The following is a 144179-nucleotide window of genomic DNA, read 5'->3' on the forward strand; positions in this document are numbered from 1 at the left end:
TGTTGTGGTTTTGTCACGAATTGCCAAAGGGGGAGATTGTTAGGGACATATTTGATGTAATTGAAAAATCCTTTGACAAAACGCACTTTACTTATAATTGGGTAGATCTAGGATGGTTTAAGACTTCAAGAAACATGTTATTTAAGTCAAGTGTTAAAACCATGCAAATCTGTCCAAGAAACAAGTAAAGAAGTGTTGTTCATTAAAGCTCGACAAATGTCTCAATAAAAGCTTATCTATCAAGATTTAATGTTGAAGCTCGACACAAGCTGTATCTATCAAAAATTACAAAATTAGACGTTTTCAGATCTGATTACACACACATATATATAAGGATTATTTTAAGAGCCGTCACAAGTGATGGAAGGATATTGAAAACAGAATACACGCATATTGTGACCAGAGATAGAAATTGCCCTAGTTCATCATTCTCTTTGTTGAAGCTACTGCGTCTTTGCGCCAAGAGTTTTGTCACCAAGGAACTTCTTGATCTTCATATTAATGAACTGATGAACTTTGCAGTAAACATCTTCTTCAAGTTGGTGTGTTAGTCACGTACTGGAATCCATGCATCATTAGTTAGTCATGTACTGGGATTCATGCATTGAATGGAGAAATTGCCACTACAATACAAGTCCAATTGAGTATTGTGGTAAGAGTTCAATTGTAGGTTGGTATAAGGTACTAGGATTCCTTTTACTTGTAACAGCTTGTGATTGATAATAGTGGATTCTCGGGAGTGGTGACCTTAAATTCACCCAGTGGGGTTTTGCCTCGGAGGTTTTTCCCATTCGTAAACAAATTACCATGTCAAATTTATTTTTTGCTGCATTTAGTTTAATTGGTGATTTGTTTGTGCTACCACGCTATTGCATGTTAAATTGACTTAATTAATTAACTTGGATAATTAATTAATTAATTTACCAAAGTAGTGAATACATTTTTGGCCTATTACACTGAAACCAAAAAAAAAATTATTGAACAAAACAATTTTGTCAATAATTCTTTACATATTATTGTCCAACAACTTGATTATATTCAAGAGAAAATTAAAAAACCTACTTCTTCTATTAAAGATGAAAAACCTTTGATTGATTTACCGGGTCAAAGCCAAAACCTGAGCCTCAAAACCACTCAGAGTAAAACCATTGAAAAGTTTGAACAAATGCTTTTTGATTTACAAAAGATAAAAACCAAGCAGAATACTACTTCTACTAGTACTACCCGTGCTATTTCAAGGAAAGGAAAAGATATTATTTCTTTTAAGGAATCAAATTCTGACTCTTAATCCTTTGCTTCTAATATTAAAGATATTACAAGGTTTGATAAACCTGCTTTTGAATTCCCTGAAGTTAAAAGATTTGTTATAAAACCTAATCCCATGTCTTTTACAAAAAAAAAAATTGAAATTCAAAACCTAATCAGGATATGTAGTTTGAAGAAAGATGTTTTCAAACCCAAATTTTTGTTTTTGCTGATAAACTTTATAAATGGAATATTAATGGTTTGCCTAAACAAGAAAGTATTAATAAAATGGGTCATATGTCTATAATTGCTAATGCCTATATAACCAATCATAATCATGACCATGATGAGATTGTTGATCTTCTTACTACTGACTACAGATGGTACCAAGATGTTTTTATTTCCAGGGTAATGCTTCGGAAGACTGTTTAAAAACCATATTAAAAAAGAGAATTTTATTGCTGGTCTGCCTCATCTTTTTGCTCATAAGGTAAAAGAAGAATTAACTAATTAAAAATGTACTATTAGTTATGATGATTTAACCTATGGTGATATTTTAGCACTATTAAAAAACTTGGTATCAACATTTGTAATGATAAAAAAATGTTTAAAAAATAGTGAAAAGGCTAAATATGAAATGAATAATTTTCGTGAATAATATGGTTTACCCTTTATTTCCCCATCCAAACAAAAAGATAAACAAAAACATGATAAAGTTCATAAAGATTACAAAATTGCTAAAAGACATTTTGTTAAACCTAAGGTTCATTATGCTAAAACGAAAAATGTTAAACATGATAAACAAAAATCTGGTAAAGGAAAATGTTTCAACAGTGGGAAACTCAACCATTTTAGCCGTGATTGCAAATAGAAATCCAATAGGCTAAAAAACAAAATCAGGATGTTAAGTATTACTGACAGTGACAAAGAAGATTTTATTCGAATTCTTGAATCACAACCTTCTGGTTCATCAAATTATTCTGATACTGATATTTTAACTTCAACAGATTCTAGTTACCAATCTAATAAATCTCTTGATTCCCCTTCCATTAGAATTGGTTGCCGAGATTCTTGTTGCAATACTATTAATGTTCTAACCAAAGGTCACAAAACAGTTAATGTTTTGACCAAAGGCGAAGAACAAGAAAACTTGCTAATCAACTTGATAAGCCAAATTGATAATCCTGAGCTTAAATAAGAATATCTTAAAAAGCTCAACAAAACCATGATCAAAGATGAAAATGATAAAAAGACAAGATCAAAGATCAGCCTTGATGAAACCCTGGAAAGATTTAATAAAAAGAAATCCAAAGAAATAACTATTAGTAATTTACAACATAAAGTTAATGCTATTAAAAAATAAATCATTGAGCTAAAAAATGATTTACAAAATGTTAAAAATGATAACTTTGGCTTAAAACAAGAAATATTACTTTTAAAAATTGATAACCAACTTGATAATGAACAAACTGATAGTAAGCCTAATAAGTAGAAAGATGAAGATGGCCCCAGTCAACAAGCTCCTCTTTCAGATTTTGCTCATGCTAATGCTAATAGACTCTGTCTTATTAACCAATTGATTCCTCCGAAATGGTTTTCGAAATTTAAAATTGTCGTTTGCCATGAATATGAACTCAATGTTATTGCCATGATTGACTTTGGTTCTAATATGAATTGCATTCAAGAAAGAATGATTCCTTATAAATATTATGAAAAATCCACTGAGAAACTATTTTAAGATAATGGTACTCAAATGAAAATCAAATATGAATTGAATCACGCACATGTTTGCCATGATAATGTTTGTTTTAAGATTTCCTATGTTCTTGTTAAAAATATGACTGATAAAGTGATTCTTGGCATTCATTTCATAAATTCTTTATATTCTATTCTTACTAAACATGATGATATCACTACTGACTCCTTTGGGCAGAAAGTGACATTTAAATTTGCTTCTAGCTTTGAAATTAATATTCATGATTCTGTAAACTTGATTTATGCTAAAACCAAACACCTAAATTTTCTAAAACAAAAAGATAGATGTAGGAAGATTGCTGACCAACTTTCTGATAAATTATTACAATCCAATATTGATAATTTTTATAAAATATTGATTAATGATGTTTGTTCTGATATCCCCAATGCTTTTTGGCATATGAAAAAGCATATTGGTAACTTGCCTTATGATAGAGACTTTAATGAGAAAAACAGTCATACTAAGGCTCGTCCTATTCAAATGAATGCTGAAACTATTGAATTTTGTAAAAAGGAAATTCATGATTTACTTGCTAAAAAATTGATTAGGAATAGCAAGTCATCTTGATCTTGTGTTGCTTTCTATGTTATAAAAAAATGCTAAAATTGAAAGAGAGACTCCTCGCTTAGTTGTTAATTACAAACCTCTAAACAAAGTATTGGAATGGATTAGGTATCCTATCCCTAATAAGAATGACCTAGTACATAGGCTAAGTAATGCTGTCATATTTTCTAAATTCGATATGAAAACAATGTAAATCTTTTTTTGATCGATTACAAAATAATCCTCCTCCCTGGTCTGATACTCATACTTCTCTTGTTAAACAAATCAAGTCTCATGTTAAAACTTTTCCTTGTCTTGGTAATCCTAATATTAATGCTTTCAAAATTGTTGAAATCGATGCCCCTGACATTAGTTTTGGAGGTATTCTGAAACAACTTGTTTCACTAGACTCATCTAAACAAATTGTTTGTTTCCATTCAAGAGTCCGGAACACTGCACAAATAAATTATAATACTATAAAAAAAAAATTATCTATAGTGTTATGTATCTCCAAATTTCAAAGTGATTGACTAAATCAAAAGTTTTTGTTACGCATTGATTGCAAAAGTGCTAAATATGTTATAGAAAAAGATGTTAAAAATATTGCTTCAAAACATATTTTTGCCTGATGGCAAGCTATTTTAAGTGTTTTTTATTTTGACATTGAATACATTAAAGGTTTTGAAAATTATATCCTTGATTTCCTTACTCATGAATTCATGCAGTGCCATATCAGCAAGTAGAAGGTCCAAAGACAAACACCCTACTACAAATACTACTAAACAACTTGTTAAACAAGAACCTGCTTCCCCTATTGACATTGCTAACCGTTTTACTACCCTGGGTACTATCCCCAAACCAAACTATTCCACTGTGTTAGCACCCTCCTATGACCCATACGCTATGGTCCCTGCCAACCAACTTGTCAAGCCACTTTCTTCAGAAACCCCAATCCTTCTCAATATGTCAAAAAACAATATTGCCAAAACCTTTTTTCCATAGAATTCAACAAGACTATGATCAAAGATCCCGTTAAACTTGCTAAAGAATATTTTCCACTAAATTTCCGCTAGATACCGAACATAATGGTAAAGATTTAAATTATTATTCTACTATCTTGTTCCGTGAAAGATTAGTCTTTATCAAATCCATTCCAGCTAAGATTGATAAATCCAAAATTATTTACCATAGTGTTTTCATCCTCAACATTGTTACTGTAGAAAAATGGGAACTTCGCCTTGCTTCTACAAAGCCTTTACCAGGTTCAACTATTCCTTATTCTTACCATGATTACATTCATGCTTGGTTCAAGTTCATGCTACACCAAGGTGCAACTATGACCCACTCCTGGTTTGTTAATTTTGATAAGAATTTCAATTCCAACTCGCCTTTTGGTTCATCCGTTGGTGGACACAATTTGGCCCTGTTACTGATATTTTTCCAGGACCTCTAACTAGTTCCTTCAAGTACTTTACAAGTGTTTATAAGACAAATGCACATGGTGCTAAATTTCCTACAACCCTACATTTTATTAAAAAAATACAAGGTCCCCTACATCTTGAAATGGCAATATGTCAAGGATGGTGATGTTCTTACTCGGCAATGGTTTGTTAAATGGTGGGACAAGTTTTTCCACACCCAAGATGTTATTGATAATGTTACCAGGGAGTTCCCTACTACTACTCAAAGCGTTGTTTACACTATTACTCATGTTAAAGCTTAAGCTCTAGCTTATCCCCTTGGGCAGGCAGCCATGCCTCCATCCACTGCACCTACTACCACATCTGCTACTAAAGCTACTAAGTCTTCTGCCTAGACCAAAAAGAAAAACTCTACTTTTGATGGTCTCAATAGATATGATATAATTGTGCTGTTAAAACAAAAATGGAAGGATGAAGAAGTTACAAATGTTAACTTAGAAGAAGAAGAAGAAGAAGATGACCAAGAATCCAAGGCATCTTCAAAAGCCTCTATTGCTAATGACGATCCTTATTACCCTTATAATTAGGAATTAATTGGTCATGATGAAGCTTCCACACCAGACTTAGGTAAGGATTAACGCTATCGGCATAATGGCCAAAATTGTTAAGTCCATAGACAAAGAATCTCCTATTAAAGCTACTGATCTGCATTGATTTCCTGTTAAAGTTAATAAAGCTACAATGATCATGGATTTGATGTAAAACTTGGAATTTATCAATTTGGCGGGGTTTTAACCAATTTTGATCATCGGTTAACCCTAGGTTGACCAAGTATAATTTGGTCATTTTGACCTGAAATGGCACTTTGAGTGCTTCGATACCCAAACAGATTGAACCACGACAATTTAAATGTTCCCATGGTCCCCTAGTATGAAAATGATATTTTTGAAATTTTCATAGTCCAATACGCAAATCGAGGGTAAACAAAATATAGTATCAACACATTATTCATAGCATTGAAAATATGAAAGTGAAGTGTCAAGTATGTAGTCTAAATTTTATAGAAAAAAGAGGAGGGGAAAAAAAACTAATGGACATGTTATTTTATTAGACTCGATTACAGAGTGTTATCTGATTAGTGGTGTTTGCATAGTTGTTAATATCATACAATACACAATATGTATCATACTATACATATCACATTATGTACAAAAGGCTTTGTATCGTAAGTAATCATAAATTGTATGATACATAGATACGTATCATATTGTTGAATTGTATGTATCGTATAGTTGAATTATATGCATCATATGACACATAGACATATGGATTTAAAATGAGTTTTTTTGTTAATCTTTGTGACTTTATTTGATTTACACAAGTTGTAAGACCTTTTTTTTTATAACACAATTATTTGTGGTGTTATTTTATTTACACAAGTTGTTAGACTTCATCTTTTAAACAGCGATACCAACCAGCCAACTTCCCAATTTCTTTTGTTCTTAACAAACCAAATTATTTTAAAATGTGAATAATGCAATGGACACAAGCTGTGTTCTCCAGAAATAATTTGATTACAATGTCAATATGTACACATTACTTTGATGTTCCGACTTCCAACTGGACGTCATACAAGCTTTTGCTTGTGCAATCTCAAGTAATTTTAAAGTAGTGTATTGTAGACTGAAGTAGCTGCAATATAATTATTATCACAAAGGAACAAGCTTTTCACAGCCTCCACTTACCTTAAACTAGGATGGCCAAACATAAGGAAATATATGTGCCTATATCTGTAAGTACTTACATAAATAATATTACAACATACAATTCCCTTATGAAATTCATTAGCAGTAACTCGGCCGGCTGTGTTATGTTTATGTTCCTTTTTCAAATAGAAGCATTAACTAGACCTACAATCCTCCCCATGATTGAGTACAACAGACCTTCAAAGCTCAACAAAAAAAATTTCTCAGTTAATCCCAATGGCCCCAGTTAATCTTCCAATATCCAACTCCTAGGAATTACTGCTGAAACCAGGACACCATTTTATTCTGGGATGCAACTGCAGCAAAATTTGGGGCCAAAAAGCCTAGATTTATCATCTCGAGATAGCAAATAGCTAAATACGTGAGGATGCTTGATATTTCAGCCCACATCTCAATGCCAGACCCCATTATTCATCCACTGATTCAAATATATGTATATTACAGTGGGAATTCCTTTTGGAGAACATCAAGGTTTCGAGAATCACAAGCTTCCAGCATGTCATCCCTAGAAGCACAGCTGCAAAGGATAAACTTTGTGTAAGATGTTAAAACACAAACAGGTAATAAAAAAACCCTTTTTTCTTTTAAGTACCTCAGAGAAATTCGCAAATATTGCCATGCATTGTCTGCCTTGGGATTCATAGCGAGTGCCCGGACATAGTAGCGAATGGAGTCCTCATACATGCCCTAGATTACCCAAAAAAAATGTAGATAATTCATTGATCCGGAAAAAAGGTGCCCTTAAACCTACTCAACTCAACAAAAGCTCATCCCCACAAATTCAAGTCGTACTATCCTTTTCCCAATACAAAATGCCTAGGGTAAATAATCATAGAGCAATAAGTTTCAAGATTTTAAATTTTGCAAATAAATTTTGCACTTGAAATGTAGAGGGTTTTTCCTATAGGGGCAAATCACCGAACAAATAGTTCTTGAATTCTCCTAGCATTGTTTGGACTAGTTATAAATTATAAGTATTCTTAGTACAGAGCAGTCCACTGGACTGAGGTCATACGGTGTGCAGGATTTGATAATATAGTTCATGTAAAGTTAAAGACAGCAGTTTTATGTTTATGGCCAAAAAAAAGCTCATTTGATGAAGCTTGCTTTAGGCACACTTTTTTGGCACTTTTTGAAGAAGCACAAAGTACACCTAGGCGCGCTTTTTAATTTTATTGCTAAAAAATATATAAATACCAAAATCAATTGTTTGATCTTGAAAGAAATGACATAAACCAATGATTCTTAAGGTGTTGTTTATTACACAAACAATTTTTTTATTTACATGTCTCCGGATACGAACAAGATTAATTTACTATTCTTGGACTTTTTGGTCTCTGATTGTTAAATGCAGGTTGACTGATCTATATACATCATTTGATCATAACTATCATGGTTGTGTATATTTTATAAAACGCTATGTCTATTCTTTCTACAACTAGATTATTATGATATCGTCCATTGATAATTGTTTTCAATTAATTATATAAAATTTGAACTTACAAACATTATACAACTACACTTACCTAATAGGTAAAATATACAAATTCTGAGTTTATAAATATATTTTTTATTATATGTTATGAATATTTCTATTAAAAGTTATTAGATATTATATTTGAGAAATGTGCGCTTTACTTCAATCAAGTGCGCTTGCACTTTGCGCTTTGTGCCTAGGCTCCAAAAGGGCCATGCACTTGACACTTTTACCAACATTGCAAGAAACTAGTTTAAGGAAAACATCAAAGTAACCAAATAGGAATATTAAACAAATCCAGTGACTTAATAGTAATTGCTTCTCTACCCTAGGAGTTACTTGATTTTTTTTTTTTTTTGGATAGGTTAGAAGTTACTTGATATTATTTATTTGTTTAGCTAAATTAAAACCTAAAAAAAAACCACTTCAATATTTATTGGTTCAATATGCTCCCAAAGGTTCTCAGGCTTATTTATTCTTTTCAAATGAATCATATAGCTTTATTTATGAGCATTTTACTAACCAGAAACAGATTTAGAAAAGAAAATCATTTCCCATTAACAAATGCCAAAGGATGATAAGAGGGAACAACCAAGCATAGAACGAACCTGGTTGGCATAACTGATACCCATGTTTGCCCATGCACGAACATAATTAGGTTTTAGATCTAGTGCCTGGAAACAAGAGACAATGAAAAGATAGTAGTTTTATTTTCAGTAACCACCGTTCCAGAAAAGAGACAGAAAATAACATCAGTAGGAACTAAACTAAGACAGGCTAGTTTATCACTAATGGTTGCTTTGTGGAAGGATGAACATAAAAACTTTGAGCCATCAACTCCTCCTGATGGCCTGCATTTGATTTTGATTATAACTTACAAGGAATCATGAGAATCACCAAACATAATAATTTACATATTTTGAAAGACAAAATATAAGACAGTATGAAATTCAATAAACTGTAAGGAGACAACAATTCCAAAGTGTATTAAAAAAAAAAGAAAAGAAAAAAAGAAACACCCATCCTCCGTACTCCAATAAGTATTTCCAATAACATTTTGAAGGCAAGATAGGTGACAGACACTGACAGTAGTACACAAAACCATTTAAAGCCAGAAGCATGACATTCATAGTTATATAAGTCATAGAATGAAGGGAACACCACCAATAGCGATAAAATTCATAGTGATATATGTCAAAGACTACTTATGGACCAACAGCTACCACACAATAATAATAAGTCACCTAACAAGCATAGTAGTCCAACAACTCTCCAAGGCCTCCAGCCAATCAGCTATAGCTCAAATGACACTTCCCCCATAAGAATAGGGTAGAGGATGAGATTGTGGGTTTTAAGACCCACAAGGTGTCCATGTAACCAGTAGAAAAATGACCCCAAAAATGGCTCTGAGGCCTAACTATGCACCATCTCTACCTGATATCATATAACCAGCCCCAGATATTTGTAACAATATAGAAAGATCCTTGTTGAACCTCCTAATCATACCTTGCAACCATTAAAAACGTCATCAAGATTCAAGAGGCAATAGAGAGGCACAACTCCTTAAAACAGAAATTAAATAAAAGGTGAGGGTAGAACTTCATCTAAAGTAAATTACCAGGTAATCATACATTTCTAATTATGTCAAATCCACAAAACTACGTTTGAACTTCACAAAGACTTCACCAAATTATTTCCTACACAGCAGTGATGAAATCAAAAAGATTATCATATAGATCAACTGGAGTCAACAATTACCCACAGGGAGTGCAAGCCTATTTCAGGAAAGTGGCTATTTTTCTGGAAAATGTCATAACGAGATTTTTTGAGAGAGAGGAGAGGGTGGGGTGGGCTAGGGTGGGGGGGAGGGGACATGGAGGATGATGAATCCTTCTTAAGCAGCAACTTCTGGGTTACAATTACTCAGAAATCTCCATGAGATTGTTGTATTGATAGGAGTTGCTAACACAGGACATAGCTTGCAAGAGCGAGAGAGAGAAGGTGACTTAACATGAGATAAAATGAACTTTGAGCATGATTTCTCAAAGTTGACAAAAGACCATTACACAAAATTCTTAAATAATTTCAATTTTAACATTGATTCTCCAAGAACGCAAGAAGTGTCGATCATACATGCATCGCTTCTCACTAATTAAACATGGGCAAATGTAAATGGCATGGGGGGCACTGCATATAAGTAGTGAGACATCAACACAACTTCCAAATCCATGGGGTAATTTCTCCCTTTCACTCCCTCTAGCTCCATCAATGCAAATTCCAAAGTAAAAAGGCCACAAAATGGACACAGCAGCAATTATGTTCTTTTATTTACCTATCTTACATTGAGACCAAAGCATACACGCATGCAAAAGACACAAATATGCTCTGGCACCTCTTGTAACACTTAGAACAAAGACATAAACAGTGCAGAAGTCTTTTACAAATTAAATCATCCTATCATCTATATTCTTCATAGGGGAAAAGGAAATCAGAAATCATGCAGATGAACTTGTTGTAAGTACTATAATGGACAGTATAATGTAAAATCTAGAGGGTCTTTGTCACTAGAAAATAAGGTGCATATGGTAAAAAGAGAAATCTAGCTGGCCCTTAGCTGCTGGTGACTTCGGCCCACCAATCCCACAGTCCCCATACATGAACTGATCAGGTAGGAAAAACTAATAGAAGGAATTAAAAGGCACAACACAAGGCCTCACACCCCTGTATCATTCATATTTTACGTTCTTTATATATATATACAATCCAGGAAAATAGAGCAGAAATAGATTGTCCTAATCTTGCTGGAGAGATGCTCCACAACTTCAAAAGTACAACCATTTTATCAATGCTTTCCCAATTTGCTCATTAACTCCCTATATGTCTGATCATATATGTATTACAAATTCCAATAAAGAAGGAGGATTTACTCCATTCATTACTATAATCTAAAACAATTCAAATTAAGTACAATATCAAGCCTTGATAAATATATTCTTGTCAGTTGAATTGACTTATGAGGGGGCATCAAGAAAATGTGTGTATTTTTTCATGACATTGGAAAGCCTAATTTTTAATATAGCATCTGAATGAGTATTTCAATTCCTTAGCACCTGTTAATAAAAGATTAATATCTCAACAAATTTACTCTTTAGTGATAATGATATGTAAAAGTCTCTGGCTGTCAAGCACAACTGCACATCTTTGAGTCTTGAGAGGGGCCACTCCATTCAAAAAAACAAAAATGCTGAAGGGCGGACCATAGCCAAGTCACCCATCCAGAACCCTATTTAAGTGAGTCAAGTACTAAGTAATGACCCTCATTAATCATAGTGACAAACATTAAATCATAATGTCAAAACCGTTAACTTTATAGTCAACATACAGCAAAGCAACATAATTCAAACTTCACAGGACATCCAGATTATCCTAAGTGTCTAAATGGAATAATAACATATAAATTACCTGTTGATAAGCAAATATTGCATCAGCACTGTGGACACTGTTTGCTTGTGTTGCACCAAGCTTGTTCCACAGAGAGTAATCATGAGGCTTGAGTTTCAAAGCTGTCTGAAAAGATTCAATGGCTTTATCATACTCCCTGGTCAAATTGTATAGGACACCAAGCACTATGTGCACATCAGCATCATCAGGTGACATTTGAGCAGCTTCATTGAATAATCTAGCAACCTGCATGCCACAAAAGTAATTTTAATCAGCACCCCAAAAGAGAAGCTCTAGACAAAAACCCAGAGGATTTAATTACATAATTTAATGTGTATGCCCACCAAAAAATAATCCATTTTTTACATATAAATGAATCTTCTGCAGCCACAAACAGTCAGTCATGTTAATTGCACCTTGTGAAAAAAAAGAAAAAAGAAGAAGAAGAAGAAGGAAGCAAATGTATTGTCTAGAAGTTTACCTACCTATCCTCATGTTCTTAAATACCGTCAACAAACTCATTTAGTTGTGATGATCACCTAAAGGAACTCCTCCCATATAGATCAAATTTTGATTTCTCACAGGCTAGCTGGCAGCAACATCCAACTTAATTGGATGCAGCCCCATTTCTAAGATAATTTAGAAATTGAGCCATGGAGCCACCAAAATGGTTACCATTGAACATTGTGGAGTTTGCCAACAGAGGACATGTGATGCAAGAACAAAACCAAAATTATTTTAGATTTTATATTTTCAGATTTCTGTATTTATCTCATAGGAAATTGGATAATTGTAGACTATTATTTGGACAAGGATTAGTTTTTATTTTATTTTATAAGTAATAAAAATATATTAAAAAGAAAAAGGGTGTCACTTGAGTATATAGGAAGTATATATCGGGGACAAAAACAAATCAAATGCATAAAGTACAAAAATCCATGAAACCATGGACTAAAGAAAAAGAATGAAAGCCTAACACTGCAACCCAATCCAGAAGAGTCTTATAGAAGAAGAGTTTAAGATCTGAAACTGATCTCTCTAATCCTCAAAATGCCAGTTATTCCTCTCTTGCCAAATGCACCACATCAAACATGGGGCACAACCATCTAAATAGAAGCATTCCGATGCCTCTCAAACTTTCCTTGCCAACAAGCCAACAGCCCCACCACCGTTTTCGGCATAACCCAGTGAATACCAAGCAAAGTAAACACCATAGACCACAAATCAAAAACAAGAGGGCAATGGATAAGGAGGTGGTCTACTAATTCCCCATTTCTTTTACACAACACCAATCAAAAATCAAAATCCTCCGTTTCCTAAGATTATTAGTATTTAAGTTCAGTTAGGATTAGTTTTCATTAGTTGTCATCTTTTTATCTCTTTATTTCTTGGAAGCTCTAGCTCTAGTAAAGAGCTTGGTTTATTTTTATTTTAGAATAGGCGATTGATTGATTAATGATATTCAGATTGGAGATTTTCTAATAGTTGGGTGCTGATTCCAAGCGACCCCTAAGTGCTGATTCTTAGGATTTTCTTTACTGTTCTTGTACTTATTTTGTCTTGCATCAACATGCTCCATCTGTCTCATCTGCCTCACTCCCTCTCAGTATGTATTAACATCTGAGGTTACTATATAAAGAGCTGAATATATAAGTCAATATTGCTTCCTTAATTAAATTTGAAACTTAAATTTCTTATTCAAACTCTGCTTTATTAACTAAAAATATTAAAGGGGAAGAAAGAATGATATGATTGATATTGGACTACTAATAAATCAAAATAACATCGGCACACATGGATGCATGAATCATCATAGGATGGAACACAAGAAATTCATTTGTTCTTATGTTATGGTGTGCCAAAATTTATACAAACACACTGATGCCAGAATATTAAAAAAAATATATTGTATCATCCTATGAACTTTACCATGTAACAAGCTCAAAATTCCCCCACAAAACAACAGCTGAAAGGGGCACACAAACACACACACACACACACACAAGTTCCGAGTTCCACGCAAAATGGCTTCTAAAGCATAACTTACTAAAGAGGGTAAGAAAAGCTTTAAGTGGAAACACACAAACACAGAATTATGAAAAATGACACTTACATCAGCATAATATAAAGAATCAGACAGCTCTGGAGGGGCAAGTGTCCCATACTTTGGGTGATGACGTAGCCATCCATATAAATATTTTAATGCAGCTGCCTGCTCAAGTTCTGCATATGTGAAATAAATATTAAGCTTTTTGGTCTTCCATCATTACTTGATAGTTTCAAGTATTTTTCCCCCATAACACTAAAAATAAAAAGGTTAACACTAAATTATTCCAAGAAAATTGTCAATGGTAAGGTACAGCAAACAACCACTTACCATTTGTATGGCTCACACCAAGAGCAAGAAGCACTTCCAGATTTGTAGAATCTGCCTCCTGTGCCCGCAACATGGCTGCAATAGCCTGCATGAATTTAAGTCCAGCTTATGCACATAATTGAGCAAAACACTGAAAACTAAAATCAAATTCGGTAAAAACTACAAAAACTAAAATCAAATTTGGTAAAAACTACGAAAATTAAAATCAAAATCAAAATCAGCCAGAAATCCTGAATTACAAATTTTCATATCATTTCCAGAAATTTATTTTATTCAAAAGATGGTAAATAATCCAATTAGACAAGCATTCAGCTACCAATATAAGGAAAAATACAAATTTTAAGTTCATAGGGAAAGAAAAAATGTTGAGGAGATTCTTATCCAAAGCATGTTGAAGAGGACTTATTATTAACACTCAAGCACACAAAGAGGATAAAGGAAACCTAGACATCCATAAGTTAGCTTGTGGGATCAATCCTGGATTCTTTTTAGTGGTTTTTGTTTTAAACCTTAATATGTTTGCTTCTTCTTCTTTTCTTTTTTTTTAAGTTTTTGTGTAATAAGCCTGTGACTTTCAAATGAGTCATTTCATCACTGATAAGTCATGTAACTTTTTAAAGTCATATGACCACTCTAGGACAGATCTATGACACAGGATGTGTGCTGCCTAAAACAAAGAATACAAATCAGAGAGACAGAGAAATAGAAAAATTACTAAAAAACATCGAAGGAATGCCATCCTGGGCCCTCAAACATCATACAAGGAGATTACAAAGTTAGTTAAAGAAATCATAAATGTACAAATATACATGCTAGGAAGGGAACTGAAAGAGATGATCATAGAAGGCTAGGCACTATAATAAAACAATAGACTCCAATCATGTTGTATTGTAATACAAATATGCAAAACCTAAATAACTGAATGATTCAACATCAAGAAGCCGCATAACCTGTTGATCATCATCATTCTCTGCATGTGCTATTCCAAGCAGCCTCCAACCTTCAGCATTGTCAGGGTTTTTCAAAACTTCAGCCTCTAATGCAAGCACTGCTTCACTCAGTAGGCCTTTGCGGAACAGCTCCTGGCCTTCTTTCAGGGGATTTGGGTGACCAACATAAGGATTCATATCAGAAAAGACATATACTCCCCTTGAAGTGTCAGACCGCTGCCTGGCAGCTACTTGCTCATTTAAGAACCTATATTTTAATGGCAGAAGCAATGAATTTATATCATGGCACGGCACAATTTGGCACCATTTTTAACAATCACAGGATTGCTGATGAATGAGTACAAATTTATGTCAAGCTCAAAGGAAAGAAAAAAACAAAACGAAAGCAACAAGCATGCACAAGATGCAGTATCTTAAGCACCTATGTAGGTAATGATAACCATGAAAACACAAGGGGAAAAGGGAAAATAAAAATAAAAATAAAAAATAAAAAGAAGAATAAGTTTACAAATAAAATAAATAAGTTCATTACTTATCAAAAGAAAAAAGTTTAAGTCAACTCAGCACGCATCAGATAGCAGAAACAGACACTCATTATTAGTTATACATAGACTGATATCTCTCCCATGCTTGACAAAAGCAACTGAACAATAATAGATGAGGGAGGACCCACACTAACAACCAGTTCTTGCAAAAGAATTCTACCCCAATTACAAAGGGATATTTTATCATTTTTCAACATTTCTATTTCTTCTAGAAGGTCAATTGGACTTACTCATCATATGCATTTGCCCAATTATCTGTAGAATTCTCCCCCAAAGCCCCCTCACCAACCTGACTCCCGAATTCATCTCCCCAGTCATGGACATGCAACTTAGAGAACTCATTGACCCACTGATCATCAACTGGCCCATGTTGCTCTCGTTCAGTAGTAAACTCATTCACCCATTGATCAGGACCATGAGAAAGCTGAAAAGTGCATAGAATCAGGTAACAGAGACTGGAGACAAACTCATCACTTATAAATATAATCTGAAGTAAGAACATGTGAGGTTTTTGTTAAAACTCATTATAAGTTGATCATTTAGATTAAACGCTTATTTAGAAGCCTGTGTGAACAAAACCTATTTGTTTTGCATACACCTCCTAAGGTAGGGTCCTCTATGAATACTACCAATAAGTTGGACTCCAGAAGTCCTTGTTTCCATCTTAGGATGTCCCAAATTTATCTTGCTTGATCAAAAGTCAAAAAAACAACCATCTTTTTTTTTTTTTTTTTTCTGTACTTTTGCATGATATGGTATTTTTTTTAATGAACAGAAAAATTTATTGAAACAACAAACCAAATCCAGTGCACTTGAAGTACACAGGAGAAATGCCTAGAAAGAAAAAAAAAAAAAAAAAAAAAAAAAAAAACCAAAACAAAACAAAACAAAACAAAAAACTATGATCTATGACTACTAATAGATGAATTCCTCAAAGGAAGAAGTGAGATCTCCAATGGCCCTTGCACAATCAAACAAGGATCTAAGGAATAGAGGTTGCAACTAAAGCAAGGGAAAATTTTCCCCTCAAACATTCTAGAGTTTTGCCTTTAAATGCACCACATCAAGCAGAGCAGGACGGATTTCCATACTCTTCATCATATTGTGTATTATATGTTAGGACATTCATCTTTCTTTCAAATGAATAAAAATTTAGGACATGACTCAAATGGAATTTTATGGAGGGCAGGCATCCTAATTGTATCCTTTTAAAGTGAACTATCATTTTGGGACAGAGGGCATTATACTTGAAAGGGAAAAAGAAAAAAAAACTTGAAATTAATTGCATGTAACCCAATTGACTGTTTTGTATAAGATTCTTCTTCAAAAATAATGGCAATAGACATACTTATGGAAATCTGTCTATGAATTTTGTGGTGGGTTTAGGAATGGAGAGTATGATTATAGGGTTTGTGGAGAAGTATCCGTATGGGTTGGGAGGAATTTAGCAAAAATATTCGGTTTGAGGTAGGAGTGGGAGATAGAGTTAAGCTTTGGACAGATCAATGGTGTGGGGAGTCTCCTCTTCAATTGACTTACCCAAATGTGTATGGGAGGGCTTCCAATAAAGAGGCATTGGTGGCCTCTTCTCTTGAACTGTTGGGGATTGAGGAACGGAGAAGCTGGAATGTTCATTTTATTCAGAGACCAAACGATTGGGAAATGGGTGATGTGGATGATTTTCTCTGCACATTGGGTTCAAATCTACCTCCCATTGAGAATAGAGATCGTATGCGATGGAAGTTGACAAAGAATGGAGATTTTGATGTCCGATCGTTTTACAATAAGTTAAGAAGACCATTGCCCATTATTTTTCCTTGGAAAGGTATATGGAAGGTTAAGGCTCCTCGGCGTGTCTCCTTCTTTGTGTGGATTGCTGTGTGGGATAAGATCCTTACATGTGATAATTTGAGGGGTAGAGGAATGGATTTTGTTGACTGGTGCATTATGTACTGTTGTAATGGGAAGACGGTGGATCATTTGTTACTTTATTGTGGTAAGGCTCATAAGTTGTGGAGTTGGGTGTTTAGATCTTTTGGGATTTCTTGGGTCTTGCCAAGAACGGTTGCAGATACTCTCTTTGGTTGGTGGAATTGGCTCGGAAAACATTCGTCTAGCATTTGGAATTTAGTTCCTTTGAGCTTAATGTGGTGTCTTTGGAGGGAGCGAAATTGGAGGACATTTGGAAAGCTCGGATGACCAATTGTTGGCTTCTTTCAGTGGCTCCCTTTTTTACTGGTCTAGGGCTTGGGGAATCACCTCTAGTGACTCTCTCCCTATGTTTCTTACCTCTCTCCTTTGTATTTAGTATCTTTCCCTTTCTATTTTCTCTTTTCTTTATCTTCTCTTTCTGTATTTTTCTCTGCCTTATGCTTTTCTGCATAAGGCAGTGTTCTTTTGAATATATATCCCTATTACTTATCCAAAAAAAAAATTATAGGGTTTGTTATGGTGAGGGAAAGGCTTTAGGCTTTGTAATTTGAATTTGGTTTGGAAAAAAATATGGTTTATAGGGCAAAGAGGGGCAGAAACAAAGAATGTTAGGTTGCAGGAGTTTGCTGGCAATGGCGTTTTGAAGGGTTTTTACAACTTGCAGTTTGATGGATTAGTCGGGCTTTTTGAATTGAAATGGACAATAAATGGCTAAAGCTTGGAAAATTATGGGGCTTTTAGGGATTCTAGGTTGTGAAGGAAGGGGTATGTACAAGGGTTGTAAAATGAGAGGAAATGTGAAGTTTAGAGGCTCTCAAGTTGAAAACTCTACCTATGTGCATTGAGGTGTTGGGCAACATAGGTCGGCATATGTTTGGCATGTTATTTCGCAGTTTATTATGTGGAACATATGGCGAGAATGGAACAACAGAAATTTCGAAGTGGAGGAGCATTCTATGCATTGCGGCACATTGGCCTTGTGTGTGTGTTTGATCGGTAAATAAAAACTTTATTGAAAATAAGAGTAAAAACAAGAAAAGAAGCAAATTACTTGGTACACTGTGTATGTACTAGGGGGCTAGCATGTTTTCTTCTATTTTATAAATATGATCTTTACCTACCAAAAGGAATATATATATATATATATATATATATATATATATATATATATAGCCTCCTTTTACTAATTGCATGAAGACTTCTAAATTGATAGTAAACTAATGACTTTTTTTGGTCTAAATTGTAAACTAAAGACTTAATTATAATAACTTGGACTCAAGGAAGATGAAGAAAATAAAAGGCACTTAGAAACTCCTTGACAAGACTCAATTACCAAAATATCCATAATTCACAAGAGTTTCAAAATTTTACATATCTACCCATCATTACAAAAATAACCTTAAATTGAGCCACAACTTATGAAATAAAAACTCAGTATACATTGTTTTAACCCTACAGTATGACTCAAGCTATTGAATCATGCAAGTCTCACATCCATCATACATTTGCATGAGGGCACCACATAGAATCTCTTTTTCTATAAGTAAATATTTCATTTAAAAAAACACAAAGGGCAACCCATGTACACAGGATGTGTACAAAAGCACACCAACATTAAGCACAACACAAACAACTCCAAGCATCTCAAACATATTAGCAAAAGAAAATAAAGAGGAAGCACTCATCCACTCAAATAAAGATTTGAGTAAGAAAAGCTTAACATCTTGAATGGATTTTGTGCATCCTTCAAAGGTCCTAGGATCCTAGCATTTCTCTCACATAGAAACTCTATATTACACAAATTGAGACACATGTACAAAGAGTGGTGAAATCTCTTTGCATTGATGCTTCAGCTAAATTACAAATTCCATTAAAAAAATTACTTGCAAATATAAGATGAAGTATAGTAAGAATTTTTACTTCTATGATCATTTTATATAATCATAAAGCACAAAAGTTGTGAGTGTGTGGTGTGTGTTTGTTGTTATATATATGCATGTTTTTGCATATAAACATGTCCTTCTATGCATGCATACATCTGCAGACACATACATGTATGTACTATCGTACTTGTAACCGAACATGGGCAAATCAATCATGTTATATATAAGTTTACTACATTAACCAAATCTATACATGGCTGATCACATACAAATTCATCAGCCCAAGCAGGACTCCTGTTGTACTGATTTTGATATTCTGATGCCCAATCCCCAGCTGCAGGTAATGCTGTCTGCTTGACTTGATTATCATCAATAATAAGTTCACCACGACTCATCTTTGATACAAACTGCAGAAACTTTGAGTTCTGCATGTCACAAAACGACAGATATTTAGATATATGTGAAAAAAATTTATGTGAAACGTAAATCATGATAGAGCATATTAACCTGAAACTTTGGGTCATCATTTTGAGCTAACGTATTTGCAAGCATGCGAGTCTGCTCCATTGCAGCTAAGCTTGAGATATTAGAACCTCTCATTTGATCTACCGAAGTCAACTGAGACTGTTCCAGTAACACCCAAAAAAAAAAAGGTATCAATGAAATGTCTTATAATATCATACGGCAAAGTAGAAAAGGATTACATTTTGTCATCAGCTCCAAGAAAAAGGTAGTAATGCATTGTCATATGATACATACAGTGAATGGCAAAGGAAAAAGTTTGGCTCCAAACTGGTTTGCAATTATCTTGCTCCAACCCATGATGTGAGAATTAAAAAGACCATCCATTTGTAGTTTTAGTCACATGAATTTTTTAATGAGTCATGTGATTTGTTTAAATAATACACATGAATAGCCTTATAAATCACCACATAATGGGTTGAAAAAGATAGCTCCACACAAGCCTGGAGCCAATTTTGTCCAAGCATTTTTTAATAAATTTCCAATCTGAAGATAGTAAATACTTTTCCTGTCGTCAGAGTTTGTTTGAAATTCTGTGGCAAAATGGATATTTTTTTTAATATTTCTTATGGGTAGCCTCATTTTTTTTAATAATAAATTCTTAGGGGTAGTCTAGACATCACAATAATACCAGTTATCGTATTATATTTGGCAACTTAAGTTTTATAAATATGGTCAATTGATCCTAGCAAACCTTTGACCGGGGTCTTCCTGAGCTTTAAGTAGTTGCATAGCTACTTAACCAGAAGTTTTACAGTGTTCAGGGTATGAAAAAACATCGCATAGGTACTAGGTTTAAAGGCAAGACAATTCATTGCCTGTTCAAATTCAGAGGCCCAGCCATTGGCACCGTGTTGTTGCTCAAATTCAGAGGCCCAGCCATTGGCACCATGTACCATCCTCTGCTGGTTAAACTCAGCTACCCATCCATCTGCAGCATGAAAACCAGGTTTCAGAGTACCTTGGGACTCATTCCAATAATCATCTAGTTCCCTAAATCTCCCTGGCAGAGGTCCCTTGGCGCGAGCATCACCATCAATATCTAAAGAACACAAAAGAGCATTCACCTGGAAAAATAAAAATCAACCAAATAAGTATGTATCTGGCAAATGAACAACAAGGAAAGTCATGATAAGCAGCGAAAGATTCAAGTATATATTCCTTATGCAGATCCCACAATATTCTTGTGAAAAAATTACAATAAGGACTGAGGCCAAGACATATTTCTTTTGAAATCCTTTTCAAGTTAATTAATAAACAACAACAGCAGCAGCAAGAGTTCTTATATTCCACTCACCAGGAAGATCTTCTCAAACATTAAAAAGCAAAAAATCATTTTTTCTTTTTCATTTTTTAATAAGTAATAGCTCTCTCTCTCTCTCTCTCTCTCTCTCTCTCTCTCTCTCTCTCTCTCAATGCACCATATTAAGTACAATGGAATAGCTCTCCATACCTCCCCAAGGAAATTAATTGATATATAGTGAAATCAGGCTCCCAATACCACAAGGTTAGAGAAGCATCATAAAGTCATTGTTACTTGGCTGAGTCCATGAAAGGCTAATTCAAAGGAGGGGTAGAGAAAATCACCAAAGAAGATCTGAAACTCAAGGAGTAATAGAATTAGAAAAAACAAGTGAAGTTCCAAACCTGTGCATTAATAAAATCTTCACTTTTATCTGCAAAAATGTGGCGAGCCATTATGCTGCTACGATCACGTATACATTGTTTGTCACCTTCAGACAAGCCTAACACTGGAAGTGGAGTAGCACGAAAGGGAACTCCACCACGGCTGCTATCAACAAAGGAGTGCAAAAGGCTTGACAACATTCTTTGGGGTGGCCCTGCAATAGAGTTAGGAGAAAAAAAATTTCATAAAAGTAAGAACAAGATTTCCTCCATTTTTTGTGCAGGATCACTACTATAGGTGCTTTGGTGAAAGACAAACCAGTTTTACAGTGGAATTCAATAAGGAAGAAAATGTATCCATTTAAAAATTCATTTTTCTACCTTCCAATAACGGCAAATCTCTCTCCCTCAATCCTTATTGATTAATGTTTTGAGAAGTAATTCTCCATTCAGTCTATAAACATGAAACTCATCTTACTTTCGAAAAGAGGCATGCATAAGCGAATTAACCATCAGCTGAGAATAGTCGTCGACAGAAGCACCAGAACTATTTAAACATGGAAAATGCTAAAGGTATTACAAGCACCAGAACTATTTAATAAATGAGTGTTTGAAATTGAAATACTTAATTGTGATTGGGAGAAAGTGAAACACAGCAGTTTGTAAAGACGTATGCACTGCAGGCATCAGTCTTTAATCTGATCAGTAAATGTTGTTTAATTGAACATGTAAGTAAAGTAACATTAGAAGAAGTAAGGAAAAAAGGGGGAAGGAGGAAGAAATAGAATTACCATCGAGAATTGGTTGTTGAGGGTGAGGATGAGTATCATAGATATGGTCCAATTGAGGAGGAGGGTGTATATCATTCCAGGCGGCGTCAAGTTCAGTCTGACCTCCTCCTCCTCCTCCTGAACCGTGAAAGCCGCGAAGAAAGTCGGAGTGTTGAGGGCCGTTGGGGTCCACAAATGGCTGATCAAGGGCTCCCAGATGGTCATTGCTCTCTGCGTAAATTTGCCTCTCGGAACTGGGGGTTATAGATGTAGGAATCTCCTTATTTTCCTATTAATAAACAAACAACCAAACAAAATTTTGAGTTTTTATAAAAATAAAATAAATAAAAGAAGAAGGAGAGAAAAAGAGAAAGAAGACCTGAATCTTAGAAGAAGAGCCAATAAGAGTGTTGGCGAGAGCGGCAAGAGGATTAGAAGACGAAGAAGAGCCTGGAACTGCACAAGCTGCTCCACCGGTTACAAGATCACGCATATCCATAACTCAACTCAACTCAACTCTCTCCAATTATTATTATTATTAGTCTCCACCAACTCTTCTTCTTCTTCTTCTTCTTTCTCAATTCTTTTCACCTTAATTATTAATTTACTTTGTTTTCTCTGTGCCTTTTATATGAGAAGATTGGCAGGCTCACATGGTCTTCTTCTTTTTTTTTTCTTTTTTTAATAAATATTTATATATATATATATTTTTTTTTTTTTAAAAATTATCTCCAATTCAATGAATTGGGAATGACCAAATAATGGGAACGCAAACCAATTTTGCTTTTATTTTTAGGATAAGCCAACCCATCTTATCTTTTTCTTTTTTCTTTTTTCTTTTTTTAGAATATTATCTTCATTCATTCATAAAAATAAAATTAAAAAAAAATTGAAATAACATAAACCATTATGATTTTTTTGATTATGAAGAGTATTCTCACCTTAGGTTTTGTAAATTTTAGCCAAAATTTAAACTAAAATTTCTATTTATTTTAGTTACCACTTTTCAAATTTTAAATATACTTTATCTCGTATTTCTTGAAAAAAGACCGATTACTTATTATCAAATTAAATTATTCATCAAAAAATAATAATAAATTATAGTCATCATAAACTCTCTTTTTTTATAGTAGAAAATAGAGAGAGAAAGTTTGCATAAAAAAAGAGACGAAAATTGAATAATTTAGAAAGCAAAATAGTGAAGGGGCCAGGGCCAATGTAACCGATATTGGGCTCCAACTTCCTAGTGACCCCAGAGGATGTAAAAAGCGGGTCAAGCCCAATTGGAGCCAATTATCCAATGCAGCAAAGCTTATTATATTATATATACACACAAAAAAAGAAAAATTCCCTTAGAATATTTGATTGAGAATAGAACCCTTCTTCTTCTTCTTCTTCTTCTTCAAAACCCCAAAGTTGGTGTGGCCCCAAAAGTGAGAATTGAGAATGGCATCGTCGTCGACTTCGAGCAGTGGACTGACATTCAAATTGCATCCACTGGTGATAGTGAACATATCGGATCACTACACTAGGGTTAAGTCTCAGATGCAGCAACCCAGTAGTAATAGTAATAGTGATAGTAATAGTAATAGTAGTTATAGCGTTTACGGTTGCGTGATTGGCGTCCAGAGAGGACGCACCGTCGAGATCTTCAACAGCTTCGAACTCCTCTACGATGAGTCTACACATTCTCTTGACCGTACCTTCCTCGAAAAGAAGCAAGAGCTTTATAAAAAGGTTTTCCCTCACTTCTATATACTCGGATGGTATTCTACTGGCACTGATGCTCACGAATCTGATATGCTTATTCACAAAGCTGTGAGTCTCTCCTCTCCTCTCTCTCTCTCTCTCTATCTATCTATCAATTTCATCTTTTTGTGTAACAATGGGGGGATTAGGGTTGCATTTATAAAAAAAAAGGGTAATTAATTAGAATGGGGGATTGGTGAAACCATGGATCATTCATTAACTCACTGTGCACTGCCTCGCATTCCCTAAAAGGTTATTTGATGTGCTTTTAGGAATGCTGCCGCTCTTTTTTGATTAATGTGGACACATTGGAGGAATATATTTAAACGTAATTTTATTTATGGATCTTTCTGTTATTGAATCAAAATCCGTGCATTCTGTTGTAGATTTCATTGGTCCCATTCTTTCATTTGAAAATTCTTTAATATTTTAATGTCTAGAGGAGTTTTGTCTACAGATTTTGTGTTCATGAGATTTCTTCTCTATTTTAATAAACATTTTATTTACTTATTAAAAAAAAAAAAAGTCTTACTCTTCTTCTTCTTCAGTTGAACCCATATCTGCCTCTTGTTGCAACTTTAATATTTGCTTGAAATACATAAGTGGCTACATAGTCATAGTTTCTGAACCCCTGGACAAAGTGACTCATAATTTGTCCTGGGTATTGACATTATATCGTATTAAATCCAAACACTTCACATTTTTCTTGAGAAAGCTGTGGGTTTGGTAATTGGTACCATCTGTGACAGCATAAACCATTGTTAACACTTATCAAATTAAGTAAGATAAACTCGCATTGAAATCCTGTATTAATGCATTACAAACAAGTGCCTTTGTAAGAAACACCAAAATTCCAAGAAAGAAGTAATCAGAGATTGACAATTTGACCACTTAGTGTTGCCATCTGGCTTTAATTTGTAATTTTGTATGTGTAATATTTTGTGGACTGATAGCTTTCACCAATGTAGATTATCAAGCTTTAAGAAGTCTGTCTACATTTTCATGACTACTGAATTTGTCTGTTTGTTATTCTGCTCTTTATCAGTATAGGTTGTTTCCTAGATTAGGTTTATATATTATTGTTCATCGAAAACTTTGTTGTAGGATGTGATATTTTTTTGAAAGATAATTACAACATGCTACTAATCCTGCAGCTCGAACCCTTTCCCCCCTAGACCCCCCCAAACACTTTGTAGGATGTGATATGCTACTTTATGGATTCGAAATTTCAAATTACTCTATGTTTAGTGTAATGCTGCAATATAAGCTCTTTCAAATGTCAGTTAATTGTGACAAACTTTCTTTTGTAACAGTTGATGGATATCAACGAAAGTCCTGTTTATGTTCTTCTCAATCCCTCAATTAATCATGCTCAAAAGGATCTTCCAGTCACTATTTATGAAAGCGGTATGTAATCTGCATCATTACCTCTTATTGAAAGTGAAATTCTCATGAGGAATGTTAGGCAATTTTTAGCTTATGCCCTGTTCTAATTGTGTGAGTTGTCTTTGCGATGTGATATTCATTCCTACTACCCCCATTGTTTGTTTTGAGGTATGATATTGCAAATATACACTCTGTTGCTGTCATAAGTATATTTATATATTTTTGATAAGTAATAAATTTCATTGAAAATAAGTATTAGGAAAAAATAAAACAAGGCACACAAGAAGTGTGCTAAAAAAAATAAAAATAAAAATAAAAACTAAACTAAACAAGAATGAAAGTACAAAAATCCATCATATAAGGAAGAGAAATGAAATTAACAACACCCGAAGCATTTGCCCATTCAAACAAAGTCTGAAAGAACAAGAGCTTCAACTCATTAATCGACCTTTCATCCCCTTCAAAAGTACATGTATTCCTTTCCCTCCATATGACCCACATAAGACAATGAGGGATAATACTCCAAAGCACCTTAGTTTTGGGTCTGTGAAACTGCCATGACCAACAGGCTATAAGTTCCACCACACTACGTGGCATGACCAAGTGAACCCCAAAAAGGAAACACACCGTATTCCATAACTCTTGAGATATTGGGCAATGTAGAAGTAAGTGATCTAGAGTCTCCCCATTCCTCTTACACATGCAACACCAATCCACCACCACCAATTTTCGTCTCCTTAAATTATCAACAGTTAAAATTTTTCTTAATGCTTCCGTCCAAATAAAAAAGCTGACCTTAGTAGGCACCTTTGGTTTCCACAAAGGTTTCCATGGGAAAGGAAAGGTGATTGAAGGTTTTAAGGCCTTATAATAAGAGCAAGCATCAAAAACCTCGAGGAGAAAATTCCAATACATTTTATCTGTCCCATTTCTTCCCATTTCTTCTCAAAGAAACAGCATAAATACAATCCATAAATGGCAGGCCAGATTTTTTAAAACAATTTGATGGGCCTGTCAAAGCCCATCCCGTGGATTCAGCTATCTCACTTAAGGGTAATTTGGTCAAACCTGTTTCACTAAAAGCCATTTACGAAGGTCTGGCTTCGTGGGCCAAAAGGGAGGGCTCAAGTGGTAGATCGAAGATAGTTTCCAGGTCGCCAGTGCCAGCAGCGGTGCCGGCGATGGCAACGGGGGTTTCTGGGTCGCCGGTGACAACGGCGGTGCCAGCAACTGCGACGGTGGAGTCCGATGTTGGTTTTCCCGGCGTGGAGGTGATAAATCGAAGGTCGAGGGTCGAGACCCACTCTCCGATACCTGGTGTTTTGAGGGTAGGGACGATGGCGAGGCTTTTGGGACTTGGGTTTGATGCCCAAAACTCTTTTTCTCCTCTGTCAGGTCTGCGTAGTGAGGAGGGTCTCTGTTTTGGAAGGAGTGATAACTCCACGGTGGTTTTAGGTGAGAAGGGAGAAAATTGGAGCAATCCTATTGCTGAGCCAGTGTCGCCAAGCCTCTTGGAAGGGGTTGAGCTATCACAGGAAGGGCCCGAGCATCTTCTGATCTAGTGGAAACACAATGAAGATAATCCTAGTGGCCTTTTTCATGAGGAGGTTGAGAATGGTCTCTTGGAGTGCTCACCTCTATCTAAATGGGATCCCAATGATCAAAAGGAGTTGGAGGTGATCCAGGAAGGTGATGAGGTTGAGGTTCAAGGGTCAGCGGTGAAAAATTCAAAATGGGTTTCTAGCCTGATGAAAAATTTTTGTAGAATTGTGGGTTTTCCTATTGTTAAGCTCGAAGATTAGTGCCTGGCTCTGTTCCGTCTTCTTGAACAAGACTGTGTTGAGGTTGTTAGTGTTGGGTCTTCTAAAGGTATTGTGAACTCTAAGCAGAAAGGGTTTAGGGAACTCAAAGCCTTGATTTCTTCTATTAATTATGATGGGGTAGCTTCTAAGGGGAGGATCAGAGACTTCTCTGTAGGTGCGGGGGCGATCACCAATTTTAAATGAGTTTACGGCTGCTATCTTGGAATGTTAGGGGTTTAAATAATCCTCAGAAGCGAGAGGTATGTAAAAATCTTCTCAAGGAGTGGAAATGTGACAGTTTGTTTTCAAGAAACTAAGATGTCTTCTTTAAATTCTTCTATTGTTCGAAGCCTTTGGGGTAGTCCATTCCTAGATTGGGTTGTTCTAGATGCAATTAATACTGCAGGAGGGGTGTTACTGGTTTGGGACAAGAGAGTTTTTGAAAAAGTTGATTGTGTTGTTGGTCTATTTTCTGTTAATGTTTTATTGAAAGGGGTTGTAGATGATTTTGTATGGGCTTGTTCAGGAGTTTATGGGCCTATTGAGGATAATCAACGGGGTGCTTTGTGGGAAGAACTTTCAAGGATGCACTCCAGGTGGAATACAGCATGGTGTGTGTTTGGGGATTTCAATACCATTCGATATCCAAGTGAGAGATTTGGTTGTGAGGCTTATAGTCCAGCTATGTTTGCTTTTTCTGACTTCATTGAGGCTAATTACCTTGTGGACCTACCCCTTGAAGGTGCTTCGTTTACTTGGTTTAGAGATTCGGGAACAGGTTGTATGTCTAGAATTGATAGAACCCTAGCTTCGGTGGATTGGGTAGATCACTTTGGTAATGTGTCTCAAAGGGTACTCCCTCATGTAATCTCAGATCATTGCCCTCTTTTGGTGGTGGCGGGTAGTGTTAATAAAGGTCAGTGTGCCTTTAAGTTTGAAAATATGTGGTTGAAAGAAGAGGGTTTTGTTGAGAGGGTTCAGCAATGGTGGAATGGGTACTGCTTTTCGGGTTCTCCTAGCTTCATTCTGGCCCTTAAATTAAAAGCTCTTAAAGAGGACTTGAAAAAGTGGAATAAGGAGGAATTTGGGGATCTGGCCTTTAGGAAGAAATGTCTTTTATCCGAATTGTTGGGATTGGATGCTAGGGAGGACTTGTCAAGTCTTTCTTAGGAGGATCAATCTCGTCGTATTCAGATTAAAGGTGAGATTGCTCATCTTGCTTCTTTGGAGGAGATTTCTTGGAGACAAGTCCCGGATTTTATTCGTGAAGGAGGGGAACAATAATATTTGCTTCTTTCATCGGGTTGCAAACTCCCATAAAAGATCTAATCATATTCGGGGTATAGAGATGGATGGTGTCCTCTATGAAGAGGAGGAAGAGGTGCGGTCTAAGGTGGTCCATTTTTATCAGAGTCTGTATTCTAAATCTGATTCTTGGCGCGCTTCTATGGATGGTTTAGAGTTTGCCAGTATTGATGAGATTGAGCGACTTGAATTAGAGAGGGTTTTTTCTAAGGAGGAAGTGGTAAAGGTTCTTCAAGAGATGGAGGTAGATAAAGCCCCAAGTCCTGACGGATTCACTATGGCTTTTTTTCAAAAATGCTGGAGTGTAGTAGAAAATGATGTCATGGCATTCTTTGATCCTTTTCATAGGAGCTCTGAGTTTGAACGGTCTCTAAATGCCTCTTTTCTATCCCTGATTCCCAAAAAAAAGTAATGCCTTAAATATCAAAGACTTTAGGCCTATTAGCTTAGTGGTAGTGTGTATAAACTGTTGTCTAAGGTTTTAGCTAATAGATTGAGGCGGGTACTAGATAAACTCATTTCGGAGTCACAAAATTCTTTTGTTGGTGGTAGACAGATTTTGGATTCAGTGCTTATTACTAATGAATGTTTAGATAGTAGACTGAAAAGTCGTACTTCGGGGGTGGTGTGTAAGTTGGACATTGAGAAAGCATATGATCATGTGAATTGGGACGCTTTGTTTTATCTGTTGGAAAGGATGGGCTTTGTGGATAGATGGAGGAGATGGCTTAAGACTTGTGTCTCTACCGTTCGTTTCTCTGTTCTAGTTAATGGATCTCCTGCTGGTTTCTTTGGTAGCTCTAGAGGTCTCAGACAAGGTGATCCTTTGTCTCCTATTCTCTTTCTTTTGATCATGGAGGTTTTAAGTCGTATCTTGAAGAAAACAGAGGAAGGTGGTTTCATTCAGGGTTTTCATGTGGGGCCTATTAATTCTACTGGCATTCGTGTTTCTCACCTTTTATTTGCGGATGATACCATTCTTTTCTGTGATGCTTCTAGAGAGCAGATTCTTTCTATTAGGCTGGTTTTGTCTTGTTTTCAAGCTTTTACTGGCTTAAAGGTGAATGTGGGGAAAAGTGAAATGGTCCCTATTGGGGAGGTGCGTAATATTCAGTCTTTAGCTAATATCCTTCAGTGTAGGGTGGGCAGTTTGCCTATGTTTTACTTGGGTATGCCATTGGGAACTTTGTACAAAACAGCCTCTATTTGGAATCCGATCCTTAAGAGGATGGAAAAGAAGCTTTAAGGCTGGAAGCGGCTTTATTTGTCAAAGGGTGGTAGACTTACCTTGCTGAAGAGTACTCTTTCAAGCCTCCCAACTTAGTACCTTTCCCTTTTTACTATCCCTAAAGCCGTGGCGACTAGATTGGAACGCATTCAAAGGAACTTCTTGTGGGGTTCGTCAGTCGAGTGTTTCAAATATCCTTTGATAGCCTGGGATAATGTTTGTCTACCGTGTGAGTTAGGTGGTTTAGGAGTTCGGAAGTTGGCTCCTTTTAATCAGGCCCTATTAGGGAAATGGCTTTGGAGGTTTGGCCATGAAACCTCGCATTTGTGGCGTAGGGTCATTGCCATGAAATATGGGGAGGGAAAAGGGGGTTGGTGCACTCGAGCTTGCAGTAGGGCTCATGGTTGTGGGTTATGGCGGAGTATTAGTGAAGGGTGGGACACTTTCGCTAAGCATTTCTCCTTTGTGGTGGGGGATGGTTCTCGCATCCTTTTTTGGCATGATAAGTGGATTGGGAATGTTCCTCTTAAAATTCTTTATCCTTAATTATTTTTGTGTTCTGCTAATAAGTAGGCTTGTATTTCTGATGTGTTAAGCCCTCCAGTGGGTGATAATGACAGAATGTGGAGTTTAAGATTTCATAAGGAATTCAATGATTGGGAAATGGCGGCTTCCTACTCCCTTCTTCATTTCATCCAATCCCGTATTCCTAGGGGTGGAGGGTGTGACAGGCTTTGTTGGGATCTTAATGGCAATGGGAAGTTTAATACTCGGTCCTTTTATCATAAGATTCGAAATGCAGATCCTTCCACTTGCCCATGGAAAGGAATTTGGAAAGTTAAGGTTCCTAAGAGGGTGGCTTTTTTTATGTGGACAACAGCCCATGGTCAGATCCTAACTTTGGATAATCCTATGCTTCGTGATCGCTCTTTGACGAATCGTTGTTTGTGCTGTTGCAATGTGGAATCTGTGGATCACCTGTTACTTTCTTGTCCGATAGCTCATCCTTTGTGGATGTATATGCTTCGGTTGTTTGGGATTGATTGGGTCATGCCAGGTTTAGTTATGGAGCTATTATTTTGTTGGTATCATTGGCTTGGGAAGCATAGCTCTGATATTTGGGATTTGGTTCTAGGCTGCTTAATGTGGATTATTTGGACTGAACGGAATCGGCAGTCTTTTGAGAATGAGGGGAAAACTGTGGTTCAGTTATTACAGTTGTGCCAGCGGACCCTCTTTGATTGGTCTCGTTGTTGGGGTTTCTCGGATTGTTCTACCCTTACGGATTTTCTTACATCTCTTAGAATAGATTAGGGACTGCTTTTGTCTTTTTGATCATTTTTCCTTTGTTCACTACCGTGAACTCTTTGTGTTTCCCTTGCTTTTATTTTATTAATAATATTCTCTTCTTACTTATCAAAAAAAAAGAGTCAAACAATTCTACCTCTCAATCTTGAGACAATCGGATAAATCTAATATTCCAATGGAAAGTGCCCCCTGAAGAAGACATCATCTCAGCCACTAAAGCTTTCCTTGTTACTAACAATATCGTAAAGTTCTGGGAAATTATTTTTTGAAAGAAGTCCCTCACACCAAGGATCATGCCAAAATTTAATAGAGGAGCTATCTCCCACCTTAAAGATGATACAATGATAGAAATTATCCCACAGACCAACCCCATAAGGCCCCTGCACACTATGAGAACACCAAACCCCCACAAGCTACCATATTTTGTATCTATTACCCTTCTCCACAAGGCATTCCTTTCCATAGCATATCTCCACAACCATTTCCCCAATAAAGACTTGTTAAATAAAACCAAATTTAGAACACCCAATCCCATTTTGAACCGGTGCTTAAACAGTCTTCCACTTGACCAAGTGATAATTAAATTCGTCTCCTTAGTCTCCTCACAAAAAATCCCTTTGTAATTTTTCAATACGTCTAGCAATTTTCATTGGGATAGGAAACAGAGATAAGTAGAAGGTAGGCAGGCTGGATATGGTGCTTTTTAGTAAAGTGATTCAACCCCTCTTAGAAAGATATAATCTTGACCACCCAGCCAATCGCCTCTCCATTTTCTCCAACACACCAATCCTTTTTCTTTTTCTTTTTGATAAGTAATAAGATATATTAATACCAAAAAGGAAGCACCCTAGTACACAGGGAGTGAACAAGGGGACAGTAAATCAAATACAAAAATTGCAAGGATCTAAGAAATCAATAAAAGAAGGGAATGATTGGTTTTGCAAAGCAAACAACCAATCCAATAAAGTTCTAAAAAAGAAAAGCTTGAGGTCTGGAATAGATCTCTCCATATCTTCAAAATAACGACTATTTCTCTCCCTCCAAAGACACCACATTAAGCCATGAGGAATAATGGACCATATATAACCATTTCGATGACGACCAAAGCTGCCTTGCCAACACCCTAACAACCCCAAAAGAGTATGCGGCATAACCCAAGATACTCCAAATAAATCCAAAACCATAGACCAAAGATCCATAGCAACGGGACAGTAAAGGAAGAGATGGTCAACCGATTCACCATTACTCTTGCACATGTAGCACCAATCCAAAATCCACACATTCCTTTTTCGTAAGTTATCAATCGTTAAGCATTTCCCTAAGACAGCAGTCCATACAAAGAATGCTACTCTAGAGGGAATCTTCTGGTTCCAAATACTTCTCCAAGGAAAACCGAAGATAGTAGGACCAGCTAAGATTCTATAATAATCTTTCGCCAAGAACCCCTTATCTTTGCTAGGAATCCAACACATCTTATCCCCGCCAAACCTCCTTATTGAAGAACCGTATATAGTTTCCATGAAGCTTGACAAAGCCTCTAATTCCCAAACATGCACACCCCTAAAGAAGCTCACATCCCATAAAAGGACCCCATTGGGGGATTTCATAAGCTCAACCACACTAGCCTCCTTATTCCTGCAAAATCTGAATAGGGCAGGGTAGCTAACTGCAATAGGTGTCTCTCCACACCAATGGTCTTGCCAAAACTTCACTCTAGACCCATCACCAATATCATACCGAGTATGGCATGAGAAAGAAGGCCAACCCTGACTGATACTCTTCCATAAACCAACACCGTAAGGACCATTAACAGACCTGGTACACCAGCCCCCCCACACACGTCCATATTTCATCTCTATCACTTGTCTCGAAAGGGCATCCTTCTCAATCTCAAATCTCCATAACCACTTCCTAAGAAGAGCTATATTGAAAAGACTTATCTTCCTACCTAATCTCTAATCCACCCGAAGAAATAGGAGCACATATAGAAGCCCATTTAACCAAATGAATTTTAGGTTCATCACTGAGACCGCCCCATAAGAAATTCCGCTGAAGCTTCTTAATTCGGTTAGCCACACTAGCAAGTATTGGAAATAGAGATAGAAAGTAAGTGGGTAAATTAGAAAGGGTGTTTTTTATTAGAGTGACTCTACCTCCCTTTGATAAATACAAGCGTTTCCAACCCGCCAATTTCCTTTCCATTTTCTCCAGGATCGGATTCTAAATAGTCTTATCCTTGAAATTAGCACCCAAAGGAAGACCCAAGTATTTCATTAGCAGAGAGCCCTACTTGCAGCCAAGGACATTTAGCAATAAGTCAAAATTATGCACTACTCCAACCGGTACCAATTCAGACTTGCCCAAATTAATCTTTAGACCCGACACTGCCTCAAACCAAATAAGAATCATATGAAGAATCAAAATCTGGTCTAGATCAGCATAACAAAAAATAAGAGTGTCATCCGCAAAAAGGAGATGAGACACTACCAAGGATCTTCCCTCCAAGTTACCCACACTAAAACCTGACAAACGTCCTTCAAGAACTGCTTTATCCAACATTCTTCCCAGAGCTTCCATCACCAACGCAAATAACAAAGGAGACAACGGATCACCTTGTCTCAAACCTTGAGCTACCAAAAAACCCACAAGGAGAGCCATTAATCAAGATAGAGAAGCGGACTGTAGAAAGGCAAAAGGAAATCTATTGTCTCAACTTGGCTAAGAACCCACTTCTTTCTAACATTTGCAAAAGGAAACTCCAATTTACATGGTCAAAAGCCTTCTCAACATCCAGTTTACAAATTAGCCCCGGCACCCTAGACTTCAATCTACTGTCAAGACATTCATTAGCAATAAGAACAGGGTCAAGGATCTGTCTATTTCTCACAACAGCATTTTGAGATGCTAAGATTATATCCCCCATAACCACGTGAAGCTAGTTAGCCAAGACTTTAGCAATAATTTTATAGACCCCCCAACAAGACTAATGGGCCGGAAATCCCTAATCTCACTTGCTGCATGTTTTTTAGGGATGAGAGTAATAAAAGTAGCGTTTAAGCTTTTCTCAAACTGACCTTTAGCAAAAAAGTGACGAAATACAACCATAAGATCAGGTCTGACAATCCCCCAGCAAGTTTGGAAAAATTCCATTGGGAAGCCATCTGGACCAGGAGATTTATCACCATGAAAACTCTGAACAACATCAAAGATTTCTGCCTCTTCAAAAGGTCTCTCTAGCCAGTCCGCATTATCACCAGATATCATTGGAAGGACTAACACATCTGGAAAAGGCCGAACAACCTGGTGCTCAGAATACAAATCCATGAAGAAATGAGTAATGCAGTCTGCAATCAGGCCCTAATTAGAAGACAAGATACCATTAACCATTAGACTTTCAATACCATTATTTTTCCTGTTAGAATTAGTCATTCTATGAAAGAATCTGGTATTGGCGTCCCCTTCCTTCAAATGCAACACCTTAGACTTTTGTCTCCAACTAATCTCTTCTAAAAGAGTTAACTTTTCAATATCAGTATGAAGATTAACTTGTACTAACTTTTCCTCAGCTGATAATCTATGGGTCTCCTCTTTAGCATCTAAAACATTCAACTTGCTCCAAAGGCCATGCTTCTTAAACGTTACATTGCCAAACTTCGTCTCGTTCCACTTTTCTAAATCCAACTTCAAGGCAGCCAACTTCTTAGCTAGAATAAAACTAGGGGTTCCTTGGAACAAATAGGAAGTCCACCACGTCTTCACTTTATCGACAAAATTATCCACCCTCAACCACATTTTCAAAACGGAAAGAATTCTACTTCTTCGCTGACTTCCACCCTCCAACAAAAATAGGAAAATGGTCTGAAAGAACTCTAGACATCCTTTTTGGGGAAAACTAAGTGAAGTGATCTGCCAATAGAGGGGAGAAAAGAAACCGATCTAGGCAAGAAGCTGATGAAGAATTGGACCAGGTGTAAAGGCCCCTGCCAAGGGAATATCCATCAACCCATGTAGAAAGATAAAGTCAGAGAAGCCATACATAGCTCAAGAATAGCTAACAGCCCCCAGCCGCTCTGAAGGGAAACGGGTCCATAAGTCACCTCCTAAGCACCATGGCAAATCCCACCAAGTGATCAGCCCTATTAGTTCCTCCCACATCAACCTACGCCTTTTGTTTAAATTTGGTCCATAAACACCAGTAAAAGCCCACTCAAAATGATCACCAACATTTTTAAACTTGCATGAAACTGAAAAATGCCCCACCACTACCTCCACCTTTTCCACAACCTGACTGTCCCACATCAATAAAATACCTCCAAAAGCACCATCAAAACCCAAGTATAACCAATCTATGTATGGGCAACTCCATATACTCTGGACAATACCTCTAGTAATCCATTTTAGTTTGGTCTCTTGCAAACACACAATATCAGCCTTCCAAGAATGCAACAAGTTACGAATCTGAAGCCTCTTTTCTATTACATTCAGCCCTCTGACATTCCAAGAAAGTAACTTCAAATTCATTGAGCCAATAGAAAACCCGGTCCCTAATAGAACCACTTTGCCTAGCCGAGGTAGAGCCATAATTAATAGAACTGAACAACCCCTTTAGCTCTCTTAAACCTTTCATCCCCGAGCTTTTAAAGCCACATGTCATCTTGTTCACCTCAGCCCTCCGCTTTAGTTCAGCTTCAACAGCCAATAAAAATTTTGTTGCTTGATCTTCCAAGCCCTCTAGGGATGTGCCAAGGAAACTATCGAAATTATTGAATCTCAATTGAAACCACTCTGAGTAAGGTACTTGCCTCTCTGAATTATCTACACCCACAAACCCTTCCTCATCCACAACCGACCCTTCTGCCATAGCCGAAGGGAGAGAAAAAGCAAGTGGTTCAACAGCTAGAGGCTGATTAGCATCCTCTGAGTAGGTATCTGAAACCCAGTCCTCCACCAACACTTCATCCTCTTTGATAGGAACTGTTAACCCATTGATAGCTTCAGAAGACTCCCACAGAACTAAGGCCAGTTGTTTTTGCTCCTCCAATACCTCGATAGCTTCACACCGTGGCAAAGGTTTCTGAATCGAAACCACAACCCTCCTTTCATCACGTAGTTTAAGTGCCCACTGCTCCAAATTCCCCCATTTCTTGACTATATTGCCGAAATGATCCTAAAGAAACAGTCGGAAATCTCGTTCTAAGCCCTCTTCACTATCTGTGGTGCATGCCAACTCAATTTTGGCCTCATCGGCCTCATCGGAAGCAAGAAGCTTAGCCTCAACTACATCGGAGGCATGACTCAAGTCAGACAGCGTCGATAAAACATACCTAGTGTCATCGACCTTATCGGAGTCGTGAAAGTGAGCAGCGGCGACCATCGACGACATCAATGGCGTTATCGGCACCTCCACCCCACCGAAGCTCAAAACTTCAACCGCTAGGGACAACGAGGCCGATGGAAGCAACGAAGGCTTCCTTGGGGGTTGGGACTCTTGAATTGGGAGAGACAGGGAGTTAAACTCTTTTGATTTAGGCCGCCAGACCAAGGTGGGTTTGGGCTTAGAAATATTGAAAAGAGATGGGTCGGGCTGATAAGCTTTTGAGAGTACAGTGGGCCTGAGGACTTGGGTGGGCTCAACACATCCCCGACCCACTTCCCGGATATTGGAGTGCTTAACTTCCCACTTGCCATTCAGCCCACACTCCAAACACAAAGAAAGTTCTAGCGCTAAAGGGAATTTAGTGCCGTTGAAAGCATTGGCATTAATCCCAAGCACTATGCCAGCACTAGGTACAGGGCTTTCCTTCCCAACACCCCTATCCCGCGAATCCTGGAACTGACTGCTCAGGCAAGATATGTTAGAATTTTGAAAACTGGGCATTAAATGCTTTCCTTTTTTGCTTCCACCGTTGCCAACAAAAAGGATTTTTGTTGCCTGAACTGTTGCCCTGTCAAGTTCAAAACAGGTTGAGATAGCGGTTTGACAGTAAGTGAGTTAGGAGCAATTGCTTTGTGTAGATGCAATTCAAATCCTCTCCACCCACTGCCTAGCTTCCCTTCCGGCACAATGATGGAACCTTTTCGACGCCCATGAACAAGTTCAGAGATCATGAGGAAGCTTTCGTGTGCATTGAAACCCCATTGCATTATAAAAACCTTGCTACCGTCCCTGAAGGTTCTTGCAAAATTACCGGGAGGTATATTTGACAAGAGATCCTCCACATTAGTTAGCAAACGTTTAGCACTTTCTTTACCCATAATAACTGACCGGAGGGAATCCTTATTTCTTTCATACATACGTAACATATAATAAGTACCTCCCTCCTCAATTGAAAATTCAAAAGTTTTGGACTCGACGAAAAAGAAAATGGAACCTTCCATGATAACAGAGAAAAAGAAAAAACCAAAGAATTTGATGGCTAATCCGAGGTAGCCAGGCCTTAGATTTGTGCCCCCCCCCCCCCCCCCCCTTCTCTCTTCTATGTTAGGTGTTTATGTGGGCAGGTAGAACCATAAAGAGAAAATCATGATGATGGATCAACAAAGCCTTTTTATATGCTTTCTAGTTACCTAAAATGTTCAACATTCCCTCCCATATTCTTAAATCAGATGTAAGATATTAAGAGTTCAGAAATACCAATCCAATTTCTTTCACCTTAAAAGTAGCACCTAATGGAAGACCCAAATAGGTCAAGGGTAACTTGGCTACTTTGCATCAAAACATTCCAGCCAAAGCCTCAACATTTAGAACCTCACCAACTAGTGGGTGGGTTTTTCCACTGCTGTCATAAGTATTTATAGTTAATAAACTTTGAAAGTTATGAAGAAATTATAGTGAATGCTTGTTCTATTTGTCTTTCATTTATTGATGTGAAGCAATTCCTTGATTAGATTTCAAGCACATAAAAGCACACAGATGTTAGGAATAGCAACAGGACAAGTCGGGTCAAATAATGGGTGCCCCACCATCCAATGTTGCAAAAACACTGCAATTTTGGCCAACTGCCCGTGTTTGTCACATGTCCAACACGGGTACTGGTAAGAAGCCTAAAATCAATGAGTACCCTCTTTTTTTTTCTTTTTTGTTTTTAAATCTGGGTATGTCCTGGACATGGTCACAACACGGCAGTACATCCCAGACACAACAAGGCTTTAAAAAAAATTATAAAAAAGAATAGGACCAACGCCTCTCTCTTCCTTTCAATTCTCTGATCTGAATCATCCGATCTACCACGGCAAAGCTTTAAAAAAAATAAAAAATAAAAAGGATTTTGACCAACACCTCTCTCTTCCTCCCAGATCTCTTATCTGATCTGTGCGGTGTGTCTTCTCAGAGTAGATTGGCAACAACCGAACCTGCTTCGGCCTCCGGCGACCCCAAATCTCCCTCTCTCCCTTTCTCTTTTTTTTTTTTTTTTGACTTAACTTATCCACACGTGTGTTTTACTTATTTTATAGTTTTTTTTTTTTTTTTGGTTTTATCTGTCTTATGGGTTTTGTAATGAAACATAAATTTTACTTTAGACAACATTTTATTTTGCTTTTTTTACTTAATTTAAATCCTAAAATAAACATAATTTGTCTAAATATGTTTAAAAATATACCTAATCATATTCTATAATTATTTAATTGACGTACTCCTGACGTGTCATACCCTTGTTTTTCAAGAATTGCCATACCCCCATACCCGTATTGTACCTGTACCAGTGTTAGTGTTCGTGCAACTTAGCCACCATCGCCCCACATGTCAACTATTATGCCTTGTCCCTGCCTTACCTCACCCCATCTTTGTCCCCACCCTATCACCCCACATGTCAACTATTCTGCCTTGTCCCTGCCTTACCTTGCCCTATCTTTGTCCCACCCTGTCCCTACCCTGCAGGGCCTCACCCCGTGCTACACCATTTCTGTTATGCAAAGACCCGCTCCACACTTAATTTAACATGTACAAATAATCCATAACATAGATAACAATTTTTATTTAAAAATTGACATATAATGACACAAACCAAATATTTGATAAATAAATTATACTGTCATTGGAAATTTTTTCGAATACAATAGCTTCCCTTCTTTTTGGATGGAGGAATTGATTGGGGAAGCATTCTTCTAATATTTGGAATATGGTTCCAACTTTTCTTGTGTGGTTAATTTGGCGGGAACGTAATACTCTCACTTTTGAAGATAATCTCATATCTTTTGCTTGTTGGGACTTCGTTTCATTGGGTTAGAATTTGGGGTTTTACTTAATGTACTTCCATTTATGATTTTCTTCTTTCTATTCGGATCTCTTCTTGAGCTACTTGTATTCATTTTAAGTAAAAGAGTGTTCTTTGATTACCTATCAATAATAATAAAAAAATTAATTACAAACAAGAAGAAAATTAAGGAACAAAGGGAGGGAATCACTAGATGTGAGTCCTCAAGCCCTAGACCAGTCAAACAGAGAACTGCTAAATGATGCAAGCAACTAGTTTCCCAAGCTATCCATATCCTTAAATTTCCTTGGTTACGTTCCTTCCCAATACATCACATCAAGCACAATGGATCTAAGTTCCAAATGCTTGACAAGTGCTTCCCCATCCAGTTGAAAAATTATAAGAAACCGAAATAACTTATTTAAAATTTAAACTTACAAATTTTTTGTAGTTGCACTATCCATTTGAAATAGCAAGCAAAAATATTACCATTTTGTGTTGATTAAATATTTTTATTATGTCTTAAGAATCTTCATTTTAGAAGCAATTATACATTGTATCTGGAATGTGGGCTTTACTTCAATTAGGCATGTTCTTGCACTTTGGCTCCAAGAGGCCTATGGCGCTGAAGTGTGCTTCCCGCTTTTACCAAGTTGAAGTTAAAAAGAAGTGGATAGAATTGGGAGGCTAAATTTTTCATCAAACCTACTTTACACCGTCTGAAGTGGCCAAAGTAGAGGGAAGTGAGTGACCTATTGACTGGTTTTTTTTTACCATACAAAGGTCAAAATGTATCATACACTTCACTTCTGACCTGCTCAGGCACATCTTATAGTTTATTTATTACTACCTGAATTGCCAATCATAGTTTAGAATCTTAAGGTTCAATGACCTTCCAGAGACCTGGATCACTGTATATTCATTTGATGAGTAACGTAAGTTTTATTGACCATTTAGTTCTCTAGAATCTTTTTTTTCTTTTTTCTTTTTTACTTATCAAAAAAGGCTCTATAGTATCCTTTTTTTTTTGTGTTAATTCCCAAATTATGTGGCTTATACATGCTATTCTATTTCCTGGTAGACTAGGATCATTTCCTTATTAGCTTTTCACTTGCCAAGTATACTGAGGTGATAACTTCTCTGTTCTGTTGGGTGTTGATCCTTGCAACGCAGAGCTGCATGTCATAGATGGGAATCCACAACTAATTTTTGTTCGTTCAAGCTACACCATTGAGGTTAGGCTTGCTCAGTCTTCTAAACCTAATTTGATCTAAGTAATATCATCTAGTGTTCGAGATTCACTTTTTTCTGTGTGCGCTGTGAAGACAGTTGAAGCGGAACGTATCTCAGTTGATCATGTTGCACATCTTAAACCATCTGATGGAGGTTCAGCAGCTACTCAATGTAAGCACCCTTTAATTTCTATTTATTACTTTTACAACATGTCTATCAGTAAACCTCTTTTTAGGAGGAAGTTGAAATTAGTTATATAAAAGTTTTGTTCTTTTCTGATGCACATTACTGTAACTTGGGTTTGATTGCAGTGGCTGCTCACCTTACGGGCATTCACAGTGCCATCAAGATGCTCAATAGCAGAATCAGGGTGCTTCATCACTATCTTCTTGCAATGCAGAAAGGTATATTTTTCTCTTTTTACCACCAAAAATAAATCTGTCTATTGTATAAAAATAGCAATTAGCTTTGAAAATAAATATGATTGGAAAAAAGTTTTTAAAGCAAAAGAAGATGAGGAAAACAACTAATGTCACAATAAAATCCAGAAAATATGATGAAATCACATCTTTAACACTGTTTGGGAGTTCATAAATGAATTGAATGGAAAAGATTAAGGTACTTTTTTTCTTGTGTGATTGGGAGTTTATAAGGAAATGAAATAAATATACACTTTTACTGTTATGACCTGTATATTTTATTTGTGTAATAAAAAAATGGGGATAAGAACATAATTTCTCCTCAATTAATGGGGGGGATGGATTGTTTTTCCCACTTTTGGGTGGAACACGGGGAAATGGAATAAAATGGGCATCCCTTCCAACTAATCTGCTTTTTCATCTTCTTGATGACATTGAATCTGCCCAGATTTAACTCCTTAATTCATGGAATCACTAGTTGGCAATAATAACAATCAATATCTTGCCTGGGCTGTGCCTGTTGAATGACCTAGGGTTAATTGTTATGCTTTTATATTGCTGAACACAGGTGATATCCCTTGCGAGAATGCCCTGCTAAGACAAGTATCAAGTCTTCTGAGAAGATTGCCAGCTATTGAATCAGAGAAATTTCAAGATGATTTCTTGATGGTGAGTGCTTCCTATTTATTCCCTCTTTGGATGTTCATCAAGATCGGCACCAGTGATGCCTGTAGTAGTGAATGTAGCAAATTTATGCATAATTATAAAAATAGACTCATTGAAAGATAAATTGAAAGATAAATAAAATACCAAGTCTTTGACAAAAGCAGAAACAGAGTGATTCGTATCCTTGAATATGCAATTATTTCTACCCAAAGTACCCCTATAAACAAGAGTCTGCATGTAAAGAAGGGGGTTGTGCTTGTTGATGTAATTTTTTCTAATTGTGTGTGATTGTGATAATTGAAGAAGCAGGTCCACACAATAAGCGCATTGTCTACAAAATATCATATGTATATATGCCTAATTATGCAAATACCTATAATATGTGGTAAATATCATAATATAGTCATAAACAGTGCCTTGTTTTTCATGTTTTAAACATTTTTTCTTCGAGAACCCACAAAAAATATATAATCAGGAGATACAATAATGATTAGGTTGACATCTTGATCTAATTTAATTTTGCTTTTTATGGGTTTTTTTACCCTTTATAGGAATACAATGACACATTATTGATCACTTACCTAGCCATGTTCACCAACTGCTCGAGGTATGTTTGCTTCTGGCACTGCTATTTTTAAATTTATTTTTGACTGATGTTTTAATTTTATTGTCATCCATTTTTTAACATGCAACTGTTCCTTTTTTTTTCTTTTTTTTTTACTCGCCACAGCACAATGAATGAACTAGTCGACAAATTCAACACTGCATACGACAGGCATAGTCGAAGGGGTGGGCGGACTGCTTTTATGTGAAAGCTGATTGCTGTTATCTAGCAGTTTGCTAACTTCTGTTTTTGTTTTTGTGGGCATAGCACATAGGAGTCATATTGATAGGAGCCTAGGATCTGGTCAAATCAGAAAGAGAAATCTATCAGGAATTTCTTCCTTTTTTCCTTATATTTTTGGCTTTGCGTACCATACCAAGTAATTTTATGAGTGGAAAGAGATGATTTTAAGTGTGGTCCTTTGTGAATCGGTGCCTTTGTGTTTGTTTTGGATAAAAGCATAATCAGTAGTCATAACCATTTTTTTGTTTTTTACACATTCCCATAAAATGTGCGTGTTTATTACGCGGATGTGTACTCCACAGGTAATTTACAAAAGATCAATATGGGAGTCCAAAATAGTTATTCATGGGTAAGGCTTGGCATAATTGAGTGAATGCTTGCAGAGATTGAATTAACCGTGTTTATGTGTTGATATAAATATAAATAAATGAAATAGATGTCGCTAATATATTTGCTATTTTAATGCCTTGGAAAATTTATACTAGCTTTGGTAAAACTTTTCACACATCTTTCTTAGATAAATTATTGGAAATATCGAAGGAGGTCAAAGCAATTTACCCATAAATTATTTCCTGTTATACAGGACTAGGAACAAATAGGAGGTTTTTTACCCCTATTTTTGTCCCACCAATTTTTTTTTTTTTATACAATATAGAAATTTTATTCTAACTAATCTAAGTATATATGTATGTGAAATTTTCTCTTAAATACTTGAATCTCGGCCCAACAAGCATTTAAATTTGTGGAGTGACAAATTTTGTCCAGTTGCTGACACAAGCACATCTATTAATAAAAAAACCAAATATGCTTGTCATTAAAAAAAAATAAAAAGACCAAACATATCCGCTTAACAAAAGCCAATTCATCCACTAAAATCAAGATCAACGATATCCTGGTCTATGAAATTGCCATCCATCATAACATCCCATTCCACGGCCATCCAAACAAAGAGTCAACCATGGCTGCTCCTCCTAAGTTTCAGTTTAAAAAGCAATTCCTTTACCAGTTGAACGGTAGTAGACATTGTTTACCATATTTTTAGGAGAAGTCTTTGTCTATTTGTTGAGGATATTTTTGACCTTAAGAAAATTTCGGTTCAAGGAAAGGAATCTAGGAAAAGTTAAAAGTCCTTTAATTGTGGCTTTTTAGGGCATAATATGTCTAACATGTTGATTGAATTTTGATGCCTCAAACGCCGTATCATATTGAAGTCACAGAAACAAGACAACATCCATCTTTGTGGTTGTGGACATCTTTGTCAAACCAGGTAATACAAAGATAGAACTTCCTTGTATTTCACATTCAGTTTTCATCCATTTGCTTATGGGGTTTAGGGTTTAGGATTTGTGTAATTGTCATGCACTCACAATTACACAAATCAACAAGTTTTGAAATTGGATGTAAAAATGGTTATGCTTGTAGTATGGTTTATGGGGTTTAGGGTTTAGGATTTGTGTAATTTTCATGCGCTCACAATTACACAAATTAACAAGTTTTGAAATTGAATGTAAAAATGGTTATGCTTGTAGTATGGTTGGACCTCAGATAAGGGGCAGGTGGTCAAGGCCATAGCCACCCCCTCTAGTATGGAAGCAATGGATAGGGGGATAGAGAAAGTTTTTGTCACGTTCTTTTTAATTCATTATTGGTGGAAGCAAAAAGGTAAAATGCTAAATTTAGCAACTAAATATATAACAAAAGTGTCCTACATCAGTGAATCAGAAGCTTCTCTTTTTTCTTTTTTTCTTTTGAGAAACTAGACTAGTAGCCTAGGGCTTTTATTAGAAAACAAAACCAACATACTAAAACTTAATGAACATCAAAGAGAGCCAAGGTTGCAATGTCATCCGGCAGGTCTTCCATTCTTGCCTAAAATTCTACCCCAGATTTGGCTCATTTTGCTTATGCATTAGCTATCCTATTACAAGAATGTTTAACATGAAAAAACTCAAAGCAGGATAAATGAGAAGCATGAGTAAGTATATCATCGATCAGGTTGCCATATGGGGCTTCACTAGCAAAGTCGTGAGTCAGAGCTTGAATCACAATCATCGAGTCTCCCTTGAAAATTACTTCTTGGATACCAATTTCGAATGCAAACTTCACAGCACGACGACATGCCAAAGCTTCGACCTCGACTACTGAATTTGGAAGGGGAATACTTTCAGTCATAGCTGCAATCTGATAAGATATGTGCCCTTTAAATCCTATTGTATGATGCTATGTATGACATTATGTTGTGATTAATAAAGTTGTTTTATTATTATCTAAAATAATGGTAACATGAATATTTGGACATTATCATATAGTCTATCAGATTCATAGTATGTGATTTATATGATTTAGTCACAAAAGATATAAATCACGAGTTCTTTGTAAACTCGGAATTTTTAGCTCGTAGTAAATAATGAAGTTAGGCATTTCATCTGCGAAGACTATAACATATCAACTAAGATGATTTCTCTTGATCATGGAAGTGGAGACTTCTAGTTGATATGTTGATATGTTTTAAGTGTTAAAACAAATTGAACTAGACCGCTGTGAGATTTATTATTCTACCAACGACTATCCAATGAATAATAAATCTCACAACTTCTATTTACATGAACTCTCAATCCTGCGAAAATAATGAACCTGATCATGAAATATAGGTTACTTTGATATATCAAGAGTGAGATCTAAAGTCACAATCAAAACCTCAGTATGTTGGGCAGTTATATTTAATGTTAAAGGAACATATATTCTCAAGATGGAATTTATAATCTCTTAACGGAAATATAAAATATTCCCTTAAGATAAGTTTAATAGGTTTGGTTATTCAGAGTGTTAGGTCTAACCACTTTAGTGAGAAGTTACTAAAGTATATATTTATGAAATTGGATTTCATAAATATATGATGAATAACTTAAAAGATTAAATCAGGTACTCAAGGATTAAGATGTAGTAATCTTCAAAGTGGCAGTCAACATTCATAACTTTGTATTACTACAAATATTTTAATGAAGGGGTTGAATATATAATAAAGTCTTGGGATATAATTTATTAATAAGACCTAGAGTGCAATTATATTTATATAGTGGTATTAGATATAATTAATGGTAATTTTAAGCTTATCAAGAGTTGACAGAAATGCCCAAAACCCATTGGAGCTAGTGTCTTATTTGTCCATTTTGGTCTCAATCCAAGTCACATACTAAAACTCAATTGGAATGGCCCAAAAGGCTAACCCAATTAGATAATCAATTATATATAAGAAAAGAAACATACAGAATTTGGTATGTATGGTAATATATGAAAATAGTGTGTATGTGAATGTAAGCCACTCTCTTATTCTCCCTTGAACACATACATATAAATTGATTGAGAGCCCACACTATTTGGGCATTAGTGGAATTGAAGTGAAGATTAAAAGTGATCTCAAGTACTTTTAATATTCGATTTTGAATTTCACCACACCAAGATACGCTCTCTTGTTCTTAAATTCTAAAATTTACATAGTACATGTTATCAATTGTGATACAAACTATGAAGTAGATCTGTTAATTTTCCGCTACATATGTTTTATATGCGATACAAACTATGTTTTTCCAACACAATCATCTCACCACGGCTGTTGCGAATGAGTACTCCTATACCAGCCGAGTGAGTGCTACTGAATACGACACCATCAAAATTTGCCTTGAAGCGCAGGGAAATCGAAGGACACCACAAGCTAGGAGGAGCAACTGGAATGTTGACGGACTGATCATCTTGAGCGTGATGAATTCCTAAAGAAATTTTGTAGTATGTGGTCCAACTCTGTCCAGCAATGGAGATGGGAGACCAAGCCAATATTACAACGATTCCAAAGTCCCCACGCCATATAGATGAACAATTTAGCCCTGTTATCATCAAAAACCTGCAAAAATCTAAACAAAAGGTTAGTAAAATCAGCCAGTGGGGAGGAGACTGCTTGGCTAAACCATGCATGGTCACTCCACACCTTCTCCACCTCAGGACAACCCCAAATGGCATGCAGAGGATCGTCAGAAATAGTTTTACAGCTATTGCACAGGTCCAAATCAACAATATGGCACTGGAACAAATTATCCATGGTAGGCAGGCTTTGTTGCAAGCTTTCCAGGCAAAGAGCTTCACTTTGTTAGGGACTTGTAGCTTCCAAAGTCCTCTCCAAAATTTCTTCTGAGGGTTTGGGTTAGAGCTGTTAGCACTATTAGCCTTTGTAGCATTGGCCAACAATTGATAAGCACTATGAGTAGTAAACACTCTCGTAGGCGTTTGAGACCAGATTAGATGATCGGGACGAAGTATAACACTAAGAGGAATGCTAAGAATCAATTTGGATTCATGAGGCATGAATGGTTGCTGAACTTGATCCACTTTCCATGTAACTCACTCGGCATTAATGAGAGAACTGACATTGGCATCAAGGGGAAGAGAAGGTGGAGGAGCAATGACAGTTCTACAAATTTTATCCAATAGCCATTTACCTTCCCTGATGCACATAGATTTCCAATTCCCTGAACATCCTAATGTGTGTTAAAGCTAAAGAAAATATCGATCTTATCCTTGTTGATTTTCTTCCCAGCCTTTATCATAAGTAGCGAAAATGTCTAGGATAAGTTGGCATGCTGTTTCGAGAACACTATCATTTGCAAAGAAAATTTAAGAAACCCATGAACCATTTTTGCATATAGAAACTCCTCTAATAGAACCATCAGATTCAGCTTTACGGAGGAACCCTTGAAGACCAATAGCACACAAAAGGAACATGTATGGAGACAATAGATCACCTTGACATAACCCTTTACCTGGTTTGATATGCCCCACAGGTTCTCCATTGAGAAGCACAGCATAAGAAACTGACTTGATGCAAGACATGATAATAGACACAATTTTACCAGAGAAACTCAAATGAATCATCACTTTCTCTAAAAATTGTAATTCAACTCTGTCGTAATCTTTGCTCATGTCAAGTTTGAGAGCCATGTAACCCAAATTTCATTGTGTCTTACATTTTAAATAATGTAAGTCTCAAATGCTACCAGCACATTATCAATGATCAACCTCCCAAATAGGAAGGCACTCTGAGAGTCAAAAACAACATGGGGTAGTACTATCTTCTACCAATTGACTAACACCTTAGCAATAATCTTATAAAAAACATTGTAAAGGCTGATAGGAAGACAACAAACTCTTATCCAAAGCCATATTTTTTTGGCTGTTAAGTTACAGTGCACAACCATCTATATATTATTTTACTGTGTTGATAATAGTAGTTGTTCTTTATTGTAGTAAATATATTATTTTATTATGTTGTTTTTATTATTTTATTGTGTTGAATGCAAAAATAAAACCACTGATATTGAGTGTTTTGTAAAGTGAAATGGTAAAATAAATAAAATAGTTTTTTGTGATACTAAATTGTTAAATTTTTTGCACCACCAGTGTTATAAAGAAAAAAATACAAAGATAAAAGATAGAAGCTAACCACCCTGCCAGGATGCATTATAGTATTTAACTGTTACCTGAGCAAAATTTGATACCCCGCCTAATATCTTCTATCAACATATTTCTACCATACATTAAATCAAATTTACTTTATGTTCACAATGATAGTAGAAAGTGTTAAAAAATATTACAGAATTAGTAATTAGCTAAATTTTTTTGTTAGTTAAAAAATTAGCTACTAAAACTTTTGTTAGTAACTTAATTAGTAATTACCTAATCTTAGGAGTATTCATAGTAACACAAATCTCTTCAAAAAAATTAACTTTAAAACTAGGAATTTAATCTTGATAGCAAAAAAAATTACCTAATCCATCTATTTACAGTGGGTAAATCACGATTTTTATTTCTACTACTTTATTAGAATTCATTTTTGTTCCTAAAAACCATACAATCCCTAGAGTTGAGTTAAACCTTCACCAGAGAATTGAAACTCCGTCCAGTTGCTGACAAAAACACATCTATCAATTAAAAACTAAACGCATCCACGAAAACAAAAATCAACCCATCCACTAAAATCAAGACCAGCGATATTCCGGTATATGAAATTGCCATCCATCATGACATCCCATTTCACAGCCATCCAAACAAAGAGTCAGCCATGGTCGTTCCTCAAAAATTTCAGTTAGAATAGCATTTCCTTTCCCGGTCAAACGTGTGTTCCCAATACCAAGCCAGTGTAACCCAGGGAACAAAGGCCTCTTAAGTGATTTAATTGAATTAACAGACAAGCCACTGCATTTATAAATATCAAGCCTTCGAAGTGGTTTACTTCCATCTTGGAACCTTCTCTTCATAGCCAATACTTCCATGGATGAATCAGTCACATAGAAGCAACACCTAATACTCAACTCAGTAATGCCTATACCAACCTTAGCAATTGTAAGTATTGCTTTATCTGATATTCCAGGCATGTATCCTAAATCCAAGGCTGACAATGATTTGCCAATTGTCCCACTATAGAGCAAAAGAGATAAACCTTCATCAGTTACCCTCTTACAGCCTCTTAGACACAAATGAGTGATGGGTGAACTCCCCTGACCAAGAATAGATATTCCATGGTCTGTAACATCAGCTCCTGAGAGATTCAGAGAAGTCAATCTATGAAGACACGAAATGGACCTCAGGCAGGAATCTGCTATGCTCCTGCAACCATATAGATCAAGGACCTCCAGACTGCTAGAACAAGCCAGTTTTTTCACAGATTCACAGGTTAGAAGACTGCATGACAATAATCTCACCTCAACAAGGGAACAAGGCACCCCGGTGAGATCATGAAAGGCCAAGTCTGACAATAATAAGGCAGTACGAACTTCAAATTTTTTTAGCCTTTGGCAGGAGTGTAGAATTGATGCAAAGCCTGCATCACTAACTTTAGAAAACCCGCAAAGTCTCACCGACTCTAGGCCCTTGCAGCCCTCAGAAAGTAGAAACATGCCCATATCATTTATTCTTTTGAATGACACTTGGTGGTTCCGTCTACTCCGAATAAGTGAGAGACTTGTTAAATGATGACAAGAGCCCAAGGACTGGAGCCCTTTGTTGGTCAAGTCATTGTGCAATAGTGGTTCCTGATGTGGTCTGTCTTCAAGATCCAGCTCTATCAAAAGAGGAAGAGAGTTGGTTATCAAAATAATCAGATCATCGGATATAATATCTAGGCCCAGTGACAAGCACTGCAATGGAATACAGGGGCCCAATGGAGAGATGATGCCAAAATCAGCTGTCTCAGAAAAAGTCCTATCAACTTGAAGTTGGTTTATGACGTGGATCCCGTCTTGCTCAAGCAGTGGCTGCAATTTCAGGATTTTAAGAGTTTTGGGCAGGAAGAATTCAATGGATTGCAAAGTGCTTGCATCACCTGTTCCTCGAATCTTTAGGCAAAATGACTGAAGTATTATAAAAGAGACAGGCTTCAATTATTTTGGTAAAAAATGTTTGAGTTGAAAAACACACTTTGTCCGACATAAGTCAAAATATATTGAAAGAGCATCTACGGAGAAGTAAATAATCAATTAAAAGAGAAGAGTTTGATCCCTTTATCTTACCTCCAGGTACAAGCATCCTTTTAGCATACGGACAAGGTTACATTTGAAAATCTTGGGTGAGTCCTGCTCTACCAATTCAAGCGTAAGCACCCTGACATGAAAAAGGGGAAACAGAAAATGGTTCAGATTTTAGTATTTTCTGAATGGTTTGCACTTTGCAGTTAGAAAAGGTCTAGAATGAGATGTGCACATGGAAAATAGCCTCTCTCTTTTTTAATTATCTGCCAGGGAAGCCTATTCTCCATAACCTCAACTAATAAGTGTCCTAAAAGCAGTTATATTGTTAATAGGGAAAATTACAACTTACCCACATGTGGTTTGGCTGAAATTTAAATTGTCTACCTGTAGTTTGAAATTTGACACTTTACCCACATGATGTTAGCTAATTTAGAGTTCAATAACCCACTTCTGTAAAAAATATGGCTAAAGATAAGTTTGCTCCACTTTCATTTCTCTCTCCTCCAAAAACACAAAAAACATATAAATACAAGATCAAAAAGAATCCAGCAAAACACTTGCATCATGAGATTTTAAAAGCTTGTGGGGTGTGAGGGGCAAGGGCCAGAGTTCAAGTCTCCAAGATAGAGTTTCACACACATACACTTAAATTAGGCTAGAGTAGAATTCTATTTTGTATCAAAAAAAAATTATAGGTAGGCAACTTAAATTTCAGTCAAACCACCACCGCACACCCTTGGCATAATGGTCACTCCACAAGTATAAGTGCTTATGGGGTGTGGGGGGCAAAGCTAAGGTTCAATTTTTTTGAACCTTCTTTCTTTTAATGCACAAACCTCCAATTTGTGACTAACCCTTTGCACGGATCTCAAACACGTGACTAACTCCAGCAACTTGATCATATGTTGTTGGCTGCAAAATTCTTCTGGGAAGCACGGACGTGGCAACAGAGGAACCGCACCTGCGTCCGACGCAGCATGCAGCAGGTGACGCTGCTGCCCACTCATCGATACCGCTTCACTTTTTTTTCGTTTCTCGATACGCGCCGACTTAGGCCGATTCATGCCGATTCAGGTCGTATCAGCCAAAATTGCCAATTCAGGCCATACTAGCGCCAATTCGGTCGATACAGACTGAAATTCAAGTTAAAAAAAAAAAAAAAAAAAAAAAAAAAAAAAAAAAAAAGGGTGCAAAACGCACCGTTTCAAATCAAACTAAACTTCAAAACCCTAAGTCATTTGTTTCTCATTTTGTTTGCTCAATGCTCAACCCTTCTTCATATCTACCTCTCGGCTCCTCTGTGTTGTCACTGCTGTGTGCTCTCCGTCTTCCCTCTCTGCTCTCCGTCTCCCCTCTCTCTCACCATTTCAACTCAAGCTTCAAGCCTTCAAAATCTCGGTCTCAATTTCAACTCAAGCTTCAAAATCACAGTCCACTTGGTTTCAACTCCCAAGCTCATTGACCCAACTCTCAACTCAAGTATCAAAGCTTTCATTCGCAGTTTCTCACCCTCCATTATACTCTCACATGCTCTATTACTCATTGTGATTTGATTTTTTTAATTTTTAAAAAAATTTCTTCATATAAGCTACCTGTAATGTTGTGAACTTATGAGTTGTGACTTCAGTTTGATTGTTTATTTAGTTATTATATATTTGTCAAATTATTTGTAGGTTAAATTAAAATTATTGAATTTGTAATGGATGAAGCCACTAGCACAGAATCTTCACCTTCATTAGATGAAGTGCGGAATGTTGATGCTCCTCTCTTTGGCAGTATGTGAATAAGGTGGAAAAACCACCTAGCTCTACTTCTAAATCAGGTGGAAACACATATTTTAAGTGCAACTATTGTGGTGTATTTTTTTTGGGATCCTATTTTAGGGTTAAGGCTTATTTATTAAAAACTAGTAATAAAGGTATTAGAGCATGCGATAAAGTGACACTGAGTCATAGATTGGAAATGCCGAGAATGCATGATCAAGTTGAGAATGATAAGTTAGAGAGAGAACGTAGAAGTCAAATTCTCTTACCAGTGGGCCTATTCCCTCATCCCGGAGACAAGAAGGAAGTGGTAGTATAGATCCGATTGATGGTAAGAAGAGGAAGGTGGTTGCGAATTCTCCTTTGGAGAAAGCATTCCAAAATAATGCTAGCCACAAATTGGATAGTAGAATTGCTAGGATGTTTTATACCAGTGGGCTTCCATTCCACTTTGCAAGGAACCCAAATTATCATGGTTCCTATGCATATGCTGCTAACCATCACATTCTGGGTTATGTTTCTCCTAGATACAATGCCTTGAGAACAACACTTTTGCAAAGAGAAAGAGCTAATGTTGAAAGACTTTTGAAACCAATTAAAGACTTTTGGCATACAAATGGTGTAAGTATAGTTTCTAATGGATGGTCAAATCCACAAAGGAGGCCTCTTATTAATATTATGGTTACATCAGATGGGGGTCCAATGTTTATAAAGGCAATTGATGGGTTAGGTGAGTTCAAATACAAGCATTTTATTGCTGGGGTGTTGAAGAATGCTATAAAAGAGATTGGACATGAAAAAGTTGTCCAAGTCATCACTGATAATGCTAGTGTGATGAAGTCTGCTGGAGCTCTTATTGAGGGTGAGTATCTTAAAATATTTTGGACACCATGTGTTGTCCACACTCTCAATATAGCTTTGAAGAATATTTTTGCAACAAAAAACACTCAAAAAATTGAAGTTACATATAAGGAGTGTAGTTGGATTACACGTATTGCTGATGATGCATCCTTCATACGTGTTTTCATCATGAACCATTCAATGAGGTTGAAAATGTTTAATGAATATTGTCCATTAAAACTGCTTCAAATTGCTGATACTAGATTTGCTTCAGTTGTTGTAATGCTAAAAATGTTGAAGTTGATAAAAAGATGTCTTCAAGCCATGGCTATTAGCGACCAACGGGCTGCTTATAGGGAGGAATGGAGGATGATATTGAAAAAACTCAAAAGGTGAAAGATATGATTCTAAGTGATTGTTGGTAGGATGTTGTAGATTATATCCTTGATTTCACAGCACTTATTTATGATATGCTACAAGTAACTAACACAGATAGGCATTGTCTTCATCTTGTGTATGAAATGCGAGATTCAATAATAGAGAAGGTGAAGGCAGCAATATATCGGCATGAAGGCTTGGAAGATGATGAGTATAGCTCATTTTTTAATGTGGTGTATGATATACTCATTGATCGATGGACTAAAAATTGTACACTACTACATTGCTTGGCTCATTCCTTGGATCCTAAGTAAGTACTTTCATTTTCTATTTTCCTTAGTTCCCCCTTCTAGTTTTTTTTTAATAAGTAATAAAGATAATTTCATTGATATAAAAAAGAGAGAGTCTCCCAAGTACACAGGGAGTATACGAGGGAGAACAAATCAAAGACGGACATTACAAAAGTCAAGAAAATCCAAAATAGAAAGAAAAGGATGGCTTCTCCACACGGAGAACCAATCAAGTAAAGTTCGGAAAAAAAGAGACTTAAGGTCAGGCATGGAACTCTCGATGTCTTCAAAACATCTACTATTTCTCTCCTTCCAAATACACCACAACAAGCAATGAGGAACGGCCTTCCAGATATCTCCATTACGATGGCGACCAAAACGACCTTGCCAGCAAGCCAAAAGCCCAACAACAGACCTTGGCATAACCCAGCAAACTCCGAATAAACCGAAGACTATATCCCACAACTCCATGGCAACCGGGCAATGAAGGAAAAGATGGTCAACACTTTCACAATTGCACTTGCACATATAACACAAATCCAGAATGCAAACTTTTCTTTTTCTTAAGTTGTCAACAGTCAGACATTTCCTCAAAGCTACAGTCCAAACAAGGAAAGCAACTCTAGAGGGAATCTTCTGCTTCCAAATGCTTTTCCAAGGGAAAATTTGCTCCTTATGGCCAACTAGAAGATGGTAGTAAGTACTAACCGTGAACCCCTTACTCTTACAGGGCAGCCAACAACTCTTGTCCTCCCCATTCCCCCTTACGGGAGTGCTATAAATGGAATTGATGAAGCTCCTGAAAGCTTCCAATTCACGATTATGCACCTCCCTACAAAACTGAAGCTCCCAATGGAGGACACCATTGGTGAACCTCATAAGATCCGCCACAGATGCCTCTTTTCTACGACAAATCCTATATAATTCCGGATAGCGGACGGCAAGAGAAGAAGATCCACACCAATGATCTAGCCAGAACAGCACCTTTGAACCATCTCCAATATCATACATAATAAAATGAGAAAAAGAGAGCCACCCCCGTCTAATATTTTTCCACAAACTGACACCATAAGGACCAGAGAAAGAGCTAGAACACCAGCCACCCCAATCACAACCATACTTCACCTCAATCACTTGACGCCAAAGAGCATCCCTTTCTTGCCCAAATCTCCATAACCACTTCCCGAGTAAGGCAACATTGAAGGTTCTCAGGTTCCTAATCCCCAACCCACCTAAAGAGAGAGGAGTACACACTGAAGACCAATCAACCAGATGAAATTTGGGCTCATCTCCTAAACCACCCCAAAGGAAGTCTCGTTGAAATCTAGCAATTCGATTGGCCACAGAAGCAGGAATAGGGAATAAGGAAAGGAAATAAGTAGGAAGATTAGAAAGAGTGCTTTTAATTAAAGTGACTCTACCTCCCTTGGATAAATATAATTTTTTCCAACCTGCTAATTTTCTTTCCATCCTTTCAAGAATAGGAAACCATATTGACTTGTCCTTAAATTTTGCCCCCAAAGGAAGACCCAAGTATTTCATTGGGAGGGACCCTTGATTGCAACCTAAGACAGCCACTAAAAGATCCATATCTTGAACTGACCCCACTGCCACCAGCTCAGACTTACCCAAATTAACCTTCAGACCCGACACAGCTTCAAACCAAATGAGCACCATACGGAGAGTCAGCAGCTGATCAATATTAGCATCACAAAAAATAAGAGTATCATCAGCGAAAAGAAGATGGGAAACCATCAAAGGCCTTCCTTCAGAAACTCCAACACTAAAGCTAGATAAACGACCTTCAAGGGCAGCCTTATCCAACATTCTACTGAAGGCTTCCATAACCAACACAAATAACAAGGGGGACAAAGGATCACCTTGCCGCAACCCCCTTGAACTTCCAAAAAACCCATGAGGAGTACCATTAATAAGGATAGAGAAACGAACCGTTAAAACACAAAATGAAATCCAACGCCTCCACTTATCGGAAAAACCACAACACTCAAGCAAGTAATTAAGAAATCTCCAATTCACATGATCGAAAGCTTTTTCTATGTCCAGTTTACATAACAACCCTGGCTAACCACATATTTTAATCTCCAATTCCCCTCTAGTAAAACACATATTTCATCTAGGGATGGCAATATATACCCAACCCCCGGGTACCCAGCCCGGCCCGATCTTAATGGGTCAGGTTTTACCCGACCCAATAACGTATAGGGTAGGGTTTGGGTTTTAGAAAAAAAACCCAAAGTGGGTCCAGGTCAGGTCCTGGTTTTGGAAAAAACATGGCCCAAACCCAGACCCAACCCGTTTAAACTTAAAACAAAATTACTAAAATACCTACCTATATATATGTAACTTATATCAAACCCTAACCCTATTTTCATTCGTCTGAAGTCTCTCCAAGCCACCCTTTTCTATACTCTCACCTCACCCTCAATAACTCTTAGTCTCATTTTCTCTCAAGCCACCTTACACGGCCTCACGCAATCACCCTCACCCTCACTCTTATTCACTCCCCGACCCACCCTCACCTTCACTCTCATCACTTGATGGTTGCTATTTGCTAGGGAGAAGCATGGAGGTTAGATCGGAGAGAGATTTGCGAGGTTTAGGCCGTGACAAGTAAAGAGGCCCTTGAGGTCAGGCCAAAGCTTTGGAATTGATGGCTGAAACCACCGCTAATCATCGGAGATCTTGGTGGTCTGAGATAGAGAGAGGCCAAGTAGGAGTCCAAGATCGGAGATAGAGCCTTGGTGGACCGAGTTCTCCAATTTTTATTTTGGGTTCATGTCCTCTCTCAATTCTCAAATCTTTGAGTTTGTGTTTGTGAATCTGTGTTTGAAAGGAAACTCTTTTTTTTTTATATAAGATAATGTCTCAAATCTGTGAGTTTGTGTTTGTGTGATTCTGTGTTTGAAAGGGAAACTCTTTTCTTTTTCTTTTTCTTTTTTTCTTTTTTTAAAGATTGCATGGCCATGGATTAAGGCCCTAAAGCTATTTTACAAAAAAATTAAAAATTAAAAAAAGGCCCTGAAACTGAAGTGGCTGGCGGAGCCCACGGGGCTGGTTTGGGGTTGAACTCGTGAGTCGAGTCCGAGTATAAAGAAACCCGACCCGAACCTGACCCATTGCCATTCCTAATTTCATCATCTATATTTGCTTCTTTTTTTTTATCTTTAACTAAGGATTACTCTATTGAATGGCTTTCGGAGAATCCAAAACGCATCGCTCCACATCGGGATCATGAAATTTCTATGAAAAAGAGCAAGTGTTTAGAGCAATACTTTGAAGATGAAAGTGAATTAAGGGTGGTTAAAATTGAGTTTGCTGCATTTCCAAGACGGAGGTTTCCTTCACCAGATGCCTTAACAGATAGGTGGGCCTTACAACCTATGGTTTGGTGGCAATACCATAGCTCCTCATTTCCAACTCTTCAAACCTTGCCATTAAACTTTTTGGACAACCTTGTTCATCCTCATGTGCTGAGAGGAATTGGAGCACATACAAATTCATTCATTCCTTAAAAAGAAAGAAAATGGCTCTTGCACGTGCTGAGGATTTAGTATATGTGCATTCTAATCTTCAACTCTTGTCAAGGCGCAATGAGGAGTACGTAAATACAGCAACAAAGATATGGAATATAGCAGGAGACTCTTGGAATGACAGTAACATACATGGAAGAGCTGGAATTCTTAAGAATGCTACCCTTAACTTGATGAGCTGAAGTTGGAGGCCATGTTATTGCGATTGCTAGCACTAGTATTACTATTAGTGAAAGTGAAGTTCGAAGTGAAGCTATTGATGTTGATAATGATGATGATGGTTGTGTTTGATTGTCTTGTTGATTTTTTTTTTTTTTTTTTTTTTTAGTTTCAAACTTGTGGGTTAGTGATGTAGCCACCCTCTATCCTTAGACCAGCCAACCAAACCCCCCCCCCCCCCTCTACCATTAGGACTGAAAACCAGCCACCCTCTACAAGCCAAAAAGCCAACCAACCTTTCTGACCTCTTAGGGCAGCCAGCAGCCCATTATTTTGACTTCCCACATCTGCCATTAGGACTGACAACCAGCCACCCTCTACAAGCCAAACAGCCAACCAACCCCCCCTCTACCATTAGGACTAACAACCAGCCACCCTCTACAAGCCAAATAGCCGGCCAACCTTTCTAACCTCTTAGGGTAGCTAGCAGCCCCATATTTTGACTTCTCATATCTGCCATATATCCCTCTTTAATTACAGCTTTGACTTATGTAACTATTAGCTACTTTATTTCCTAATAGTTAAAGATTATAAATAGGCTTGATATGTAAGAGTACAATCAGTTTTTAATGTGAATTTAACTTAATTTCAGACCTGGACAGAAACTTTGTTTCTCCAATTTCTCTGTAATTTCAGCTTTAATTCTTAATTTTAATGCAATTCTAGTTCAAGTTCTCAATCAATTGATCTTGATTCCCATCAGTTGTATTCTAATTTTCAAACATCATTGAATGTTTTAGTTTCAAACTTGTGGGTTGTATTTAATTTATGAACATCATGTTTTAGTTATTATCTACTATTGCTCTTAAATTTGGTTTATGTTTATATAATGTAAAAAAAAGTATGTTAGCAATATATAGAAAATAATAATAATAAAAATTTAATAATTTTTTAATCGCTGCACCCTGCCATACCCACACCCTACTTTTTTAAAAATTGCCGAATCTCGCACTCGCACCCGCATCCGAATCCGAAAACGCACCCGTGCTTCATAGAAGTTCTTCACTTCATCAACAATGAAGATCTGGAAGCATTCGGTTACAAAATCCAATGGCGTACAAACGCAGTAGCTTCACATAGAGAAAATAAGTCTCTTGGTCCTTGTATCTGTGTGTGACGGCTTTTAAAATAAGCCTTATATAGGTTTAGAATTGTGAAAAAAGAAACTCCAAACAAATATACAAGACTGAGCTGAATTTCAAATCTGAAAATTCTGAAATCGTAATTCTTGATAAATCGAGTTGCTATCGAGCTTCACATTAAGTCTCGATAGCAGACATCTGTCGAGACTTTAAGAACAGATTTTTTTCACTTGTTTCTTGAACCAATCTTCATGTCTTTAATACTTGACTTAAACAACATGTTTCTTGAAGTACTAAACTCATCTTAGATCTACTCAATTATAAGTAAAATGTATTTTGTCAAAGGATTAGCCCATTACAAAAAATATGACCTAACATCCAAGAAAGGAGTTTCACACAAATATACACTTAAATTAGGCTAGAGAAGAATTTCTATCTTGTATAAAAAAAAAATCCATCAATCCTCATATGGATAAAGTGTCAAATTTCAAATCACAGGTAGGTAACTTAAATTTCAGCCAAACCATACCTGATGTAAGTTGTAATTTAACCTTGTTAATAAAATAACTAGTTTCAAAAAAATATTAAGTATAATGGTTTAAGGTTCAAGGACAAAGTCAGGAGAAATGAATTGCAATTGCATGCATGGGGAATGAAGTTTGGCAAAAATTTATCTCAGATTCAAATTATGAACATGAATAATCTGTGTACTTTTTTTCTTTTTTTTGTGCAAGTGTAGAAGATTTCAAATATGAGCAATGTTAGTGAAAAATACATAAAGAGTTCTACTACAGCGTGGTTGGAGCAAGCAGCAGAGAATTCAGTGGATAAAAAAGCAAGTGTTAAGAATGAATACGCTGAGATCCGTTTCTCGATGCATGGATGAGACATTTAAAGTATAAACCAGTGTTAAGAATATGAGGTACAATCAATCAATCTCTAACATAATTGGTAATGGGGAGCGTGATCCTATCTCTTATGGGCTGTGCCACCTTTTAAATTTGGTAATCAAAAAAGGGTTTATAGATTAAAAAAAGGGGGTGGAGTTGCCAATGCCATGCCATGCCATGCCACGAATAAAAGTGTAAAGGTGCCAGCCAAATATTGCTTAAAATGGGGCATTTATGAAATGAATTGAAAAGGTGAATTAGTTGGAATGGAGTTACCTTAGATTGGGGCAGGTTTCCCGAATGGAAGAAAGAAGATGATATGAAAGCAAAGAGCAGGAGAGCAAATTGAGTTCATGGAGATGTGGGCTGAGAAATAAGGGCACACAGGAATCATCAAGGCGGAGGCAATTTATGGTCAGGCTCTTAAGAAGGCCGCCGCCGTTGGTCCTGGTCCTACCCAGAATGTGAGCAACAGTCTGGGCATCCGGAGAAAACGTCTGCCAGACAAACAATGCCGTCGTTAGAAATTTAGGAAGAGAGAGAGAGAGAGAGAGAGAGAGAGAGAGCTCTGCTGACACATACTGAGAGATTGAGAGTAGAGAATAATGAAAGGGCTTGATAGACGAAGAAGCGGAGAGATCTGCTGACACATGCAAGAGAGCAAAGCGTCTCCACATCTAACTTCAGGAGAACCTCCTTTATCATCACGCCGCTTGCTACTCCCTCCAACCCCATCTAATCTTCCCTCTTTCCTCTTCCTCTTCTGCTTTATTTTTTAATTTTAGCTTTATGGTTCTTGATATTATACTTAAATAATAAATAAATACTCATTCTTAATAGTGTTTTTTCTTTTACTTTAGGCCCTGTTTTTTTCACTGTAAGGCCCATTTTATTCATTCTTCAGCTCTGGAGTATGTATGACTGCTCCCAATTTTTTAATTGTATTTTTTATAAATTGACAATTTTAACTCTTTTTTTCTTATCATTTAAGTAATTAAGATAAAATATAAAACAAATTATTATAGATTAAACTCATTACACCAGTGCATTACACTTCTTTCTCAAGTTTTATTGCAAGCTTGAACCGTAGACATAACGCACCACGGGATCGTCCATCCGGTGAGACGAGGTCCTCAACTTGGTGATTTTTTGCATCATCAACAACCATAATTTCATTTTTATTGTGCATCATTTTCTGGCTCCCTTCATACAAATATATATATATATATATATATAGATCGTCTGTGGCCTATTGTGGTCGTTATATGAACGGGTTCGTGTGCAAGTCACATAGATCTCCTCAAGGAAAAAAAGTGATTTCCTCCTAAGCGATAAAATGATTAAAATAATTACTCATAATGTTCATAATGAGGAGGTTAGAATAGAATATTTAGGTCTTATCTTTTATAGTGAACATTTAAAAAGAGTTCCTTCTATTTGTTCCTCCATGATGTTGCAGTGATTCCTCCACCAACGGTTCCTAAGATGTGGGAAAGATGTTGTGGTGGTACCTTCACCAGCAGTTCCCAAGATGTGAGTTTGTGATTCCTCAGGCATAATGTCGTGGTTCCCAAGTACTAGGTCTTTAATCCATGTAACCCTAAACATTGGTTCCTTGAACCCTGGGGTCCTTTAATTTGGAAACCCGAAGTACTGGTTCCTCTATAGACAAGAGTTCGGATGATTATGTCCTGCAATACTCTCCACACATAACCCTTAAGAATGTCTTTGTACAAAGGAATGAAAGGATACATACTATCTCATTCACCATCAAAACCAAATTATTAGTTTTTCCTTCTTTCATAATTTTAAGAAACCCACATTTGATGTTGAAATTGGACTTATATAGTAATGGTTTAACAACTCGAGCAAAATATATATATATATATATATATATATATATATATATATATATATATATATATATTTTTATATCTTCCAATTTACCCTTGATCACTATTTTCTTCAAGTAGCATGTGAAGCACAGGAGTCAGGAAGAAAATATAAAGCAATGGCTACTTCCATGCTGTAAATAAAGCTCACACAGATTCGCATAAAAATTGTTAAATAAAGTTGAGAATTAGTGATCATCACATAACTGGGTTAGTGATTTTCCAGGGTAAATATGAAGTGTATTTGAAAGCTTAGCTCCATTCACTGATGCATTCATTAACAGAATGGTGCAACAACTAGAGTTTCACCACTTACTTGCATCGCTGCTAACAGCATAACCATGACACTACTCATGTGACAAATACAAATTTCCCGTAGCTTGGAACACTTCTGAAACATTTCGCCTTTACACATTAATTATCAACGAAGCTATTGACCAAAACCTCCTGCTCTTTCAAAACCCACGACAGAGAAGCTAACCGAACCTAAATAATGCTACTTCCAAATTCAGACTACCTTTGACATTCAGGGAAAATTGTTTAGAATTATCATGAAATGTATTTTTCCTGCTGCGCTTGAAGAAGTCTTGCTGAAGACTTTGCATCCATATAGAGAGCTTTCACCTCCTCAATATCCGCCTATAAATCATATAAATTGAAACAAAATTACTAATGTAGTTGATGGAAGAAGAATTCTGCAATATTTTAAATCATCTTCAATCACATTGATTACAGATTAATCCAAATCATATTATTACCTTGCAGATATGGTCACGACCATTCATTTTTGCCATAATACTGGAGGGCGATAACAGCTGAACTGCATGCCTGAAGAGATGACAGAAGCGTCACTAAAATATCTTTTGAGGGATGGGACTCAGAAACAGCAAATCTAAAGATTAAGCCAAACCTTAAGGATGCTTGTAGACCAATGTCACCCAGGTAAGCCAAACTTTCGTCATCTATAACTAGGTCCTCCACATTTGCACGGAGAGCCAAAATCTGACAGTAACAAAGACCACAAATATAAGTATGTGGACAATGATAATATGTTTAGGAGTTGAAGAGAGATTGTAGACACTGAGAACACAAAATTTGGGTTGAACCTTTATCATGTCAGCAACATCATAAGTCTGTGTTCGGATAATAACCAACCGGTCCAACAAGTCGACAGGTATGCCATGAGGACAGTTCATATCAGTCCCTCTGCATGAAAACAGATTCATATTCAGAAATTTTTATAAGATTCATGTTCAGAATTTAAAACATCAAAGTAACTTAAGTCAGGGTTCCTAGGCAACTATGAGGTAAGGCCCAGATGACAAAAGCATTATTGTTTGTAGACCACTATAAACACAAAAGATCAAAGTAATTAAAGCATCACATACAAGAATTAATATATATATATATATATATATATATATATATATATAAGCAACCACTGTCACACATGCCACCAACCTCCATCACTTGCACAAAATCAATTTAACCACCATTTTCATCCAAGCAGGTAAACCCCCACCACTGAGCCCATCTACAACAGGAACTTGTCCACTTAGCCCAACACACAATTGCTCAATAAGATTGCTAAAAAACCCCAATAATTTTTTTGATAGGTAAATTAAAATTCTATTGAACGAGACTACTTCATGCACATGGAAAAGTACACGAAGGAGTCTAAAGAATTATAAGATGTTATGTACAGAAGTATAATGATTCTAAAAACTTAAGAATGGAGTTACAATTAGTAAAACCCCATGCCCGATACCAGTCAAAACAATAAAATAAAATAACAATTCTATCAAATATGTCCTTGAAATTCCCAAATGCTCAAATTTATGACAGTTACGCTCCTACGATAGAGTCCACATCAAACATAATAGAGTCAGATTACAAATATGTGAAAACGCTTGCCTATTCAATTCCACCATCCAAACAAAATCCGCAGCTTGAATGCAACATTACAGTGTAACAAAAGATGCTCCACAATCTCCCCACTATGGTGCTTACAACACCACCCTACTAGCATTAATACTCTCTTAATGAGATTATCGCAAGGATTCTCCCCTATGCTACCGTCCAAACAAAGAAAGAAATTTTCCTGTCTCTCGATGAGGGATATTGGAATAGTCACACTCAAATCTGACACCCCTATTCCTATGTTCCCTTCTGTCTCCCCGGCAAGGAGCCAATAAAGGCATCTCTAACTAATGAACAATCATATAAATCCGGAAAAATCATCCTCAATTGTTGGTCACCACACCACTTGTAATGTCAAAACCAAACACAACTACCCCCCCCCCCTATATCAAAGCAGGTATATATACTGTAGAAACCCTTCCCACCCGTGCTTATGCTTTTCCATAAGCCACAACCATGAGTTCCTCGAACAGACTTTGTGCACCAACCTCCCCACTCCTCTCCATATTCCACGGCTACCACATGTCTCCATAGAAGCATTTCCTTCAATCCAAAATGCCATAACCATTTACCCAAAATGTTCTCATTAAAGGTCACTAACTTTTTTTCGCCCAATCCACCATTAGCAATTGGGGTGCAAACCGTATCCTACCCCACCAAATGCAGCTTTAAGATCATTGATCAATCCAAACATTTGACATTTTACCACATTGAGAAATGTGGAACCACCATGGCATCATCCCAGGAAAAGGCCTAGTTAATCATATACAGACTACAGAAGCCATGAAGACCATATTTTTTAACTTTGTGTTTACATTAGCAGATCAAATGAAAATGAATAAACAATATAAAAGCTCTACCTATCAGATCGACAAAGTTCCTAGGTATGGATCCTTTAGCAGTGGGCAGCATGGTTTAAAATATTTCACAAACCCATGTCCCACAAAACACATACAATACCTAGTTGTTAAACTCTTTGTTACTTAGGCATTAGCACAGCTTCACTTTCTTATCCCCTGACCACCTTGCAAGCCAAAGAAAACATCCCCAAGCTGCTCCAGTTATAAGCCATAAAGGAAAAATAGTGCTCAAAAGAAGTTTGTGATGCACTCATTTGTATGGCTTAAGTATCAAGGCTGATGCCTTAACAATGCAATACAGATGGCAAATTTATTGGTTAAGGCCTGAATGATGATAACACCGACCACAATAATAACACATTAAGAGAAGTATATCATGCATATCTATTAGTCAATTACAAATGCATTCAATTTCTGCTTTAAGATTTATGACTTGTCAACTGGCAACAGTGACTTTCATATGTAACAAGTTGCTTATTAAGGTTAAAAAGATGGTCAAGGAAGAAGCACTCCAAAATTTTTAAGGTGCACAAGAATTTCATACCTCACATTGCAAAACCCTCTGTTTGTGGCAAAGATTACTATTGGAGATAGTGAGCTCTCTAAAGCACGATTCAAGAATGAAAAGCATTCCATATCCAGCATATGTACCTGCAAATAATGATAGATAAACAAATAAATAAATAATAAAGAGCAACCATGAACACGTAAAACATGGATAGACATAATAGAAAAAAGAACCTCATCAATGAATAGAACTCCAGGGACAAGTTCTGCTACACCTTCATCAATGTACCGGTTAACAACCTGTCATTAAAATAAAATAAAAAAGTTACCTCCAAAGCTAGACAAAAACATAAATTTGGGAACAAACATACACCATCTCATCTTTAATGCATCATAGTGGGATAAAGACAAAGTATAGAATGATTTTTTATGTATTATTGGTGAAAAGAAGAATGGCCTGTGTCAATGTCTTGGAATTTTCAACTTAATCAGAGAACTGTTAAGAAAAAAATAACAACTTAAGAAAAGGATTTCCCAAAATAATTGCAGAAATTTTTGAGAAACTTCGTATGACTTGCTGACCATGACTTAAGCTTCTATCAAAAGAAAATAATACGTTGAAATTAATATCTGACATAAATTTATGAAGTAGATTAATTTATTTACTTTATTATTAATTCTTATCAAAAAAAAATTATGATGTAGTACCTTATTAATTTCTTGTCTTAACTTGTCAGTGATTTCTGTTTTCCTAGGCTTCATCATCTGCCCCATTAGTGACAGTATATCTTGCCCACCTTGAGGCCGTGCATTTGCAGCATCCAGATCATGTAGTGTTACATCCTGTTAGAGATTGGATAAGCAAACAGAAAACTGAACATCAAAATAGGAAGCCCATTACATAGCAAAAAAGATCAGTTTATGAGTCTTCTGATAAGTATAAACTTCCAGTACCAATAGTCAACATCAACAGAATCTAAGAAAACAAAAAGAAAATTCTATCAGAAGCACAACAATATATATATATATATATATATATGAACCGAAAGCAATGCTTATATACATTAAGCTCAGTCTCACTCTTTCTCTCTCTCTCCTAGTTCTCTTTTTCTTGCCCTTTTTTTCTTTGGCTGAGCAAAATATGATTGTACGAACCACCCAACTCCACCCCCCACTTTACCACTTAGAACAGGCCTAATGGTTACAAATCCTATAAGAAGCTCAACAACTTACTAAGCCACCAAGAGTCACAAGCTGATAAGTTCAACCAACTTAAGAGGCATTACATTCTAGCTATATCATCCTTGGGTCGGCTGCAGTCATAAGAGAAATTCAAGCAACTTCAAGAGTCAGTTACGTCTCGTCAGATAATTTCTGTAACGCATTTCCCTCATAGGTCAAACAAATATGCAGCTTAAATTCTTTATATTTTGATGGCAAACGCTTCACACAATGTCAATATGGCATTTATGAAAGAAATGCTGCAATTACTAACTACACTGACAGCCAAAAAATTGAAATGCGCATCTTGAATCCTGATCTCATATGGAACACACATAGTCAGGAAATGTCCAACACTATTATTATAAATTAGTATGTCACTTATAAATTTAAGAATATGCAACATACACAAAAAAACTAGTAGCTAAATGAAAACAGACCTGAACTATCTCCTTCTTTTTGTGAACCTCTCCTTTAGGAAGTGGAACATACTCTTCTGCTTCAAGGTCAAATTCTGTAGCGAAAGCGTCACTTCTGCCCACCCTCTTTACTGCTCCACTATTTGCTTCAATATATATAACATCACCAACAGCCACCTGCAACATTGTATCAGGTAAACCAAAAAGGGATCAAACCCCAGGTTAAAAGTTTTAAAATAAATAAATAAAAACAGCAGGAAAATGAAGAACAGGAACCAGAGTGACATGACATCAGATTGAGTTGCCTGTCCTAAGTTAAAATAAAACAGAAATTAGCCCCAAAAACAAACGACCTGGCATACTCAAGCACATGTTGCAACACTAGTAATACTGAATTTTTTACTAGGAAAAAAAGGGACCTGAAGTATACAGAAGATGTGTACAAAGGTTCACCTAAAGACCACATTTAAGATTCATCTTGTCTAGAAAATCTATTTATAAACCAAAAAAATGAGGATGCAGCCAAAAGCAAGCAAGCGAACATTCACTCATACTGCTATCATTTTGTTCTCTACAAATCACCCATGTTATACGTAGAGTAGCATTCCATATTGATCCGTTACTTTTCCCTCCAAACATAAGGAACAAATCGGTAACCTTTGAAGGTATCACCCACTCAAAATAAAGAAAAGGTAAAAGACCACAAATCTCTAGTAATAAAACAATAAAGCCTTTTTTTTTTTTTTGATAGATAATTAGAAAACTATTATAAATGAGAAAAAAGGAAAAGTACAAGTTGTTCATGATGATGAACAGCAAGAAAAAATAAAACAGACATCACAACAAAAGGAGTAATCAGGAAACTAAGCTAAGAGAAAACATAAACTCAGAGAGAGAAGAACATTCAGTAAAACCCCAACAACGAGACCACTCCAAAAGACTACGTTGGCATAAAACCTTTAACTCATCCAACGTCTTCTCATTATCCTCAAAAGAACGACGATTTCGTTCCAACCACACAATCCACATTAAGCATCCTGAAACCAAATGTCCGAATTATGTTTCCCAAACCATTGATGCCAACAAGATAACAAACCCGTCACTGAACCTGGCATAACCCAATGAATACCAAAAGCCTGAAGTATAAAAGACCATAGGGAATAAGTAATAGGACAATGAAGAAGAAGGTGGTCAACCGACTCCCCATCACAACAACACATACAATACCAAGAAGCCAACGGGCGACCCCTAAGCATAAGATTATCCAAAGTGAGGATCCGACTATGTGCAACTGTCCACAAAAAGAACGCCACTCGCCTAGGAATCTTTGGTTTCCAAACACCTTTCCAAGGAAACAAAAAATTCGAATCACCCCGAATCGCATGGTAATATGACCGGATGTCAAACTTACCATCCCCTTTTAGCCGCCAGCCAAGAGTATCACTCCTATCACCCTGAGGAATACGAGATTGGATAAGCCGGAGTAGAGAATAGGATGCAGCTAGTTCCCAATCTTCAAAAGCTCTGTAAAACCTTAAATCTCATACTCTAACAGTACCCCCTTCTGGAATCCAAAAAACCTCAAAGATACAAGCATCCTTGCCTGCTGAACACACATAGAGCTCAGGATAGAGATCTTTTAGAGAATACTCACCAATCCACCTATCATGCCAAAAGCGGATACGAGTGCCTTCACCCACAACAAAAGATAGATGCTTAGAGAAGCTCTCCCACCCTCCATTAATGCTTCTCCAAAGTCCACACCCATGAGTCCTCCTGCACACTTTAGTACACCACCCCCCCTGACCTTCACCGTATTTTATGGAGATAACTCGCCGCCAAAGATGGGAAACTTCATGACCATATCTTCACAACCATTTCACTAATAAAGCTTGATTAAGAGACACCAAACTTCTTATCCCCAAACCACCCATCTTAACGAGTAGACACACCTTTTTCCAAGCCACCAAAGCATATTTGAAACTCCCCTCAAAAGACTCCCAAAGAAAGTTCCTCTGAATACTTTCCAATCTAGCACCACAGATTTAGGAATAGTAAAAAGAGATAAAAAGACGTTGGAAAGCTTGAAAGAGTACTCTTTAGTAACATGAGCCTACCACCCTTAAGATAAATAGAGACGCTTCCAACCAAATAGCTTCTTCTCCATCTTCTCCAAAATAGGATTCCAAATCGAAGCTGTCTTAAAAGAAGTCCCCAATGGCATCCCCAAATATTTCATAGGCAAACTACCCACTCTACATTGAAGAATATTAGCCAATGTAACTAGATTATTCACCTCCCCAACAAGAACAATCTCACTTTTCCCAATATTGACCTTCAAACCCGTAAAGGCCTGAAAACAAGACAATACCAACCTTATGGACAGTAGCTGTTCCCTGGAGGCATCACAAAATAATATAGTGTCATCAACAAATAACAGATGGGAGATACGCACACCAATAGAATTCACAGAGCCCACATGAAACCCCCGAATAAGATTACACTCATCTGTCTTCTTCAATAGTCTACTCAAAACCTCCATTATAAGAAGAAACAAAAGCGGGGATAATGGATCCCCTTGTCTCAATCCACGAGAACTACCAAAAAAACCTTCAGGAGAACCATTTACCAGGACTGAAAAACGGACAGAAGTAACACAAGCCTTAATCCACCCCCTCCATTTCAACCCAAAGCCCATCCGATCCAGCAAATAAAACAAGGCCTCCCAGTTCACATGGTCATATGCTTTTTCAATATCAAGCTTGCAAACCACACCCAGTAATCTACTCTTCAACCTGCTATCCAGACATTCATTTGCAATAAGCACTGAATCCAGAATCTGCCTACCCCCAATAAACGAATTTTGAGAGTCAGCTACACATACAACTAATTTGCCACTAGCTTTACACATACAACACCAATCCACAAGGATCGTATTCCTTTTGATGGAAGAACATTTTGCAAGGTGACAATAATAAATGAACATAGTCATTGAAAATTTTGCATATAACAGCTTCACACACACTCCATGGATAAGAAGGATGAGTAAATTTAAAATACTTCGCAAAGAGATTATACAAAGTAAATGAATATATCAAAAAAGAAAATATATTTCAATCATTGTAAAAATAACAGCAAATAAATAAAAGGAACCTACCTTCTCCTTGATCAAGGCATCATAAATGGTTGGGTCCAACTTCAATTGCTTGGTTCCTTTCACAGTTTTTAATCCAATGATCACATGGCTAATACTTTTACCATAGCCACCTGTCACACTCTCAGCTTCTTCCGGGGAAAGTTCAGTAACCTATGACAAAAACAGCAATATATCAAGAATTAAGAAGTAAAGATAAAAATAACACAAAGAGATTATGGTCACATCAGACTAATATCAAAGAAGCATTAGTAACTTGCCTCTCCTTCATAGACTTCTTTATTTTCCTTGATACGTAGACCAATGGCCCGTCGAAAGTTTTCCATCAAAACCTCAGTTTTCTTTACTTCTGATGAGTACACTTCCGACCCAACCATTGGGCAGAATGGAACCTGCAAAATTACAAAGAAGAGTTTTATTTAATAAGCCTGAAGGGCCATCAATCATCTAATATCATAATGGGGGAAAAACATGAAACATCAACATAGAACTCTCACCAAGGAAACATAAAAAATGTTGATAAATAAAAAAACAAAACAAGTTACCAAGATAAAATGTGAGAAGTACCTTGCTCCCAAGCTCCTGTGCTATTCCAAGAGCCAGAGCTGTCTTTCCAGTACCAGGAGGCCCAGCCAGTAGAAGTGCCCGCCCAGCCATTTTCTTCTGCCGTATCATATCAACTACAAGACCAGATGCTTCCCTTGCCTCTGCCTGACCCACAAACCCAGCAGCCAAGGGCAATGCTCTTCCACTGGCCTGGAAATTAATGACCAAAAATCCAACATAGAATTACCAGTTATTCACATGAAGATCAAACCAGAAAACCAGTCATGATCTACAATATCAATTCAAGCAAGGATCTATTTAGGCCTCTAGGATTTGGTCTCCTGACAAGTGACCCCTTTTCCCACCTTTGGTGCCCATAAACAGGTGTATATAATTGACATTCACAAGCTCTATTTCAAATGTTGTTTTCTTGCCCACAAAACAAAGGTCTGCCACGTTATAATAATAATAATAAAACACACACGCACACATCAACATATAGGTGAGAGAGGACAGTACAAAGAAAATTAAGCAGAGCATGACAATACCCGGTCCTATTACAATATCATTAAGGGTGCAGCTGCTTCCAACTTTCCATGGAAGGGAATTTGGAAAGCTAAAATCCCTAGGAGGGTGGCATTTTTTGTGTGGACAGCGGACAGCGGTTCATGGGCAGATCCTTACATTGGATAATCTTAAACTTAGGGGGCGCATTTTGGCGAATAGGTGTTGTATGTGCCATCGAAATGAGGAAACTGTGGATCATCTTCTCCTCCACTATCCAGTAGCTCATTCTCTGTGGGTTTATATGTTTCAGATCTTTGGGACACAATGGGTCATGCCAGGCAATGAGAAATCCTTGGTTCAATTACAAGCTTTATGCCAGAAGACTTTAATTGATTGGTCTAGGTGTTGGGGCTTCTCAGATTGCTCCACTATCTTCGAGTTTATTTCTTCTCTTATAATTGCACTTTAAGATTTTTCTTGTTCTTTGTTGATGTTTGTTTGTTTGTTACTTTTCCTTGTGTTCACCATCATGAACACTTTGTATTGGCTTTCATTTGTTTTCAGTTTGATTTAATAATATTCTTATTACCTATCAAAAAAAATATGTCCATACAACCTTCTAAAATCCTCAGATTCATATAGTCCTAAAGAACTAATCTCAGCATCATATTCAGTGACCAAAAAAGTAGAACTACTATCAACCACATAATTCATAATAAAGTGACTAAATTTCCAGGCTTGGAACCCACTATGAAAAAATATATGATAAGTGATCCCTTTTTCCCACCTTTGCTGACCATTAATAGTTCTTTATAATCGACATTCACAAGCTCTATTTTTCATATGTTGTTTTCTTGCACCCAAATCAAAGGTTTTCCACTTAAAAAAAAACACACATCAACATATAGGTCAATATATTCATACAACCATCTAAAATCCTCGGAATCATATAGTCCTAAAGAACTAATCCCAGCATCATATTCAGTGACCAAACAAGTAGAACTACTACAAACCACATAATTCATAATAAAGTGACTAAATTCTATGGGAGCCATCAACCTTGTTACCACCCTCCTCTTTTTCCAGGCTTGGAACCGTGCTATGAACAAAATATATGGCAAGTGACCCCTTTTCCCACTTTTGCTGACCATAAACATTTCTTTATAATTGACATTCACAAGCTCTATTTTCCATATGTTGTTTTCTTGCACACAAAGCAAAGGGTCTTCCACTTTTGAAAAAACACATCAACCTATGGTATAGGTCAATACATCCATACAACCATCTAAAATCCTCAGAATCATATAGTCCTAAAGAAGTAATCTCAGCATCATATTCAGTGACCAAACAAGTATAACTCCTACCAATCACATAATAATTCATAATAAAGTGACTAAATTTCACGAATGCTGACAACCTGCCACAATTCTCGTCTATTTTTAGGTTTGAATACAGCTGATAGCTGAAAACTGAAAAACACTGTAGCAAAATAATTTTTTAACATGTGAAAAACATTGTTGACGCCTAAAATCACTATTCATTAGCTTAAAATAACTGTTCATGGTCAGTGAACAGTGAACAGTGTGCGTCCCAGCAAAAAAAAAAAAAGGGGGGCTGAAACGCAGACGTCTGCGTTTCAGCCCAATCCAAACCCTCTCTAAGGGTTTATTTCGTTAGGCGCACTTTTAAATCCCAAAACCCTATTTTGTAACCACAACTCCTCGTACTTTTTTTTTACAAACACTTATTTTAAACTCAAAAAACAATTTTCCAATAGCTTATACAAATGCACCCTAAGCACAGTTAGAACAACTACCATATCATTTTGTTTTAAACAATTATTTGAAAATACATTTATATAAAGAAAATGTAAGTCGGCAATAAATTATAGAAATTTAAAACACCAAGAAAAAAAAAAACCATTAAAGCGTCTAAAAGTGGAAAATTAGAGTGTGAAATTTATATACCTCAAGGCCAAGACCTTTGATGTGAGTGTGAGTAGCGATGCGCTGCTTCTTCGTAGTGGACTGGACCTCTTCTATCCTCACTTTATCCATCTCTCTCTCGCTATGTGTGTGTGTGTGTGTTTTCAATTTGGGTTTTGCTGAAACAGCTTGGTGGTGGTGAGCAAGGGGGTGTGGTCGGTTCGGTTTCGGTCGGTTTGTATGGGTATGGCCAACCGAAACCGACCGAAATGGCTGAAAATCAGTCGGTTTCGGTTTTCCAAAGAGAGGGTTATTGAGATTTTCAAAACCACACCATAAGCTCAAAACACAAACAAAACCAGCATTCCACTCCAAATCAGGATTTGCTCCAAGAATTAACAAACCCCAATTCAAATAAAGAACTTCTACACAGCTAACAGATACCCCTTTTTTTCCAAAACAGAAATTCTTGATGTTCTTATCTGTTCAGAAAGAATCAGAGAATATGGAGAGGAAACTTATCTGGGAAAATGAAAATTCTTCTGAAGCTTGAAACTTTCCGGGGAGAGGCAAGAAACTGCAGAGAGAAGTTTGTGGGAAAATTGGGATGCGAGGAATGGAAGGAAAGACCGACCAATGTTCGTTGGTTTGGCGTCCTGTAATGTACAAATGTGTAAGATTTTCACAGCTTGAAGAAAGAGAGAGAAAAAGTTGGGCTGAAGAAAAGAAAAGAAAAGGGAAGAATAAAAATAAAATATGCTCATGCTCTAGGGTTTTAAAAAACCCACGTCCCACGCGAGGCTTTAAGCAGAAGAGACGAAGAGGCAATTAACGCGCGCGCCTTCGCGGCTGGGCTTAAATTTGGGAAATGGATATGGAAATGGATCTTTTGGTTTTGAATGGGGCCCCGCCTGAGTTAAGACCCTTTCTTATTTTAATGCTTTTTGGAGTTTAAATAGTGTCATGGCCCGGATTTAGTTGGGTTTGTGGTCTTAATGTCGACCCAGTAGAAATCCAGCTCATTTGTAACCCATAAATTGTTTTACAAGAAGGAAGTCGTTAAGATTAATTAGAGTATTTATTTTCAATGGTAAAAGAGATGTTAATAAACCTAAATACCAAAACTTAAGTAATAATTTTACACCTCACAAAATAATAAGAATGGTTTTTAAGTTTGACCTTAATTCATTTTAAGCTTCTAACTTCACTTTTATTCAATTGAGTTTTCAAAATTTCAAGTTTATTCAATTAAAGCTTTCACATCAACTTCCATTAAACGCGTGTCGTTAAGTGATTATAATTTCAATGATATTGATGCTTATGCTACGTTGTTTTGCTTGTGGTGTAAGTTATTGAGCTCATATGAGCCAGGCAACTAAAAAGAAAAAAGCATGGGATTGACGTATTGCATTGTAAATACCTAGTATTTAAATAAGTATTATGATTAAATATCAAGTTTTGGAGGAAACAAATATTATGCTTAGTTACATTTTTGTTGTTGTTGTTGATATTTCGATAGTTACAACAATAGTAGGGATTTAAATTATAAATGTATTTGTTGGAAAAACCAAATGATGCATATTAAGTCATGATTGCTCGTTTATCTTTGAAGGTTATTTTAAAACTTTGCAAGGTTCCTAAAGAGAAGGTGGGTTTAGCATCTTCAACCATAACTTGTCTTTTGAAGACACGAGCAATATGTAGACCAAACTTTTGAAAATGATCACATCTTTAACCATATTTAGCACATGTCTATTCATAAGAGTATTTTTTTTCAAATAAATTTCAAACAATGCTATTTATCAAAATAATTGTTTAAAAATGTAATGTTAAGGAAAAATGGACGATAGATGTGAATGGATAGAAGGGTAAAAACATTAAAATGGAATAATGGAATGAAATTAAACATAGATCAAATGGAAAAAAAAAAAAAGTGGAATTTAGATATTGATCATCTAAATTCGCATATGATAGAGACAAAATATATATAGTAATTAATTTGAATCCAAATATTGATGAACATCCAAATTCCACTTTATATTATTTTCAGACGTGATAACATTGTATTATAACACAAAATATGGTTTTTAAAGGGTTAAAATTTCATATATTTTGACGGTTTATTATTTGAATTCATCATCAAAAGCTTGCAGTTCAACTAATTGATACATTTTGGTGTGTCTATGACATTCATAGTTTAATTTTCCTCTCTCCTCGGCTGTAAATATCAAATAATAATAACAAATTAACAATAATAATAATAATAATAATAATAATGGATTTCTCTAAGTTGTTCTCTTCAAAAATCTCTTTCTTTTTTGATTTATTTTTATTTTTAACAATAAATTGCAAAATGTCCCATGAGATTGGGAAAGGCCAATTTTGCACAATTTTAGACCCCGTTTGGTAGAGTTGTTAAATAACTCATTTTCAATTTTTAAACAACATTACGTACATTTTCACACACTTTTTACCTACAGTATTTCAAAAAACTACAAACAATATTACTCCAACGGCCCTTAAATGCCCTTTTCAGTTTTGCCCACTCCACCAATCAACATCATCCACACAGATAGATTACTTTCATATGCTTTTATAGAAAGAAATTTGTTCATTTCGTAGGGAAGGGCCTGGACTGGATTGCCCAATCACAATGGATACCCTTTCAAGAGTTAGGTGCTTCACTACCACTACCAGCTCTTCCAACATCCCATTTCCAAGAATTTCTCCAACTCCTCGCTCCACACTTCCCACTGTTTCAGTCCTAAAAACAAGTCCTCGTCCAGGTTAGTCAGTGTGGTATAATTATAGTACCTTTTCTTCACTTTGATTACATTGAATTGTGCAAAATTGGCCTTTTCCCAATCTCATGGGACATTTTAAAATAAATAAATAACAATGCAATTCTTCTCAGTCTCCTTGAAAGTGGAAGACCCAATTCAAACTCTTATTTTTCCTTTTTTCTTACAAAGACTTTATCTTTGTAGTAAATTATGGTTTTTTTTTCTTGGGTGTCATTGGATATTGGACTAATAGTTATAGTTACTCCTGTATGGGTTACATGATGTTTTTACATAGTGCACAAATTTGGGGTTCTGGGTAACATTTGAGGACTTTTGCCAGTGAGCTCTAGCTAAAATGGCACCTCATTCCCTTGTAATTGGCACTTGGATGGATATGTATTTTGGAAAGTAGGGCTGTAAATGAACCAAGCCAATCATGAACAACTCGAGCTCGGCTTAATAAAAAGCTTGTTCATGTTTGTTTGTTTATAAATAAGTCAAGCTTGAATCTTAGTTTTAGGCTCATTTAATCAGCAAGCTAAGCCCAAGCAAAAAAATTTGTTCACGAATAAGCTTGTGAGCTATTAAGCTTGATACACAACAATTCAAGCATAAACTTATTTATAAGTTTATATGTGTTAGTTAAATATACTCATTACACATATCTTAATAATGACATGGCCAACATGAGACTACTACCTATATTACTTTAATTTTTTTTCCTTCCCTTTAAACTGATCAAGAACCACTTTAGACTATAGTTACATTTTAAAATAAATAAATAATTAAGTAGGCCACATATGATCATTTTCTATCAATCATCTAAAGTAAAGTTATGAAACATGTTAGTATTTTTTCATTCATAATAGTTATAAACATGCATTTTTTTAGTCTTTCACCATCTAACGTGAATGTAAAAATTGTATTTTGAACAATTACTAAAGCTGTAGACAATGAATGATGAATGAATAAATTTAATTATGTAAATTATTAATTTGAATAATAGCTAATCATAAGCAAGACTAGATGCATGATAAAATGAGTATATTATTTTCTTTTTCTTTTTTCTTAATTTTAGAGTTTAAGCATTTAATAATATAATTTTTTTAAATCTCAAGTTTGAGCTCGAGTTTGAGCTTGATATTAAGTTTGAATTTGGCTTGACTAACTAATCAAACCAAGCCAAGCTCAAGATTTTTGGGTTTCCCATGAGCTCGAGCTCAAGCTCAAGCTCAAACACTAATACCATTTTTAGACTTGTCACAAACTCAAGCCAAACTTAAACTTTTGATTTTTCCTACCAAGGTTGAACATGCACTACTCGATAAAGCTCAGCTCGTTTACAGCATAGAAGCAGGATTTGTTGAGCCAAACATACTTTTGAAACTACTAATTGTGATGTGACTAAGAATATGCTGTTTATAAGAGCCAAGTTATTCACTTTTATTGGTCTTTGTAGATGGATGCTATGACTAGAATTCTAGAGATTGAGAGCTCTTTCTAGTTACATTTAATGATTTATGTATGCATTTTTCATTTGACCTTGTAAATTGTCAGGACTTGTTTCTATTTATAATACTTCATCATGTACTAGTTTTTAGCTACTTGTGTTGAGTAGCATGTGCCTAGTGTGATTATGGTTGCGTAGTTGCCTCCCTCGCCAACTCACCACGGTAATTACTGCAAGCATATCTTCTTTGTTATTTTTCTTGACTTCCAGTGAGTGGAGTAGCAGAAGAGGATGTTTTGCAAATGTTCTTTAAGGAGAGAAAATTAAGCGGAGATTTTATATCAAAAGCTTCTATAACAAAAGGGCAAAGAGCAGGAGAGCAAATTGAGGTCATGGAGATGTGGGCTGAGAAATAAGGGCACACAGGAGGAGGCAATATATGGTCAGGCTCTTAAGAAGGCCGCCGCCGTTGGTCCTGGTCCTACCCAGAATGTGAGCAACAGTCTGGGCATCCGGAGAAAACGTCTGCCAGTGCCAGACAAACAAGCAATGAATGCCGTCATTAGAAATTTGGGAAAAGAGAGGGAGAGAGTGAGAAAGACATACATACTGAGAGATTGAAAGAGAGCAGAGAAAAATGAAAGGGGTTGAGAGACGGAGAAGCGGAGAGATCTGTTGACACATGCATGCAAGAAAGCAAAGCGTCTCCACATCTAACTTCAGAAGAACCTCCTTTATCATCACACCGCTTGCTACTCCCTCCAACCCCATCTAAAATCTTTCCTCTTCCTCTTCCTCTTCCTCTTCCTCTTCTGCTTTAATTATGTAATTTTTTATTTTAGCTTATGGCTCTTAATATTGTACTTACTTTAGGCCCTTGTTTTTCACTGTGACTGTGACTGTGACTGTGACTGTGAGGCCCATTTTATTCGTTCTTCAGCTATGGACTATATATATGTATGACTTCTCCCAACTTTAACTTTTCAATTACTACATTACAAGCTGTCTTTAGTTTCACTGCCATGGACTTCATCAGTGGCCTACCGTCTGCACTTTGATTTTCACAACTCAGATTAATAAGTACCTTATTAAACTTTGAAATATCTTTTCACTTTTCTAATTTTTAAAGGCTGAAGAAAGAGGTTTAACTTTTAATTTCAAACACTTAAAACCAATTGCACTGCATCTCAATTTTGTTTTCTTAAGCCAAGAATATCATAGATACAACAAATTTCACAACCTTTTTTGCATAACATATTAAAGTAACACATTCTAATTAATGCAACATCTTTTTTTCTAGACAACCATAAAATCACTTTTATTGTGCATCATTTTCTGGCTGCCTTGAGGGTTCAACACTAACATCCAGCTATACGACCTCCAATGCCACAAGGTCTACAATCCATTAGCCTGGCTAGTCGTTACAAAGAAACAAGCATTTGGTTAGCTAAAAACTTTGACACACTGCATCCACCCCTATTTGAAACTGAGACATGATGTTCAAAAGCAGATAGGTATAATTACAACAACATCTACAAACCATTAGTCCCAAATTTTTAGGTTCGGCTATTGATCCTCAACAACAAATAAGTACGATTACAAAAGGTAAATATCTAAAATAAAATAAAAATGAAATCATTAAACTATTAAGCCCATATCTCTTTGTACAAGTGATGGATGAGGTCACTAGATCGATTCAAGAAATATCCCGGTATATGCTTTTTGCATATGATAAAGTTGTAGTAAATGAAACTAGAAGCGGAATTAATGCCAAGTTAGAAATTTGGTGAGAGTAGAGTAGAGTGCTCACCAAACCACACGAACTACACAAATCGCACTGCTCATAAAATGGCGTGACCGTACCGCACAGCAAGTAATAGTGAACCACACTAATGGTGCAATGTGACGTGCGGTTTTATAATTTGAAAACCAAACAAACGGGCACTCTATATATATTAATATTTATTATTTATTTATTTTATATTAAAATATATTATAAATTCATAATATCAAACACAAATAGTCAAATAGCCTAGCTAAGCCGCCTCTCAAGTATCACTGATTCACTGTATCAAACTATCCGTGCATGAGTAAGTTGATGTGCACAGACACACACTATTGTAATGCGTATGTTGACACTTATAATCTATTTCAAATGCATGTTATCTTAATTAGGAGGATGATCTTAGTACTAGCTACCAGGTTCTACAATTCAATCAACAAAATTTACAGAAAAGTAATGAGCAGAAATAAAAATAAAATATTACTACTTACCAACCAACCACTTCTGAGTATGTTTCTGTTTTAATGATAGGAAAAAAAATTCTCAAAGACAAAGCCTACCTGCAAAAATCAATAAAACGCAATCAAATGCATTCTATTCAAGCAGAATTAACCACAATATTAAAACTACACCACAAATAGAAGAGGATCGGACAGAAAAGAAGATAAATGAGCCTTGTATATGGATTTTATCAAATGTCTATTGGTGTAAATGAATAATTATCAATGTTTACAGGTGTTGATTAGAAAAGTCAGCCCAAAATAAAGAAAAATTAACTCAACAGTTTAAAACTTGGCCTAAAACAAGGGAAAAATCAGTTTTTGGCTGGGCAAGAGAAGCCCAAAATTTTGAAAAATATAATAGTCCAAAACCGTTCAAACCGCACCTATGACCACAAAACTGAGGTGTGTTGCGGTTATAGTTTTGGCCAAACCACACCACAAAATGCAGTGCTAAAAATAGCCCAAAACCTAACTAAACTGTACCGCAAACACCCCTATGTGAGATGCTCTAGAATCTAAAACCTTTCATTTAAGTAGGACTAAAACAAAGCGCATGAAAAGTAAGTTTAGCAAAAATAAAAATAAAGACGAAAGGGCAGTAAGATTTGATGAGATGACTATATGACTAGTTATGCTCTATGGTACCGAATGTTGGGCATTTAAGAAGCAACTTATCCATAAAATGAGTATAGCGAAAATGAAAAATGTTAAGATGAATAAATGAGAACACACAGAAAGATAAGATTCGAAATAAGGAAATCATTTCAAAGGTAAGGAATAGGGATAGCCCCCTATTGATGAAAAGATGAGAGTGAATCGCTTGAGATGATTTAATCATGTTCAAAGAAGAGCGAGCAATGAACCAAGTGAATTAATCCAAGTTGAGGGAATGAAAAAATGTGAATGAAAGCCAAAAATAACATTAGTAGAAGTAATTAACAAAATAAAAAATAAAGACATGTCAATTAGAGAAGCAACAGAAAGCATGACTCAAATGAAATAGACTAGATAAAAAGAATTCATGTAGCCAACCCAATCTAATTTGTCAAGGTTCCATAGCTGACCCCAAATTAGTAGTAGTTGTTGTTGTATTAGTATTAAATTCCTGGGCCTTGCTTCTGCACAACTAGTATCATAACAGGGTAAACACTTTGTTTTAAATATGATTGAGAGAGAAAATTTTCAATATTTATTTATATATGGAACAAGAAAATATCTGTTGTAAATTTTTAAGTCTAATACACTTCTGAACTTTTGAAGAAATGTTTATTCATCCAAAAATAAATACACTTAAGAACTCAGTCCCAGAGACAACCAATAAATTTAGAAAAGCACAACTGACTTCATGACTCAGTCCTCTTATGCATGTCGTAATTTGACATGCAACTCCTTGAATGATGGTTCAGATGGACAGCTCAGATTTTGAGACAAGGATTCCATCACTATCTGCATACAACCATTCCCCATCATGAATCCAGGTTCCTGCAATGTATACAGGGACATGCTTTTCACCAATGCCTTTTTTGTTCGATTTCAAGGGATTAGATGCCAACGCTCTCACCCCAATATCACATGCATTGATTTCATCAACATCTCTAATGCAGCCATTTATTACAATTCCAGCCCACCCCATATTTTGAGCCAGTTGTCCCAAATTCCCTCCAACCAAAGCACATCTCATGCTCCCTCCGCCATCTATAACCAAAACTCTACCTTCACCTCTGGTTTCGAGAAGCTCCCTAACCAATACATTGTCCTCAAGAACCTTAAGAGTGACAATTGAGCCTGAGAATGCACGACACTGGCCATATATCTGGAAAGTAGGTTGAAGAACACGCAAATCACCACTTGCCAGTAGCGCTGCATTTGTATCACAAGCTTCTGCAGTTGCTAAGGCAGCCATATTCTTTCTGCATTCACAGCTGTCTAAATATCACTAAAATGCAACAGCATGTATTCTCCATGCCTCTGGCTACCAAAGCATGTATTCAGTAAAAAGAAACAATACAGAAATGCAAATATGTGCCTAAACAGCAACATATAGCGCATATGAATGGCTGTATTGAAGATGTAAATGTATAATATCCCAACATAAGCAAGACGGTAAACTAACTTAAACACTCCAGGAAAATAAACAAAAATGGATGGCTTAGTCCAATTTTTTAATTTATCCAAACTAAAACAATTGCAATCATTATGCTGGACGTCGTTAAAGCACCGCAAAAAAAAAAAAACAGATAAATAATGTGATTGCTCCCATAATTGTGTAGGAAAGGGAGTCAAATATGCTCAAATTTTTATGAGTACTATCAGAAAGGACATAAAATCCCAGTACTCAAGTACATGAGAACAAAATCAAGCCTTATCTAGGGGACTCGACTAACTTGCATAAGAATTGCAATAAACTAAGTAGCTCTTTAGATCAATATTGTACCTAACTATAGATTAAATTTACCACTGAAATTTGTGGACCTAATGAAGTTTTCATAAAGATTGACTGGACATAAGAATTTCCAAACTTCATTAAAATATGAATTAAGAGTTAGGCCAAAACACTATTATTTCCAATCCAAAGTGTATGTGATCATAAGGAAACATTTTAAAAATTAAAAATGATGGCAGAAACTTTTATCAAAGACACTTCAATAGACAGTGACCTGCAGTTTATACTTATTTTAATCTTAGATCACATATTGAGTGCATAAAGGACAAAACTCTATATGGACTTCTTGCTTCAAATTATTGAAAATGTGGCAGTCTAAGTTTGAAACATAATTTGAGCTTTGAGTGAAAACGAAATTGATTGACTATCAATCAATGGGGCTACAGTATCTAGCACGGATGGTCTTTATAAATAATATCCTTGCTTTCTTTTGGCAATATATGTAGGTGTTATAATAAGAGTTACTTTCTGCATTTCACCACCAAACAATGTTTTCTAATTACTAGATATTGCATAAAGTTCAATTACAAGAAGACAATGCCCCAAATATATATATATATATGCATTGAACAGAGAGAGTGTGTGAGAAGCATACGCCACACCCATTAGTATGTTCTAGCTAGAGTTCTAAGTGGGTACTTCATTCAATTCTAAGTCAAAGTGCTATCTTAGTTAAGCCAAACCATATCTGCCTAAAATGAGAGGAACAGCAGAAGATTAAAAATAACTTCTTTGAACCCCGGATGACTGGTTGGGGCTAAAACATGAACAAATACAGCATATATATATATATATGACATTGAAATAGTTGGAGATATAAGTTATTATTGCATATAAAATTAGAGGAGTCGGTGAAAACAATATGTATTGTTTAGAAGGTCGTTTAACCTTAAAGTAAAGTGATGAGGGGGCAAATAAAGAAAAAAGCCAACTACTAACATCTCTAATCCATTAGAGATAACAGATAATTTAATAAGAGCGGACAGGATTGTAACCCCCACACACTGCTCCTCAGTATTATATCGGTGTATGTTTAATTAAGAGGACCCATGAAAAAAGACTAACTGACGAGAATGCAAATAGATATGTAAAAAAGAACGTATAGTATACAAAAACACACAAGAAAGAAAAATATAATGAAGCTTACCCAGATGAGAAGGAGAAACAAAGCTTGTTATTTGGATGGAGAGGCTTTAGTAATTAATATGGAAATTGAAGGGTCTGCAGGTAGGTCTGCAGAATGTAGAAAGAGGAAAAAGATGATAAGGATTGGATATGATCAAAATACAACACAATCTTATTGGTATCTGTGCCCTCTGACTGGGTCTGACAAATGGTTAAAACCATTTCTCACGTATGTTGACGAAGACCGCACATGTCCTTGTTAAGATTGTATTAATATAGGTTCTATTTAGTAAAAAAATTTAATAAATAAGAGAAAATGATATAAAACTGGTCCTTTTTTTTTTTTATGAAGTTAGTTCCATATCTTATAAAACTATAAAAATAAAAAATAAAATAAAAAAAGGACAAAAAACTGTAAAAAGAAAGTTGAAAAAGTAGCTGTTAAACAGTTAACACAACCCTTCATCAAAAACTCAATTCATATATTATAGACTATAGAGCTAGCTGCTAGCCAAGGTCGGTTTCATTTACTTGCGGAATATCCATCCTCGTAAATTCGGTTGCAAAAAAGTGGCATGAAATTTGCAATGTCTGAGATTCCAGTTCCAGACTTCCAGGCTTCTTCTTAGAGCAATCATATCAATCCTTCCATTTTACCCATCTATTTTTACATTAAAAACTTGTTTTTTTATTTTACACATCCACTCTTACAAAACACCCACATCAATTCATCTATGTTACCATCACTTTTAATTAAATAATCAATTTCCCTAAATTTTTTATTATATCTCTCAACCACCCCCATTAATACCCGCGCTCTCTCTCTCTACCCACTATTTCTGAATAGGCACTCTCTCTATATACCCATCTCTCTACACTCTACCCATCTCTCTACGCTCAACTCTCTCGATCAGATCCAACCACTCTGGCCTTGCTCCAACACCGTGACCACCCGCCCCACCACTCTGGCCTTGCTCCTGGGCCACGCCACGGGGCGTCGCAGCCGGCCATGCTGGTGCGGGAGACGGCCCAGGCTCCGATCCAGTCAAAACCCACGAGCTCCGATCCAGTCAAGCACCACGAGCTCCGATCCAATCAAGCAAGACCCACGAGCTCAAATCTCCCTAGCTCCGATCAGGCAAGACCCACGAGCTCCAATTTGTGTATCTCTATGTTTTTTTTTTTTTTAGCAAGTGTATCTCTATGTTGAGCAAGCACCGATTTGTGTTTTTTGAGTAAGTGTATCTTTGTGTGCATCTGAGGAAAAAGAAGACGATGAGCAGTTACTGGGTTTGTTGAGCACGAAGAAGAGAAAAAAACGAGCAAACAGAAATTAATAAAATAATGGATAAACGAGTTACAGTAACCGTGTAAATATACATGGTTACTGTAGCTCGTGGATAGTTTTGCACAATTTTGCACAATTTTACACCCACTGATGTGGGTGTTTTTTTGCTCAAAATGTGTAAAAATTGGTAGTTTTATCTATTTTAGAAGACTTTTAAATCAACTGATGTGGTTGCTCTTATCCTCAATTCTTTCCTCCCATTAATGTCTAAGTGGCATGACTCATCGTGTCCACTTCCATAGCTTCTTTTATTTATTTTCTCATCTTGACTTTCATGTTCTGGAATTTGTTTTATTTTATTTTATTTTAGGAAAAACTTTAGCTACAACCAATTTTGTGTTTTATGTTATTTTATAGGCTGATGTTGATATTGAGAAGGCCTAGACAAGAGGGAATGAAAAGGTTGGACTATCACTCAATCTTATCCTTAGATTTAGGAGTATAGATAGCGGATGAATAAGTTGGAAGATAGAAAATAGTTGGGGATAGAAAAGTAGAGAGTTATAAAATATTTTAGTTTTTCTTTTATATGTGTTTGAATGGAGATAGAAAAGTAGAAGAATTTAAAACTCTTTGTTCAGTCAATTAAAAAAAATTAAAAATTTAATTTGGATAAATTTAATTTCATAGCCATATTACATAGAAAACAAAAAATTTAAATTGTTACAAACTAACACAACTAATAAAACATATAGCAAAAGAAAAGCTAACAAAACAAAACAAAATAAATAAATAAATAACAACGTCAACATACATAGTACCTATAGGGGAAAAATACAGAACAAAAACAAAATCCTGCACGTTTGATATTAAAATTTTTTTTTTTTTTTTTTTAAAGAAAAAGGTGAACAAGCAAACAAAACCAATGTGTGCAACAGTATGTAAAGGGTAGATAAGTCATTTCTCATCTACCTCCTTCCCTTATATCCCTCTCTTATTTTCTCTCCATAGTCCATAACCCCCCAAATTGGGGATCAGTTTTTGGTGGAACGGTAAAGAAAACGTCTAAGCCTCACCAAAATCTCCCCTTTTTTATCATCTCAACCAAAAAATCCAAAAAAACATTTTCCCTCCCCTTTTTCATCCTCCTCCAAAAATGTGTGTTTGGAAAAAGCTCTTTTTTTTTTTCACTTTTAGCTTTATATCTCAATATTTTTACAAATAATTTAATTTTTAGCTTTTTATCACATATTTAAAATAAAAGTTACCAAAAACTTTTTTTATATATAAATACTATAGAAATAAGTTGTTCCCAAATGCACTTATGTTCTCCTTTTTTTATAGGTAAACTCCAAACTTGTCCATTTATTATCTTGTGTAATAGTCTTTCACATGAAAGTGAATTCCTTAAGCTATCCTTGAGACGAATGATTTATTAACTTGTTATCATATGTTGCATTTTTTTTTAATCATCAATTTATTCAGCTGGACTTTTCCTTCAATTGTTAATTAATCCTTAAATTTTAATTTTTGTCCATTTTTTATATTTTTTTGTTAAAATGTGTTAATTTGATATTTTGTCCAGATCTATCAACAACCCCGTTTGTTAATAGATTTGAAGGAACTAACCAACGAAACCCATTCTTATGAGGTGGGGGGACTAAATTAAAAAAATTAAACTTTAATGACTAATTTAACAATTGAAGTAAAAGTTAAGAGATTAACAACCAAACACCCACTAATTTGTTAATCTCTTAACTTTAGTTTCCCATCATTAATTTCCCAACTTATTTGTATACATTCTCTCACATTTCTCTTCTCTTTTACCTGTTCATAACTTCAATCTCTACTACTATGTACCTTAGGGTATGTTTGTTTGGAGAGATTTTAGAGACAATAGAAAATTGAGGAGAGAAAATTTTTTAGTGGGTGTTTGAATGGGAGGGGGAAAAGAAAAAAAAAAGATGGTAGGGTCCTGGTGTTTTCTCCCCGAACCCACCAAAATGTTTTCTTCTCAAAATAGGGAGAAACTATAGGAGCAAAAGCTCAATGTGAAAAAATGACGAAAATGCCTTTGTGCACTTGCACATAAGTTTTGTCCAATTGCCCTTCTTCTTCTTTTTATTCTTTTCTTTTCTTTTCTTTGATTTTTGTTTCATTCAATTGCATTTCCCTTTCATTTTTTTTTTTTTTTGCTTTTTTTTTTGTTCCTTTATTCTTTTTTTCTTTCTTTGGCTCATGCTATTTAAATATATATATATTTATTTATTTGAAGTGTCCATACACAATTAATTTTAATGAAAAATGTGTTATTTTTTTGTTTTATTTAATAGGGACATAATTGTAGATCTATACCAAATTCATTTTCCATCCTCTCATTTTTCTTCTCAACCAAACAAATAAGTTTTCCATCTCTCCACTTTTTCATCCTCCCAACTAAACACAAATGAGAGAAAACTAAGGTTATGTTTGGTAACAATTTTTGTTTTTCATTTTTAAAAACTTGTTTTTGGGAATATAAAGTAAAAAAAATTTCTTGTATTTTTTAAATCAAAGACATGTTTGGTTAGTTGAAATTAAAAAAATAATTTTTTGAAGAAAAAAACATAAAATACTAAAATATGTGGTTATTAGGATTTGAACTCTAATACTAACTTATTAAATAATACAGATTCATTAAATCAAATGTACATTTTCTTTGACTTTTGAAAACTAAAAACTAAAAACAATCTTTTGCACGTTTTTAATTTCCTTCACAGATTGAATTTTGAAAACAATTTTTGTTATCTGTCTATTTTAAGTTCCCAAACAAGTTTTTTAGTTTCAAAAACATAAAATTGTTTTTGAAAACAGAAAATAAGGGAAAAAAAAAAAGTTACCAAACATACTCTAAATCTCTTCTATTCTTTCAATTTTCTATCCCCTTCCCATTTTCTATCCTCATACTTTTCCACTTCTCCAACCAAACGACCCTTAATATCACTCTTCCTCCCTTTATCTTCCTTTTATTTTTAGTTTTTCTTATTCCTATCCTCTCACTATAAATTTGCAATTCACTCTCTCATTCTATGCGTAGTTTTACCACATACAAAAGGTTGTTTCTCTCTCTCTCCCTCTCTCTCTCTCTCTCTCTCTTTTCATTTTTTGGTGGATTTTATTATTTTTATTGCATCTCTACTTTAGGTTGATGTGATTTAGTTTTGTATTTTTAAGTTGTTATCTTTTTTTCTTTTCTTTGATTTCATAGATGTTATCTTATTGGATTATAAAGATAGTATATAAGAAATATAATGGCATTCTATTACATAGCATGACTTGGATAATTTGGTGTTTATTAATATATCTTTTATTTTTGCTCCTTTTCTTCTCATCTTATTTTCTATAAATTTGTCATTCTCTCTCACGTTCTCTCTTGAAAAAATGATTATTCTCTCTCTCTCTTGATTTTATATTCTTCCTTGCAACTCTACTTTAGGTTGATGAATCATTGTGCTTTTTTAAACTCTATTTTGGGTTAATATGTATTGGTGTTGTATATTTGAGTTTCCTATCACAAGTAGTCTCTCTATTTCTATTATAGCTTTGGTTTGATTTTTGTTTGAGTTAATACTTAGTTATTTTGGAAGTGATAATTGAATCTATATCAAAACACAATATTGATTATAAATTTGAGTGTGTCTATATTTATGTAATATTAAGTGCAACTTTGTTATGATTTTTTTATTATCATGATTGTGGGGGGTAAGATTTATAAAATAAACAAACGGGTCGTGGGCTTGATCAATTGGTACCAATTTGTTTTCGTCATTGGGCCCCTAAGCCCATAAGTCAGCTTACACTACAAACATCCAAGGAACCGTCCGGGGATGAATGTCTCCTCGGATGGGCCCAGCACGCACCCTGGGATTTGCCAAGAAGATTAAAGGCAGAGTCCTGGAAAAACTATTAGGTAAGAGGGGGATCCAAGTACCCTCTAGAGGCAACGGCGTGATAGAAATATCTAAGAAAAAGGCTGCTACCTCCACATTAAAGACCTTGCACCCACCTCCCTAGCTGCATTAATGGGAAAGTGACCCCTGAACAGTAGAATTCAACTTTCCTGCTTTTATTTAAAGACTTCAAGAATGTGGTAGAAAGGGGGGGAGGCACCTAAGGATAAGATCTGTGTGACATGTGGATGTAAAAGAAAAAGAAAAAGAAAATTTAAGAAGAGAAGTGGGGAAAGGAAAGAAGGGGGATCGGTCAGTTAGCTAAAGAAGAAAACTAAGAACTATAATTATTGGCATAAAAGAGAAGCAATATACAAATCGTCATCGGCTTACGTCCGAGGAGTTTTACTTGTCATATTTGTTTATCATTTGCAAAGATTGTGGCATTCTAGCCTGCTTATCAAGTTTCCAATACCCATAAACTAGATATCAAATCCACACTCTACAAATTTTATTGTTTAAGGCTCATTGGGCCTGAGCCCACGTCTATCTTTGGATCCAGGTGCAATTGTGCGCTTACAATGATCATTTCATTTAAGAGGATGAGGAATTGGAATAATTTATTTGAAATGTTAAAAGTATAAAATAATCTTGAAGAATATATATCATCTCATAAAGGAATAAGACCAATCAAACACTACCAAAATAATAGCATGATACAGTGGTAGAGATAAAAAGATGAAATAGTTTTAGAAAATGTTGAATGTATTAAATGTAGCATTTTTTTTCCCTGGAAATATGGGCTTGTTGTATTTTAGGTCCAAAAAGTAGTTTTTTTTTCTTTGGCTTATAAAGTTTTTATATATGTTTTCTATTCTTTTGATATTAGGGAGAGAAAGTTTTGAATAAAAAAAAAAGGGAGAGAAAGTTTGGATATTGAAAAAATTTGTCAAATTTCTAACATAGCTTATATACAAAATTCTGTCAATAAATATTATATGGAAAATGATATTTTTATGCTTCATCTTTAATATTGTTTTGTTTTTCATTCTTTCTTGCAACCCCACTTTAGGTTGACAAATCATTGTGTTTCTTATAACTCTATTTTGGGTTAATACTTTTTGGTGTTGTGTTTTTGGAGTTCCCTATTACAACTTCTCTCTCTTCCTCTTATAACTTTGGTTTAGTTTTTGTTTGAGTTAATACTTAGTCATTTTGGAAGTGAGAATTTGAATATATATCAAAACACAATCTTGTATATGTATTTGAATGTGCCTATCGATTATTTAAGTAATATCAAGTGTAATTTTGTGGTGAGTTTTAATTATCATGATAATCTTCATTAAGATAATAAGAAATTTGAATAATACATTTGAAACTTAAAAACTTTAGTTGTAAAGAAAAAAAAAACTAGGAAACATATTAAATTGGTTCTGTTCAGTCCACTTTAGTCTATCTAGTCTACTTCGGTCCATTTCAATCCGCTTCGTCCATTCAATCTACTTTGGTCCATTTCGGTCGAATTCAGTCCACTTCGGTCTATTCAGTTCATTTGGTCTACATTTGTCCAATTCGGTCAAATTGGGTCCATTCAATCCAATTCGTTGTACTTAAGAATGGAATAAGACAAGTTTTGGTTGAGAGTACTATCAAATATTTGAGTAATATCAATTGTAATTATAAGATAAGTTTTGGTTATTGACTTATTATAATAATCTTCTTAAGGGTCCGTTTGGTTGGGAGGATGGAAAAGTGAGGGATAGAAAAGTTTTTAGTTTTCCTCAGTTGTGTTTGGTTGAGAGGGTGGAAAAGTAGAGGGATGGAAAACTTTTTTGTTTGGTTGAAAATAAGGTTTGTATAAATTTACCATCATGTCCCTCTTAAATAAAAGAGAAAGTAATACATTATACTTTTTAAAAAAATTGTGTATAGATGAAAGTGGACATTTCAAAAAAAAAATAGCATAAGAAAGAGAAAAAATAATAAAAATAAAATTAAGAGAGAAAAAAAAAAGAACCCACCACCTGACCAAACAAAAGAAAGAAAAAGCAAAAAAAAAAAAAAAAACCAGAAAAATGGGGCAGTTTTGTCAAAAAAAAATTCTCACTTTTCACTCCAATTTTCTCTCCAATTTGGAGAGATTGTATTTTGAAGGGGGAGGAGAGAAAACTTGTGGGCTCCACCACTTTTCTCTCTCCCTCTCCCTCTTAACCAAACAGTATAAAATGTCACTTTCACCCTATTTTTCTCTTCCTATTTTCCATACTCCATGTTTTCATCCCAACCAAACACACCCTAAGAGAATGAGAATTTGAATAATAACTAGAAAACTTAAAAATTTTAGTTGTACCAAAAGAAATTCAAAAAATATAATGCATAATAACAATAATTAGAAGAATATGGACCATTTTAAAAAAGAATAATAATATCAATAAAAAAAAAACATTAAAAATTTATATATTTATAAAAATAGAGTGATGGAAATTACTTTTTGAAAATGTTCAATTTTTAGGAAGAACAAATTATCTATAATAAAATTTAGAAAATAAAATATACACATTCAATATAAGTTTGTTATGAGCTTGATTATCATGATAATCACCTTTAAGAGAATAAAAATTTTGAATAATTTATTTGAAACTTAAAAAGTTTAGTTGTACCCAAAAAAAAAACATAGCATACTATAACATAATTTCAAAGAATGTGGACGGAATAATATTAATCAAACACACCAAAAATAATAGAATGATATATTGGTAGAGATAGAAAGATGAAAAATAATTTTAGAAATTGTTTAATTTTTAGGGAGAACAAAATTGTTTTCAACAAATTTTAGAAAACAAATTATATATTATATTACAATTACAAAATGATTATCTACTCCCACGCCTCGCGTGGATTTACGACCAATTATAAGTTAAAGGTTATAACCATCTCTTTCTAACTTTACAAAAGTAAAAATTTTGTACATTGATGCGATCTTTTTATTCTATTAATTTGAATTTGAGATTTGTGCTTTGGTTGGTTTTGAAAAGAGAAAGAAAGAAAGAAAAGAGAGGATGATTTTTCAGTTTTTAGGTTTTAACACCATGTGAAGCCCTTTATTTTTTTATTTTTGATAGCATGGGTAAGGGGCAACCTAAGTTGAGGTCTTCTAGCTATTGAACCCAAGCTTGCAGAAGCAGGAGAGTTGAATGAGCTATAGCTGAGTACCTAACCCCATCGAGGATACTAGTATGTATCGAGAGTATGAAGTTATTTTTCAGACACTTCCCATTACAAAATTCGAACCTGAATCCTTCACCTCCCAAACTTCTAAGAGTGAGTTCATAACCACTAGACCAACCACCTCAGTGGTGAAGCCCATTTAGTATTACTCGCTAAAGACAACTTCATACACCACTGAGGAAGTCGGCCCACTTTGGTAGTGGTTTAGCACTGAGTTCAGGGATTCATGATATTATGGCAGGAACTTTTTACCGGCCTATATGTGAATCATTTAAATATTTTTGACAATATTAAAAATCAGAATTTTGAAACTAACAATGGTCGTTTCATTGTGAGTGAATAAGAATTTCGTTTTAATAATTCAAAATTTTTTTTTTAACGTTAATGAATAAAACGTTTGCAAAAGTTAGGTATTAAATTTATAAAATTAAAAAAGGGATAGATAAAATATAAATGTTGTAAATTCTAGGGGATCAACTTGCAGTTTAGATATTAGTGTTCTCTGTTTCTCTCCCTTTTTTTTGTGCAAGATCTGGGCATATGACATGACACACACACACGGGTCGATATTTATTAGAGACTAGTTTTCATAGCTATTGTTATCACTCAATAATAGTTTGGACCGCTTGAAATGTCAAAGCAAAGAAGCGCAATCAAGGTGGGGAAAAAAAAAAAATCTCTAAGTCATACATGGGTTGGTAGGTTAGGGAAGAAAAAAGATCGAGCCGTGGAACTTGGTTTACAAGATGTGGGCATGTGGCCCCTATGATTTGTCTTGTCCACAATAAAACATTATTTCCTTCCATTATTACAAAGTAGAGATAAAACATGGTCGGTGAGAGAGTTTTTACCTATATATTAACATCAAAGTTTTGTTCTCGAATTACCTATATACGATTTGAAAATAAATTCTATAAGGAGTAGTGTAAAAGCTCATTTTTTACACCCTGGCCTCCATAACACTCTCATATCATTACTCTTCAAATATCAAAATCCTCTTTCACTTATAAATCAACATTCCTCTTAAACGTTGTTAGGGTACATTTTTTTACACCTAATTTTATTTAAATACTACATATTTATTTTCAAACACCACTAATAAGTTATTGAGCTTTTCCAAATATTTTTTTGTCTTCAGCTAACCACAAATATTTTATATCTTATTATCCAAATTGGGTCATGATATAAACTATCATAAAAAGGCCAAAAAATTCATATCTTATCCAATTTTATTATCATTATTTAGCTAAGCACAAAACCGGCCTTATGAGTCCAGTGCATACATCTCATTCTATTTAAAGTACAATAATACTTATGCTTGACATTATTTGAAAAGATCATGATTCAAGTCCATGGCAAAACAATTTTATCAATGGAATTCAAATCCATAATCAAAACCCATAGTTTAAACCAATAGCAATTTTATCAATGGAATTCAAATCCTATAAGCAAAGTCCATGATTCAATCTCATGGCAAATTATTTGTTAAAAGCCCAGTTTTCGCTAGCAATATCAAAAAACTTAATTCTCATTGGCAACATTAAAAACTTTGACAATATCAAAAAGTTCAATTCTCATTGGCAACATTAAAAACCCAGTTCTTGCTGGCAATATTTAAAACCCAATTCTCATTGGCAATATTAAAACCTCAATTCTCATTGGTAATATTTAAAACCCAATTCTCATTAGCAACATCAAAAACCCAATTTTCATTGGCAATATCAAAAGCTTAATTTGCGTTGGCACTATTAAAATGTCAAACTAACAACTTGACACTATTTTATCAAAAGCCCAAGGTTCTTAATACTTGGAAAAATACCATATTATAAGTATTTCACTTAAAGGTCCAATAATGAACAATACTTTAAGTTCTTAAACCTATTACTATAATATTACAAGCTCATGGAATTTATGGCAATTATCTATTCTCAACCCATAGCAATCATCTTATAAAAGCTCATGGAAAGTTTTGATTATTTATCTTAAACACATGACATTTACTTATTTATATCATATTATAAACCCATGGAATTTATATAAGAACCCATGGTTGTCATTTATCTTATATCACGGCATTCATAATATCTATTTCCGAAACTCATGATAATTATTCACCTTACAAGCATATTATAATTATCTATAGAGAAACCCATGAGAATATCACAGTATTCCACTATAGTGGTTGTTACCATATTTTATTTGAAACTCATGGATATTGTCTCTATTTAAAACCCATGGTAAATATTATTCTCAATAAATATTGGAAGTCATTATTTAAAAACTCCAAAAGAAAATATCATTTACAAAGTAATGCAAAGCAAAAATTATGAGAAACTATTCAAATTGTTATTTAAAGCCCATGGAAAATACCCAAAACCTATCATAAATATTTATTAAAACTCATGAATACAATTCATTTTTACTGGAATAAAACTTCATGGCAATATATGATAGGTTTGTCCATTTTGTAGGGCTCACAATGAGAAAGTAAAATGATAGACCCAAGTGGAAAAAACCACCAAGTCAAAGGCTCATCGAACTACTCAGTTCTCATGGCTAAGCCTAACATAAAGTCTCAGCCAAAACAGCTTATGTGTGCAAATTGACCCAACTGGAGATCACCATAAGAAGAAACCAAGCTCTCAAACCAAATTAGGAGCTGGCCATCTGTCCCATCAACCTCTCAGCCACTACCAATTCTAACGTGAACAATACCAGAGGTTGGGCTGACACCTAAAAGCTAATGGATAATAAATATCCTTTTTCTCCAAGCTTTGGTCACAACCCAAGGAAACCATAACTAAGACTTTCAAGCTCATGAAATTCTCAACTAAATAGTTTATTTTATTATTAAAAACGTATGTAATTGATTCATATACCAAGCCCATGAATCTCAAAAGGGGAAAATTAGGAAAAAGTGGTTTGGAGGACATAATAGGGTGTCTAGCAAAAGCTTCCAGCAGAGACATCAATGGTAGACACTTGGCTTGGAGTGTCAACCAACCTCTTGAGCTCTGATCTTAGTTGTAGCAAGCAAGATCTATAGTCCTCATACTTGCTCTAAATCCTAGCATTTATTGCCTAAATTAGAAGCATCTCAGCCTCCAGCTGCATTACCCAAATAAGCAAAACCCCCCAAAAAGCAAGTCTATCCATTTTAGGCCAAATCTCAAAAAATATATTCTGGGATTTTGCTGTTGTTAGACCTAGTCCTTTCTAAATCTTTCTAAGCAATCCCTTAAGTTTCACTATAAAAGGGAACTACCATCAACTCATGAAAGATAACAACAATCTTATCATGAAATTCCTCACCCATCATGCTATTTTCAACCCATAAGTTAGTCCCTTAGTTCAGAAACTAGCCTTTAGTCCATAAATGCTCATATACGCCTACTCATAAACATCACATTCCATCTCTTCAGAAAATTCCAACCCCTTAAACTAGCCATAAACAACCCCTTTTTACACCATACCCGAAAATGGCTAAACACCACTTCATCTCTCTTTCATACTTCCATGTATTCACTCATACTTTCCATAAAGTCACTCCCACCACTTACTATACACATATATTCATCATTATGGCATAATATAGCATATAGAGATCTTGTTTAAACATTTGCTGCACTAGATGGATACTCTTTCTCTCCCTTCATTCCATCCTAGTTTTTCCTTTTTTACTTGTAATTATGAAGTTTTTAATCCTTGTTTATTCCTATTATAATAAAGGTCAAAATGTCTTGGATACTATGAAAGTTTTCCCTTATGTTGACTTAATAATAATGAAGAAACTATATGATTTTTCATCATGTAAACGCACTTATTAATTTGTTAGATGTCTACCACTAGAGGTCTGTCATATTCACTGCTGGACTATTTTTCCTCTTGTGCACTTGTTATAATGGACCCACTTTTATATTTACCGACTACAAAGGAAATGCATTATTTTTACTGTGCGAATACACTAATTAATTTGTCAAGCATCTACCACTGGACGTTTCTTTTTTTACCACTAGACTATTATTTAAGAACTTGATGTGGTGGACCATCCTTTGTACTAGCTTATCTTTGCATAAGGTATTTTTGGGGCCTTGTTATAACTTTGTTGGATGCAATCCGGATCTTGAGCAAAAATGGGCTTTTCACACTTCACTGATAGCCTCTGGGCCATATTCCAAGCCCAAAGTCGAGTCTCGGCCTTGGCTTCCCAAATATCATATTGGTGACAAACAAAAACGCCCCCGACAAATGTTATATTTAGTATTAAAAACAAAACAAAATAGATGGACTCACAGACACCCGATTCAATCGAAAATGAAGAAGCATACTAAAGAAATACTAACTACTACTATAAAGGTTAGACACTTTTGTAGTGGTACTCTAGTTATGTAATGTATTATAAGTCTGTTTAAAAGACTCTGTATATTACTTTCGTGTTTGTATGTTCTAATAAGTATTATTATTTCCTCAGAAAAAATATAATAAAGACCAGATTGAAGTACTAAAAAAATCCAATTTGTAGATCAGAGTTTGAAAAGAGAGTCCCATTGGGTGGCCACTCCAGACTATTAGGGAATTTGGATACTCTCTTCAAACTAGGGTTGATGACCATTTCTCCATCTTTGACCAAATTAGTTCTATGTTTTTTTGGTATTCTAGTTTAGGAGTGTGCATGGATCAGGTTGAGTGGTTTCTTCAATTCAATTCACAATGGCAGGTTAAAAAAAAATTCAATCCAACCCAACACATCACAGGGTCTAACCTAACCCATGTGAATCGAGTTGGAATCATGGGTTGGACAATTTTTTTAAAATTTCTATTATTATTATTATTATTATTATTATTAAATTGAGTATTAGACCACCACAATTAAGAGAAATTTTATATCCAAATAATCCATAGCATAACATCAAACGAACACAAATTATATGAGGAGAAATTAGGGTTTGGATTTTATTTAGGGCTCAAAGTAGAAGTGGGAGTGGCTATTGAGAGAGAGAGAGAGAGAGAGAGAGAGAGAGAGTAAGAGAGTGTATGTGTGTGTGTGTAATATGAAATAAGAAAGATAGTGAATTGTAGAGAACTTAGGGTTTGTGTTTTATTTTGGAAGATGGGCAAAAAAGTAAATAAGAAAATTGTATAATATATTATAAATTTAAATATATATTAAATTTAAGTAGATTGGGTTGAGTTAGGCGGATCTATGAACTTATGATTCGAACCAAACCCTACCCAACACACTATAAAAACAAATTTCATAACCCAATCCAACTCGACAGGTTAAGTTGGATTGAGTCGGTTTTTGTGGGTTGGCGGCACACCCTACTCTAGTTTGCTCTCTTTGGTATGTTCATTCTCTTTTAGTAGGCCCCCAATGGCAACTCTACATATAAGTTACGGTGTTAATATATATGAATACCTTGACTTCCCCCAAAAAAAAAAAAAAAGTTATACTTGCAACAAGAGTAATGCTAGAGATACAATAAAATGTTACAACAATTTCACGATGTTCCCAAATTAGCATGCCAAATTACAAACGAGTTAGCATAATCTCTATTTTAATTTTTTTGATATGCTACATGCAAAATCTTATTTTGATTTTTTTAGGCTAATCTTATATTGAAATTGGATGGAAGAAATTTTCTAATGCTATTAATTTTTTTTATTTCCTTCATGAAAAATAATGGTATTTATAATTTTGTAGAATCATAATTTTTGAATCCTACAGTTTAGAAGTATAACAAGTTAAATGCTATAATTTTAAAAGTAGTAAATTAATCCTCAACCCATTTACATATAACAGAATTGTGTTCAAGTGATAGGACAATAGTGATGAGCTCATTACAATAATGTTTCAAGTAAGTGGATCCAACGGACCCCTACCTCCTCCCTCTCTATGTTTATTTAGCATGGATTAATATAACTTAGAGAGTAGCCAGAAATTAAAAGACATGTGAGTGAAATACTGTTTGCAATTTGCGAGTACCAAAGGGGTGAAAGTGAAGTGACAAAAGTGCCGTGCCTGTGCAGTGTAGTGTGTCGATTGCGGAAGAAACAGAGCAAGACGTCTATTCAAAGCTAACCAAAGACCAAACTCAACCAAAAAACTACTAGTAGAATAATAGAACACGTTTTGAAAACACTAGTGTGCTACAGTCAAATATTTCGGAAAGATATATTAATAACACCGCTTGATGCACCTAATTCCCTCCTCCCACCTAACTAATTTATGCAAGATAAGAAGTTTAAGCATTTTGTCCCCCCCGCCCCTTTTTTTGTTTTTTTTTTTATAAAAGAAAGTTTAGATTTAAATTCCCCTCTTTATTTATTATAACAAAAATAAAAATTGTGTCATAAAATAGAGTGAAAAATGTTATCTTTTTTTAAAAAAAATATTTAGTAAAACTATTAAAAGAACTTTATTCGTACATATTAAACATAAATATTTCAACAAAAGCCTTACACTTGCTTCATTATTCTGAACCAAAAAAATCTAGAACAGAGATGCCTTTATAAAATAACAAATTAAATGGATTTATTTTTCCGTTTAGAGATAAATTAGATGGCTGTTTTTAATATTTTGTATAAAATAATAATGAATTGTACAAAAGAATATACAAAGTATTATTCATATAGTGAAATTTTATATTACACACTTCTCAAGTTATAGTTAATATATATAGTAACTTTATTAAAAAGGAGATAAATACAATATATCATGAGGCAAGAAAAATTTCACCATATTTTCGGTGCATGTTACCACCCCTTGTGTGAGAGAGAGAGAAGTCACATGTCTCGGAAACATGTAATACCTTCTCCACGAGGCAATGAGGAATCACTATATTAGAATGAAAAATAATAATTTCAACCTATATAATATATTTAAATCTTAATAAATTTCTATGATTGGGAAAAAAAGAAAGAAATAAGATAGAATCGGTGAGAAAGAAAAGAAAAGATTGCGGGCGCTCGTGCGCCAAAATTAAAGAAATGGGTCCCATCCGATGGGTAGAAGAAGACTTTTACTGATAATGTGTCTAGACTCTAGTAGTAATTTACTAATTTTAAAAAATCAAAATATTTGTATGTGTAAAAGTGTAAGTGTAAGGTGGGGGCTGCAGGGCAAAGAGTGGATAACACTTTATTCATCAACAACAAAACAATTTTCAACAAAATAAAATATAAAGGAACGGTTGAAAAATCAGCCCGGTTTCTTTGCGAGGATTCCGCTGTTTTCTAGCGAAACTTGCCGCTTGGTGAGTTATTAGCTTTTTAAAAAAAAATTTAATTTACTTTAATACCAATTATAATTAACTAGTCTCATCACACGCGCTTCGCACGTGCGATGAGACTTTTTTCTTTTAGTGGTCTTATTTTGTAAAAAAAATTGTATTTAATTATTATATATATATATGATTTTTATTTTAAAAATCTAATTTATAAGTGAATAAATCAATTTAAAAATTAATAGGAGAGTGGTCCTATTTTTTAGGCAATATTTTAGTGGGAGTTAGAGTTGTATTTTTACCAGATTATCCTTGAGTTTTGTCTCTACTTAAACATAAGACTGTAGGGGCATCTTTGAACTAAAAAATGAATTTTTACCGGATTGTCCTTTAGTTTTGTCTCTACTTAAACATAAGACTATAGGAGTATTTTTGAACTAAAAAAATAGGAATCTAAACAGGGAAAGCCCCTTAAATAGTAGTATAGATTAATTAATTAATGCAAAACAATAAAATGATTTTGTATATATATTTTTTGGTAGTATTATTGAAGTTTAATAAGTAAAGGGGGACAAAATGCGAATGAAAAGGAAGGGTGTGTGTCATTGAGATATGAGAATAGGATGCGCTCGTGTGTAAAGCATACTGACAAAAATGCAAACCCCAACCCCACATTATCATTATTTTATTTATTTATTTATTTTTATATATTATTATGACTTTAAGTAGTACGTATCATTTTTGTCATTCAATCACCGATTAGCATTTCTCTCACACACACACACAAACACCAACACAACACTTACACTCCTACGAAAAGTCTACAGAGCCCCAAGTCCCGCGCCCCGAGCCCCAAGTCCCGCGCCCCGTGCCCTCCTCAAGCTATGCTATGCCCACAACACTAGTAGGAGTATTGTTTATTTAAAAATGTTAAGCCTACCCACCGCTTTTCCCTAGTCCCTACCACCTCAAGACAAATTTTGCTCCTCCCAATACAATCCATTGTAAAAAAAAGTGTGTGCTTTTTTTCTTCCTCTTGGACTTGGAGGTCGACTTTCCCTTTCCAGTTTCTCCCTTTTCTCTCCTTTAATTATTCTTTCCATATCATCTTCTACCTTCATCTCACAACAAATTCCTTTCTTTTTTTCTTACCACTAAAGGATTTTGATTCTTTGTACAATAAATCAGTGTACATGGTAGTAATCTCAACTAAAAATAAAAATAATGTTAAACTAATAACAATCACCACCTCCACAAATTGTGAAAACAATCATAAAATTAGTTATGTTTGTAGCATTCTAAACCATCTAAGGTTGAAGTTCATGTTTCATACCTATGATAATTGAGATTCGTTTTTTTCTTTTTTTGTTTGACTTAGTTCTCATATTTTTTTTAACTAAAGATCTAATTTTGTTTTAAATATACAGGAGCAAGGAGTAATGAACTCTAATCTCCATATTTTCTTTAATTAGTAAATAACGTGACAGTTTTTTATCAAAACAAAATGAGATTTCAACAAAAAAAAGTATTTGAAGTAAGCCAAATTTCTTTTTTTATCTTGTAAAACATGACATGCTTGCTTAATTGTTTAACTACCTGTTAAAATAAGGTTATAAATATAATAGAATATACCATTACCACTATATTATCACTTAAACCAGGATTATTCTAAGTTTTGCTTTTAACATACGGTTATATTATATACTTATATTCCGTGGAGATGGATATTGTATGGGGTAAAATTGAGGTGTAGACGTGGGTAAAAAATGCTGGACACTAGAAGTTGTTGGTCACTGACTCTCAGTGGGTCACATTTTCATTGCTTTTGGTCCTACACTTTTGGTCACATATTGCTTTGTTGTGTCATGACTCATGACTCATAATCATCCGAGGCCCTAGTCAGTGTTTGAATTTTGAACTGATAAACGAAGTAAGTTTTTCGAAAGTTTGCTTCAAATTCGATTTCTTTCTTTTTGGTTTTCTGTATAAACTAGATTTTTACTTATGTCTATTAAAAGGCTTCAAATTTGATTGGATAGGCAATTAATGGAAGGGCTTCATTCAATAAAAATTGGACAAATTAATATATGCAATTGGAATTGAAATTTTTTGTTAGAATAATGGTAAATAAAATTAAAAAGAAGTTAAAATAGTATAATAAAATTTATAAATAATATTAAAAAATACAATAAAATTTATAAATAATAACAAAAATAAGATACATGATAATAATAAATAAATAAAAATTTAGGCTAATATCAAATCTGACCGGAAATTGAAGATTTGGAAGAAAGCCCAACTACTCAAGTCTCAAAATATAAAGAAAACTCACCTAAAAAAAGTTAAAAAGCGTACGAATGGCCATCAAGGAACACTATTACGTACACGCTGAGTAACTCATCTTACAAGGAACACTATCCCTCTCAAAAAGGCAGAGTTTGGGGAGAGAGAGGGAGAGGGAGAGAGAAAGAGAGGGAATCAAATCCAAAGTTTGACTGGACCCGAAAAATGAGAACGAAATTTTGGGAGCGCCACTCCCACAATTTTACTTTTTTTTCCTCTCTCATTCTCACTCTCTCTTTTGCCCCCAAGTCACCAACTTGACTTGTACTCCATTCTATTCTTGTTCTGGTATGTCACTTTACTTCCTCTGCAACATCCACTTCCTTCCTCTTCTCCTCCTCCTCCTTCTATAACCATTTTTCTACTTTTTGGCCCTGTGGTGGTCCTGTCCTGTCCTGTGTAATATTATTATTTGTGCAGCGTGAAGCAATAAATCCTATAATAATATATAAATATCGTTGTGGGTCTGATATCTGGGTACTGGGTTGGTTCTGCCTTCCCCGGAAGTAGTACCACCAGCCAGTAAATTTTTAGTACTACAACTGTAAGAAGGAAAATAAAAAAAGAAAAGAGCTTTTCTTTTCAGGGGTTATATTATCTATCTATCTATTTTCTGGAGTCCTAATATAGGATCCAGATATGACAGGCTTAAGTTTGTGTCACGGCCGACATTTCTGAACATCGTACTGCTTTCAAGTCTGTCACTCCAACAAGTCCAAGGTATCTTCCTTCCCTCCCTTCTTTCCTTAAACCAACACTGGTTTTGGACCTTTTTGCAAAACAAAACAGCTACTAGTGTCGTCTGCCTACTTTCTTTTTCTTTCAAAATCATTTCCCTTATCTTTTTGTTCTTATTGCAATTATTATTATTGTCAGTAATTACATACAAGCACTTCTGCGTTTTGCTTTGTAATTCATCAATCATCATTACTAGCTTTTGCTAGTGATTTTTTTCACTCTCTTGCTAACTATTATTCCTCTTCTAAATATTTCAGCTTTCCTGTGGAGTCTTATAAGAAATTGAAGAAGCATCAAGCGGCAGCTAGCAAAGAGTAAGTTTAATTAGTTAGCCCGGATCTGAAATGAAGTAAAGAAAGATTGGTCCTTGAAGAGAGAATATAGAGGTGTCAAAGGATCCAGCTTGCTCATTTAATTGCAAATGTAGAAAGAGAGAGTAGTAGAGACTAAACACCTCCTTTTGCAAAAAGATTCTTCTCCCAAAGAAAATATATATACATATGCTAAATAATAGACAGAAACTCTCTTTTTGTTTAATTTGTCAGCTGATCAGTTTGGTGATGAAAAGCTGAGCAAAATGAAGAGAGAATGGAATTGGAGGGTGTCAATATCATCAGGACAAGGCATCATGGGGTGGTTGTTGTTGCTTTTCTTTCACCTTGTAATAATGACTTCAGGTTCAGGCGCCGGAGAATTTGCTCAAAAACAACAAAGCAATGATGTGGTGGGGTTGTTGATGGCCTTCAAGCAATCAGTTGATTCTGATCCCAAGGGATTCTTAGCAGATTGGCTTGATGATTCTGCAAGTCCATGCTCATGGAAAGCTATCTCTTGCTCTTCTGATGGCCTAGTAGTAGCCTTGAATCTAAGTTATGCTGGCCTTATTGGTGGCTTAAACCTTCCAATTCTCACAGCCTTGTCCACTCTGCAACACCTATATTTGCAAGGCAACTCATTCTCAGCTGCCAATCTCAACACAAGCTCCTGTTCCAGCCTTCAAACTCTAGACTTGTCTTCCAACAACTTCTCAGACCCTCTTCCAGGACCCTCTTTCCTTCTCTCTTGTAATCATCTTTCTTACCTCAATCTCTCTCGCAACTCAATCCCTGGTGGCACTTTCCATGTCCCTTCTTCTCTTCTGCACCTCGATCTTTCTCGTAATCGCATTTCTGATTCTTCCCTCCTTTCCTACTCTCTCTCCTCCTGCCAAAACTTGGTTTCACTCAACTTCTCAGACAACAAGCTCACTGGATTACTCAGCTCCACCCTTAAGACTTGCAAAAATCTCTCCTTTATTGACCTTTCCCACAATCTCTTATCTGGGTCTATCCCCTCTAGTTTTCTAGCTGACTCTCCTGCATCTCTTTACTATGTAGATCTCTCATACAACAACTTCTCTGGCAACTTTTCCAGCCTTGATTTTGGGATGTGTCCCAATTTAGCTTCACTCTTTCTAGCCCGCAACATCCTCTCTGGCAGTGACTTCCCAATGAGCCTAGGACACTGTCAGCTTCTGGAGACACTTGACCTTTCTCACAATATGTTGCAGTCTAAAATTCCGGGTGTCCTGCTGGGAAGTCTGAAGAATTTAAAGTTAATAGCTTTGGCCAATAATCAGTTTTCTGGCGAGATACCATCTGAATTGGGACAGTTATGTGGGGGGATCCAGGAGCTTGATCTTTCTGTAAACAAACTCTCTGGTGGGTTGCCTTCGACTTTTGCAAAGTGCTCCTCTTTGAGTTCTCTCAATCTTGGCAACAATCAACTTTCTGGAGATTTCCTCACTACAGTTGTGAGTACTCTCCAAAACCTGAGTTATCTCTTTGTACCATTCAACAACATAACTGGTCCTGTGCCTCTCTCTCTGACCAATTGTACTCAACTAAGAGTGCTGGATCTCAGTTCTAATTCCTTTACAGGGAAGGTTCCAGCTGAGTTCTGCTCCTCCAAAGCCTCATCAGCTCTGGAAAGGCTACTTCTAGCTGATAATTACCTGTCTGGGACAGTGCCTTCAGAGATTGCCAACTGCAAGAGCCTGAGGACAATTGATGTTAGTTTCAACAACCTGACTGGCACAATTCCCTTGGAAATTTGGAAGTTACCAAATCTTTCTGATATGGTTATGTGGGCAAACAACCTTACTGGGGAAATACCAGAAGGCATTTGTGTAGATGGAGGAAACTTAGAGTCACTGATCCTCAACAACAATTTTATTACTGGAACTATTCCAGAGTCAATTGGCAAGTGCACTAACATGATATGGGTGTCACTTGCTAGCAACAAGCTCACTGGAAATATCCCTGCTGGTATTGGGAATCTCCTGAACCTTGCTATCCTCCAATTGGGTAACAATTCACTAACCGGACAGATCCCACCAGAGCTTGGCAGGTGTGAGAGCCTCATTTGGCTTGATTTAAACAGCAACGACTTATCTGGTGCTATCCCATCTGAGCTTGCCAATCAAGCTGGCCTTGTCATTGCTGGAAAGGCCTCTGGGAAGCAGTTTGTATTTGTGAGAAATGAGGGTGGAACAGCTTGCAGGGGTGCTGGAGGACTAGTTGAATTTGAGGGAATCAGAGGAGAGAGGCTGGAAAGTTATCCTATGGTTCACTCTTGCTCATCAACTAGAATCTACTCTGGCAGGACAGTTTATACATTCCCCAGCAATGGCAGTATGATCTATCTTGATCTAGCTTACAATTCCTTGTCTGGAACCATTCCCCAAGACTTAGGTTCAATGAGCTTCTTGCAAGTCCTGAATTTGGGACATAACAGTCTAAGTGGAAACATTCCTGACAGCTTTGGAGGTCTTAAGTGGATTGGAGTTTTGGATGTCTCACACAATTATCTTCAAGGATACATTCCAGGGTCCTTAGGGACACTCTCTTTTCTTAGTGACCTTGATGTGTCTAATAACAACCTCACTGGCCTCATCCCTTCTGGAGGGCAGCTGACCACTTTCCCAGCGTCCAGATATGAGAACAATTCCGGCCTTTGTGGGGTACCCTTGCCCCCTTGTGCCTCTGTAAGTCACTCTACAGGTTACTCCACTCAGGGGAAGAAGCAGTCAATGGAAGCTGGGATGATCATTGGCATCACATTTTTCCTCTCTTGTATCCTCGGACTTACTTTTGCTCTTTATCGGGTGAAGAAATACCAGCTCAAGGAAGAACAAAGAGAGAAATACATTGAAAGTCTTCCAACTTCAGGTAGCAGCAGCTGGAAACTTTCCAGTGTTCCTGAACCCCTTAGTATCAATGTTGCTACATTTGAAAAACCTCTGCGGAAATTGACCTTCGCTCATCTACTCGAAGCTACAAATGGTTTCAGTGCTGACAGCTTAATTGGTTCTGGAGGTTTTGGTGAGGTCTACAAGGCTCAATTGGGAGATGGCTGTGTTGTTGCAATTAAGAAGCTTATTCATGTCGGTCAGGGAGATAGGGAGTTTATGGCAGAGATGGAAACTATTGGGAAGATCAAGCACCGAAACCTTGTTCCGTTGATGGGTTACTGTAAGATTGGAGAGGAGAGGCTTCTTGTGTATGAGTACATGAAATGGGGGAGTCTGGAGGCTGTTCTTCATGACAGGAATAAAGGTGGGGGCTCAAAGCTTGATTGGACAGCTAGAAAGAAGATTGCTGTAGGGGCTGCAAGAGGTCTAGCATTCCTTCACCATAGCTGCATACCTCACATTATACACCGGGACATGAAGTCTAGTAATGTTCTTCTAGATGAGAATTTTGAAGCCAGAGTTTCTGATTTTGGCATGGCAAGGCTGGTGAATGCCCTTGACACTCATCTCAGTGTGAGCACCCTTGCAGGAACTCCAGGTTATGTGCCCCCCGAGTACTACCAAAGTTTCAGGTGCACAGCAAAAGGAGATGTCTACAGTTATGGTGTCATACTGCTAGAGCTTATATCGGGCAAGAAGCCAATAGACCCTTCCCAGTTTGGTGATGACAACAACCTTGTTGGATGGGCAAAGCAGCTTCAGAGGGAGAAGAGAAGCAATGAGATACTTGACCTGGAGTTGATGACAGAGAAATCTGGCGAGGCTGAATTATTCCAGTATCTGACGATTGCCTTTCAATGCCTTGATGACAGGCCATTCCGGCGGCCAACCATGATTCAGGTGATGACAATGTTTAAAGAGCTTCAGGTTGATACAGAAAATGATAGCATCGATGACTTCTCACTGAAAGACATTGCTATTGATGAATCACGAGAAAAAGAACCTTAGTTCATAGCACTCAGCCTAATTGGACTTAAAAGGCGTTTCTTGCAAGCCTGAATCTGGCTGGGCCACGGCTACGCAGATGTGGTAACAATGATGTAAACCTCTGAAATTGGAGTTGAATTTAATTCTTGTCCACTGTATATAATAGAACACTGAATGAGATAGAGTGGAAGAAAACTTAGGGAGAACAAAGTAATGGAGTCTTTCATGGTAGCTTATTTTTTGTTCCCTTTCGTCATCACATCTGTTACTAAAGACTTCGAAACTTTGTTCCTTGCCTTTGCTTTCTGCTCCCTGTCACAGTTTTGGTATCTGATGTGCTGCAGTTTGTCTTAATTTCCAATTTTTGTTGTCTATAGAAAGCTGGAATTTTAGAAGAGAGTTTTGTAAAGTTGTAGCATTAGCATTATTGGGAAATTGAAATCGTATTTGAGCCATTTTGTATTTTGTTTATCTTACGATTGTGTAATTCTGGTAATTATGGAATTTGACAAAAAGGTTTTCGCAATTGTCTCTGGACTGGATTCACAAGTTTGTATCTTTTTCAATTGGCAATCGTAACCTCCTCTCTAACTATTTGCTGTTTAATCTTTTCTTTCCAAAACCAACATGAAACTTTCAAGCACTCCAAAGCATTGAATTAAATTTCTGATCTTGCTCGTGAGGCCTTTGGGATGGGTTTCGTACATCAAGCCATGGGTTAGTTGGGACATGAATGAGCTGAAACTACTGCTTTTGTGTGACTGTGTCCTTGTGTGTGCAACAGAAACTGTGAATGTTTATGAATTTCAATGTTAGCGTTGGAATCCAAAAGGAAAAGGAGTTACATGGCAGAAGAAAAGTGGTGGGTTTTAAGAGAGTTCAGGCCTTGCAATGTCACCTCCCTCACTCTGCACTTCGTGGTTTCTTTTATCTTTAGGACCTGCACAATTGGCCACCTTTATCTGAAATACCTAAGTGAGTCAAATTCAGCATATTTTTCCTTGGTAATGAGTTGCAGCATCTGTTTTTTGATTATGTAGTTCATTTTATTGTGCTCTTACTGCTGTTGGCAAGTTGGCAACACTAGCCTTATAATGGCGGATAACATAGTTTCTTGATTGTTGTTTCCATTTATATTATATCTTTGTGTATGAATAAATGTGCAAATTTGTATCATATGTAGACAATAAATAACTATGTTAATTTAGCATGGCTATTGTATTTATCTACTTACTGAATTTTCACAAAACTAATGAAATATGAAAATGTTATTTGTCATGAGAGAGATGGGGGGTGTTTGGCATATACCAACGGTTTTCAAGAATGACATTCGGTTGATTGCTTACTAGATTTTAAATTCATTTTCTCTGCATAAAATTGCTTTAATCTGTTTGTGATTGCAAATGAGTGTTCTTACATTCACATGTTGGTTTGGTTATCCTATCTGTTTTCTCTTACAAGTTTCTAGCCTAAGGAAGCTTCCAATTCAAGATTATCAGTCATTGCTGTTTTAATGAACTTCATCCAATTTAAGCATATGCAATTATGCATTCCTTGCACCAATTTCTATGTTTCAAAGAGAAAAGAAGGGTCTGGTAGGATTGTATCAAGCATTAGTACATGTTCTCATTTAGTTATAAAATTTTGTTGACTGCCACATTAGATGGAATGATTAAATTAAGCTACTCTTTAATATTAGGCATTGTTTTCTCAAGTCCCATTAACGTGGTACTAGTTCCTGTATTGTTCTTTATTCCAGATTTGTCATTTAAAAATACATGAGAATTATAGAAATAATATTAAGTTGATTTCTACACTATCTAGTTGTAACCAGTTTGTGGTCATGTTAGTTTCTTGGAAAATTTAAATTGGATTTTAGTGAATTCTGCTACTTGTGCATTCAGGACCAGAAATTGTGTTGAGATATTCATGAATGGTCAGTCATATGTTGTTCCTTGCATGAATGCAGTAATTATCTTTTATGTAATGCATTTTACCTTAAAATATTGAAATGGATGATACAATAGCCAAAATGTCATTGGAAGACTGTATTTTCCCTTTTTATTATTTTGTTTCTTGGCAACCACACAAAGCTAGAGCATAATTGTAGCAGGAGTTAGAATTGAGGACAGAGAGAGAGAGAGTTTGCAGCCGTTTTTGTTAAACCAGTAATTAAGAAGAAGATGAAGAGAGGCAGTACAGTGGGAAAAAAGATCAACTATGCAACCTCCACCAAAACCAATTAATTAAAAGCTAATGTGGCTGTCATACTGCTAGTAGATGGCATGACACTTGACCATTATTGGTAATATGAGGTCGTATTAGGAGCCTTTTTAAAATTTCTAGAAGTATCATTAGTTCTTGGTTAACAATTATTATTACTAATATGCAACATTACTTTTAGGATTATGATTTCTCAAAGGAATGACTTATTAAGGGTTTTGTAAAGCCCATCAACAGGCATCTTTGTGGAAAAGGAAGATTAAACGTGAAGAGATTGAATGTAGAGTAGATTCGCATGAGATTTTAAAATTGCTCTCAATGTGTGCATACATATTTCTTTGTTTGTGTGTCTGGACACCTTTCTTCTTCTGCTACTGGCTTAATTTGATTTTGTGTAAAGAAACAGCCTAAATTATTTCCTTCAATGATTGTTGTTTCTCATTTGACACTAATGCATATCACATGAGTACATGATTCTCTTGTTCCATAGCTTTTTTTGGGATTTGTTCAACCCAACTCACAGGTCGGCTTGTATGGAACTTGTTCATGTTTGATAACCTTGGCAAATTGAGTGTTCTTTTAATTCTCTGATGGTGCTTGAGGTTTGGAAGTACAAAAACCAGTCCCTTTATGCGATCTTTTCAGCTTTGGTTTTCAATGATGACTTGAAGTCTTGGTATATCAATTAAGCTGATAACATTATTCTAACAATGTCCCTTTTAAAAGTTGAAATTCTAGTGTTTTTTCCCATTTATTGAGATGAAGTTTGGATTCACATGTGAAGGAGAGTGTTGGCAAAACTTAAGCATCTATTAAAATGCGAAATCTAAGCTACAAATTATCAAGCTAATAGCGAAATTATGAGTTTGGTGGAATCGCAATGGGAATTTGATTGAATCGACACAAATGGATTTGATTCTTCAGTGAAATTCTTAAGCTATCTGACCTATTCACATGTGTAAGTAATTTTTGCCCCAGCTTAAGTTAATCTAGATGTTCAACTTAAACCTTTCTCAAAATATAAATGTTGGGACAACAGAAACAAAGAGAATACTTTGGGAGGCCCAGTTGAGCAGTAAATATAACTTTCTCATAGACTTAAAAAGCATAAGCCTATAAATTTGGGTCCAAATATATTATATCAATTTGGGTCCAAATATATTATATTGTAACTGAATTGGCACTTTCCATGTACAAAGTGCTAGAGAGAAAAGAGTTCGAGTTGCGAGATTAGCAGCATGTTGTAATTAGCTCTCAAAAACAAAAATCATTTATTCTTCTTCTTATTATTTAATGTGAGGTTTGACTCATGCATATATACCCAACATATAATTAATTGTTACAATTATTTCAATTTTCTCATAGGAATTTCTTCTCAATAGCTCTGGTTGTCTTAAAACAAAATTATGCTAATTGTTTATATTTTCTACTTTAGATTTTAGATTCTTGTGCTTATCTCATAGATAAAGCAACATTAATGGTGCTATTGGAGAGAATCTAGCCATGGAAGGATACATACATACATATATATATATATATATATATACATACATACATATATATATATATATATATTCTTTAGATAATATCTTGTTGCATGTTAAAAATATCATGATCTAAATATGCTTTTTCTGAAAGTCAAATATTGCTTGTTTTCTCATTATGTCCTAGAATTTTAGGCTCTAGCCATTTAGTCAAATCTTCAATATAGAATATGTCATCATTTGCACGTTCATGCACTATGTTAGACTCAATTTGGATTTGAAGTTTTGTCCGTTTAGTTATTTCCTGTACAACTTTGGGATATTTTTGGATTCCTTTTTACTTTTTAGGAGCAGATCCCGCTTTATGTAGGTTATACAATCTATGTCCTGTGGAATATTTGATGATTTCAACAATCTAATTTTATCTGTCCTGTCGATGTTGAGACCAAATTGTAGCAAATTAAATTTTCATGTCTACTGGAGAAAACTCGTTCTTGTTGTTAGCTCTTGATAATCCATTTTGGTTTTTGCTTATTCCTATCGACCAAATTGTGCCAAATGTCTATAATTAATCCATACCAAAACCAATTACAGGTTCAATATTTTATATTTAAATCAGACGCAGACAGAAAGAAAATGAACATATGTTCTACAGTAAAATTTCAACCCTAAATCCTAATACCCTTTTGGCCAAATTACACTTTTTGTTCTCTATTGGAGGTCATTTCAATTTCATCCCTATATATTTATTTGAATCAATTACATCCATCAATTTATAATGATAAAATTGATTTTGTAAGTGTCAATTTGTACCTGGACCCAACCAAATGATTGATTCAGGCCCAAATAGCCTTATACGATGAAATTTGTAGAGCGTGGGTTTGAAACCTAGGTTTTGTGGATATTGGACGACAGATAGGCGGGCTAGACTGCCACTAACTACACAATCATTGGATAAGAATAACAGAAATTCTCCTCGGATATAAGTCGAGGACAACTTGTATTACATTTCTCTCTTTAAACAAAAGGTTACAACTGAAGTTAAAGTTTACAATGCTTTTTTTTTTCTCTCATTTTCTCATCCTCCTCTTTCCCATGTCTCTCTTCCTCTCTTATATCAATCTTCTTCTCCCTTTCTCCTTTCACGTATAGCACAGATCACCCAATTAGATACTTGTCACATCCACCACCTTCTTGATATCTTTAAACAATAGTTAGAACGCTGAACATTACTGTTCAGAGGTCATTTCCCCATTAATGCGGCCAGGGAGGTAGATGCAGGGTTTTTAATGCGGTGGTAGCAGCCTTTTCTCTAAATATTTCTCATACGTTCTTCTTCTCTATAACTATGTGAAACACATCTTTACCCACCAAACCTTCCAAAATTCTCTCCCGAAACATCATGACGTGTCATACGATCTTTATTTGACTCGTCCGAGGAGATGCCTCTCCTCGGACAACCTCACCAAGCTTTCTAGCACGAATTGGCTTGTGGGCCCGAAAGTCTCTACTCGGATAGGCTCTCATCACCAAATCAGGCCCAAAGCCCAAATTCGTGATTTGACCATTTTACCCCCACAGATTTGATTTTGAATATTAAGAGATGAAATTGACTTAATTTTGAAAAATTATTTGATAAAATTAACACAATTAATAGTTTGGGATCTTCATTTTGTTTGGAGGGGGTGGATAGTTGGGATTTGTCAAAATCTTCATTTGTGGATTTAGAGGGTGATTCCAACTTCTAAGTCTTAGGTCTACCTCATGATTTTTTTTTTTTTTTTTTTTTTTTTGATGAGAAGCTTGATATATATTAGCAGAAATTGGAGTACAACAAGATTAAGAGAATGTATACAGCATTATAGACCATCAAGGTGGATAAGGTGTGTCACCATAGGAGGAGACACTCCTTTCCATACTTAATAAATCTCATTACATCTAACAAAGTGAGTAAACTCATGAGTGACCATGTTGTATTCCCTTTTCAGATATCTAAAGTTTAGCTTATGAAAGACTCGAAAGAATTGAATTCTTAGTATATAAAAATGTTCCAATATTTAACTATATGAACTGAATATTGTTATTTGTATATCAGAAACCTAAAACTCACGAGTGACCAATTTTACAACTTTTTTTCATAATTTATTGAGGTGAAAAATTACTATTGGAATAAACATCAATTTTATATAGACAAGTCACTAACATCATTTTTATTGTATGTCAATCACAATCTATTAAGTTAAGTATTTGATAATAAAAGGAAAAAAAAAATGTAAAATTTGTTACGTAAAGTAAACTTAAAGCTGAATTCTAGTGGGTGAGTTTGGGGTTGCTGTTATGGTCAAAAACGTATTTGAGAGGCAGTGATGGCAAATAATGAAAAAGAGAAAGCTGTTTGAAGTTTGAAGTTTGAAGTTGGGAGGTTTTAGCTAAAGGCAAAAGCTAACCATCATTGTTATGGGACTTTTGAATATAAGTCGGTGTTCCTGTTCCACACATAATATAATATATTAGCATGGTTTTCAAAAACTTATGCCAATTATTTAATTGCCCTATGAGAATGATGATAAATCATGTGACTTTCGTGTTTTAAAAATTCTTCCTTGTTTTGTCTGTATATGACTCTCTCTATATCATTATTGAGGCTTTAATTTAAAGCTGAATATATCTAATAATATCATAATGGAAAGCAACTTTCTGTTTTTTTTTTTAATATTATTTTTTGGCTGAATAAAAGCAACTTTCTGTTGTGACTTAGTATGCAATTTCTATTTTCCCGTGGTGTGAGCGTGATAGAGATTTTCTTTTTCCAATTAGATTTTCTGGTCTGGTCGGCATCCCCATAAAAGATATTTATTACTACTTTCGTGAATGGATTTTCTACTCACTTTTCCTGAATGGATTTTCTACTCACTTGCTATTCCATGATTCACTTTGGCATCCCCAACTCCAAGTGGTTTCCAGTTGCCAAACTCCCAACATTTATTTATACAGTTTCAGTTGAAAATAATATGTAAGTAATAAGAGCCTGCACTTCTCCCATGGGTTAGCTCAAGCTTGAAGAGTACCCTTTAAAAATAAAAATAAAAATAAAATCCCTCACCTTACTCTAGCTAGGGGGGAAAAATATTTTACAAAACTTACATATTAAATTCAACAAACTTCTATCTTTCTGATACACTATTATTATTTTTTTTTTTTTGGAGATTATAACAAAAATCAATCTTGTAAAATTTTAGATATGCCGCAAATTATTTGTATGGATTTTTAATGCAAAGCCATAATATACATTATAACAATACCAAAAGCCTTGTAACTATTCAAAATTTTTCACATAAGAAAAATCATAAACTTTGATCACAAGCTCATCCCTCGGCTAGAAGTAGAAGGACGAGACCTAATAAGTGGCTAATTCACATTCCCTCCTATGTTTCCCAACAAAGGTTAATAGGTAAAGAGGTTCCATATATGGGCCTCCCAAGCCCAAATAAAGTGCAAATTTCTAGACTTTGGAGAGTCTGCATGGGCTGGTGAGAGCTCAAACCCCATTTTTGTTGGCCCAAGATGTCAGACACAGAGCACAGGGCCAGGGCCTCAACAACAAAGAAAATAACAAATAGAGATAGTGGGGCCCATTATCCCAATATGAGTCAGTCATGGGAATTCTTTCCTTCTTATTCAAAGTCCCAAACTTCATTTATCAGATAAAAATGATAGATCCACACTGACTGCGAAGCTGACAAAAGTCGTTATTAAATATTAATTGCTTATTTATTAGGAGGATAGGATAGGAAGTAAGAGAAGACTGAAAGATAAGATTCAGCTCCATCTGTTTGTCTCTCCGTCTTTTCAGGATTCAACAACTTTTAACTCCATTCTTTGTTTTTCTCTACCTCTACTCTGCTTTGTATACACAATACAACCTCCTTTATCAACTTTGCACTTTTTAACAATCTCTACATTTTCTTTCCCATTTTACACATCGTTTCAGACTTCTTCTTTTTTTTCTTTTTTCTTTTTTCTTTTTTTTGGCTAGTAATTGTTTCAGAGTTCATAAAGGAACGAAAATTAATACATATAATACGATTTGAATTTATAAACTATGAAATTTTTAAAGTGCTCCATGATGAAAGCTTGTTAAAACATTGATAAATTTCATTTTAGTATAGACATAATTCAATCTCAAGTTTAAATTTAATAATAAATAAAAAAAATCTTTACTGGTTGAACTAACTAAAACCCTCCATACTCTAATACTCTCAACATTATACTCATTATTTAATTCTCAACATAAAACAAAGTCTAGATTAAGTGGATAAAAATGCCTTACTTTGGGATTAAAAAAAAAACTAATTTTTTGTTATTTGAAAATTTAAGCCAATTGAATTGGGATTTTTACTTTTCATGTAAGTTATAATTGGTGATGATGTATGATCGTCAGTCGAGTTTGTGCCAGATGGTCTCTTGTCGTCGTTCCTAATTACGCAGAGCAAAGGCCTTACGAGGGTGGTCGTCGGTGTGGTGCCTGCCACAACGTCTCCAATGCTAAAGTTAGTATAAAACTTTTTTTGGGGGAAATAATAAGAATTCTAAATCAATATAAGAGTATTCTAAAACAAGAGATCTTATACCTCCCTCTCATTGTGCAGGCTATATATATATATATATATATATATATATATATATATATATATATATGTATGTATGTATGTATATATGTATGTATGTATGTATGTATGTATGGTTTCTAGCCGTTGGGGGACTTAACTGTAGCTTTATTGCTTTGTTTGTAACGCCCTGAGGCTCATGATTGTAGAATTTGATGAGGTTTAACGATCAGCCATCTGATCAGTAACCGTCGGGGGTATTAAGTGCTTTTTATTACTGGTTTGCTTATGTTCGTCCGTGCTGTGTTAAGGTGGACGAGTCTAATGTCGTCTATAGAATGTGAGTTCGTCAGTCCCATCAATTGGATTATGTTATTTGCAAGAGTCTTGTCCAAGAGTGTCCTTAAAGTACAAGTTAAGAAATAATATTAAAAAAAATTATGAGCTAATGCACAATTTTTTCTTGTTATATACACACACATGCATACACACATTATATATATATATATATATATATATATATATATATATATATATATATATATATATATTTATATATATAATTATTTCATAGAATATTAGATGTAATTTTAACGGAGGGTGTGTATGAGTTGGATTGGATCCAATTCTAGGGTATATTTAACCTAACCTGACTTTGTTAAATTGAAAATTTTTTAAGCCAATCTAACCCATCACATGTGTAGAAACTAGCAAAAATCTAATCCATATGGGTTGAATTGGTTTGGGTTAGATTGATGGTTCTACGTACATACTTCATAATTTGCAAAAAAAAAATAGGCTTTCATAAACTATTTAAGCATTTGTTTTATAATAAATCATTAAAATTCATATAATATGCCTAAATTCACAAAAATTATAACCCAACTCAACTCGCTAATCCACAAAAATCAATACACAGCACTAAATTGAGTTTTGATTTGGGTCGATTTAGTCGAGTTGATGGGTTGGATGGGTACCTCCAACTGTAACAGATGTCCAAAATCTACATGGCCTTAGGTGTTTGGTTATGATCCTACATTGGTAACAGGAGAGTGAGGAGAGAGTGGGAATGAGACAAAGACTTAGTCAAAGCATCTTTTTGACTTGGTGTTTGGGAGTTGGGATAAAGAAATGTACATAAAAGTAAGAGTCGCGTGAATCATGAATGGAATGGTAGAGACTAGAGAGGTAGGCTGATGTAGTGTTTGTTAATGTTACCACTCACTGTGACTACGATATCTATATTCAAATTTGGACTCCTTTTTTGGTGTGGCTTGAGTTAAGGCCTATGCTGTGGGGGTGGGGGTGGGGGTGGGGCTTGGGTTTGGGGTCCGTCAATGCGTCATCCTTCCATTTCGGCTCCTTTTGTCATCACTTCCAAACAAAATTTCTATCTTTATGCCAGTTTTTGGCTCATTCCTCCCAAGTTTTTTCATTTCATTCTTTTATTGATTTATCATATTCCCACCTCTCTTTCTTTGACTAAGTCTATTTGGGTATTACCACCTCTTATATTTCCAACAAAAATGTTTAAGGTCATCAATTATTGAATTATAAAAATAATAACAATAATAAAATCTACCCAAGTATTTGTTTTATTGATAATTTCATACTTATAACAGAAAAAAAAAAAAAAAAAAATATATATATATATATATATATATATATATATATATATATATATATATATATATATTGAATGCTAGACTTTTTTGTTGAAATTATTAAAAGGTGTTAGTTTTGTTGAAAATATTAAGAGATATTAGTTGAATTACAAGGCTCATAGCTCTCTGAGTATTTTCAATTGGTTCGTTTGATTTTTTTTTTTTTTTTTTTTTTTGTGATCAAATAATAGACTTCCACTTACATAACCCAAAAAATAAAAAAAAATAAGTCTAATAATGAAAAGCAACCATCATATAATCAACGTCATATATTCAAATTATATTGTGATTCTAAAAAATATTACTTATATTAATATCCTAACTATCAAAATAATCTATTTGAGTGTTTCAACTTTCAATTCAATTTGATTAATAAAGAGAAATAGGGTTTTTAAGAGCATTCGCATAAGGCCACTCAAACTAGCTTGATGATAAAAAAAAATTTTAAAAAAAAAGTCAAACACCCACAATTTAATCACGCATCAACGTCCTCAAAATACCCAAAAAACTAGAGATGAATAGTACTATGCTACTTTGTGGTGAAGTACTGTTCATCACCAATGTTAAAAAATGATTTTTTTTGCCCTCTCTCTCTCCAACGCTTTCTCTTTCACTCCAACTCGCTCTCTCACCGAATCCACCACAAAGGCAACAACCAACCTCAGATCTGCCACCACCGACCCACTATTTGATTCACTCCACCCTATTCAAATAAAAAAAAAAATCAACTTCAACTATTGCAACACCAAACCCTTCACCCAAAATCAACCTCAAGCTTTCAGAATCACAACAAATAACCAGTGGCGGAGCCAGAAATTTTGAGTGGGGGGGCCGAACTATTGCGTCAAGATAAACTCAAATCACAAATAAACACTACCCTAAAAAATCCACATAATATATGTGTATGTATGAAAATATAAATTTTAATTTTCTTATTCTAAATTAAGTTGTATACATATACACAAAATTATCAACTTTAATATATATATATATATACACCTAGACACAAGATCTTCTTTATAAAAGAAACTTATAATCTTCTTAAACTCCAATAAGTATACAAACATTGTATAATTGGGTATACAACACCCAAATATAAAGAACTAAAAAAAATGAATATAGTATCTTCCATCAAAGTCATGCTTGACAATAATACTTCATGTAATAAACTTCATCAATTGTTATTTTTATAACAAAATTATACATAATTTCCTTTTAAATATATAAATTATTTGCAAAACTTCATCCATGTTTGACAAATCAAAATCATATTGTTATAACTGTAGTCCCATATGAGCTTTTTTTTTTTTTTTTTCTTGATAAAATCTCAAGAATAGAAAATTTCAACCAAATTGCATATATTATCAATGTTGAATAATTTCGAATGCATTAATAGGATTTAAAATTGAGCTAAAAATTAAGGGTCTCACTATTTACTCACAAAACTTACTATCTAATTATTTCATTCTATTACAATTGTATATCAACTCTAAACTTTCTTTTTTTTGGGAAGGATTACTAGATTAGTTGATCAATGCTTCTTTTTTGGGGCCAATTTTTTTTTTAAATATAACCTTTAAAATATTTATAAAAAATACCTATATTATAAAAAAATTAAAAATTTTGGAGTGGCCAAGGCCCCCCCAAGGATGCATGTCGCTTCACCACTGCAAATAGCCATCAAAAGCCTCAACTCAAAGACCCAGTGAACAATAAACACAACCCCATGAGCCATCTATCACCATCATCATTACCACTACGTACCCCAGCCAATCCACCCGCAAAAAGATTGGCAATGGGTTCAATGGCTAGGGAGGAATAGAGAAATTGAGAGGAAGAGAGAGAGGTTCGGTGGTTAGTGGAAGAGATGGTGAGAAACAAAGAGAGAGACACAGAGGGTCCCTTAGGAGAGAGAGAGAGAGAGAGAGAGAGAGAGAGAGAGAGAGAGAGAGAGAGAGAGAGAGAGAAACAATTAATAATGAAAAAAATAAGTATTTTAAATTAAATTAAAGGTAGAATATTGAGTCTAGGGATGGCAATGGGGCAGGATGGGGCCGAAAGATGGAGTCTTCATCCCCATCCCGCATGGTTTTGTCTTGCTCCATCCCCGCCCCGCATAACAGGGAAAACTTTTTCGCCTCATCCCTGCCCCTTGGGGCCCCGCGAAGCCTCACCCCACCCCGTAAAACTCTACTTTTTGTTAATTTGCCCTACAACTAGTACAATTTTTTTAATGAAACCTATTTCATTAATAAAAATATACTTGAAATTACAACTAAATTTATCTCATCAAATCAAATCATTTTTTTAGAAAAAATTGAATAATATATCTAAGTGTTTAACAAGACAATCATAAAAAATAAAAATCTCATAGTATAACACACTACAAAATAAAGGCAGAAAATCACATTAGGTAAAATAAAATAAGCTAATATTGATATGTTTGTTTAAATAGTCGGGTTTTAAAGTATGAAAAATTTACAATTATAACCCTTAGCAACACAAGGTGGGGCGGGGCGGGGCGGGGCGGTGCAGGGCTAAAATCTTGCCCCATCCCTGCCCCACTACCTTTGCGGGGCGTGAAAAGCCCGCGCAAGACGAAGCGGGGAAGGGCGAGTTAAGTGGGGCGGAGAAAAATTGTCATCCCTAATTGAGTCTAATATAGATGTATCTACAAATGAGTAAATTAAAGTAGCTTTATAGACCAAATTTGACTAAAAATGCAACTAAATTGACGTGAAATGTAAATCCTTTGTATTACTTTTTGTAAACCACTTTATATTCTACTAATCACTATTTACTATGTATATGATTGTTTTTCATTATAAACTTCAGTTATTTTATAAGGAAAGTAAAATAAAAACATAAAAAGTAGTAATTGATAAAACATAGCGTGTTACATACAAAATAATACAGAAGATTTGGAATAGTTCACTACACTAGAGGCCTTTTAATGAACTCAGCTGCATATGCCGCGTTCCAAGAAATAATTTAATGAAAAAAAGTTTGGGAATCCGGAGATGGCGGAGCATTTAATAGATGAGGACGTTGTACGTTATGTAGGGTGATGGGAGAGACACACATCCTATTTAAATGTCCTCCATACACCAAATGTACATGCTGTAGTTTCTGTTTAGCTCTAGAACTCATTAATTAAATCCGTCCTATATCTATTACGGATTGTTGCCTAGTTTTATTCTTCAACAGGAAGTTTTTTATTTTTTATTTTAATGAAGTGAACAAGAAGTTTATTTTTAATTCACGTAGACAGACAAGAAAAAAAAAATGCACGCGATATAATCTATATATATATATATATAACCGAAGTTCTGCTCTTTCCACAATTTTTCACGTCAGCGCAATATTTATAAAAAAAAAAAAACTAATTAAAAAACCTCATTTCCATCCCCAAAAGTAAATATGATATTTTATAATTAAAAAAAAAACCCGATTAAACTCTTAAACAAAGGATACGTTAACCACTTAGAATAGTTGAAATTTTTAGCTAGGCATTTCAATACCAATTTAATCGGCTTTGACTTAGTCAATTTGTTTTCAACTCCAATTCCTTCTCTGCAAAGGATATGTTACTGAACCAACTTTGATATTTATAATCTTCCAAAATAAAGTATAGTACAGGGTTGGAATATTGAGAAGAAGTATAATTCCTTTTCATAGGAAATCGAGTAGGGTTTTTTTTTTTTTTTTTTAACTCCAAATTAACAAGGAGTGAAATTCTATCTCTTTAATAAGTCCAACTTAAATTCAAACCAAATATTGATAATTTATTTCCGAAATTGCAAGGTTAATCATGAACACTATAAAAGCAGTAATATTTTTTTTTTAAAAGCCAAATTGATATGTTGTGGATTTCGATTGCCCTATTTTTTCAGGCTTGCATGTTTGCCATCCGAGCACAAAGGAACTCTGTGATGGAGAAAGATTTCCTTGATGCAGTGGACAAGGTCATCAAGGTATACAAAAAATTCAATGCAACACCCACATACATGGTTTACAATCGATTAAGCTGTTATGAACCTTAAGGTTCTGCTATTTCATTCATCATTAGGCTGTATATATTGGAACACAAAAAATTCAGTGCAACACCCACGTACATGGTTTACAACCGATTAAACTGTTATGAACCATAAGGTTCTGCTAATTCTTTCATCATTAGGCAGCATAGCTTGGAACATTTGTACTTATTAGGGAGCTTTCTCAATGTGAAGTTGTGAAAGTGTATCAAACTATGATTTGCTACAAATTAAAGCCGTGACTTCTGGAATACCCATTAAAATTTAAAACTTATTGCTCTACGGGTTTGTATACTTTTTTCTTTTTCTTATATTTCTCTTTTGAGTAGTCATATATTTTTTGAATTGTTTCAATAACTTATTCTTTAATTATATATCTTTTTTGAAATTTGAAAATTTTAACATCTGAATTTGTGTTAGTTTTTGCAATATTTGGACATGTTTAGCAGATTTCAATGACTATACTATGTATTATTCTTTTGAAGGTAATCAATTTCATTTATATTTCTATATCGTGTAATCATATACATTTTTTGTTTTCAAAAATTTATCGGAAGTAAATCTTATGATTTTTCAATATTTTTTGGTCTTTCAAAAGTTTTAACATCTGAATTATTTTTCTTTCTCTTATATTTCTTTATTGTTTAGTCTTGTTTTTTTTTTTTTCCAATAATTTCTAAGCTGTGAATCATCTGATTCTTTAATATTTTTTGATCTTTCAGAAGTTCAAGTAATTGTTTCTTCATCAAATTATAACACAAATTGAAGTTATAAAAGAGCAAATCATGCAATGGTATAGTTTGTTGATCAATTTAGATTTTATACAATTAATTTTAGTCTATCTCACAAATAGGTAGGTTCCCGTGCATAGCACAAGTTAGCGACTAGTGTATATATATATATATGTATATATATATGTTCGGATTCGGTAAGCCTATTAGCACAGTAGTTGGACACACAAAATAAAATGCATGGCGAAAATCAATCTATCAATCTCTGCGTAGTAAATACATGATATAAGGAACGGGATTGAGGATAAGTTGAATGAAAACATGGATTGCGAGTTCTCTGAGCGTGAGAGAACGAGAGAAGAAGATGCCGAGCTCAAGCGTAGTACAAAGACGCCGGCCTTTGGTGCCCCGTCGTCCTATAGAGATAAGCTTGTGGGGGAGATCCCCAGGGCCATTGCTCAGGCCTTCAATCTCCTTTCTGCAGAGGAAGGGGATGTACAACCAAACATGAACGTTGAAGACGTTAACAGAGGGTTGCTAGCGGTCAATCTGTCTAGTGATACTAGGAAACTCATTCGTGCTAAGTGGGCACACGCTATCATTGTAAAGGTCTTTAGCAGGTCCGTAGGCTTCCATTACCTACATGCAAAGGTGATGAGTCTGTGGAAACCGGCGGGCCTACTTGACTACGTAGATCTGGGGAAAGACTTTTTCCTCATAAGGTTCGGGCTTGTGGAAGACTACAATAATGTGCTCCAAGGCGGGCCTTGGTTCGTTGGTGAGCATTTCTTGACCATTAGAGTGCGGGAACCAAACTTTAGGCTTGCTAATGCGGTGTGTAATATGGTTGCGGTTTGGATTAGGCTTCCCGAGCCGCCTATCGAATATTATGAGCTAAATGTCCTTAGAGAGGTTGGTAGTACCATCGGACCAGTCCTAAGGATTGACTTAAACACGGCAATGGAGGTGAGAGGCCGATATGCTCGAATCTGTGTTCAGGTGGATTTGAGCAAGCCACTGGTGCGAAAAATCCTATTAGAAGGATGGGTGCAAGAAATCCAATACGAGGGCATCAATACCCTCTGCTTCTCTTATGGACGAGTGGGGCACCGACAGGAAAGGTGCCCGTATACGGTTAGTGCTGAGCCATGCATTCCTGAAACTGCAACTGAGGCTATGTCAAAAGTGGACGAGATAGTTGGAATCGAAGGAAATAGGGCCCATGATGAGGAAAATGGTAAGGAGTCCTCTAATCAGGATTTTGGGCCGTGGATGCTAGTCCAGCATAAAAAGCCATGGGTCAGGTCTTTGGGGCCAAGTGATACGTACCAGAAACCCGTTTCGGTGCAAGGCTCTAAATCTACAGGAAATCTTGAGACCCACTCCTTTCGAGCACAACGCCCTGACTCTCGAAGTGACTTGGCTAGGGCTTTGGGGTCTGCATAAGGGAAAAGAAGAAAAGGGAGAAAAGACCCTTTGGTGTGGGCAAAATTTATAGTAGAGGGTAACGACTCGGGAAAAGGGACGAACCTCCAGTTCCTTTTCCAGTCTGGTAGCCTCTCCCATAACCAAGCTTCACCTGAAACTTGTACCGTAGGTAGTGAGACAGCTGCGGAACCACCTAACTCTCGCAGTGGGAAACCTTCCTCTGGTTCGGCGACTCAGGTCGAGGAATTAGAGAAATCACGAAAGAATAGAGTGAAAGGGAAAGGGACCGTGAGACCCCATGGAAGTAAACCTCAAGCACCAATGGGCCATTTCGAGACAAGGAAAAATAATGACACTATCAGCAGAAATGCTAGCACAGATCCGAGCAAGCCCTACCATGATTTGGGGGTGGTTCGACCCAGCGGAGATGCAGGCTTGGAGCCATATCTTCCCGCTAACGCCTTAGAGCAAAAAGCTAGGTTTTCTCCCCCTAACAGACCTTGCTTGGATGGAGTGGCCAAGCCCCTGGTGGATATTTCCGTCGGACAAGCCAACGAAAGCAGAAGCATAAATTTTCGGGTGGAGGGCACTGTTGCCGCTTTTGCTGGAGCAAAGCTTGAGAGACGTAGGCCAAAAGGAGCTAGTTGTGGAAAAGAAAACTTGGACTTCCAAGCTAGCGGCAGTGAGTTGTTGGGGAAACGAGGTATCGAGATCGCTAATCCAGGTGAACCCAATGATCAAGCACTTCAGCTTACTGATCAATTCCAGGGAGATACAGCTGGGATTCCTACAACACTTGATAATAATGGTAGAAGGGGACAACTTGTCCAGGAAGATGTTGAGAGAGATGGGATGGAGAATTCTGAGTATGATGAATACGCAGATCGTTCTTGATTCGGTCTCTCCCCCTTTACGTTCTTTATCAATGAATATTTTACTTTGGAATTGTAAAGGGGCCCTAAACCCTCGTTTTCATCTAGCGCTGACTAGTCTTGTCAACACTCACTCTCTGACCATTGTGATTATAACGGAGACCAGGATTGGTGGAGATAGGGCTAAGGACATCACTGATAGGCTTCCTTTTGATGGAGCGATTCACTCTAATACTGTTGGGTACTTAGGAGGTATTTGGCTTTTGTGGAACTCAGGTATGGTGGAGATCATTCAATTAGCCAAAACGGAGCAGGAAATCCACGTTGTGGTTAAGGTATGTGAATCTAACACTTGCTGGGTTCTTTCCTCTATTTATGCTAGCCCTAGATTAGCGGAAAGAAAATTATTAAGGAAAAATTTGTCTTCTGTTGCCCCAATCCATAGCTTGCCCTGGCTCATGTTGGGGGATTTTAATGAATTGTTGTCTAGTCAAGATAAATTTGGAGGCAATCCCTTAATCACAAGCCGTGTGTTGTTGTTCAAGGAGTGTCTAGACTCTTGTGGTATGGTTGATCTTGGATTTCATGGGCACAAATACACTTGGGTAAATAAAAGGGAAGCGGTCCACTATATCAAAGAGAGATTGGATAAAGGCTTTGCTAACTTTGATTGGAGAGAGTTATACCCCGAGGCTGCTATTCATCATTTGGCCCGCACTCACTCGGACCATTGCCCTATTTTACTGTCCTTGGATAAAACCCCTTTTTCAAATTTTCCTAGGCCCTTTCGGTTCCAACCAGTTTGGATGTCTCACCCTCTATTTTCAAAAGTGGTTGATGATTCTTGGGTTTCTGACAGGTCTTTCAAAGCTAATGTTAAGATTTTTACTGAAAATGTGAAGATTTGGAACAAAGAAACCTTTGGTAATATCTTTCATAGGAAGAATAGGGTGGAGGCCCGGCTTAGAGGCATTCAGACTAATATCGCTAATGGCCCTAATGAGTTCCTGTTGAATCTGGAGAATCAACTCCGGAAGGAGTACTTTGACATCCAACCCAAGAAGAAGAATTCTAGTCAGTAATGTCTTGGTATAACTGGTTGATTCAGGGTGATCAAAATACCAGGTTCTTTCACACCTCCACCCTAGTAAGGAGAAAGAGGAATAGAATCACTTGCTTAAAAGATGGTCAAGGAAACTGGGTTCATGATGAAGCTGATGTGGCTGTTCTGATCAAGGATGGTTTTAAAGATTTGTTTAATACAAGTGTTGTGAGCTCTCCCCGAGATGTTTGGGACTGCCCTTATTGGAATTGTCAATTATCCGCTGAAGATAGGAACCGTCTTGCAGCTGGGTTGACCTTTCTAGAAGTTAAAGAAGGGTTATTTAGTCTTAAGCCCCTTAAAGCTTCGGGTCCCGACGGACTTCATGCGAGGTTTTTCCAATCCTTTTGGCCTAAAGTGAGCAGTGCCATCTTTGATGAAGTCAGCTTGGTTTTCCAGACTGGTACTATTCCTCCTCACCTTAACGAAACTCTCATCACACTTATACCAAAGTGTCAAGGAGCTGACTGCCTGGGTGCCTTCAGACCCATTAGTCTGTGTAGTACCCTCTATAAGGTCGTCACTAAAATCATTGTGAAGAGGTTGAGACCCTTGCTTCCCAGTCTCATATCCTCTCTCCAAACTGTCTTTGTTCCCGGGAGAATGGGGCTTGACAACATGATTATTGCCCAAGAATTGATTCATACCATGAGCCTCAAGAAAGGAAAAGTAGGCTATATGCACTGAAAATTGACTTGGAGAAAGCTTATGATAGACTAGAGTGGCACTTTATTAGGGACATTCTAAATCTTTACAAGTTTCCCACGCAACTTATCAAACTAATTATGAGCTATGTTTCTTCGTCCTCCATCTCAGTGCTGCTAAATGGGGGTAAGCTTGACTCTTTTCTTCCCTCGCGGGGGATCCGCCAAGGTGATCCACTATCCCCCTATTTGTTCATAATGTGTATGGAGATGTTAGGAGTGCTTATCAGGGAGAAATGCGAGGCAAATTTGTGGGACCTGATGAAAGCTTCTAGAAATGGTCCGTCCTTCTCTCATTTGTTTTTTGCGAACAACTTAGTTTTGTTTGCTAAAGCTGATAGGAAAAACTGTTGTAATGTGAGGGAAACCTTGGACTCCTTTTGTGAGTTGTCGGGCCAGAAGGTGAGTCTTTACAAGTCTAAGGTTTACTTCTCCCCCAATATTAATCCACTCCTCTGGGAGGAGATGTGTGAGATATTGGGCATGAACTCCACTCCTAATTTGGGAAAGTACTTAGGTTTTTCTTTGAAATTGCCTGGGTCGTCATCTCAAGACTTTAACTTCGTTATTGAGAGGGTTCAAAACAAGCGGCAGGGTTGGAAATCAAATCTTCTCTCAACGGCTGGCCGGGTGATCTTATCCCAATCCGTTATTGTAGCCATCCCTTCCTACGTAATGCAAGGTTATATGTTGCCAAATAGAGTGCTGAATGGGGTTGATAGGATCAATAGAAATTTCCTTTGTGGCTCTACTGAGGAAGCTAGAAGGATGCATATGGTTAACTAGAAGACAGTCACCAAACCAAAATCAAAAGGGGGTCTCGGCATTCATGAGGCCAAAGGGAGGAATTTAACCATGGCAACCAAGTTGTGTTGGAGGATGGAAAACGCCGGTGATGTCAAATGGGCAGAGGTATTAAAGAAGAAATACCAACATAGGCCTGACATCAGCAAAGGAACGAAATCCAGAATTTGGGTTGCGGTGAAAATGGGGGCTACTATCTGCGAAAATGGATCAAAATGGGTCGTTGGAAGCAGCAACACTTTGAGTTTTTGGCACGATAAATGGCTCAGTTTGGATACTATCAGATCTCTAGTTGAGGGTCCCTTACAGAGGGGAGAGGATAATATTTTAGTCAAGGATGTTATTGGCAGTGGGAGGTGGGACTTTAGCAGTCAAGGATGTTATTGGCAGTGTCAAACAAGTGATCTTGGCCACCCCGCTGAGAAGAGTGGCAGTAAGAGGGGATCATAAATGCTGGATTTCAAGTACAAGTGGGGAGTTTGACACTAAGAATGCCTACATGCTTGCCACGGGAACGAACCCTAACTCCCTTGACTTTCATGGGAAATGGATTTGGAAACTTGCCACGCTCCCAAAAATCCAAATTTTCCTTTGGAAGTGCTTACATCATAGTTTGCTAGTTAAGAGTGTTCTGGCTCATAGAGGTATTGAGGGTCTGGGAGGCTGCGATTTCTGTTCAAAGGGTGGTGAAGACATTCTTCATGCCCTTAGGGATTGCCCCACTGCCCAGGATTTTTGGAATGCAGCTCTATGCCCTACCCTGCTGCTGCAATCCTTCTCAGAGGAGACTTGGATCCGGGATAATGCAAATTGCACTACTCAGTTAGAAGCAAAAGACTATCCCTGGGGTTTATTTTTCTTATTTGGTATTTGGAATATTTGGCTTCAACGTAATCGCAAAACTTTTAAGCACATGGCAGCTAACTCAGGCCTCTTCCTACAGGTTGAGAATCAAACTAGGGAGTTTGTTTATTGTGTGGATAATCCAAAGAAATATAAGACCATGACAATCACGGAGGTGAAGTGGATAAGACCAGCCCCAAGCTGGGTCAAATTAAATACTGATGGATCTTTTACTGCTTCTAATGGGCTTGCAGGTTGTGGTGGCCTTATTAGGGGCAGCGATGGGCAATGGATAACAGGGTTTGCCAAATCCATTAATGTCTCATCTAGTATTGCAGCTGAGCTATGGGCACTAAGGGAGGGACTACTTATTTGTATGGAGATGCATCTTTAGGCTGTAGAAGTTGAGCTTGATGCATCTGCAGCAATTTCTCTTGTTTCAAGTAATTCTCCTTCTAACGGGGACCTCTCGGGTCTTGCTGATGATTGCAGGGATTTGTTGCTGCAGATGCCTCAGGCTAAGGTGTCTCACTGCTATAGGGAGGCTAACTGCTTTGCCGATGCTTTAGCTAGGATAGGAGCAAAGTCCTCCCCTGTTTGTAATCGTTTTGTAATCCCCCTCCCTCTATTGCCTCTCTTTTGTCTTCTGATTTTGTGGGGCTGTATCACACCAGGGCTTGCCCTCGTGAACCTAATGTTTCTCTTTCGTATTCTTTAATATTATCATCCAATTCACCAAAAAAAAAAAATACATGATATAAAAAATAAGGAAAACATTAAAAAAAATAAAGGGAAAAGGTAACATGTCAATATAAAGTAACAAATAAATTTAAGAATTAAGTTTAAGAAGTCTTCTACTTTGTGGAAGCTGAAAGTGCCAAATAAAATCAAAGTTTTTGGTTGGCGAATGTGTCGTAATATCCTGCCCACTCGAGTAAATTTGGTTCGAAGTAATATCATCCAGGATAATAGGTGTGAGGTGTGCAAGATTGAAGTTGAAACAGAAATCCATGCCATGTGGAATTGTGGAATGGCGCGAGATGTATGGGCGGGCTGCTCGGCGCGATTGTAAAAATGCGTTGGAGGCCAAGCTGACGTGCTTCAGCTCATGGAGGAGTTGATGGACCATTTGTCCACTGATGAACTCGAGCATTTTCTTGTCCAAGCTTGGGTTATTTGGAACCAACGAGAAATGGTATAATTCATGGGAAGAAGCTGCAACCACCTGAGGTACTAACTAAACGTGCGCAAGATCTGTTAGAGGAGTTTAGGTGAGCCAATGTCCAGCTTTCAATCCCACCCACACTACCAAGCTCGATGAGATGGAGACCACCCCCTTTAGCCCGTTTCAAGCTTAACTTTGATGCTTCGATCTTCTAGGAAGGTGGGGCGTCAAGTATTGGAGCCCTTATCTGTAATGATAGAGGGGAAGTCATGGCGACTTTGTTGGCAAAGGGTCCCCCTGTGATGTGCAGTGAAGAAGCAGAGATTCTTGCTTGTCGCCGTGCGGTGGAATTTGCGGTGGAGTGTGGTTTTACAGAATTGGTTCTGGAAGGGGATAACCAAGCTCTCATGAATGCTTTGAGTTCGAGGAAAGGGTTGTTGTCTCGGTTGGGCCACATTCTCCAGGATGTGATATGCATGCTTAATGGACTTAGATGGTCGCAGGTTCTATTTGCAAAATGAAGCACTAATACTGTTGCCCATGCTCTAGCTAGATATGCTAAGGACCTCCTAGAGGATGTTGTATGGCTTGAAGATTCTTCTCCCCCAACTGTGGAGGCTTTATACTGTGATTCAATTTCTATTTAATAAATTGTGAGGATGGTTTCCTCTTCAAAAAAAAAAAGTTTAAGAACTCTTCTACATGCCAAAGTCCTTGGTAATGTCTTCCTCAAAAAAAAAAAAAAAAGTCCTTGGTAATGTGATTCCTTTTTTTTTTTTTTTAAAGCATTCAAAGTAATGAAACAATCTTATGAAATCTCTCTCATAATATATTGGTATCCACACGTTTGTGAGCTCTAAGTGCTATAAGAGGAAGGTCTCGTAAAACTGTCTCATAAAATAATTACTACTTTCAAACTACTCATAATTCAATACTAAGATTGGATTTGGAAAAATATATTATATACCGATTATGTGTGCGTTTGACTCCAAATAAAAAAGCCAGCTTATTTTACTATTCAGCTTTTTTGAGAGTTGGCTTAAAGAAATGTATATAAAAGTAAGTGTCGCATGAATCATGAATGGAATGGTAGAGAGGTAGACTAATGTAGTGTTTGTTAATGTTAGGCTAAAATGCAAAACTGACTTTTTAACTTTTTTTTTGTTTCATTTTAGTCCTCTAACTTTTTTTAATTCATTTAAGTCCCTAAGTTTCAGATTTATTCAATTAAGACGTTTCCGTTAACTTTTGTTAAAATTTTTTGAAAAAAAAAATCTAGAAAATATTTTTCAATCATTAATTGATTTTTTTTTTAATTTTAAAAATTTGAAGAAAAATTTATAAAATTAAAAAATTAGCCACAACATATAACAAAAGTTGATGAAAAAGCCTTAATTAAATAAACTTGAAAGTTAGAGGACCAAAATGAACAAAAGCAAAATTAGATGATTGAAATAAAATCTAAAGAAACTAGAGGATCAATTTTACATTTTATCCTTAATGTTACCACTCAGGACTACGACCTATATTCAAATTGGGACTCCTTTTTTGGTGTGGCTTGAGTTGAGGCTTGTGCTGTGCTATGCCGTGGGTTTGGGGTCCGTCAATGTGTCATCCTTCCATTTTGGCTCCTTGTTTTATCACTTCCAAACAAATTTTCCATCTTTATGCCAGTTTTTGGCTTATTCCTCCCAAGTTTTTTCATTTCATTATGTTATTGATTTATCATATTCACACCTCTCTTTCTTTGACGAAGTCTATTTGAGTATTACCACTTCTTATATTTCTAACAAAAATGTTTAAGTTGATCAATTATTGAGTTATGAATAATAATAATAATAATAATAATAATAATCTACCCAAGTATTTGTTTTTTTATAAGTTGATACTTATAACGGAAAAAAAAAATTTGAATATTAGAATTTTTTGTTGAAAATATTAAAAGGTGTTAGTTTTGTTGAAAATATTAAGAGGTATTAGTTGAGTTACAAAGCTCATAGCCACTCTGAGTATTTTTGATTCATTTGTTTGATATATATATATATATATATATATATATATATATATATATATATATATATATATATATATATATTTTTTTTTTTTTTGTGATCAAATAAAAGACTTCCACTTGCATAACCCAAAAAATAAAAATTAGTCTAATAATGAAAAGCAACCATCATATAATCAACATCATATATTCAATTTATATTGTGATTCTAAAAAATATTACTCATATTAATATCGTAACTATCAAAATAATTTATTTGAGTGTTGCAACTTTCAGTTCAATTTGATTAATAATGAGAAATAGGGTTCTTAAGAGCATTCGCATCAGACCCCTCAAACTAGAAGAAGTCAAACACCCACAATTTAATCACGCATCAACCTCCTCAAAATAACCCAAAAAAATAAAATTAGAGATGAATAGTACCACGCTACTTTGTGGTGAGGTACTGTTCATTGTCAATGTTAAAAAATATAATTTTTAAATTAAATTAATAATGAATAAAATAAGTATTTAAATTAAATTAAAGGTAGAATATCGAATCTAATATAGATGTATGTACAAATGAGTAAATTAAAGTAACTTTATAGACCAAATTTGACTAAAAATGCTACTTATGATTTTTTTTATTTTTAAATATTAAGTATTTTTAATACATTCATACAGAGAGAAAGAAAAAGATTTTCTTAAAAAAAAATTTACAATAAAATTTATTCAAAATAACTTAATTTTTAAATACACAATATAAATTTTAAACCTCTTTAACATTTACTTATTTTTCAACGTGTGTGAATGCAGTAAATGTTGCAATAATTCACTACACTACAGGCCTTTTGATTTAATGGATGAAGCTCCATATGCTGCGTTCCAAGAAAAAATTTAATGAAAAAAAGTTTGGGAATCCAGAGATGGCAGAGCATTTAATAGATGTGGACATTGTACGTTATGTAGGGTGATGGGAGAGACACATCCTATTTAAATGTCCTCCATGCTCCATACGTACATGCTGTAGTTTCTGTAAAGGTCTGGAACAAAGGTCGTAAATGAGCCAAGTTGAGGATGAATAATTTGATGTCGCCTCAGTAAAAAGTTTATTTACGTTTATTTGATTATAAATAAGTCAAATTTTAGGTTTATTTAATAAATAAATAGAGTTCAAGTAAAAAAAATTGTTCACAAAAAAACTCGTGAGCTATTAGACTTGATATACAACAATTTAAGTATAGACTCATTTATAAATTTATATATGTTAACTAAATATACTCATTACACATGATACCACTACTTATATTATCTTAATTTATTTCATTCCTTTTAAATTGATCAAGAATCATTTTAGACTATAGTTACATTTTAAAAAATAAATAAATAATTAAGTAGGTCACATATGATCATTTTCTATCAATTATTTAAAGTAAAGTTATGAAACATGTTAGTATTTTCTTATTCATATAAGTATTTTTCTAATATGAATGTAAAAATTGTATTTTGAACAATTGTATTTTGAACAATTGTTAAAACTGCAGATAAGGAATGATGAATGAATGAATTTAATTATGTAAATTATTAATTTGAATAATAGTTAATCATAAGCAAGACTAGATGCATGATAAAATGAGTATATTGCTTTCTTTTTCTTTTTTCTTAATTTTGGAGATTTAAGCATTTAATAATGTATTTTTTTTTAGATCTCAAGCTCAAAAACTTGACTTAAGCTCGAGTTTGAACCTGATATTAAGCTTGAGTTTGGCTTGACTAATTAATCAAATCAAGCTAAGCCAAGCTCAAGCTTTTTAGCTTTCCCACGAGCTCAAACTCAAACACTATTTTTAGGTTTATCACAAACTCAAGCTAAGTTCGAGCTTTCGATTTTTCTTAACAAACCAAATTTGAATATACATTACTCGACAAAGCTCTGCTCATTTACGACCCTATAACTAGAACTTATTAATTAATTCCGCCCATCCGTCCTATATCTATTACAGATTGTTGCCTAGTTTTATTCCTCAACAGGAAGTTTTTTATTTTTTATTTTAATGTAGTGAACAGGAAGTTTATTTTTAATTCACGTAGACAGACAAGTAAAAAAAGAAAAGGAAAAAAAAATGATGCACGTGATAATATATATGTTCAGATTCGGTAAGCCTATTAGCACAGTAGTTGGATACACAAAATAAAATGCATGGTGAAAATCAATCTATCAATCTCTAGGTAGTAAATACATGATATAAAAAAATAAGGAAAACATTAAAAAAAAAGAAGAAGGAAAAGGTAACATGTCAATATAAAGTAACAAATAAATATAAGAATTAAGTTTAAGAAGTCTTCTACATGCTAAAGTCCTTAGTAATGTCTTCCTCAAAAAAAAAAAAAAAAAAAAAAAAAAAGTCCTTGGCAATGTGATTCCCTTAAAAAAAAAAAAAAAAAAAAAACCATTCATAGTAATGAAACAATCTCATGAAATCTCTCTCATAATATATTGGGATCCACACATTTGTGAGCTCTAAGTGCTATAAGAGGAAGGTCTCGTAAAATTGTCTCATAAAATAATTACTACTTTCAATACTAAGATTGGATTTGGACAAATATATTATATATCGATCATGTGTGCATTTGGCTCTAAATAAAAAAATCAGTTTATTTTACTATTTAGCTTATTTTTACTACTATTTATGGGCTCATTGCACTTTTTGGTACTATTTATGAGTCTCACTATACTATTTTAGCTGACTTTTACCTTTATCTATAGTACTTTCAATTTTTTTTTTTAATTTTAGCAAAATAAGTAGATCTCAAACAGATCCTACATGCGTTAAGTTCTCTGCCTAACTTTTCAGCAAAAAAAGAAAAAGAAAAAGGGTTCTCTGCCTAGGTTTATGTAGCAATATCCAAAAGAAAAACTTCACAAAACAAAGGCATGGGATTTGACTTCGTAGATGTCTTATAAACAAACTAGATATCATATGAGCTATGAAGCACAAGTCTCCATCTATTATTGAGTTGAAAATTCCTAAGGGCGCCAAGAGCTTCATAGCTCATTGGCACTTTTTAGGACTGGTTCAATTACTAGAGGTTACATCTCTCTCTTCTTAATGTAGTTAAAAAAATAAAAACAAGAACAAATCCTGAAGACGAAAATTGGCAAATTGTCTTGGAGCGTTGTCATCCACCATGTTTTACTTGATATTTGATAAGAAAGCTAGGATTCACATCGGAAGAAGTTCAGTCAGAAATTGATTTGGTGCTATCTGTTCTTGTTGATGTTAGATATGGGTTTATTTGGAATAAGAACGTTAAAAACTCTATCTATAATAGCTATTTGTAATGAGTTTAGCTTGTGTCCAATGTTTTAACTTTTAAGACACTGGACATGACACATATTCGGTCTCATGTTCCGTCCGGTGCTTCAATGCACTAAATAAAAGTCCTGCCTCTTTGTAGTTTATGAAATACCTAACTCTATTTTCGACAACTGGAGTTGATATCAATTATGTTAGGCTGGTATTTTGCTTTAATGAAATTTTCAAATTCATTTAAAAACAATTGGCAAATTGCAACCTTTATTGTCCCACATCACGTCACATTACATCACAAAGTAAAGTAAAGTGGGTTGTAAAAAGATATTAATATTTAGGTTAAATTGCACTTTACTCCTCTTATGTTTAGGTTTGCTTTTAATTCGGTCTCTAAATTGTGAAAATTTGTAATTTTCACTCTCAAATATGACAATAATATCTATCAACGTTATTAGAATCTTGTCATTAATTCACTCGTACATAACATCATTTTGGACACACCAGAAAAAGAAAAAAAGAAAAAAAGTAAAGTGTTTTTTTTTTTTTTTTTTGATGAAAAAAAAAGAAAAAAAAGAAAGTAAAGTGTTGATTGATAAGCCAAAGCTCAAAGCCAACTATACCAATTTAGATACGACTTATTATTCTTGTTGATTGACAAGCTCTCTAGAGACCAATCATAGCAATCTTAAATTTCCATGGCGCATAGTGAGCTTTGTCGCCTAATCCCAACAGTACTCGACATTCACCCTAATATATAGGGAGGGCCAGTGAGAGAGAGACACTTGATAAGATAAGATAATGAGAGAATTTCACAGGAATTCTAGCCATCCGCAAATGTATTTTAGCTTTATTTCTTTTTAGCCAACGGTAAAGTGCATTTGACTCATCAGCCCGTACCCGTAGGCCACAAACACAATACATAGGCTAATGGCTAATTAAAGTTATAACTTGTTTAGTAATAGATTCGATTGATATGATTAAATCATAATCATCCATCATATAGAATACTAGGAATATTAAGAGTAGAAAAGAAGTGGCCGAAAAGCTCACAACCAGACGTACAACAAATAGAAGAAGGCAACAGAGGAATTAATGGACTAGCTAGAATATATATTAGTTAAAGGTCCACGTCGCACGATTTTATTAGGGTAGAATTAGTTCCTTTTGATATTTATATATATAATATATATTTTATAACAAAGGATAGATATTTAAAGATAAGGTAACAATTCATTATGATCAACCAGTTGTTTCTACACTGTATTCATTATCATTATTATTATTATATATAAAGTAGAAGCAAATGATCCCTCAATCAAACATTATTCCAAAGTTTAACAAAATACAAATAAATTCATAGTTTTGGAAAATATACTTCATATTTTGTCCTTTTCAATTTAACATATTACTTAAGGTTAGACTCTCTCTCTCTCTCTCTCTCTCTCTCTCTCTTAATGTATGAAAAGGAATTTCTTACACAAATCAAAGAGAAAACAGTGTACAAAAAGCCTAGCAAGGGTAAACCACGGTCACACCACCTATTTTCAGACCTATGACCAATTAAAAAAAAAAAAAAAAGGATAAACATCTCAATCACATAAAGAATTGCATCATAATGTATAGTCAAAACCTTGACCTACTTAATTAGGAGATGTAGTAGAAGTAAGCAAAAAGCTACCAAAAAAAGAAAAAACTAAACCAAACACACTAACAACTACATAATAGTCTCTTGTTAAATTTGTACATTTAAGTTTCGTGTAAGAAGCAAAGTGATGAAAGCTAAAATTTGTCTCCAAAGCTTTCTATATACATATATAATTTCCTAAGTTATTATTATTATTATTATTATTTTGCATCAAAGCATTCCTTTTTGTGAAGATGTAGTAGAAATAAGCATTCATGTCAATTTTGAATCTATAATCCCATCGCCAACAATCTTGTTAATAATGAAACATTAATTATTCAAAGCTCTTTTCATATCCTTTCAGAGAAAGTAAGAATCCGTTTGGTTTAGTGGTATCTCAGTTCTCATAATTCAGTTTTCAAAACCCATAACTCAAACTCAAAACTCAAAACTCAGTTCTCAAACCTCATTTTCACTCAAAAATTGCAAAACACATGTTTGAACTCATAACTCAGTTACATATCTTTATAACTTTTCTCCAAAACCATGGACCCTGCCCACTGACTGAACCCATGATGCTATTGTTGCTACCCGCGTCCCATTAACAAAAAAAATCTTCCTCCTTTACTTCTCACCTTTCATTTCTCTGACTCTCCCTCTTTCCTATCAAATTTTCTTGTCTATCTCTCTTTCTCTATCTCTCCCCTCTTTACTCTATATTTGAATTTTTTTTTTTCCACTCTTCTCAGTTTCTTTATCAGCTTTCTTTGTCTCTCCCCTCTTCAATCTGCATTTGATTTTTTTTTTCTCTCTTCTCTGTTTCTTTCTCAGCTGTTTTTGGTTGGTTTGAACCGGTGGTTATTGGGTTTAAAGTGGCGGGTTGTTTCAGTGGTGGGTTCGAATTGGTGATGGTGGGTTGATCGGGTTTTTAGGGCTAGGTTATAGTGGAGATCGGATTTGAGATTAGGTTTTTGGGGCTGGGTTACGGTGAAGATTGGGTTATGGGTCACGGTGTGGCTTGAATTGGTGTTTCGGTGGTGTTATAGTGGAGATTGGGTTATGGGTCAGCGTTTGGTCAACGTGGCTTGAATCGGTTGATTTGGTGTTTCGGTGGTGGGTTTGTTGTGATGGTGTTGTGGTTGTTTGCAACGGTAATATCAAACGTTTCTAGTGAACAGATGGGACAACACAGAAGTTCTAGGTCCCATAGCGGTCAAAAATTTACAATCCTGTCACTGAGTTATGTATCTCAGAAATTGAAAACACCAATTTGGTGTTTTCTGTTTTCATCACTTTCACTCAAAATTTTTGAGTTTGAGTGATGAAAACAAGATTAGAAAATCAAGCCAAACAAAAAAAATTATGTAGATCCCACGTTTTTTCATCACTGAGTTATGAGTTTCCAGTAATATCACTCAAAACAAGCCTAAACTAAACAAGCTCTAAAATTCGTGTAAAAGTTACAAACATATGTATATATATGTTGGAGCTATATAGCTAGTTTATGGTATATTGGATCCATTCAAGTTTCAACCATGTAACTAAAGTCATAGGTTTCCAAGTAGCAAAATAATAATAACCTCACCATATTTGGAAGCTTCTCATGAAGGTCTTTTGTAATTGCTTGATTCCCTCTCTCAAGTCTAAAAACTAAGTGTAGACTAGAGACTAAAGACTAATTAATAAAGCGGTGACACTTAAGAATCTTGACTTGTGGTGGGTCAGTACCATTCTATGATCTTTGGGGGCTCCGATCATCCACTATGTAAACTGTCTTAATGCTCTGTCCTCACCCCCTAATTTCTTTTTTAACTTCATTCACTACCTCGTTTTTTAATTCTATCTACCCCAAAATTCTTTAAACTAATAAATGTGGATTGTGGACACTTTGTGAACCTACAGTGCTGGAAGATGCTCTCTTTTTTTCACATGATAACATATTTCAACTAAATTAAATTTAGAGTTCCATCTACAAATGCCCCTAGGGGCATAACTTAAGAGAAATACTTAATATTTAATTGTGAGTTTTTTTTTTTTTTGAGAGAGTTTCAACATATGACGTCCGCTCTTGATAATAGCTCTTTATTATCAGACCAAGACACCAATCAGTTTTGGTGTAGGCAGGTATTAAATCCCAAATCTCTTATACAATTATCAAAGACTTTACCAATTGAGCTGACTGGAACCCATTAATTGTGAGCTGTAATGCACACTTTTGATAAAGAAAAATATTTGTGTAAATAATTTCATTGGCTAGTAGTATAAATTTGTTGTGCTTGTGTCCGCTTTTCTTGATATATACAAATAATTTGATTTAATAATAATAATAATATTGTTTAATGGAGTATTAAATGCAACTTAATTTATAAAATTGACAAAAACTGTAAATTAAGTAATGTGGTTGCATTATTCTCAAAAAAAAAAAAAAAGTAATGTGGCTGCATTTGACCAAATGAACCACATGATTGAATTTAGGCTTTTTTAACGGGCATCTTTGCCAACCGCTTAGGATGCTTAGAAGGAGTTTCTCCAATATTGAAAAAATAACAAAAGTAAATAATAATAATAATAATAATAATAAATTCAATTCTTTTGAAAAGTGGATCAACTCCCTATAGAGGTAGAAGATAAAATCATTCTAAAATTTTATCTTTAAGGCTTGCACTAAGGCATTTATTATCGTGACTCTTGTACTTAATTTTTCTTGAAAAGAAAATTGCGCATTATTGGCCAATGCAATTACATAATTAAATTTAATTTTAGAACTAAAGATACAGATCTAAGGATCTAGGTCGCTCCATGAATACAAACATAGTTTTCCTTTTACACAATTTTTGACATTAGATAAAAATGAAAAAGACTACATAATATCAGTTGCATTTAATTTTCATTTTCATGTTTGTTGGATGAACTTCATACTATTGATAACAAAATGGTTTCTAGTCCGAAACACTTGCAATTCATGGATTACCATCCAGTCCAAACTGTTACAATTAGCTTTATATATATGGAAATTAACAAGCATACACACAAAAGAAAATGAATAAGATTCTAACACAAATATATACCACAAAATCTACTAAACCGTCATTAACTTATTAGATTGAAAGTGATACAAGTTCATTGATGAAAGATATAACTGAAGTCATAGATAGACACTTCTGAAGTCATTAACTGGTTATTGTTACGTAAAAATAGTGTAGTGTACAACTAAACTGAATGTGTCAATTTGTGAATGCCAAAATTGGAAGAACAATATATAATAATAGGTAGTAGCTTAGGCACAACCCAAAATGGTAAAACAAGGCAGAGAAGCAAATAGTTGGTGGTTGTAACATCCTTCACATTTGAAGGGTACAGGTGTTCGCAGCTATTATGCTCTCCTAGACTTTTGACACCCCAGCTGTACAACTATTTTCCAATTTACCCACCCAAAAAAAAAAAAAAAAATGCATTTTCTAGCACAATCAAACACGTCATTAGTTTAAGAAATTGTATGAACTACCTAGAAGATTTTTTTTTTTTTTTTTTTTTGAAATTGATCTAATTTATAATTTAGATTAAATATTAAAAATGTAGAGGTTATAGTGTGGTGATGTAATTGAGTACACACTGTCAAAGGAAGAAAATAAAATCTTAGCCGTAAAATAAAGATGAAGCAGTTAGATGATGAACTAGTAGTTGGAGGAGATGTGATTGGGGTGGAGTTAAAAAGAAAAGGGAAGGAAAGGGTTGGGTTGAGTTCAAAAGAGAGGGAATAATAATTAGGAGATGGAAATCAATCAAAGAGGCAAAGCAGAGGCGAAGAAAAATTAGAATCCTTGTGTGAAAAAAAGCATTGTTTAATAAAGCTTTTGTTTTTTCCTTTTCTTTTTTGTTCTCTCTCTTTTTGTCTTTCAAAGATTCCATCAAATTTCCGGTCCACCACCACCACCACTATCACTGCACACAGCACATTACACAATCACCCTCCCTTTTTTCCTTCTTTTTTTTTTTCTTTCCTTTCCTCTCCTTTCTTTTCCTTTCCCTCCCAACTCCCCCACCCCTTTTGTCTTTATTATTATAATAATAAAATACTAATCAATATAATATTATATTATATTATATCTCTCTTTTTGTAATTATTCTGGAAGAAAATCATCATTATCAAATTGGGCCAAAAATCAAACTGAAACAGAAACATAGAGACTGAAAGCTAGAAGATTTGAGAGAGAAAGAGAAAGAGAAAAACAAAAACAAAAAATGGAAAAAAGAAATTAGTGGGGGTCTGGGTCTGGGTCTGGGTCTGGACAATTGGTCAGGTCAAGACAGTTAGGGACTAAAGGGGGGTTGAGTCTGAGTCTGTGTTGTGTAGTAGTGGTGGTGGTGAAGCTGAAGGTGGCTGAGTATTCCTTCACATAAATACATATATTACACACTTAATTTGAGTCTATAATCATTCAGGTAATCATTTTTATTCATTTCATCATTATCTCCTATCTCTCTCTCTTTCACTTTAGTTTTTTTTTTTTTTTTTGGGGTTATGTATGTGTCTCTTAATTTTCAAATTCGGGAAATTTTTGTCTGATCTTATGCAATCAATATCTTATCTTATCTTGTCTTTTTTTTTTTTTTAATTTATTAATAAATGTTAACTATTGCAGTCTTTGCAATTGTTGGGTTTTGATTGTGGAGTTTGTTTATCTTATTAGATCTTAGTGTGCTTTTAGGATCTAATATATTTGGGTTTTGTTTAATTTATCAAATTATGTTTCTCTTATGGATCTTCTTCGAATTTTGATTCTTTTTTTTTAACCTTGCGCAAACTGAAAAGCTGGACACAAAGATGGAAAATTTTCTCGTCTGCAATCCATTTTCGTTTGTGGATAAAGATACCTATGATTTTGTTAATGAATGTTGTCTTAGAATGTTATTTTATAATCCCCAGTTTTCAGACAAAGAACAAGTTTTTATCTTTCTTCTTAATTCTTAATTTTCTGGAAGTGGTCGTTTTTTGCTCTCTTAGATTGCATATAATGTGCAAACCAGATTTTCTTTTTTTCCTTTCTTTCTTTTTGTTCATTTTCTCTGCAATTAACGTAAAGGAAGCCCATTTCTTCTTTGACTGAATTGTCTGTTAATATAGCTTTTTATGCCATTTCAGAATAATTGGGCTAAATTTGTTTAGACCCCAATTTTGAACTCAGGAATTCCATCTGGGTGCAACCTTAGACCTCAATTTTTGTTGTTGGTAGTCCCGGTTTTGAACTTGTGCATGGCTGGGATTGATGACAATGTTGCTATAATTGGAGATTGGGTGCCTCCAAGTCCAAGCACAAGAACGTTTTTCTCTGCAATGTTAGGTGAGGATATTGGGTCCAGACCATTGGTCTCAGAACCTCCCAGCAGTAATAGAAGTGAAGGACTCTTTCTGGGACGACCTCCAGACCAAATGGTGTCAGGAAATAGAGCTGTAAACAACAATGGTACACTACAAGGCTGTCTTTCTAGTGATAAACTCACTGAATTTGGTTCATTTTCTGAGCAAAAGTCTGGCTCACGTGGTGGCCTTGTTGAAAGGATGGCAGCCAGAGCTGGATTTAATGCCCCCAGGTTGAATACAGAAAGCATTAGATCAGCTGACCTGTCTTTGAGTTCTGACAACCGTTCTCCTTACATAACAATACCTCCTGGTCTCAGTCCCACTACACTGCTGCTAGATTCTCCTGTTTTCCTTTCCAATTCTCTGGTAAGCTTAAGATTTTTTAACCTTTTTGGTTTTTAAATACTGTTTGGTTCATTTTCTTGGTAATGTATAGAATATAAGGACATTGCATCAGGCTATAATGGTATATGCTAAATTGCATATTATAAATTTTATTATGCGTTAGGCGCCTAGGAGTGGAATTCATCCATGCTGTTTTCAACTCTACTTTTGACTGAGTTAGAAATATATTGGTCATATACACTTTCTTACTTGCTAAGCTATGATAAACCGTTCATTGCTGAAAGAAGATTTTTATGACCAATTTCTACTGACAGTTAAATAGTTATAGCAGATTAAGAGAGAGAAGATAATTGAAAATGCTATGGCTTCTGTCATTAGAAAATGGGTTAACATGAGTTTTGAATGTTGAAGCTCACTTTGCTCAGTCATTATCTTTTATTTATATATTTATATATTGGTAACTTTGCTGAGTCATTATCCTTTGCAATAAGACAAGTAGATTCGAATTAATGGTTATTATAATATCTGCTTAATGTCTTTGTTTTTGCTAACATGAATTTTGATTAAGATTGAGTCTCTGGCGATTGCCAAATCATTACATTGAAGGCAGAATACTAGTTCTGTTGATGTTGCTCTGCCTGATGTGTCCTTCTGAACCTGTCAAACTACAGGCACAGCCATCTCCAACAACTGGAAAATTCCCATTTGTTTCAAATGTTGACAGTAGGAGCTTGACATTGATGCCAGAGGCACCTGATAAAAGTAAAGATAGTCTTTTTGAAGATATCAATACCTCATCGTTTGCTTTCAGGCCTATGCCAGAACCGGGCACCTCTTTCTTTTTCGGCACTTCAAGCAAAGTAATTATACTATACAAATTGTACTTACTGGAACATTCAATTTTAATGCATGCACACACATCGGATATGATTCATATAAGTGCTCATCACTCAGGAGTCCTCTGCACTTGATGATGCATAGGGAGTGAGTGGTAATTTATTCTCATCTTGCTAATAACACTCATCTTGTACAGATGACACCAGCCACTCTTCCTCAACAATCCTTTCCAAGAATTGAGGTTTCTGTTCAGTCAGAGAATTCTATTCAAAGTGCAGAACCTACCAAAGTTCAAACACAGAATAGAAGCAACCTCCATGTTCAGGCAGACTTCTCTCGATCATCTACTGAAAAGGATAATGGGGCTAATACTATCTCAGCAGATCAAAGAGCCTTTGATGCTGTTGGTGGTATTGTCGAAAATTCTCCACCACTTGATGAGCAACCAGATGAAGAAGCAGATCAAAGAGGCAATGGAGATCCCATGGCTGCAGGTGGTGGTGGTGCACCATCTGAGGATGGATATAATTGGAGAAAATATGGACAAAAACAAGTAAAAGGAAGTGAATATCCACGCAGTTATTACAAGTGCACGCATTCAAATTGTCCGGTTAAAAAGAAAGTAGAACGATCTCATGAGGGCCACATAACAGAGATCATCTACAAGGGGGCTCATAACCACCCTAAACCTCCCCCAAATCGGCGATCAGCCATTGGTTCTGGTAACCCACTTGCGGACATGCAACTAGATATCCCTGAACAAGCTGTGCCGCAGAGTGCTGCTGATGGTGAACCAGTTTGGGCAAGTACACAAAAGGGGGTTGTTGCTGGGGCTTCTGATTGGAGGCATGACAACCTTGAGGTGACATCATCAGCATCTGTGGGCCCTGAGTACCAATCTGCCTCTGTGCAGGCTCAGAATGGTACTCACTTTGAATCAGGTGATGCAGTGGATGCATCATCTACTTTTTCCAATGATGAAGACGAAGATGACCGGGGGACTCATGGCAGTGTGTCATTAGGTTATGATGGTGAAGGAGATGAATCCGAGTCTAAGAGAAGGTTGCTACATATTTCTATTCTTTTCTGAATGATATGTTGTTTCAAATATTGAGATCACCATGAAACGAATACAAATCTTGTTTATATGTTCCAGGAAAATTGAAGCTTATGCAACAGAAATGAGTGGAGCCACTAGAGCTATTCGTGAACCTAGAGTTGTGGTCCAGACAACCAGTGAGGTAGACATCCTTGATGATGGATATCGTTGGCGCAAGTATGGTCAGAAAGTTGTGAAAGGAAATCCAAATCCAAGGTTGTTAATAATAATCACTGCGAGCTTATCTTATTTATTTTCTTTGTCCTCTCAGTTACTCTCATTGCAAAACTGAAAAGATGGGGACATTTTGTTTATGCAGGAGTTACTACAAGTGCACCAGTGCAGGTTGCACAGTAAGGAAGCATGTGGAGAGGGCATCACATGATCTTAAGTCAGTGATCACCACTTATGAGGGAAAGCACAATCATGATGTTCCTGCAGCTCGCAATAGCAGTCATGTAAATTCTGGCACCTCTAGTGCAGTACCTGCCCAAGCTTCTGCTGCTGCCGCAGTTCAAGCTCATGTTCACAGGCCCGAGCCATCACAAGTTCACCCAGGCATGGCAAGGTTTGAAAGGCCTGCTTCACTCGGATCATTCAACCTACCCGCAAGGCAGCAGATGGGGCCTTCCCATGGCTACTCGTTTGGAATGAATCAACCAGGCCTGGCCAATCTAGCAATGGCTGGGTTGGGTCCTGGCCAAGCCAAGCTCCCTGTAATGCCTGTTCATCCATACATGGCACAGCAACAACGCCAGGTGAATGAAATGGGTTTCATGTTGCCAAAAGGAGAACCCAAGGTGGAGCCTATGTCTGAGCCTGGTCTGAACCTGTCTAATGGTTCATCGGTGTACCAACAATTTATGAGTAGGCTGCCACTTGGGCCTCAGATGTAAATTTCTCATTTCTATTTTTCTATGGGAAAGTAGGAACGTTTACTTTTCTATATATATGCATATATGGTCATTTTCAATTAGTGATCCATTTACATCTTGATTCTTTAATTTTTATAAGTGACATTGTCATCCAAACCTTGCTAAATATATATATCTGTATCTTTTTTTACTACATTTTCCTCCACTACAACATTGTTAGGACATGCAAATTGATTATCATATCTGTAATCTTGCGTGAACTTGTGCATGATAGAAAATGGAGCAGTAGCATGTTCCTATAAAGATTGTGTAATTAAAAGTAGTACTTTTCACATTGGAAGTCCCAAGTCCTTCACAACGTGAACCAAGGCTGAAACAACTGCTATTGCGTGTTACAGACTTACAGCAACCAAGAATACTGTACAATCAAAACCTGAAACTATATATGTTGTTTGATAACGCTTGTCACAGGCTTTTAAAATCCCTAGTACTAGATTTTTCCTTTGGAACCCTGCATCTTCCACTCCATTGAAATGGAAGCTGGAGTAATGGTTTTATATATCTCATCAGTATCTAATAAGAGCAAACCCAGTGTCTAATGAGCAACCGCATTAATCCGTGCAAAATTCTTGTCTATCTTGTAAGAAAAAAAATATTTTTTTCTATTTTACACTCACTTTTACAAAACACTCACATCAGTTTATTTATTCTATTATTTATTTTATCTAAATAATAATATTTCTTTAATTTTTTATTAAATCAAACAAACCACTACCCACATGGCCCCACCCACTTCTTTCTTTCTTTGTTGTGAGAAGAAGACAGATCAGAGAGCAAGATGAAGGGGAGAGAGAAAAAAAATCATTTGCACATGAACAGTAACTGTATGTTAGTGTTCATGTTTTGTATATTTGCTATTTCCTTTCAATTTAAAATTTTGAAACAAGTGATAATATATAAAGAAAAAAATTGTAGACTACGGATGAAGCTCAAGCTATAGGCCGCTTCTTCTCTTCTACTGACTTTAGACGTCCCAATTGCTATGGCTGATTTTGTTTAGTGAGAGAGACACATACCAGTGCTTGCACAAGCACACAAATACAAGGGATCAACCATGTTAATATAGAGGCATCAATGACGAAGAATACCCAAAACCATGTTAATTTGTCTTTGTCAATAATGAGCAGGCAAGTCTTACAAGCTTCCACAAACTAACAGTGTTTTTATCATCAATTTTGTCACGAAGATTTCTACAAACGCGATTGTTTCGTACTTTAGATTATTGTTATTGTCACACAAAAACACTTGCATGGCTTTATCTCTCATTTGCATTTTAGTAAACATTTTACAAGACTTCCCAACTGTGCTCGAGACTAAAAACGAAAAAAAAAAAAAAAAAAAAAACAAACAAAACAAAACAGAGGGAAAATTTGAAAAGAGAGGAAAGAAAAATCTTTTTATTGCAGTTTGCAGACAGCAGAAAAGTCTCAGATCCTAAATGAGTAACAAAGAACAGACATACACAACTTTGATATATAATTATATTCTACTATGAATGAAATTCATACATCATGAACCTCAAAACTAATTGAAAACGCCTTGTAATGAGCATGGGCAGTCCACAATCCTCTAGTCCAATATATAAGCCTAAATTATAGTTGGAATGTCTTCCACAGCAGCCTTTAAGTCGGCCAATTTTCGCTTGCTTCAGTACTTGCTTTTAAATTTAACTCAAACTGTGCTTCCTATTCTTTTCACTCAAGTTACATTTCTGACACGAATTGTAATAGATTTTCTCTTCTTCTTTTTCATTGAGATATATGAATTGTAATAGAAATTTGCATGTACAAAGCGCTAATTCTATATTACACAGAGGCCCCCAAAGTTAGAGACTAGCGAATATATATTTGGTTATCACTGACTTAGGAGGCCCAAAACCAGCAAAACAAAAATGATGGCCCTGGTCTCACTTCCAACTTTTAACTTTTCTTTTGCAGGGGCAGTTGAAGGAACTCTGACAATCAATTGTATGACCCCATCAATGACCATTAGTAACCAGCACCTCTTGATTGTTCTCTTTTCTATGCTGATATATGGAATTTCTGCGATTAATCTCCTCTCTGCACACGCAAAAGATATCAACC

General features: G+C 35.5%; 9 protein-coding genes across 13 annotated transcripts in view; 4 read left to right on the forward strand and 5 right to left on the reverse strand.

The window, feature by feature from the left end:
- Window positions 1-6519: 6519 nt before the first annotated feature.
- LOC142640410 (peroxisome biogenesis protein 5) lies at window positions 6520-23013 on the reverse strand. Its single transcript, XM_075814485.1, has 14 exons — window positions 22634-23013; window positions 22276-22543; window positions 21506-21699; window positions 20677-20925; window positions 19844-19960; window positions 19606-19761; window positions 15752-15945; window positions 14977-15223; window positions 14027-14111; window positions 13763-13872; window positions 11671-11895; window positions 8817-8882; window positions 7324-7418; window positions 6520-7248 (listed from the first exon to the last, which is right to left on the reverse strand). Exons 1-14 carry the CDS (start codon window positions 22751-22753, stop codon window positions 7170-7172), a joined length of 2205 nt encoding a protein of 734 aa, XP_075670600.1. The 5' UTR covers window positions 22754-23013; the 3' UTR covers window positions 6520-7169.
- Window positions 23014-23603: 590 nt separating this feature from the next.
- On the forward strand, window positions 23604-42642 carry LOC142641763 (COP9 signalosome complex subunit 6a). Its single transcript, XM_075816246.1, has 8 exons — window positions 23604-24072; window positions 25317-25410; window positions 40401-40462; window positions 40553-40631; window positions 40772-40864; window positions 41448-41548; window positions 42097-42152; window positions 42276-42642. Exons 1-8 carry the CDS (start codon window positions 23701-23703, stop codon window positions 42355-42357), a joined length of 939 nt encoding a protein of 312 aa, XP_075672361.1. The 5' UTR covers window positions 23604-23700; the 3' UTR covers window positions 42358-42642.
- Window positions 42643-48156: 5514 nt separating this feature from the next.
- Window positions 48157-59710, reverse strand: LOC142641455 (F-box protein At-B). Of its 2 annotated transcripts, none has more exons than XM_075815893.1 (4): window positions 59502-59710; window positions 59196-59416; window positions 49949-50039; window positions 48157-49789 (listed from the first exon to the last, which is right to left on the reverse strand). In XM_075815893.1, exons 1-4 carry the CDS (start codon window positions 59652-59654, stop codon window positions 48419-48421), a joined length of 1836 nt encoding a protein of 611 aa, XP_075672008.1. In that variant the 5' UTR covers window positions 59655-59710; the 3' UTR covers window positions 48157-48418. The 2 variants fall into 2 exon arrangements, with proteins under 2 accessions (XP_075672008.1, XP_075672009.1); XM_075815894.1 differs by having other exon boundaries at window positions 48157-49774; window positions 59502-59698.
- A 1342-nt stretch (window positions 59711-61052) lies between these two features.
- On the reverse strand, window positions 61053-72646 carry LOC142641456 (ruvB-like protein 1). Its single transcript, XM_075815896.1, has 12 exons — window positions 71913-72646; window positions 69460-69648; window positions 69153-69284; window positions 68896-69045; window positions 65760-65915; window positions 64807-64941; window positions 64333-64398; window positions 64136-64242; window positions 61918-62017; window positions 61722-61813; window positions 61570-61639; window positions 61053-61450 (listed from the first exon to the last, which is right to left on the reverse strand). The coding sequence occupies exons 1-12, from the start codon at window positions 72000-72002 to the stop codon at window positions 61361-61363; spliced, it is 1377 nt and encodes a 458-aa protein (XP_075672011.1). The 5' UTR covers window positions 72003-72646; the 3' UTR covers window positions 61053-61360.
- Window positions 72647-79555: 6909 nt separating this feature from the next.
- Window positions 79556-82203, reverse strand: LOC142641458 (putative 4-hydroxy-4-methyl-2-oxoglutarate aldolase 3). Of its 3 annotated transcripts, none has more exons than XM_075815899.1 (2): window positions 81980-82203; window positions 79556-80299 (listed from the first exon to the last, which is right to left on the reverse strand). In XM_075815899.1, exon 2 carries the CDS (start codon window positions 80290-80292, stop codon window positions 79792-79794), a length of 501 nt encoding a protein of 166 aa, XP_075672014.1. In that variant the 5' UTR covers window positions 80293-80299; window positions 81980-82203; the 3' UTR covers window positions 79556-79791. The 3 variants fall into 3 exon arrangements, with proteins under 3 accessions (XP_075672014.1, XP_075672016.1, XP_075672015.1); XM_075815901.1 differs by having other exon boundaries at window positions 79556-80311; window positions 81980-82161; XM_075815900.1 differs by having other exon boundaries at window positions 79556-80361; window positions 81980-82140.
- An 18767-nt stretch (window positions 82204-100970) lies between these two features.
- LOC142641451 (receptor-like protein kinase BRI1-like 3) lies at window positions 100971-105474 on the forward strand. The gene has a single exon (XM_075815889.1). It carries the CDS (start codon window positions 101287-101289, stop codon window positions 104947-104949), a length of 3663 nt encoding a protein of 1220 aa, XP_075672004.1. The 5' UTR covers window positions 100971-101286; the 3' UTR covers window positions 104950-105474.
- A 16550-nt stretch (window positions 105475-122024) lies between these two features.
- LOC142638352 (uncharacterized) lies at window positions 122025-123053 on the forward strand. The gene has a single exon (XM_075812376.1). The coding sequence runs from the start codon at window positions 122025-122027 to the stop codon at window positions 123051-123053; it is 1029 nt and encodes a 342-aa protein (XP_075668491.1).
- Window positions 123054-137670: 14617 nt separating this feature from the next.
- LOC142641454 (putative WRKY transcription factor 2) lies at window positions 137671-142230 on the forward strand. Of its 2 annotated transcripts, none has more exons than XM_075815891.1 (6): window positions 137671-137960; window positions 138661-139245; window positions 139896-140084; window positions 140258-141123; window positions 141218-141376; window positions 141480-142230. In XM_075815891.1, the coding sequence occupies exons 2-6, from the start codon at window positions 138772-138774 to the stop codon at window positions 142054-142056; spliced, it is 2265 nt and encodes a 754-aa protein (XP_075672006.1). In that variant the 5' UTR covers window positions 137671-137960; window positions 138661-138771; the 3' UTR covers window positions 142057-142230. The 2 variants fall into 2 exon arrangements, with proteins under 2 accessions (XP_075672006.1, XP_075672007.1); XM_075815892.1 differs by having other exon boundaries at window positions 137694-137960; window positions 138704-139245.
- Window positions 142231-143464: 1234 nt separating this feature from the next.
- Window positions 143465-144179, reverse strand: part of LOC142641452 (chloride channel protein CLC-f) — a 10451-nt gene continuing 9736 nt past the window's right edge. Inside the window, exon 8 of the mRNA XM_075815890.1 lies at window positions 143465-144155. Within this exon, the coding sequence (XP_075672005.1) occupies window positions 144074-144155 (82 nt within the window). The 3' untranslated portion in view covers window positions 143465-144073. The remainder of the gene's footprint in view (window positions 144156-144179) is intronic.

The sequence above is a fragment of the Castanea sativa genome, chromosome 6 (genome assembly GCF_040712315.1).
Source record: "Castanea sativa cultivar Marrone di Chiusa Pesio chromosome 6, ASM4071231v1".
Lineage (NCBI taxonomy): Eukaryota > Viridiplantae > Streptophyta > Magnoliopsida > Fagales > Fagaceae > Castanea > Castanea sativa.

Coding starts and splice junctions, on each gene's coding strand:
- LOC142641763 (XM_075816246.1), top strand. CDS start 23,701: ATGGCATCGTCGTCGACTTCGAGCAGTGGACTGACATTCAAATTGCAT. Junction 40,865..41,447: donor TCTTCTTGCAATGCAGAAAG/GTATATTTTTCT, acceptor TGCTGAACACAG/GTGATATCCCTTGCGAGAAT. Junction 42,153..42,275: donor ATGTTCACCAACTGCTCGAG/GTATGTTTGCTT, acceptor TACTCGCCACAG/CACAATGAATGAACTAGTCG.
- LOC142641455 (XM_075815893.1), bottom strand. CDS start 59,654: ATGGGGTTGGAGGGAGTAGCAAGCGGCGTGATGATAAAGGAGGTTCTC. Junction 59,417..59,501: donor TCTCTACTCTCAATCTCTCA/GTATGTGTCAGC, acceptor TTTGTCTGGCAG/ACGTTTTCTCCGGATGCCCA. Junction 49,790..49,948: donor AAGGATGCTTGTACCTGGAG/GTAAGATAAAGG, acceptor ATAATACTTCAG/TCATTTTGCCTAAAGATTCG.
- LOC142641454 (XM_075815891.1), top strand. CDS start 138,772: ATGGCTGGGATTGATGACAATGTTGCTATAATTGGAGATTGGGTGCCT. Junction 139,246..139,895: donor TTTTCCTTTCCAATTCTCTG/GTAAGCTTAAGA, acceptor GTCAAACTACAG/GCACAGCCATCTCCAACAAC. Junction 141,124..141,217: donor GAATCCGAGTCTAAGAGAAG/GTTGCTACATAT, acceptor TATATGTTCCAG/GAAAATTGAAGCTTATGCAA.
- LOC142641451 (XM_075815889.1), top strand. CDS start 101,287: ATGAAGAGAGAATGGAATTGGAGGGTGTCAATATCATCAGGACAAGGC.
- LOC142640410 (XM_075814485.1), bottom strand. CDS start 22,753: ATGGATATGCGTGATCTTGTAACCGGTGGAGCAGCTTGTGCAGTTCCA. Junction 19,762..19,843: donor ATGATGACCCAAAGTTTCAG/GTTAATATGCTC, acceptor TGTGACATGCAG/AACTCAAAGTTTCTGCAGTT. Junction 7,249..7,323: donor TATTTGCGAATTTCTCTGAG/GTACTTAAAAGA, acceptor TATCCTTTGCAG/CTGTGCTTCTAGGGATGACA.
- LOC142641456 (XM_075815896.1), bottom strand. CDS start 72,002: ATGGATAAAGTGAGGATAGAAGAGGTCCAGTCCACTACGAAGAAGCAG. Junction 64,942..65,759: donor AAAAGAAGGAGATAGTTCAG/GTCTGTTTTCAT, acceptor AATCTCTAACAG/GATGTAACACTACATGATCT. Junction 62,018..64,135: donor AGAGGGTTTTGCAATGTGAG/GTATGAAATTCT, acceptor GTTTTCATGCAG/AGGGACTGATATGAACTGTC.
- LOC142641458 (XM_075815899.1), bottom strand. CDS start 80,292: ATGGCTGCCTTAGCAACTGCAGAAGCTTGTGATACAAATGCAGCGCTA.
- LOC142638352 (XM_075812376.1), top strand. CDS start 122,025: ATGAATATTTTACTTTGGAATTGTAAAGGGGCCCTAAACCCTCGTTTT.